Genomic DNA, 125,575 nt, shown 5'->3' on the forward strand with positions numbered 1-125,575 from the left:
GTAACTATAGTTTGAGCCTCCATTGTAGTGGTGTCTACAGGGATCTGCTGATAGGCCTGGGTAAGGTCCAATTTGGCAAATATCTTGTCTTCCCCCAGGCAGTGAAGCAAATGCTGCACTGCTGGCACAGGATATGCACAATTCTGGAGGGCTTTATTAATTGTGCATTTGTAGTCTGCGCAGATTCACACAGACCTGTCAGGTTTAACAGGTGTGACTATAGGTGTTTCCCATTTGGAGTGGCCTTGAGGATGCCCTGTGCCAGTAACTTGTCTATGGCTTCATCTACCTTGGTTTTGAGTGCAAAAGGCACTCGCCTGGGCTTTAACAGTATAGGTGCTACTTGTGGATCTAAGTTAAAGGAAAGGGGTTTTCCTGTGGCCAGGCCACAGGAAAGGGGTTTTCCTCTGGCCAGGGTTCCTGTGGCCAGGTACCCAGGCCAGTAGTGAAGACAGTGTCAAACTCTTTAATCAGGTCTGCCGTGACAGGTTTGTGGATGTAGTGAATGCCTGAGATGGAGAGGCCCAGTGAATGGAACCATTCAAGGCCTAAAAGACTAGGGAAAAGCTCCTCCACTATGATGAGTGGAAGACACCCTGTGAAAGTTCCATCTCTTAATTTAATAGGGCATGGTTTGATGGCCTTTCTTGTTATATAGGGAACCAATTGTTTGATGGAGCTCCATGACATCAGGGACATGGATGATCCTGTGTCTACCTCCTGTCAAGTTCCAAACAAATGCAAAAGAAAGGACACAAACCTGGTCTGTTGCTGCCTTCTTTTATTAACTTCCTGGCATGTACTGACAATCTATGTTGAATCTTTTTTTAGGGCTACATGCCTGTGCTCCCTGCCACCTTTTATATAATAAACACCACCCCTCCCATCACCCAATCATGTGCGTCTTTCCTCCCATGTGTTGCAGAGTAATTGCTCTCAGCATTAAGCCAGCATAATAGTTACACCTCCTGCTTGCCTGCTTGCCAAAACCTCCTATCTAATCAGTTGGGTTCTCCCTCCTCCAGCCCCCACACTGCCTTTCAGGCCTCTTTCGTCCCTCTCTGCCATCCTGGGTGATGTCATCGCCATGTCCCTCAGCTGTTTGGCAGCCACGTGGCATCCCGGCAGTTCGGCAAGATTTCTCGGGCCGGTTGGATTCCGGTTGCTTCTGACACAGGTGGGGTTCAGTGTGGCCACAGAGCTTACTGTATATCTCCTGATGTCATGGGAACGTTTTGGCTGGGCTTGGTGGGATGGTGACTGTGCTGGACATTGGACGCGCGGCTCCCTCCGAATGGCAGCTCCGGGCTGGCTGGCCCGTCGGAGCTGACACCTCCATTTTACATGGAGAACCCTCTAAATTAATAGTAATAAAAAAAATATTTCTTCCTATCACTGTTTGCTTGGCCAATTATTTCTTTAGGGGGTAGCTATCCCTGTTAATGGTATAGTGGTCTTCTCCCCTGCTTGAATTTTTGAAAGGGGTTTTTCTTAAAAATTGGGGTTTACCTGTGGGCCTTGAGGTGGGCTGGGTGGTTTTGCATACTCTTGCCAGGTGACCCTTCCTTCCACATCTGAGGCAATCTGAATTTCAGAATTTGAATGTAGCTCATAGGTGATTTCCACCACAGGTCAGGCATGAATGCTGGATCATTTGTTTCTCCTTGCTGTTTTTGTTGCTGGTGGGCAGCTTGAGGCGGTGAACCTCTTCTTCATCTTCTTTTACCGGGTCCCCCTCTATGTCTGCTGTTTCTGAATGGACAGCCTCTATTTTGGTGGTAAAAGCTGAGGTATTCGTGAGCTGTATTTCAGAAACTGACTTGTTGGACAGCTTTGTTGCTTGGGCTTCATCTAAAGCCAATTGTAGTGGGAGGATGGTTTTGGTCAGCAGATGGTGCTGTAACCTTAGGTCTCTGATGCCTCAGACAAGCCTGTCTCTTAAGGCATTGTTGAGGTGTTCAAATTCATAGTAAAGAAGTGCAGCTTGGAGTGCGAAATATATTGATTTATATTTTCCCCTTCTTTTTGGTTTCTGTGATAAAAGGCATGCCTCCTAGCTATCACAGAGGGAATGGGGGAGTAATGATTTTTTTAAACTTTCGCTAATTACATCCCAAGGTACGGTATGTAATTTCTGTGGGGCCAGTAAATTTTTTGCTGTTTCAAATACTTCATTCCCGCAATAAGTTAAGAAATAGGCTTTCTTTCTATCGTTCAAAATGCTGGTATATTCATTTGCCATTAAAAAGCATTCGAACTTTTCCAAGTAAGTGTCCCATGATTCTGTCACTGGATTGAAAGTGGCAAAAATGGGCGAGGCCGCCATTTTCCATAGATGGGGGGGACTTCTTATAGGATCGTTGGATGACTTCTTGTCGCTGACTGCGGCTTCAGGTCTCGTAGTCACAGTTCAGCTTAGTGACTCGCTCTCATCTCTGTGCCTCAGTTTGGGGTAATCCCATCCTCATTGCCAGCTGCCTTTAAATGATGTCCAAAGGAGAGAGAAAATCCTGACTGGATTACTGCAATCCACTCTACATGGGGTTGCCCTTAAAAACCATACATACATTGCAACAGTTGCAGAATACAGCTACACACACAGGGGTGAGTTCTACTTACCTTTACTACCGGTTCACATCAGGAGCGCATATGCTTCTGCACATGCGCAGATCACCTATGATGACATCCGGGTCAGTGGGCAGAGCCTTCTGCCATTTTTACTACCGGTTCTTGCAAACTGGTCCAAACCGGGGGCCACCCACCACTGCACACACATGTTTTTGCCCCCCTCTCCCTGTGACAGTTTATCCAAGTTATACTGCTATTGTCTGAGCTACACTGGCTCTCCGTTGCTTCTGGGTACAATTCAAGGTGCTGGTTATCATCTTTAAACTATACACAGCATAGGGATAGGTTATTTGTGGAACTGTCTCTCCCCAAGAGATCTGCTTGTCCCACTAGGTCAGTTTGTGTGGTGGCACTCCAGATTCCTTCCCTTTAATGCTCTCATCTGATGAGGCCCTAGAGGGACTCCGTCTCAGTAGCAACCCCAGCTTTTGGAACAGACTCCTACCTGAAGTTCAGGGGATTCCTATCATTTTAGTCTTCTGGAAGGTCATGAAGATCTGGCTCTTTCCTTAAGCATTGAGCTAGGAAGTGGGTTGAATCAGGCACTCAATAGTTTGGTTGGTTTGGTGCTTCATTCTATTCTATTGTTTTTATTGATTGTTGTGAATGACTTAGGATCACTATCCGAGATAGGCCACCATTTAAGTTATTTAAATAAATAACATAAAAACATTATCATGTCTCCCCGAAAATAAGACCCTGTCTTATATGTTTTTTGAACCCCAAAATAAGCACTTGGCCTTATTTTCAGGGAAGTCTTATTATTTTGGGGTGCGTGGAGCAAGATGGGGCTTCTCTTGCCATCTTACCTGATTTCCAGCTCTGCGTTTAAATATTTTCTGGGAGGGCTTATTTTCAGGGGGAGGCTTGTTTTAGCGCATGCACACAAAAGCCCAATTGGGCTTATTATCAGGGGATGTCTTATTTTTGGGGAAACAGGGTATTTCAACCCTAGGAATATCTTACAGCTGTCTCACTAAGAAGACAGCCATGAGATAGTCTGAATTGGAAGGATGAATAATCGCAATAGAATACTAAATAAATTCAGAAACACCAAATTTCATCATAGGCCAATTTGGGAATATTTGTTGTACGTTAATCAGGATAAGCTGGAGGATTGTTGCTATTGCTTTTGAAAAGAATATAACAGAGATATGTGATATTCTGTTTCATATTTGCATAATCGAACATTACCTTACCCATGTATATTTCATGTCTGTATTATACTTTGCATATAAAGTTATTCTCTTGCTTTGCTCACTAACTCCCTTTAGCACATATCTCATTTTTGTGTCTGATGTCACATTAACATCACATTAACAAATTAACAATTAACTACTGTCTTTAAAAAAAAAATGGGTATTTGTGTCTTTTATACTTTACTATTCCATAAACACAATGATGTGTTTCTTTATGACAATGATTATAAAATTTTATCAGCAGCATCCAGGGTTGCACAACTAGAACACTGGATGGTAATCAGAACTTTTAATTTCTCTCTTCTCGTTTCAAGCTCTGGGTAGCCTCAGAATCTGCCCTAAATGTTTGCGGCACTCTGTGGATTAGATTTGGGGTGTCTAAGGAGCTGCATTTTGGAAGGGAAATAATAATTTTTGTTGCACTAGCTAAAAAATATTTTTGCTCATGCAATTAGATAATCAGATTATTTTTCCTGAATTAAAATAGAAGGGAATAAATTTTCAGATGTTCCTGATGAACACTTACATACCTATTTCCTTCTTCACGCAAGTGTATGGACTGCCTCACTCATGACATGAAACATAGGATTCTAAACAATATTATTTAAATGAGACACATAATTGTAAGCATTTAAATTTGTACAAATCATTCAGTCATATCTTCAGATTGAATCAGGTGATTGGGAATTGCTTCGAAGAGACCCAAAGGCGATTTAGAGATTTAAGGGACTTTTACGCTTGTTAGTCTTAGAGGATTTCATTCTATATATCAACCAAGTTGGGTGTAGATAAGTGCTGTATGGCGGTCTCTAATATTGGCCAGAATAACCAGACAACGAGTTTTACCTTCACTAATTCTGCCTATCAGAGGATCAGCTGCATCAGTTTTCTGCTAGAATTTGTTTAGGCAGATACACTTGGAAGTTCACCTCCATGTGTGTTTGAGTGTGTGAGAGAGAGAGAAAGAGAGAGAGAGAGAGAAAGAAAGAAAAAGTTTCTGTTTTCCTAAATCTACATCCTTTTATCCTTAGATCCCCAGAGAGATCACTGGTAGAAACACAATTCTAATTCTTAGCAAAGCAATTTTTACAGAAGCAAAACAGCAAGTCAAACCAATTCTACTGACTCTACTATTTTGTCCCACTAATTCTACCTATTCTATTATTATTATGTCCCTTCATTAGGAGGGTTGGAACCAACCTCATGTGGCGGGGGGCAAGATGTTCCAGAGGGCAGGAGCAACAGCAAGGAAGGCCTTATTCCTGGACCCTGCCATCCAGAATAATCAGACTGACAAAACCCGTTGCATAGCTCCTCTGCCGGCACGAGTGGTACGGCTATCTCATCCCAGTGGGGGGAGATAGTCCCACAAGTAACCTGGACCCGTAGCATGAAGGGCTTTAAAGATGATCACCAACACCTTGAATTGCACCCAGAATTAGTATGGATATACTAATCCATAAAGTAACATAATATATATTCTGTTGATGACTAAAACATATATGTAGAATGTGGTGTGGGTATGTAGATGATGGGATTTCGTTTGTCTTTGTATTGTCTTTATATTTTTGTTTATAATTCAATAAAAAACATCTAAAAAAATGAATTGCACCCAGAAGCAAACTGGTAACCGGTGCAGCTCGCTGTGCTGTCTCGCTCACACACACACACATGTAACTGTTGTTTAGTGAGCTTATTAATATTCCCCCGCAACTCCCTTCACCAAAAACCCAGAACTGTCCCAATTAAATCCAGCCACAAGCAGACCAATGCTAGTCCACAGAGCAATGGCCAATGAGTCCACAAGGCATTTGGAAGTTTCCCAATCAAAATAAACCCAGCAGACAAAATTAAATCAACAATACAAGAGGGTTCACGAGGCAAGAAAAGTCCAGAGTTCACGATCCAAGTCAAGGCATGGTGTCAATCCAAAGCAAGGCAAGAATCACAATGATCAAAAAACACACAGCTAGGAAATGAATACGTTGTTCCCAGCATCGCTATATAGGCAACTTTTGGTGCAGCCCATCAAGAAAGGCGAGGCTTTCTCCTTGCAAGTAATCTGGCTGACTTTCTCTGCTCCTGCCTTTTCTCTGCCCTGCATGTTTTTGGATCAGGTGCAGTTCCTCTTCCTCATCACTGACTGGCTGCAGCTGCATGCTTTCCCCACCTGAAGCCTCAGGACTGTCCTGCTGCAGCTGTGCTCCAGCCAAATCCCTCTCAGACAGCTACTCTAAGTCATTAACCAATTCCCCTCCAGATGTGCCTGGAACTGGTTCATCTTACTCCAAACTGACATCTGTAGAGGTATCTGGGGAAGCATCCAAGGGAGTCATCACACTCGCAGAGCAATGGTGTTACAGGGGCCATTCTTCAGTCCCCCAAAACTACCCATGCTACCGCACTCTGTATCAGATATATATTGATGATTGTGCTCATTTGATTCTATGAGGAAGTTATTTGGTCAATACAGCTTCAGGTTCAAAAGGTTGTTTTTATTATTTACAAATATATACATGCATACGATAATGAACAGGGTGTCCTGTTCATTTTTTTACCCTAATTGTATGACTCAGATGTTGAGAGGAGAGAGAAGTTCACGTGTTGTCTCACTGAGAGATAGATGAGAGAGAGAGGGAAAAAAAGGGAAGATATCCAAGTGGTTTCTAGGTAAGAGTCCAATAAGAGAGTTCATTGGCTGATATAGTCACATGTGATGTCTGTCAAGACTTAACCCCTTCTAGTCTCTGGTGCATCATATGCAGGCAATATCTGACACTCTGCACCAGCTGTAGCTTCTGAATGCTCTTCGAAGGTAGCCCCCCATAGAGTGCATTACAATAGTTCAGTTGTGAGATGACTAGGGACTGAATGACTGAATTCAGGGAATCCTGTCTGCAACTGGCTCACAACATGAAGTTGTGCAAAGGCTCTCCCAGCCGTGACTGCCACCTGTTCCTCAAACAGCGTCACGAGTCCAGGAGAACTCCCAAGTTGTGGACTGGATCTTTCTGGGGCAATGCCACTCCATCCAGAGTCAAAGATGACAAAGTCCTGGAGCCCGGAGCCCGGCATACCCAAAGCCATTCAGTCTTACCAGGGTTCAATCTAAGCCTGTTGTCCACCCCATCCAGGCCCCTAGAGCTTCCAGGCACCGCAAAAGGGCAGCCACAGCATCACTTGGGTCACCAAGAGTGGAAATATAGAGTTGGCTATCATCAGCATACAATATATACCTCAACAGTTTCATATAGATGTTGAAAAGGAGTTGGAGAAAGTACCAAGCCCTGTGGTACACCACAGGATAGCGGCTGAGGGCCGAGACCTCTTACTCCCTATCAATACCGATTGGGACCTGCCACAGAGAAAGGAGCTGAACCAGCCCATAACTGTGTCACCCAGCCCCAGCCCCTGCAGCCGGCCCAAAAGGATACCATGGACAATGGTCTTGAAAGCCACTAAAAGGTCAAGCAGAGCAAGGATGATTGCACCATCCCCATCTCGCTCTCACAAGAGATCATAGACAAATGCGACCAATGTCGTCTCCATGCCATAACCAGCCTTGAATCTTGACTGAAATTTCATCCAGGACCCTCTGCAGCTGCCAGGCCACCACCTTTTCCACAAACTTCCCTAAGAATGAAAAGAATCAAAAGAAAAAACAAGCAAGTCCAGTTGCCTCCTGAAAAAGCACCTTTGAGACAACCATGACCTGGATGACTGAGAATCTCCACAGACTTTTAGCTATACAATTTGGGATGAACACCCGTGGAATGGAGTTGTTGGGAGTAGGAATGGATTTCCAGAGGAAAAAATGCAGACTTACAGGAACCGTTTGCACTACTCAGGTGACCCTGAGGACACAGATAAACCTCCAATGTTGTAACGACCCACTAAAAGGATGCTAAAAGGATGACCAGCTGTCTGCAAGGAATGTAAATCCTTCCATTCCCCACTATCCTGTCAGAGCTGAGGAAGCTTCTTGGTTGAGAAGCAAAATGTCTTCAAAAACAAGCAAGTCCAGCTGCCCCCTGAAAAAGCACCTTTGGGATTCCCTAAGAATGGGAGGTTGGAAACTGGATGAAAATTGTCCAGGCAGGTGGGATCCAGTGATGGTTTTTTAAGGAGGGGGCAAACCAGGGCTTGCTTAAATGCATCTGGAAATGTCCCCTTAACCACAAACCAAATTGGGTTCTCTATCTAACTTGCTTCTTTATAGTAGTTAAGTAGACAGATGCTAGGAATGATATGCTTGATTTGCAAATCATGCTAATTCATTGTTTAATTGTGCTTTTATGACTAAGACATAGTTGGCTAAGTTGTCATAACAAACATAGCTATCAACCAGCAGTGAAATCCAGCCGGATCTATCCGGCTCACACGAACCGGTAAGGCCGGCGGCGGGAGGTTCCACCCACCTGCCAGGACATCATTACATCCCGTTTTTGACCCTCTGAGCATGTGCAGAAGGCTCTGCGCATGCACAGAAGACGCACATGCGGTCACATTTCCGAACCAGTAGCACAGGTAGGTACATTTCACCGCTGCTATCAACCCATCATTTTTCAGGTCATTATGGCTGGATTCAGACAATATTTCAAATCTAAACCCAAACATAACTTAAAGGGATGATTCTTTGTTATAAGTCCAGGAAATATTGGCCACTCAGCCCATATTTTGAAAGACCGGGAAAAATTCGGCTTCTCTACCTTTTCCCCACACACATTATTCCATCCACTTGGTTACTGCCTCAATGCTCTCACTACTGATGACATCCAGAAGGAAGGTTTTCAAATGATCTGAGTTTTTCCAGCTGCTGTGTTCCTCCTGAGGTGAGACAAGCAGTCAACACCTGTAGATCCCAAGCATTCAGCTGCCTGGCCACCTCGTTCCCAAGGCCAGAATCACAGCCCCTTATGAAAATGTATTTCCCTGTCAGGTTGTCCATCAATTATCTTTCTCAATAGTATCATATCACAAAATACAGCAAAACCACCTACATGAGGTAGAGCTATTAGCTTGCTGTTATTAAAATAAAGCCAGACAAAATAGAAAAGGACGTCATTAGATATTAATACAACTATGATATAGGGAGTGCAGAACAGTGGTGGGATCCTACCGGTTTAACAACCGGTTCGCTGAGTGCGTGCACGTGTGCAGTTTGCAGAAAATTGAACTTCCATGTTGCTGAGAGCAAGGAAAACAGCTGAAAAGCGGCAATCCACTCTGCTGCCCCGATCAGCTGGGCTTCAGAAGCAGAAATAAAGGTGAGTATAACACAGGGGCGGACGGGTGGGCCCATTTCAAAGAAAGAGAGAACAGGTTCGCTCACGGCTGTAAGTCAGAGCAAATGGTTCTCCCGAACCGGTCTGAACTGGTAGAATCCCACCACTGGTGCAGAAGAATAGTGAGATGAATGCCACTAGGAACCATTGGGTTTGATGGGCTCACAGATAGCCCTTCACTTACTACCATAAGTGAGCCTGGAATTACAGTTATAAGTTGTAATGATCATTGAGCAAACTGGACCACCATGTGGTCTGTGCCTGATTTTACAACCTTTCTTACAACAGATGTTAAGCAAATGCCACTGTTGTTAAGCAAACATCATGGTCATTATACAAACTTGTTTTCTTCAATAGGTGGGTTTTTTTTTTTGTCAGAAACTAGAAGCAAATACCAGACCTGCAAAAAATGGTAAAAAATTCAGTCATGTGACCAATGGATGCTGCAAACAGCCGTCAATGCAAGCCAATTGCCAAGCACCCAAAATACCATCATAGGCGTGTGCAGCTCTCGTAATTCCAGAATCACGACATAAGTAGATCTGGGGAAGTTTGTTGTAACTTTGAAAGATCGCTAATTGGTCATTAAGCGAGGCTACCTGTATCTTGTTTCGGAGGAACAGGAAACTCGAGAAAGAAGGTAATTTAGCACTATCTATCAAGAATGAACTTACTTGTACACAGGCCCTCCAGGTTGCTGGTAACATCCAGGCCTATGTTGGGAACATCTCAGGGATGGGCTCTACTTACCTTTACTACCGGTTCACAACAGGAGCACGCGGATTCCATTCTACATGAAACATGACATGACTGCAGCCTATTATTTTCCTTCTGCCTTCTCTATTAACTCTGCTTCTCAGAATCAAAGTTGCAAAGCAAATTGCAAACATGACTGTGGTAATAAATGCACACTGGTTGCAAAGCACCGAATAGTGATCATGTAACCACAATACGCTGCATCATTTGTGAATGTGTTGAGTGGTCATAAAACTACTCACAACATAACACAACGGGGACTACCTATGAATGTTTCTCATGGTATTTGCAGTTTTCTTCTAAATATAGGGAGGTTGGATAAATCAAATTTACTTTGAATTGTGTGCAGCAGTGTTCATCCTCCAGAAGAATGCCTGCAACTGATATTACAGACCAACATCATGATGAAAGCAGCATTATTTCTGCTGTGCTTTATGGAATTAAAAAAGTAATATGGGGAATTAATATTGTATATCAGGGGTGTCAAAATCGTGGCCCATGGGCCAGATACGTCACATACTGGCCACCCCCACCCCCGGTTTAACGAAGGGGGGAAAAGTTACGATACATCATGTGCCGCTGCCAGTTTGACACCCCTGATGTATATGGTGATTGTAGCAAGATTATAGTATACAAAAACTTGGAAAAGCAATGAAATGTCCACAGTGCAAAATTGAACTATAGCAATAGCAATAGCACTTAGACTTATATACTGCTTCACAGTTCTTTTCCAGCCCTCTCTAAGTGGTTTACAGAGTCAGCATATTGCCCCCAACAATCTGGATCCTCATTTTACCGACCTCGGAAGGATGGAAGGCTGAGTCAACCTTGAGCCAGTGAGACTCGAACTGCCAAACTGCTGGCAGCCGGCAGTCAGCAGAAGTAGCCTGCAGTACTGCATTCTAACCACTGCACCACCGCAGCTCTAACTGAAGCTTGGCAAAGCTTCATGGTTCATATGATTCATATGGTTTTTATAATTCATGGTTGACTAAGTTTTTATCATTCTGAGAATCGGTTCTTACAGAATACTTTCTTGGTTTCCATTCCAGCTTGCCAGAAGAAACACCTACCAGGCACCAAGAGACAAGTTGTGATTTTAGGAATCATTGACCATCTCACTAAAAGGGTTCATTTCGTTCCTCTTCACTTCCGCAACAATGGAGATTCTCAGTCATCCAGGTCATGGTTGTCCCAAAGGTGCTTTTTTGAGGAGGCAACTGGACTTTATTTTTTCTTTCTTCATGGAAGATGTTTTGCTTCTCATCCAAGAAGAGAAAAGCAGAGCTAAAGAAACTTCTTGGATGAGAAGCGAAATGTCTTCCAAGAAGAAAGAAAAAATAAAGTCCAGTTGCCTCCTGAAAAAAGCACCTTTGGGTATTCTCCAATTACTTCATATCCCCAGTTACCTCATATCTCATAACTGTACAGGCCATGAATTTGTTTTTAGAAAGTTCTACTTCAAGGGTGTCAAACTCAAGGCCCAGAGGCTGGATCCGGCCTATGGGGTGCTTAGGTCTGGCCCACGAGGCCGCCCTGGAAACAATGAAGGACTGGCCGGGGGTGCCTCTGCCAGCGAAAACAGCGTGTAGTCCTCCTGAGCTCAGTTTTCACTGGCAGAGGGTTGCAGGAGGCTGTCACAGCCAAAAACGGAGCTCGGGAGCCCGTTTCTCTAACAGAGCAGCCAGGCCACCACAAGAGCCCTCCCACAAGTGATGTCGAGCTGGTCATGCCCCCTAGCCACACCCCTCCACTCCCTCCCCAAGGTCAAACACAACCTTGATGTGGCCCTCAATGAAATCGAGTTTGACACCCTTGTTCTACTTCATTTATTGGATGTAAAATCCCATCCATCTTCTGCCCATCCTCCACAATTGGATGGCAAAGTAGAGAAGATGAATGTCACCTTGGAGCAATCCCTCTCTTGCTGACAATTATCCTGATCTATGTTAATGCCGTTCAAGCCTATTCTCTTATGTCACTGCTTCAAGCCATGTATAGTTGCAAGCAATGTTAAATGCTTTGTGGTCCTCCTCATTCCAGAGCTCTCCCCTTTTCTACAGGAATTGTAGGCTACTCATGATCTCCTCAGGGATTATGTAGATCATGCCAAGGGCTTTTATTACACTGTGCTGATTGGCAACACCAGAACCAAGAGTTTTGAACAGCATGTCTAACTTTCTACCAGATGTCTCCCCTTTACATCTGTCTAAGAAATCAGACAAGTTTATTAGACCATTTTCCATACGTGTACTGATTAATCTCATCAGCTTTCACTTATAGCTTCTACCCACTCTGAAAATATGTCCTGTTTTCCACCATTCCTTCCTAGACTTGGAACTGTGTTTTTCCCCCTTGCACACTCCTGCCCTGCCACACTTCTCTCAATGCAGGGGATGAAGAATTCAAAGAGAAATATATTTAGGGCTCTTGGGACAAAAGGGGAAAGTACATACTCAATGTAATTCATTTGAAAGGTTACTCCGATACAGAAAGAAGTTGGGATGCTTCAAGTAGTGTGTGTACTTTCCCCTTTTGTCCCAAGAGTCACAATGTTTGGCAGCTCCATTTCTTAAAAGTCCAAACTACTTAATTGGCACATATTCTGGCTCTGGCATCTGATACCGATTCTGATTGGTTTAAGGAGGGAAGGGAAAACATTAGAGCACCTCCTCTATCCAGAGCAAGATTTTGGGATTCTGGAATAGCGGTTGCATCAGGCAAAAGGGAGAAACTCCAACTGAAGGAGGTGGGGGTGGGATTGACATAGTGACAGAGAAGGATGGATGTTGATGACAGGCCACAGAGGTGTATTTTACCAGTGTTGTTGAAGTATGTTGGTCAGAGGAAGGTTTAGTAGGTCTCTGGATGCTGCAGGAATTGTTAACCAATAGGGAAGGAGCACCTGGTGCCCTCTGAAAGCAATTATATCTGGGGTTCCCAAGGTATACGTAAGTATACCTACACTTTGCTTTTTGCCTGGTGATCAGTATCTCACGTTGGGCCATCTTCTGATTTCATCTGGCCTAAATTAGGCCACTTACTGGATTGCATTACCATCTTCTTTGGATAGCTTTGTTCTCTGTTTGTCTTCTTGCTCAGTTATTATTATTAGTTCAATTTATATGCCGCCTTTCTCCGGAGACTCAGGGCGGCTCAGTTTGCTTGTTTTTCTCTTTTCTTTTCTCCCTTCAAGCCTTGTTGAGTTACTGACTGCAGATGGAGTCCATAACACAACATTTTTGTGTTGGCCCCTATACACTGTCCCCAGATATCTGTGAAGCTCCAACCCTCATGGATTTTATAAGATCATTAAAGACACTTTTCTTTCACCAGGACTTCAGCCCCAGCTAAACGGTTATTGGCCCTCACCTGAGGAAGATTAATTTATTGCCATTATTATTTTTAATCATTTTGATTTATTCTACTGTTGCTTATAGAATTTTAACACTTGTACCCACCCAAGAGCATTTTGAACTTGCATTGTCTATAAAAACTGTAAATAACTAAATAACTCAGGTCATTCTCATTACGGGATCCGGCTATGTGTCATCTCCATGGAGGCCTTGATACGGCCACACAACCCTGCCCATTTCACCCTGGATTTTCCAGCACGGCTGACCCACCACAGCCCTTTGTCCACAGCTGGTCCTCCACCGCTGTTATACTGCCACCACAACTTCTCTGAAGCTGCCTAATCATGACCGGTGCACCACAAGCCAAATCTTCACGGCTAATTCCCCCCTGCAGACGATTAAACACGCCTCTCTGGGGCTTCTAGCTTCTGGCGCATGCCTGATGGGGAGAGGCACAGGAGGCAATAGCAGCAGCAATACTGGAAAGCAGTGGTGGTTAGGGAGGGCTGTGGTGTCACGTTTGCCAGCAGTGTTTGGTTGGTGAGGTTGCGGGGTGGGGGTTGACAGAGAGGCTTTGCCAGCAGCCTTTGGATAGCGCTGGGTAGGAGACGAAGAGAGTGGCTGGAATGTACTATTCTTATTCCCGGGATCTGTTACCTCCTTTTCCAGCAAGAGACATGCACCAACTCGCAAACCCCTTCCGTAGGTTTAAATCAGTGGTGGGTTGCTACCAGTTTGCCCCAGATCGGGCGAACTGGTAGTGGCAGTGGCAGGAGGCTCCGCCCACCCACCCGGACGTTTCTGCGCATGCACACAAGCCCATGCGCGCACCCACGAATGAACTGGTATTGACGGGCTTTGAAACCCACCCCTAGATTAAATGAAACGTTAATGTTTAATCACGTTTCATTGGTTGGTTGGCTGGGATGAACTTTGGAGTTGGCCATGGAAGGGTGCGCATGTGTCTGTTGGTGCGTGTCTCTGGATGGAAAGGTGGGTTTCAGCATGCTGCTGGCTTACTTTAAAATGATTCCCAACTTCCCCACCCCCTTTTTTTTTCTTCTTCTTTTCTTTCTGGCTTCCTTTTCATCAAAGTTCAGCCACTGTGACGACGTCAATCAATCAGATTCTGGTAGCCAAGCAACTGGGTCAAGTGGCCACACACACACACACACCATTTTGGAGCTGTGGCTGCTTTCCTGCCAACCTCCCTCACCCTGCTTTTAATCTGCTCTTGATTTATCATGACAAGGGTGCCCCCCCTTTTTTTTCCCGCCCCTGCCCACTTCTCAAAAGCATTTTTTCTTCCTTCCTTCCTTCCTTCCTTCCTTCCTTCCTTCCTTCCTTCCTTCCTTCTCCTTCCTTCTTTCCTTCCTTCCTTCCTCCCTCCTTCCCTTCCCTCCTCCTCCTCCTCCTCCTCCTCCTTCTTTTCTTCTTCTCCTTTTTCTTCTTTTTCTTCTTATTCTCTTCCTCCTCCTTTTGGGACAGTATCAAAGGATCGTGGAAATGCTCACCACAACCTGAGGCTAACACTGAGAAGATCTGAGCCAATATCTGACAGATGCTTTGCATAATCCTCAGAACAGCCTGCCCAGCTTCCCATGACCTTTTCTTATTTACAAAAGGTAAATCTCCTGAAATAGGATGGTCAGGCAGCTGTCATATGCAATACATATGTTTCATCACCTCTCAGAAAAACCTCGCTTTGTGGCGAAGGTTGTTGAGAGTGTGGTTGCACGACAGCTTCCCCAGTACCTGGATGAAACGACGTATCTAGATCCGTTCCAGTCGGGTTTCAGGCCTGGGTACAGCACGGAAACGGCATTGGTCGCGTTGGTGGATAATCTCTGGAGGGCTCGGGACAGAGGCTGTTCCTCTGTCCTGGTCCTATTAGATCTCTCAGCGGCTTTTGATACCATCGACCATGGTATCATGCTGCACCGGTTGGAAGAGTTGGGGGTGGGAGGCACCGTATTACGGTGGTTCTCCTCCTTTCTCTCCGACCGGTCGCAGTCTGTGTTGACAGGGGGGCAGAGGTCGACCCCGAGGCCCCTTATATGTGGGGTGCCACAAGGATCGGTCCTCTCGCCCCTTCTGTTCAACATTTATGTGAAGCCGCTGGGCGAGATCATCCGTGGTTTCGGGGTGGAGTACCATCAGTACGCTGACGACACCCAGCTGTACATCTCCACCCCAGACCACCCCAACGATGCCCTTGAAGTGATGTCCCGGTGCCTGGAGGCCGTACGGATCTGGATGGGGAGGAACAGGCTCAGACTCAACCCATCCAAGACCGAGTGGCTGTGGTTTCCGACGTCCCGATATAGTCAGCTGGTGCCATCGCTGACTATTGGGGGCAAAGCATTGGCCCCCACGGAGAGGGCTCGCAACTTGGGTGTCCTCCTGGATTCACGGCTGTCTTTAGAAGAGCACTTGACGGCCGTGACCGGGAGGATTTTTCATCAGGTTCGCCTGATTCGCCAGTTGCGTCCCTTTCTGGATCGGGACTCGTTACGCACGGTCACTCATGCCCTCGTCACCTCCCGTCTGGACTATTGTAATGCTCTCTACATGGGGCTCCCCTTGAGGAGCACTCGGAGGCTCCAACTGGCGCAGAGTGCGGCCGCGCGGGTGGTGATGGGAGCGATGTGGCGCTCCCATGTAACGCCTCTCCTGCGCGAGCTGCACTGGCTCCCTGTGGTCTTCCGAGTGCGCTTCAAGGTCTTGGTTATCACCTTCAGAGCGCTCCATGGCTTAGGACCTGGTTATTTACGGGACCGCCTGCTACCACCAATAGCCTCCCACCGACCAGTACGCTCCCATAGAGAGGGGCTCCTCCGGGTGCCGTCAGCCAAACAATGTCGACTGGCGGCCCCCAGGGGGAGAGCCTTCTCTGTGGGGGCACCTACGATCTGGAACGAGCTCCCCCCGGAGATACGGAGGATTCCGGATCTGCGTACCTTCCGTCGCGCGCTTAAGACGTTCTTATTCCATCAAGCCGGCCTGACCTAAACTTTTCTTCTTTTAAATGGAATTTTAAATTTGGTTTTAAATTATTGGGGTTTTAAAATGGTTCAGCCAAATTTATTTAATTAGTTTTATCTCTATTTTAAATTTTGTATCTATATGTTTTATTTTATGGCTGTTCACCGCCCTGAGTCCTTCGGGAGTAGGGCGGTATACAAATTTAATAAAATGAAAATGAAAAAATGAAATGAAAAAAGCACCTTTGAAACAACCATGACCTGGATGACTAAGAATCGCCATAGATACCTCTTATGCTACTTCATCTCCTGTAGTCTTTCCGAAAATGAGTGGACCCTCTGGGATCCACATACGTGGAGAGTCCGCATAGGTGTGTCCCAGTGGTAGGATTCAAGTAATTTAACAACCGGTTCTCTGCCCTAATGATTTCTTCCAACAACCAGTTTGCCAAACTGCTCAAAAAGTTAACAACCGGTTCTCCCGAAGTGGTGCGAACTGGCTGAATCCCATCACTGGTGTGTCCCAATCCAAGGCTGCTATTTACTCATTCCAAGCAGCAACCAAAGCCTCAGCCAAACTTCTCTTACTCACATGTTACTAATTTAACAACTGCAGTGATTCACTTAACAACTGTGGCAAGAAAGGTTGTAAAATGGGGCAGAATTCACTTAACGACTGTCTCACTTATCAACAGAAATATTGGGCTCAATTGTAGTCACAAGTAGAGGACTACCTGTATACGACGTATTTAGACTACTGTCACGGGGTTTGCAAAAAGTCTGCCTTTATGTGGTTTGTTCTACTTTCATAATTATAAACTGAAGCATTTTGAGGCTTTTCAGGGTATTTTTTTATTCGTTTTTTAACAACTCTCTTCTCTTGCGGCCATCCTCATATCAGCCTACCAGAATGTAAACATACGTAAATAACACATACAGAAATCCATGGGCAGCGTGTGTGTAAAGGGAAGATGCTAGTAAGTTATTTGATATTTTTGCGAAGAAAGGATATGCATTAATCCATGGACAATTGGAAGTTCAGAGGCCGAATATCAGTGACTGAATAGGTTTAGAAGAGAAACTTCAAATAATGATTAGCTAGCATTCTCTGTCCTTGGCTAGTTTGGATGAAGAAAGTGAGTAGTTGGCTGGTTGGCTGAAGATTTTCTTAGCAAGATCCAGACCATACACACACACACAGCTATGGATGCCACTATGCCTAAAGCATTGGAGATCTGCAAATGGTGAACAAAAGGGGCCTTGTGAATGATTGGTCAATAGGAACTCTGCTGATATGACAAGCCTCAGTGTGGCTGGATTGGAAGAGCTAAGTGCCCTTGGTCTGGAATCACTCTTACAGTGGGCAAAAACTGGCACTGGCATACTTTTAACTGCATGGATTGGCCAAAGTTGGCAGTTGGAACTTCTATTCATCGATTTCCTTCCTCCCAACTTTTCCACCCTATTCCGTTTACAGAGCTTGAGCGGGTTTAGGATAAGATCGAGTCACCACAAAATCGGTGATGGAAGTGGGCAAGTAAGAGAGAGGAATGAAGATCCACCGGGAATCCCATCCAGCAGAATAGCGTGTATGAGGGTACTTGGATATCAAAGCATGCTCCATACAGTCAGTCACCATGTAGAGGTCTGTGCAGCAACGAGTTGCAAGGTTGTATTTGAACATCTCGTAAACTGTTTTGAGAGAGAAAGAGGGAGGGAGGGAGGGAGGGAGGGAGGGAGGGAGAGTGAGCAGGTGGAAGGGAAAGAAAGGAAGTCAGTATGGAGATGTGGGGTCAAAATACCAGAGAGAATATAAATAAATAAAAAAGCCTTCTCATTACTACATGAATAAGACAGTGATAGCTTTTAAATTTAAGGGCAGCTTTCTCTGACTTCTAAGATGGGAAAAGTCAGTCTCTTCCCAGAGTTATTACAAAAAACCAAAGCACAGGTAAGCTCTATGAGCTCTGTTATTGCAGCTCAGCATGGAAAAGCAGAATTGTGTTTTAGAAGAGGACTTTCAGACCAGGAGAAAAGTCAAGCCCATGAATGGTCCAATTGATGCCTTGACATCCAGGGTTAGGACACCAAGAAACTCGAAGTCATTCTTGGCTGACTCTCCCAGGCTGCGTTACTTCCTCATCCAATAGCCCAGAAGAATTTTCCTCACCCCGTGACTTTATAAAGCATCTGGAAATTAAGACCATTTTAAAAAATCCCCTCCAGATTTCAACTCATTCATCCACTTTGGCCACCATGATGTCTGGGGCTTCTGTCCAGATCTGAGTGAACATGGTCCCAATTGGTGGATTCCCGTGCTTCTTCCCTCACATGCACACCTATATCAGGAACCTAAGTGCCAATTGCTTTGGGCAGGACAGTTCTTTTCATAACCGGAGGTAAAAAAAGGACAACCTTAGATCAGAGGTGTTAATAACAGCTGAGCACTGACACCCAACCAAGAGGCCCAAAAAATGGACTTCAATGCATGTGACAAAAGGGTGGCCTTCAATCACCCATATGATGGGTGCTACTGATGCTGAGCAACAGTCCCTCCCAACTTCTGACTCCTGGTAAGGTTCCCCCAATTAGCCTGCAAGCCACGTAAAGACTCACATGCATCGAAGTAAGGCCGGCCATAGCTTTCTTTGATTTCTTCTGGGACTTTGATCCATTGCTGCTCCAGGATCTCAAGATTTTTGGGGATGTCAGTCATGGATGTGCGGAAATAGCCTGGCTCGATTATGGCTACTGACACCCCAAATGGGTGGATCTCACGCCTAGAAAGAAATTATCAGTTCAGAGTCACTACCTGGGATTGCTGCTTCTTCCTCTAGCAGAGCATAAGACATTTCAAGCAATCTGACCATTTTCTTTTTTTTTTTTTAATTTTAAAAAGCAAAACTTTATTCATTCTTAAAAACATTTAAAACATACAAAAGCTTGATTAAGTTAAAAGTTAACTTAATCAAGAAACAAATTTACATATACATATACAATAAACAACTTCAACTACTAACTAATTTATATTATTATATATACATATATACAAACCTACAGTGACATATTTCATTTTCTATCTATCTGACAGTGCATTTTTTAATTATATTAATTTCCTCTAAATTTCATCTCTACCCATTTGGCCTCCTCTGATTTATCCACTGGTACCATCTATTCCATATTATAAAATATTTTGAGTCCTCCTTATCCTGTAACTCTAAGGTTAATTTGTCCATTTCTGCGCATGTGTATATCTTTTGTATTAGCTCCTAATAGATTGATCAGTTGGCAATCTATTTGTTTTCCAAAGTTGCGCTACCGCTAGTCTAGCTGTCGTTATTATGTGAAGTATTAAATATTTTATGTCATTCCTAATGTTCTTTTTAATCATACCTAATAAAAAAATTTCGGGTTCTAATTCAATTTCATAATCTGTTATTTCTGCTATCCATGTTTTTATCTTGTTCCAATATTTCTTAATTTCTGGGCAGAGCCACCAAGCGTGATAAAAAGTTCCCTGTGCTTTTTTACACTTCCAACAGATCGGGTTTACATTTGGGTACATTTTTGCTAACCTTGCGGGTTAGCAAAAATGCAATCTGACCATTTTCAATCTGGTGAGACAATACCATTTCTACATCAATCCTGCCATGGAAATGTTCTCTTTGCCATTTAAGCAATTCCCATCTTTTGTTTCACTTGATTATTAATGAATACTAATAAATTATTGCTCTCTGCATTGGATTTCATGGCAGAGATTCATCTATTTTGGCAAGCATGTACTGAATTAAAGTCACCTAGTATACCTTTTTCAGCCTTGTCTATGTTACAGGGTTATTATGGCAATGATATCTGGGTACTATGTATATAGTCTAGTTTAAGTTCCTGAAGGAAAGGCACGTTATATATTCAAAAGATGAGGAAATAAATACATTAACTGTATAGCTAAACTTTTCTTTTCAAACATGGTTGATTTTCAGAAAATAAACCATTTTCCTCAACAGTTTAACGAAATAAAAGCTTGGCCTATTTTCCTAGATCAGACCAGATATAATAGACTATAGACTATAGACTATAATAGACACCTAGCAAATCCCTTGATTGAGTTCCACTTTCCTCATCATCATCTATCTGGGACAGGAACGTGGAAACATTTATTCCTTCTCAGATATCTGCTCAAATCTGCTATTTGAAGCGGCATGAGATTACCTGAGACTATCAGAGAAGGCCTCCACTCCATACTTTGAGGGACAGTAGCCACCTCCCATGGTACTCAGTCGACCCATGATGCTGGACATGTTGACCACTCTTCCCCTGGCCTTCTTCACCAAAGGCAACATATGCAGTGTCACATCAATCAGCCCAATTAGATTGACGTTCAGCACTTTTATATAATCCTCTTTGGTCAGCCATTCATTGGGGGAGGCAGGGTACGCAATTCCAGCATTGTTTACCAAGCCCCAGAGTCCTGCAAAGAAAAGACAGCAAGTATGTAAAAGTTTACACAAGAAAAAGACTGAAAATCTGGCCCACACTGAGCAGAGGGGGGGGGGGGGATCAGTCAATATAAAAACAAATTTATTTTTCCTCTTCATGTCAATATCTTTAGTTTAACTGGGAGTCCTCAAAAATCTTCTATGTGTGTTTCTTAGCCTAAGGGGAAATTTCCTTGAATAAAATTAAATTAAGAGCCAAAACACCTTGAAATAATGTTTTAATCAGCACTACATAATCCCATGATCTAGGATTAAATATATCATTAAAATGTATCATTTCTCCCTAATCATAAGCCTTCTGAGATATTTAATCTCATAAAGAGACTTTCCTAATCAATTTATAATCTGTTCCAGATTATTGAGAAGCTGTTTACTGTACCTTTGTTCCCCACACATTCTTTTACCCAAATAGTCGCTGCCTCAATGCTCTCAGTACTGGTGACATCCAGCAGGGTGGTTTTCAAACGATCCGATGTGAGCCTCTCCAGTTCCTGTGCTCCCTTCTGGGTGAGACAAGCAGCCAACACCCGCAGACCCTGGGCATCCAGTTGCCTGGCCAGCTGGTTTCCAAAACCAGAATCACAGCCGGTAATGAAGACATATTTCTCTCTCAGGTTGTCTACCTGCTGTCTTTCCCGATAGGACCGTATCACAAAGTACAGCAAAACTGCCAATGCCAGGTAGAGCCACATGCTTGCTGTGTATTAAAACAAGTCAAAATTTAAAGTCTTTGGGTTTCCTGTTTCGTTTCGTTTTTAAACCAACTTTCCTGGTGTTTTTTCTTCTATCTGTCGTCCTTCTGATGTCAATCGGCAGCAATGTGTTCCCATGAGAACTGGTATGGAACATCCAATTCACAGATTAATGGTTAATAAAATGATGTTTGCTATAGCTGCTCTGTAGTTCATTGCACCTTCCCTTTAGCAAACAATCTCCTCAGCAGCGTGGCCAATTCTGACTATGCAACTTTACCTGGAATAAATCAGCACAGCTGAAATGTTACTAGAGGTGAAAGGTGCTTTTGAGACAACTATGACTTTGATGACTGAGAATTTCCACAGACACACTAGAGGTGGATTTTCACTGTTCTCCTGCTACAAATGAACTACTGTTCCATGTCAAGAAATTTGGTATTTTTGTAAAAGTAGTCCTCAATTTACAATTGGTTATCTAGCAAGTGTTTGAAGTCAGGGGTGAAATGCTCCCAGTTCAGACCGGATTGCCCGATCCGGTAGCGATGGAGGCGGGTGGTTCGGAGAACCGGTAGCAAAAATCCCTGCCCTACCCCCACATGCCCAGCTGAGCCGCACGATCATCAGAGGTTTTTTTAAAATTATTTTTTAAAGCATTTTTTCTACAACCTCTTCGGCAGAAAAGATGCTTTTAAAATTTTTTTAAAAAAGCCTCTGATGATCGTGCGGCTCAGCTGGGATCATCAGAGGCTTTTAAAAGCATTTTTTCTACAACCTCTTCGGCGTCTTCGGAGCTGGGATCGTCAGAGCCTCTTAAAAGAAAAAAAGCCTCTGCCGATCAGGCAACCCAGCTGGGATTGTCAGAGCCTTTTAAAAGCATTTTTTTTACAACCTCGCCGAAGAGGTTGTAGAAAAAAAGGTTTTAAAAGTAAAAAAAAAAATAGTTGGCCATGCCCACCCAGTCACATTACTCCCCACCACCAAGCCACGCCCACAGAACTGGTAGTAACAAATTTTAGATTTCACCATTGGTTTGAAGTTATGATGGACCTCCCTGGGATTAGTTCCATTCCAGTTTTAAAGTTCCAACAGCTGCCCCCCTCGTGGTCACATGACCACATCAGGCACTCGTCCACTCATCCACATTTACAACCATTTTACAACCACAATCATACGACTGTGTTTTATGCTATTTTTGCCAAAAACCAGCATTTACTTCTGGTTTTTGGTAAAACCGGCCCTTAGTGAACAATTGGTCCACTTGACGATTGCCACGGTGGCTTAATGACTATCGCCAAAAAAAAAGGTCATAAAATTGGATCAGTCAGTCCCATCACATGGGTGATCCACTTTACAACTGTCACAACTTATGTCTGTACTGGGCGAGCTCCATTACAGTTGTAAGTCAGGCTGAACTTTAGACGTGTAGATCTCACTATTATCCATCTGCATAATGTACAGGTCACAGCTAAACTGAAATGCGCCACTATGTGGACCGCACAGGGTTATTCTTGAAATGGGTCTAGAGGTTGCAGCTGATGCAAAATGAAGCTTCCAGGTTTCTAACCACTGAAAGCGTGAGATGCCTGACATGAACGCTCTGCACTGGTTGCCAGTTGCTTAGTGGGCACAATTAAATGTGTTGTATTCAGTTTTAAAGCCTTAAATGGTTTGGGGTCTGACTACCTAAAGCAGAGGTGGGCAACTATGGCCCTTTTATGACTTGCGGACTTCAATTCCCAGAATTCCTGAGCCAGCCATGTTAGCTCAGGAATTCTGGGAGTTGAAGTCCGCAAGTCATAAAAGGGCCATAGTTGCCCACCTCTGACCTAAAGGGCTGGCTGTCCTGATATCAACCTGGCTGTTTAGCTCAGCAGAAACAGGCCTCTGCATTGTCAGAGGCTTGCTACTCTGGCATGTGGGAAAGAGTTTCTCTGAAGTTGTTCCCAAGCCATGGAATGTCTTTCCTCAAGAAGTGTTTGGTCAGCACTTTCTCAAAAATTAGGAGTGCTGTAAACAGGCATGCCTGTCACTAGACTTTTCATCATTAAATGAGTTCATTATTTGTTTTATTGATATATTTAATCTATCTTTTCAACTTTTTATATTGTGTTTGTATTAAAAAGAAAATTTGGGGAATGAGTGCTTGCAGAGCAGAAAGCGACAATTTACAGTTTGGAATTTGTACCCTTAGCAAAGATACACAAGTCACCCTTTTTATAATTAGTTTGTACTCGATCATTAAAAAGGTGCACATACTGGTTGTTAAGCAGTTAAACTTACTTAAGTACATCAATAATCAATTTCACAATTCATTCTTTCCAGTTTCATAATCCCATATATCATTTCAAGGTGGATAGAAATTTGCCAATTTGGTTTTCCCTGAGGCTTCCTTGTAGCTCTGAAACTCCAGTTTTGGCAGAAAGCCTCAAACAATCTTTCACCAGACTTCAAACCTTTCCTAATTGCTAAGTTATCCTTGAGCTGACAAAATAACTGCATAAGATTTGCTGATCCCATTGCTGATTCCTATCCTGCTTTTGTTTGAAGTCACAGCAGTCCCTCCACTTCTCTCCAAGGCAAAAGGGGGCAATGCTCAGCAAATGTTACGCATCTTGAAGCTTCATTTCGATGGTGTTAGACTAGAAGAGAAAATATTATTTTAATAGGTGCCTGGCATTCAATTGTCATCGTCGTCATTTATTTAGGTCATTGACCAACACAATCAATACTAAAATTAAAATCATTCCAATGTCATAGTAGTCTACACTACATATTGTAAAAATAGCTAACATTTTTTAAAGTCGATTTTTATTGCAGGCTTTTTTACAAAGTAAAAACAATACAGATTTAAAAAAAAGAAAGTAAAGAAAAAATGATTAATAGAAAATAATGAAAAAAGACATGAAAGGAGCGGCTTCCAATTTTCTTTACAGCAGTTACAGTTATATTTCATTCTGTAAGGTTAAATCATGATTCCATTCTTTCCATATTCTACCTTTCTAATCATCAGACCCATAAATTACAAATTCACTTTTTCTGTTTAAGTCCATAAAGTGGACTTTAATCATTAACCAAATTTTCCCTAAATCACACAAATCAATTTTGCCCTCTCTACAAATTGTGTCATCTTCACCAACTATTCCTCCAGTGTGGGTATTTCAGTCTTCCCATCTTTGTGCATGTTTGCCAATTTGCTAGTCTGCAGTTTGGCATAGTGATTAAGGCACCAGGCTAGAAAGCTGAAGACCATGAGTTCTAGTCCCACCTTAGCTGCAAAAGCCAGCTAGGTGACTTTGGACGGATCACCTTCTCTCAGTCCAACTGAGAGGTTATTATCATGGGAAAAAAGAGGAGGAGGAAGCTGTTTTGGCACCAGAATGAATGAAATAGTCTCGATGCAGTTACCATGTACAAAAACAATTGTCCTTAAGTCAAAATATTCAGGTATATATGACTTCAGGCTGCATCACTCATGGGGCTGGGAATGAAATTAAAACCATGTCATGGGGACAAAACAGACAAAAAAGATGTTATCAGAGCATCTTTGTGCTGAGATTAAGTGCAAATGCCACAGGATACAGCAAAAAATCCTTTTTAAAAATTCTGGTGCTTTTTCTCTATATTAGAATAGCTTAAGAAGTACGATGGATAGATGCTCTTCCCGCCAGCATCTCCAGACTTTAAGTGCTGTCATCTTAAATTTGCTAAGATTGAGAAACACTGGTCTGAAGGACGCAGCAAAATTACGCTTCCATGGTAAAGGCTCCTTCACAGACGGAAGGAAAGTTCGGCTGTGCTGCCAGTGTTCTTCCTTCTGGTTACAGGTTTTTAAATCCTCAAATAATCCCCTGGTCCTATGTATTCACTGAGTATTCACTGAAGTAGAAAGTCGGAACGTAAATGAATAGACAAACTCTCAGGCAAAACCCACACTTCACAATGTGAGGAAACCACTGGAGGTCGACAGAGGCCACTTTAGAACCAGCAAACTCCTTCTGTCCGACTTTTCTTTTTTTTCTTTCCCTCTGGAACTACAATTCCCAGAAGCACCAAGACGTCCCCGTCAGACAAGGCGGTCCGCTGTTCGGATTGGCTCTAAAGCGGCAAGGGGGTGGTGCCTAACTTCTCCCGCGCTCTCCTGTTTTGCTGTGATCATGGCAAGCTTCGATCCCGGCTCGTTGCCTGACTTGCTGCGCCTTTATTACCGCCGCCTCTTCCCCTTCGGCCTTTACGGCCGGTGGCTCCGCTACGGCGATGGTGAGGAAGGGGCGAGGCGTTTCGGGACCCCGGTGGGAGGGCGAGGGAAAGTCCGCAGGAAACTGTTCAATCAGTTTGAAACATGCGTGACTCCGAGCATGTGCAAAATTCGGCTGCTGAACGCTCCACTTCTGTAAAATCGGAAGGGATTATGCTTTAAGTGGGTTAAAGGAGGTCAACACGCGTTTTGTGGGGTTTTAAGGTAAGGATAGGGACATGGGCATTGATGTTGGCGCAAGCAGGCTAGTGGGTCCCTAAATGACATTTTGCAACAAGTGCTGACCAGATTTCAGTAACAGTAACAGAATTGGAAGGGACCTTAGAGGTCATCTAGTCCAACCTCCTGCTCACGCAGGAGACCTGTACTAGGGATTCGAACCTCTGAACTGTTGATCAGGCTAGGTGACTTTACATTGTTCTTTACACTGTGTTCTTTACACACCCTCTAACTGTGTGGATGTGTTCACTGATGCAAGATGTGTTGGTGGTTTTTTTTTTTTTTTCCCCAAACCACTTAAATTGACTTGAAGCCAGGAACAAAGCAAATTTGGAGGCACTGTATCTTTTTGAGTACCAGGTACGTTACACAACAAGTAGAAAGGGACCTCGTTACAATTGGATTTTAGAGACGGTATTTAAGAAAAAAACATTTTAGAATATATGCTACAAAAGAATCAAATGTGGTGGGTGGGAAGCAATGTTGGTTAGCAGCTGTAAAGCATTTTACAAGGATTTTGGTCATTTTGAAAAGTTATTTATTTATTTTATTAGATTTTTATGCTGCCCTTCTCCAGAGACTCAGGGCGGTTTACAATGCGTTAAGCAATAGCCTTCATACTTTTGTATATACCTGCTTAGTAGGGCTTTCGGCCACCCCTAAGCGGTGTTCTTTTTTATACAAAGTCAGCTTATTGCCCCCACAATCCAGGTCCTCATTTTATCTACCTCGAAAGGATGGAAGGCTGAGTCAACCTTGAGCCTGGTGAGATTTGAACTTGCAATAATTGCAGGCAGCTGGCAACTTAAGTGCTACTTTAACAGCACTTAGTCCACTGTGCCACCAGGCTCTTTTTAAAAATATGGAACGCTTCACAAATTTGCGTGTCATCCTTGCGCAGGGGCCATGCTAATCTTCTCTGTATCGTTCCAATTTTAGTATATGTGCTGCCGAAGTTTATAAAGTTTGTTTGGGAGCAACTCTGAAAGAGGAACCCAAACAATCTGGTCTCTCAGCTTACTGCAAATAATAGGTTTGATCAATTGTCCTCTGCACCTCTTCCAGTTTGCATTCTTTATCATTACCCACCAGGATATAGAGAATGGAAGTATACAGAGACTATTAGCAAAATGGGGGCTTGGTCTGAACAGTAAAAAAGCATGAGACATAAACTTAGCCTGCTTGACTTTAGTATAAGCCAGATTCTGTTTTTATAGCCTACAGGTGTATCAATAACAAGGAGTTCTAGAATTCCCATAGAGTCTGTTTCTTGACTTGGCCTATATCAAAGGACTGACCTGGGATAATATAGTAGTGACAAAAAATTGAGGAAACCTTTTGGGAAAAGTGTATTTTCTGAAACTAGCTAATAACACTATTTTTTGGAGTAGTACCATTAAATTATATATCAATGGAAAGATAATTTAATCAAGAATAATGCAATAACTTTTATGAAGGATTTGCTATTAGGAGTTACAGTATAAAGAAGAAAAGTGAAACACGTAGAAAAAATGAGATATACAAAAATCACATCAATTAATAGTTGGGTAACCTTTAGCATGAATTACGGCCTTACAATGTCTTCCCATGGAGTGAACCAAGTCTTTTAGTTCTGCAGCTGTTATAATGTAATACCAAGATTGAATGATTGCGTCTATTAACTGGGTTTTATTGGTGGGTCACTTCTGATTAACAAGTTTCTTTAGTCGGCTCCATAGATTTTCAGTTGTATTAAGGTCTGGGCTATTCCCGGGCCATTCCAGCAGTGGAATATGATCATCTTGAAACTCCAAAAAAAAAGTGGTGTTATTAGCCATCAAACCTCAAAAATACACTTTTCCCAAAAAGTTTCCACAATTTTGGCCACTACTGTAGATAAGTAGCATTTTTCAGAACTTTCCATTTGCATCATATGCATTGCTTATATACTTGAAACGACCCTCTAAGGAAAGCTTGATGTAGAGAATCTAATACTTAGTGACTGACCATCTCATGGATTTGTGGAAGAATTGAGAAGTGAGGAAATTACTTTTATGTTCTGCCATGAAACCAAAATGGGATTGTGTGTTTTCCTTTTGTAGTGTCAAAGAACTATTTTCAGCGACGGGAGTTCTCATTCACACTCCGTGATGATATCTATGTGCGGTATCAGTCTTTCAACACCCCACAGGAATTGGAAAAAGAAATCCAAAAATTGTGTCCATATAAAATTGACATTGGAGCCGTGTATTCGCACAAGGTATGGAATGGAATATTCTGATATGAAGCAGTCTTCCTCAGCCGGGTGCCTACAAAATCTATTCAAATTACAGCCCCCCCAAAGTGCCTAGAGCCGTGATGGCGAACCTATGTGGCACGCAGAGCCATATCTGTGGGCATGCGAACGTTGCCCTAGCTCAGCTCCACGTGCATGCGCGTGCCAGCCATCTGATTTTCCGGCCTTCCGGGCCCACCGGACGTTGGGAAACGGGCTGTTTCTGGCCTTCTGGAGGGCCTCTGGGGCGGTGGGGAAGGCTGTTTTTGCCCTCCCCAGGCTCCTAGAAAGCCTCTGGAGCCTGGGGAGGGCAAAAAAATGGGCCTACCGGGCCCACTGTGCCATCATGTGCCAAAAGTGGGGGGAGCATATGCATGCACAGGGGGGGTGGGGCACATTGAATTATGGGCATGGGCACATGTACACTTGCATGTACACTTGAGAGCTTCTGCATTGGAGACAAATTCTTTGTGTGTCTAATCACACTTGGCCAAATAAAGTATCCTATTTTCTTTGTTGATGTTATTAATATGTCAAACGTATGGGGATTAACAGATGAAAGCTGTCCTGATATGCTACCTGAACATCCATGTGTTTACTATTCACTAATATACAGTACAGGTAGTCCTCGATTTACAACAGTTCATTTAGTGACCTTTCAAATTTACAATGGTGACTTATGACCATTTTTGATACTTACGACCGTTGCAGCATCCCCATGGTCACATGACTTACATTCGGATGCTTGACAACTTGTTCATATTTATGACGGTTGCTGTGTCCCGGGGTCATGTGATCACTTTTGTGACCTCCTGACAAGCAAACTCAGCGGGAAAGCCAGATTCACTTAGCAGCTGTCTTACTAACTTAACAACTGCAGTGATTCACTTAACAAATGTGTCAAGAAAAGGCGTAAAATGGGGCAAAACTCACTTAACATATTTCTCGCTTAGCAATATAAATTCTGGGCTCTATTATGGTCATAAGTCGAGGACTACCTATATTGGGATACATACAGAAAATAGGTATTTGGTAGTGCTCTTATTCAGCTTTTATACTCTAAATAAGAATTTAGAAAAGGCTTTGCAGCGATTATATATATTGCTCAAAAAAATAAAGGGAACACAAGCAGAAGACATCCGAGATCTGAATGAATGAAATAGCCTTATTAAATACTTTGTTCGTTACATACAGTAGTTTTGTGTTCCCTTTAGTTGTTTGAGCAGTGTATAAACTACTGTATGTAAAGAACAAGGTATTTAATAAGGCTATTTCATTCATTCAGATCTCGGATGTCTTCTGTTTGTGTTCCCTTTATTGTTTGAGCAGTATATAATCTTGGAATGTTTATCATTCTTTATTGTTTATTCTCATATGTCACTTGGAACATCAAACAACTGTTTTCCAACCTCCTATAACAGCGAATGATCCTGAAAAGCCTCTGCAGCCATTCCTGAATGCTTCCTATCCAGACTTCCTATTCCTCTGTGATGTATTGTTTGAATGGCTGAAAATGACTTGACAGCATATCGGTGGCCAAAACAAAAAATAAAAAATGCAGAAGTCTGAAATGTAATGAAGGAATGAGATTTAGATTATAAATTATAGTATGATGCTAATACTTGAGCTCATTCTGGGTTGTGTTTTGTTTGTTTCTTTGCAGCCTGTCCAGCATAACACCGTCCACATGGGTGCTTTTCAAGCTCAGGAAAAGGAATTGGTGTTTGATATAGACCTGACGGATTATGATGATGTTAGGCAATGCTGCAGGTAGCTTTATCTTTCTGCGATCGTTATTTGATATTCATTAGCCAATTCGTAATGGGAAAAATATTATGCAGAAAGAACATGATGTACTGTACTTGGATCTACAGACCGTTCAGATGGTCCTTCCTGACAAAGTCTCTATTCCTCTAGCTACAAAAAGATCGGTTTTCTGAATAATGAAATCCCTTGGGCAGCAGTATTATAAATACCGTATTTTTCGGAGTATAAGACGCACCGGAGTATAAGACGCACCTACCTTTTTTGGTGAGGAAAAGAAGAAAAAGAAATCTCCCTCTGCCCAATTTTGCCTCGTTACAGCAAACAGCCTGCTTTAATTTCATTTTTGTTTTCAGCATAGCTTGATTAGCACAAGGGGAAAAAAAAATCTGCTCTAGCAATTTACCTTTTTGCAGCAAGCAGCAGAGCCCTGCACAAAACAGCTGAGAGCAAATCAGCTGAGAGTCAGGAAGCCAATCCAATCAACTTGTGCTAATGAGGCTGTGTTGAAGCTGAAAGGAGCTGTTTTTTCTTGCTGTTTGCTTGCAAGGAGGTATCTGCTGCGAGGCAGAGGCCAAAGGGTGGGGGACAGTGGGTGGGCGAGGCTACATTCAGTGTATAAGATGCACCTAAATTTTCACCACCTTTGGGGGGGGAGGTGCGTTTTATACTCCGAAAAATACGGTATTTCTCAAAAGTAAACCACACTGCACACAATGGACCTTATTTTCACGCAAACATACAAGGGGTGGTTGTACTCAATTCCAAACTTTATGATATATTATCATTGTATGTCAACAGGCAAGGAAGATTGCCAGGGGACAAGATAATAAAAACAACTGACTGTATTGCCAGTTGCCTCTGAGAAACTAGATCTTCCCATTCTGAACAAAGAGTTCTCATTCCCAGCTTCGTTTAGCTGTATTTATTTTTTAAATCTCAAGGCAACAATTCTACCACACACTGTCCAAGTTATTGGTGGGAAAGCATTCTGCTTTTCTGCCTTCTTTTTTAAGCAATGTGATTAAGTCAACATATGCATTTCAAACCAGTGCTTGGAAATAAAGCTTGTTCTAATAAGTGCACTTATTGGTAAGTGTATTAGCACAAATTACCTAAATCATAGTGTGGCACTAAAAATCCCATCCTTACCACTGGCCATGTTGACAAGCTGGAAGAGAATTCAAGACTGTACAGTACAGGTCAATTTACAACCACAATTGAGGCCAAAATTTCTGTTGCTAAACGAGACCGTTGAGTGAGTTTTGCCCAATTTTATGACTTTTGCCACAGCGGTTAAGTCCATCATTACTGTTGTGGTCCGTCAGTGGCCTGTGCAGATTATAGCTGATTCCGACAACAAGGAGGCTGGTGTGCTGCACCAGCAGCTTGTGCAGCTGGCGCTCAAGTCGGACAGTGAGGAGGCTGGAGAAGATGTGGTGCCAGAGGCGGGGATTCAGCCAGGGCCTTCAGAACCTCCAGAAGCTCCTTTAAGTGAAGAGGACGAAGAGGAGGAGCCTCTTCTCGATGCACAGGCGCGCAGAGCTGCCAAAAGGCAGGAATGGCTCCTCAAGAGGAGGTCTCCTTGAGAGTAAGGCTTGGGGCTAATTGGCCATTGTCTTAGCCTATTTAAGGAGGAACGCCGCTTGCAGCAAGCTGCAGGGAACAACTTCAGTTCACTCTCCTTCGCGTCTGGATTCTCTGCAAAATTATTAACAGCCTTTGGTTGATAAAGACTAAGTTTTTTGAGTAAAATAAGCTTTGTATAGAGTTTGTGTGTGCTGCGTTCTTTGGGGTCCGTAGCTGGGGCAGAACAATTACAGTTGTTAAATTAGTAATACAGTTGTTAAGTGAATCTGGCTTCTCTATGGACTTTGCTTATCAAAAGATGATCATGTGATCCCAGCATCCGTCACCAATGTGAACCAGTTGCCAAGCATCTGAATTTTAATCACTGACCATGAGGATGCTGCAATGGCCCTAAGAGTGAAAAACAATAATAAGTCACTTTTTTCAGTGCCATTGTAACTTTGAATGGTCACTATAAATGAATAGTTGTAAGTGAAAGATTACCTACTGACTACGATGTTTACATGATCTTTAGGTCCTTTTTATGAGTAGGAATCGTTTTGTCTCTTTCAGCTCTGCAGAGATCTGTTCCAAATGCTGGACTCTCATGACCATTGCCATCCGCGTTATAGACCGAGCCCTTGTAGGTAAGTGGCTGATAGCTTTCTAATCCCTATGGCTGTCCACTCTTCCTCTAGCAAAGCTAGAACATATCCGCCTTTGAGCAGCCTAGAAGTATCTCAGAATTATGTGATTGCGTCAACCCTCTTGACTGCACAAGGTGCCTGGCCTAAAGAAAAGAGAAGGCATGTCTTTGTTTCATGATGTTCCCCATCCTTTAGTAATAGGGCCGGGGGGGGGGGATTATATCTAATTGATAACAAATTTTAAATCGTGTTCCATGTTGTGCAAGTTGACATTAATGGTGAGTCATAGAAAGGTAGATTATTGCGGGATGTACAGATGTTAGGTTCTATAGTTCCCTTTACAGCAATGAATTACCTCAGTTGCCTCCAGGCATCCCTCCAAAACATGTTAGTGTCCAAGTGCAAGTTTTAATATGGTAGGAAATGTATTAACTGTACGGGGATAATCATGTGAACTATATTTCTTTGATTTATTGTAAAATTAAAAAGGTAAAGGTTCCCCTTATACATATGTGCTAGTTGTTCCCGACTCTAGGGGGCGGTGCTCATCTCCATTTCAAAGCCAAAGAGCCAGTGCTGTCTGAAAATGTCTCCTTGGTCATGTGGCTGGCATGACTAAACGCCAAAGGCGCACGAAACGCTGTTATCTTCCCACCAAAGGTGGTTCCTATTTTTCTACTTGCATTTTTTACGTGCTTTTGAACTGCTAGGTTGGCAGAAGCTGGGACCAGTAACGGGAGCTCATCCCGTTACACAGCACTAGGGATTCGAACTGCTGAGCCACTGCGTCCCTTATTATAAAATTATATCAAAGTTAATTTATTCCTAGCCTCCTGCTACTTAATCTTGGTCCTGCACAGTTGGAGGAGAAACCTATATATTTGCATGCCCATTACACGTAAGAAAGGAAGAACAGATATTGGCTCATGGCTGTCTGAGTGAATTGGCAAATATTCTTGACAGTGGCTAGTTGGGGTTTCCCTAATTTGACACTTTGGGGAACTATAGTCATGCTGGCTGGAGATTATTGGAGCAGCAATTCTAAAATATCTGGAGTGCACTGGATTGAGAAGAATTGACCTCATCTATCATTTGACAATAGGAAAGATGGATAGACCCATTTCTATTTTTTAGTAGATATGTGCCAAATAGTCTTTGGTTTGGCGCATTCCTTGAGTTTTCTTTGCAGTGCTCAGCTCTTCTATCCTTCAGTTCATACATGTCTTAGCTCCCATCTGAAGGAGGATGCTTCTGCCTGTTCTTGAGTAGAGCACCATTCTTGGTGATATGTTAACATGTCAGGATAGGATACATACCATATTTTTCAGACTATAAGACACACACCAAAAGGGGGTGGAAATGTCTGTGCATCTTATAGACCGAATATTGCCGAAGCCCCACCCACCTGCCAACCGCTTTTTTTTTTCCTTCTGCATGCCTTTCTTGACTGTACACCGCCTTGAGTCCTACGGGAGAAAGGCGATATAGAAATATAATAAATAAATAAATAAATAAATGCCCTTTTTTCTGCCTTTTTCAGGCCTTTTTTCGACCCTTTTGGGGGGCTTTTTTCAGGCCATTTTTGAGGCTTTTCGGCCCATTTTCGAGGGTTTTTTGGCCCATTTTCGAGGGTTTTTTTGGCCAAATTTTTGGGGAAAAAACGGCCTAAAAAATCCTTGAAAACAGGCTGAAAAAAGCCTTGAAAATTGGCAGGAAAAAAGCCTAGAAAATGAGCAGAAAAAAGAGCTGAAAATGGGGCGCGCGGAGGCCAAAAACTTTTTTTGTTGATTTTCTCTTCTAAATTTAGATGCATCTTATAGTCCAAAAAATACAGTAGTTTGCTCAGAAACAGTATCTCACTGCCACCTTCTGGGACTATATTATCTTTCCAAACTAGTCCCAGGATTTCCTGGTGGTCTCCCATCTAAGGATGAATGAAGTCCAACTCTGCTTAGGTTTTTCAGGACCAGCCATAATCAGTCAGGGGCCGCTACCTTTATAAAGAGCTGTGTGGTCTACTCCCACTGGTTCTCATCAAATGTTTTATAGCGGAGAACAATACATGTATTCTTTTAAATAGTCATATTTAGTGGTCTTTCAGTATTTATGAGTCTTTATTCAAACATCTTTTTACTGCTTCATCTCAGAAAAATCTTGAAGCTGTTTATAATCAAACTCAAAATTGAAATAGAAGACTAAACTATACAGTAAAACGCAGAAATGTACAGTATCAAGTAAGCTATAAATAAATGGCAAACTGGCTCCTAGCATTCCTGTTTATTGTTCTTATTTGCATTGTTTTGACTCAGCGGTGCAGCTTTTTTTTTTGCTGTAGCTGTTAAGCAAGCTGCTATTTTCTTTGATCGGCTGTCTTCAGCCATGGCTTTAACTATAAATAAGCCGTAATTGGGTTCATTCAACACATTCTATAAGAAGTCATTGTTTACAGATTGCCATAGTTTGTGTCACAGATTTGTATTGAACAGAATAAATGTAAATTTTTATAGCTCTTAAGTTTTGTTTGGTAATGTAAATAGTGTATTTTTTATTTATTTATTTATTTATTTTGGCTTTCCTTCTGTCCCTGCAGAGGACTTCGGCATTCAGCATAGACTGTGGGTGTATTCAGGACGCAGAGGGGTCCATTGCTGGGTGTGTGACGATGCTGTCAGGAAGTGGTCTTCAACTCTCCGCTCTGCCGCAGTGGAATATCTCTCCCTAGTCAAGGTGTGTTCCTGTAACGAGAGAGGAACTTTGTAATGAGATTTGCAGTGGGCAGGGCCAGGAGAGAATTCTCCAAAATAACCACGCAGCTGATGCAACTCAAAAAAAATCAGTTTCCCAGGTCTGAAGTGGCAGATTTTAATAGCTGCAGTTTTGATTTCCAATTGGCACCAATTTTTGTCAGGGCAACTAGTGTGGATGCTGGGAGTTACAGAACAGCAGCTTGGGTATTATCCTGTGGACTCAAGTTACCTATCTGTCATTTACCGGAAGAAATAAGTAGACCTTCACATCAAAAGGGTGAGGGAATAGCAATAGCACTTAGACTTATATACCGTTTCACAGAGCTTTACAGCCCTCTCTAAGTGGTTTACGGAGTCAGCTTATTGCCCCCAACAATCTGGGTCCTCATTTTACCCACCTCGGAAGGATGGAAGGCGGAGTCAGCCTTGATTAATCACGCATGAGTACAGTCTTGACAATAGGCTGTTATATCAGAGCCTGCATCTGGAAAGAGTAAAGACAGTAAATGGAGGTGCTATTGATTTGCGTACATTATATTTAATCCATTCTTCAACCACAAAGATTCCTAGAATGGTTTATGGATCCATAAAAATTTGCCCTTCCCATCCTTTTTTCAAACTGAAAAGAGAGCACACAAAATGAGGAAATGGGAGCGGGGGAACCAAGAAAACAAGAGAAATAAATTCTTAGTATAATAAAATCCACAGTATAATTATCTGCTGTAATACAGGCCTGCATTGTTTCTATTTTTACCACAGCTGCTCGGAATGGAAATCATTTAAGGAAAGGTTTTCTGCCTCTTTAATTGTTTAATGGGAAAAGCAGAGAATCGGTAAAGGGGGACTTAAGTGTTCTTTGGAAATCCTGGCCAAAACAATAAAAAGTCAATAAATGTGAGAACCTGAAGGAGGAGCAATGCAATTATGAAATAGCTGCCAATATGAGCACAGTTCTGCAGGTCAAATGCTTGCCTACACAACTATTACATGAGCCTGTCCTTTGTCCTTTTATGAGACATAAACTATGTAATAAGCTAGGTCAATATGATTTAGTTAGCTTCGTCTTAGCACAATGTGAATTTACCCAACTAGTTCGAAAACCACTAGTATAGTTTTATACAGTAGTGTGTGACACATACACGGAGACCCACACACCCAGTTTATTCAACAAATCAGGGCTTAGCACAATGTATGAATAAGTTCAGTGTGTTCTCCATGTTTGGAAATCAACATAGTTCTCTTCTGTTCTCTCCCACTCCCTGCATATGTTGTTTAGACTTCACAGCGCAAAATGCTGTTAGCTTAGCTCTTAGCGGGAACTCTTTAAATTAAAACCAATTGTATGCTTTATCAGATTGCCTAGATGCCCAGAAAGATGAGGCTCCAGTATTTTTAGAAATAGAAATAGAATAACAAGATTTGGAAGGGACCTTGGAGATCTTCTAGTCCAACCCCCTGCTTAGGCAGGAAACCCTACACCACTTCAGACAATGGTTATCCAATCTCTTCTAAAAAAATTCCTGTGTTGGAGCATTTACAACTTCTGGAGGCAAGTTGTTCCACGGATTAATTGTTCTCACTGTCAGGAAATTTCTCCTCAGTTCTAAGTTGCTTCTCTCCTTGATTAGTTTCCACCCATTGCTTCTTGTCCTACCCTCAGGTGCTTTGGAGAATAGCTTGACTCCCTCTTCTTTGTGGCAGCCCCTGAGATATTGGAACATTTCTATCATGTTACCCCAGTCCTTCTTTTCATCAGACTAGACATACCCAGTTCTAGCAACAATTCTTTATATGTTTTAGACTCCAGTCCCCTAATTATCTTTGTTGCTCTTCTCTGTACTCTTTCTAGAGACTTAACATCTGTTTTACATCGTGGCGACCAAAACTGAATGCACTATTCCAAGTGTGGCCTTACCAAGGCATTATAAAGTGGTATTAACCCTTCACGTGATCTTGATTCTATCCCTCTGTTTATGCAGCCTAGAACTGTGTTGCTCACTAGCTGAAATTTACCTTTAACTTTTCCTTCAGGTTGTTTTTTTTTTTTTTAATATTGATGAACTAAATGGTGCCATGAGGGGCAACTGAAATGTTGGGAAAAGAGACAAGTGAGGCAGAAAATTCAGCACTATGTCCCAATTCTGTGACATGTGTAGCCAGAAGTACCACTGAGATTTTCATGTCCAAAGGGGAGGAAAGCAGACATAAACAGATTCTAACCTTGCTTTTCCTTGAACATTTCTAGGGAGGTGAAGGAACCATCAAGAAAGTAACTCTCTCAGATAAACACATTCATCCTTTTATCAGGTCAGTTAATGTGTGCAGGTGCCATGAAGTGGAACTTGGTGCCTTCTGGTTTCCAGTTAAAATCTATCTTAGCAATTTGAGTAGGGAGCCTTCCAAAAATTGTTGAATTGCAATTTCCCTTGTTTTGGGCAATGGTTACTGTTCAACGATAGTGAGAGGCCGTGGATGCCACACTCCAAGCTGAAACAGTTTTTGAATTGAACTGAGAATCGTAGGGTTTAAGGAAGTGTGGTCTAAGCAAGAGCTTAGCATTATTTGGACTCGAGTTGCATCAGATCAAATAAATACATCTAGATAAATAGAGCACTCTGCCTTGTGGCGGTATGAATCAGGATAGATGCAATTCTTGATGTGGCTAAAGAGGAGACCACCTACTGCTGCGGTCTGTTTCCAACTCAGCTACCGCTTTCTAGAAGAAGCATTGACAAAACTTAGTATAGAATCTGAAGCTTTTAACCACAGGTAAGCTTGTTGGCAATTGCCAAGGGTGACTTACTTATACTTAATACTATCCTGATGACAGCTCTGGTTTGAATGAGCAGGTGGATAAAGGTCTCCAGGCAGTGATACTAAAGTGCTGGTTAAAATCTTTTCGCTAATTCGCCCCATGCTGACATGAAGAAACTAGCTTAGACTTAAAAACCTTTAAATGTGTATTTTGGATTCTCAGATGATATATAATACTGTTTGGCACTTTTTACATTACTTTACTGCTTATGCGCGCAGATCCTGAAAGAAGTGCTTAGCATATTGGCAAAAATCTGCAGAATAAAGTGTTGCTCTTCCCATGCCTTTTTGTCCTTATACTTAAAAGTGGTGTCGATGTAGAATTAGGACTTGCTATTTTGCACACTGCTATAAATGCTATAAACTAAATCCTCCAGTTTCAAGCAGGAGCAAATTAAATGCTGATGAAATGACTTCAGCAGAACTTGTTTTATTTTTCTCTGCATGAGAAAGTTGCATCTGCCTGACATTCTCTCTCTTACAAAATCCTAAAACATTCAGGAACCATTTATCTCTCTGAGGCTTTCCTCTCTTCTTTTTCAGAGCATCATTGGATATAGTGAAACGTTACTTCAAAGAATATGCTCTCGTTGGTCAGGACATACTTGGAAATAAAGAAAAATGGGAAAAGCTGTTAGCTTTGGTTCCAGAGAATATCCTTTTTGGATTGTCAAAGATGGAGTCGAGGTTATACAAAAATAGGCAAAGAACGTATTTTTGTACGACTATCTGGCCAGACTACCCATAAATGGTCAAGAAAATGTGTAAAACATAATCCAGATATCTACAGACTAGCATCTGGATTGTTGCAGTAGCCAGGAAGTAAAATTATTTCTAACGGGAATGTAATAAACTCCCACTCTCAAAAAAAACCCCTCATCAATACAGAATCCATTAATTGGCCAAGGCATCTTTCAGGCAGAAGCAAGTAAGCTTCTTGGACAACATCTTCCTTAGACAACTTCTTCGCCTCTGCCTTCTTTTTCCTTCTAATAGACAGTGTGTGGTTATACTTGGTCTTTGGTTGTGGGACATTATTTCTGAGAGAAAGCAGAGAAGATTAAGATGGAGGGAGGAAGTATAGTAAGAAACCATCAGTGTTTGAAAATGGGATAAATGGCTTATTTGCAATTAGGGGGGGGCGGAATCTATTAAATTCCTGATGCTCAACTACAACTCCCATAGCAATTGTATTCCGGCAACAACAGAAGGAATAATGGTTCCCAATGGATATCCTAAAAGGAATCAACTCCTGTGATAACCTTTCCCCAAATTATTTGTGGCAGTAGAACAGGATGTTTAGCTAGAAAAGGTCAAGAATAATCAGGCCTGTGCTTTCCGTGCTGGTCTAATTTTCTTCCTGAAGAGAGCTTTTCCAGAGGACTGCTCCAAAATGGGAGATATTTTCACATGCACAGGGGAAAAAAGTCTGTTTTTCCCATCTTCTTCAGTAGCACACATAACAAGGTTTGTATATAAGTTAAAGTGTCAGTTCTAAGCAGACTTAATTGCAAGTAAGTCCCATTAGAGCAGAGTTTCTCAACCCTGACAATTCTGGGAGTTGAAATCATCCCTGCATCTTAAAATTGCCAAGGTTGAGAAACACCGAATTTAGAGAGAACTGATTTTGTTTGGAAGTGGGCCCATCTGACCTACTGTATACCAGGAACAGAAGACTGACATGCAAGTCTTTTTGAAAGAAGGCAAAGCTATCCCTCTCAGAGAAAGTACAAAAAGTTGGCTATTTTGCTTCAGAGCCTAACCTGGAAAGTCCTTAGCCATTCTGCCACCAGAGCAAGAGTATCTTCGTTCCGAATTCCGTAAAAAGCATAATTCAGAGCAGCGCTGGGAAGTTCTGGAAAAAAAGGTAAAATAAATAGTACGTATATGCAAAATTAACACTGGGGTAGAACTTTGCTAATAGGTGAGTGAGATTCTTATTTTAAGTTGTAGTGCTGAAAAGGTCAATAACTCAAGACTGGAGTATGCTTTGTGATTAAACCTTGGTGCTTCTGCCTTCTGAAGTTGCGCTGGATTTTGAGAGCACAAGGGTCACTTGTGGGCCTGCAAAAATCAATAAGCAGAGATAAAATGAGAGTCATCAAGACAGAAAGCTGACATATCCAGAATGCAACAGCACTTTCTATTTTTAGTAGGCTGATTCTCCCTGCTGCACTTTCTTCCACCGTAAAAGGTTTATTTATAGCTTATTGAAAATTGAGCGTCTGAAGAGGGAGCTACAACTATTCTTAAAGCTTTTTGGCTGCTGAATTACAAAAAAAAAGCCCAAACAGTGATTGGAGAAGAGTTATAAGAAGTCAGGCGGCATATAAATTCAGTTGATGATAATGTGGAAATATACAAAATTATGATGATGATGTATCATAGTACAAGAAGTGCTTTGGGTGTACTAAAACACCCAAAGTTCAGCCTCCAAGCTCTCCAAACAAGAAAGAGAAAGACTCGGATTTGAAATCTTAGAAAGGCAGGAAGCTGATTTGCCCGGGCAATACAGGTAGTCCTCAATTTATGACCACAATTGAGCCCAGTATTTATGTTGCTAAGTGAGAAATTTAATTATTTGCCCCATTTTAATATATATATCTATATATATATAGATAGATAGATATATATATATATATATATATATATATATATATATATATATATATATATATATATATATATATTTGCCATATTTGTTACATAAATTAGTAACACGGTTGTTAAGTGAATCTGGTTTCCCCATTGACTTTGCTTGTCAGAAGGTCGCAAAAGATGATCACATGACCTTGGGACACTGCAACCGTCATAAGTACGAGCCAGTTGCCAAGCATCTGAATTTGGTCACCTGATCATGGGGATGCTGCAATGGTCGTAAGTGTGAAAAATCATCATAAAGTCACTTTTTCAGTGCCATTGTAACTTCGAACGGTCACTGAATGAACTGTTGTAAGTCGAGGACTACCTATACTGAGTGAGCTAGACCTGGGCATTGTCTTGAGTTAGGCCAGTTTGTATTAATCCTTTTCTCTTTCTCATTCTGAAGAAAATGGTACGCTCTGAAATGGAGATTATGCTACAGTACTGTTTTCCCCGCCTGGATATGAACGTTAGCAAAGGCATCAATCATTTGCTGAAGAGCCCTTTCAGCGTTCACCCCAAAACAGGTCAGTTGCTGAACAATGCTCCCGCATATTTCTTTTTGATGGAAATCCGACGAGGGCCTAAAATGGCAGGGAATGCTGAAGCTGGAGGTGGAAACACAGGAAATTCATTTCAACCGTCGAGATCACTATTTGATATTCAGCCACTTGCTATCTCTCAACCTGGTTTACTTTCAGGCTTTTTGGAAGATAAAATAAGGTAATGCTATGTATGCAAAATTGAGCATAGAGAACAGGGAGGATTTACTGGTAAGCATCATTAGTAGCATCATACTGTTTTGTCTATCGTATCTGTGGTTCCTTCTGCTGCTTCTGAAATGTACATTTCCCTGTTAGTGTTTTCAGTTATGAGCAGTGGGAAGAAATAATGCTAAAATGCAAAATGTGGTTTGATGCCTAAAGGTGTCGTTTTGTGAAAAACAAATGGGTACTGCATTTAATGCTAAGATAAAATTGTAACTATAGAAATGGGCATGTTGTCTCTGGAGTTTGAGAGTTTTAATCAATCTAAAGCAATATGTTAGGATTGAGAATACTGTTAGGAATTAAATAAGTCCTATATTACTATGTCATTTTAGGAAGAACAAGCAGGACCCAAGAGCCAAAAAACAGATAAACGTTTTGGTTTTTTTTTTACTCTTCTGTATTAAGAGACTAAATAGTGAAATTGTTGTTTTGAGTTTCCCAGCGTGTGCTTTGAATATAGGACAATACAGGTAGTCCTCGACTTATGACCACAATTGAGCCCCAAATTTATGTTGCTACATGACACATTTGTTAAGTGAGTTTGCCCCACCTTACGACCTTTTTTGCCAATGTTGTTAAGCGAATCACTGCAGTTGTTAAGTTAGTAAGATGGTTGTTAAGTGAATCTGGATTCCCCGTTGACAATGCTTGTCAGGCGGTCGCAAAAGAAGATCACATGACCCAGGGACACTGCAACTGTCATAAATATGAGTCAATTGCCAAGGGTCTGAATTTTGATCACCATGGGGCTGCTACAATGGTTGTTAAGTGTGAAAAATAGTCATAAGTCGCTTTTTCAGTGATGTTGTAACTTTAAACAGTCACTAATGAATGTTGTAAGTTGAGACAGACCTTTCCAAGGTCTGGAAAAGTTCCTATGTGGACATTTAGCCAGTTCATGGAGCTGTTCGGAAATGTAGTCCCTTGCTGCATGCTTTTTCTCTTCCCACTAGTAGTCTTTAAACTAGGGGTCCCCAAAATCCAGGCCGCAGCCCACTACTGGGCCTTGAACCCTTCAGAACCGGGCTGCGGAAGTGGCGGGCAAGCACTCACACATGGGTACATATCTCCACTTGTGTGAGAAGCAAGGAAGCACATGTGCACACTCCATTTGCACGAGCGGCATGCATGCGTGCCCACCCCTCACACAAATGGAGCTGTGCGTGTGCAGACTTATCACCGCTCGCATGGAACTGTCCCCTCTCTTCTTCTCTCCCCCCTCTCCCCCCCCCCCCCCGGGCCGGTCTGCAAAGCCAGAAAGGTTGGGGAACTCTGCTTTAAAGGAAGCTGTTGTAATGCTGCTTTTGATCTCTTTCAGGACGCATTTCAGTTCCAATTGACCTGAAGAAATTGGATGACTTCGATCCATTTTCTGTCCCCACTATAGGGTATGGATCATCTTTTTGGGATTTATGACAAACATGCATCTAGAAAGGGTAGGAATGAGATGGTGCCTAGGTTCACCCAACACATTAAGCTATTTATCCACTATTTTGTTGCATAATCAACAATTGGTAGGATTAAACCAGTGGTGGAATTCAAAAAATTTTTACTACCATTCTGTGGGCGTGGCTTGGTGGGCGTGGCAGGGGAAGGATACTGTAAAATCTCCATTCCCATCCCACTCCAGGGGAAGGATACTGCAAAATCCCCATTCCCACCCCACTCCTGGGGGGAGGATATTGCAAATTCCCACCCCACTCGGGAGCCAGCCAGAGTGGTATTTGCCGGTACTCCAAACTACTCAAAATTTCCACTACTGGTTCTCCAGAACCTGCTGAGTAGCACCCCTGGATTAAACATTATAGTGCCTACATTCACTCAGTGGCTCAAGCAAAAGAAAATGCATAATATCACTTAATGTGATAGATGTACCCAATCGGTCTCTTCAAACAAAATTGAGTGGATCGATCAGTTCCACTGCATAAACTGTCAATTTACTGGAGCCAAGCTCAGTGAAATGATCATGATCAATATAGGTTGGCCAAATTCTGTGGGATTTCCAATGTTTTTGTTCTATTCCTTAGCCACCTCTGTCATGAGCTGGACATGATTGGGAAAGATGAAGGAAATGGAAAGGAAACTGAAGGTCTACCGGAAAGCTCTCGTAAAAGCCGAGGTGAGTGCTGTCGTAGAAGAGATCAGGACAAATCTTTAGCCAATTCTGTTGTCATTGGGAATGTGTGTCATTTCCTTGATGCATAGATAGAAAGGAGGAGGAACAGGTTAAAATGCCGTGTTGGTAGCACTAAATTCTTCAGTTGTGTGTAATTGCTCTTATTTTATACCCTTGTATAAAGGGCCTGCAAAATTATAGGTTGGAAATGTTTTTAGTGTAAAGCTTTTTGAAAACAAGATTACAACCATTTATTAAAATTATTTTCACTACCAAAGGATCCAATCAGCTAATTTTAGATACCACTGTATCTCATTGGAACTATGATTTTTAGACAATTTCCCCCCTTGGTATAATCAGCAAATCAAACCAAACTTTATAAGTGCACCAAGCCTACTTCGGTTTTAATGCCTTTCCTTCCTTCTGCCCCAATGCTATCATTTGGTGACTTGCTGTTGAATATCAGTAGTGCAAAAAAGAGGAACATTGTAGTTGTTTTCTCTCCTATGTATTTGAATTGAAAGGGAAGTGAGCGTATCTTCTGTGAGAATCTATGGAGATTCTCAATCATCCAGGTTATGGCTGTCCCAAAGGTGCTTTTTCCAAAAGACAACCAGACTTTCTTGGGGTTTTTTTCCTTTGAAAACGACACGGAACACTTCGTGAATTTGCATGTAATCCTTGCGCAGGGGCCATGCTAATCTTTTCTGTGTTCCAATTTTAGTATGTGTTGCCAGAGTCAGCATTTTTTTTTCAAAAAAAACAACAACAACAAGAAAGTCCAGTTGCCTTTTAGAAAAGCATCTTTGGGACATCTTTTGTGAGAGATTTGCCTTTCTGGGAAGTGTGTGAAGGATAGACATTTGATGAAGGCTACCCTATTTGTTGTAAAAATAAATAATAATAATAGTAATAAGCAGCACAGCAAGACAGGTGGTTAATTGAGATGTAACAGGTCGGTTTTCTGAAATGTTTACAAATAGAAAAATATGACATAATTAGAATTAAATCTGGTATGTCTTTGGAGTCAAATCAGGAATGCATAAAGCATTGACCTGGAAGTGAGGTTAATCTTTTTCATATTGATTGGAGCAAATGGACAGCTGGGAGCCAAACTTAATTCCTTAATTCTGCTTAAGTACCGTGTTTCCCGAAAATAAGATCCTGTCTTATATTTTTTTGAACTCCGAAATAAGCGCTTGGCCTTATTTTCAGGGAGGTCTTATTATTTTGGGGTGCATGGAGCAAGATGGGGCTCCTATTGCCATCTTACCTGATTTGCAGCTCTGAATTTAAATATTTTTGGGGAGGGCTTTTCAGCGGGGAGGCTTATTTTAGTGCATGTGCTCAAAAGCCCGATTGGGCTTATTATCAGAGGATGTCTTATTTTCAGGGAAACAGGGTAGTTGTGATTTTAACATTTGGAAATAAAATGAGTCTTTTCTCTTCCCTCCCAATCTTTTTTTTTTTAAACAGATTATAAGAAAACCAGTCTAGCTCCATACGTGAAAGTCTTCGAACAGTTCTTAGAAGAAATGGAGAAATCTTACAAAGGACAACGTTTGAAAGAAAGCGGTAAGGGTGCCAACTCAACTCCCCCTCCCCAAATTGTTTCAGTGACATCAGGGTCATGATGGCGACATGGGCAGCAACATAACTTGATACAAAAAATATACTGTTTTTTTTTTCCTCTTTGTTATTGGCTATTGCTAACAGAGAGAAGCTAAATTCACACATTACATTAAATATGAAGTAGCTTTTTTGAACTTGACATTCTACTTTGTAAATGGTAGGATATGGGAATCAGGCAACTATGGCTTCTTTAATTAAACAGTTAAGCAATCTAAGACAATTCCTTGTGTGTCCAATCACAGTCGGCCAATAAAGAACTCTACTCTACTCTACTCTACTCTACTCTACTCTATTATTCTTTTCTATTCTTGCTTCAAATTGTGAACTGGGTGGCTTGGGAGCAATATCAGGAAATGTATTATGTATTGCAGAGCAAAGATGTCAACTTGAGGTTACTTGGGACAGAAACTCTTAGCCTATTGATGCAAGACATTGAATCACAAAAGTCAATTTTGTAGCTGTGTCGGTTGTATAAATCATATGATCCGTTTATGATTCAGTGCTATCATGTTTAGCTCAGAACATTTGGATAATTGAATGAATCATCAAGAGAGGGCAGTTGTACAAGCACAGGAAAGGGTGGGTCTGCTTTAAAAAGTTGTAAGCAGGTGCTGTATTTGCAATCCCGTACCACACTAAAGCACTTTTAGAAATTTAATCCAAAGTATTGCACAGTAATTTTGGCTTCACGTGATAAATACTTATACCTAATACACTCTGGTTGCCACTTATTGTGAGGAAATTGTAGACGTTTCCAAATCATTTGTTTTCAAGTTCAAAGAAGAAAACTTTTGCAAAATATACTTCCCCTCCCTACTACCTTCAACATTAACAATTACAGATGGTCCTCGAGTTACAACAGTTCATTTAGTGACCATTCAAAGTTACACCACTGAAAAATTTGATTTATGACCATTTTTCAGTTACAACCTTTGCAGCATCCCCATGATCATGTGATCAAAATTCAGGTGCTTGGCCAGTGGTTCATATTTATGACCATTGCTGTGTCCCAAGGTCATGTGATCACCTTTTGCGACCTTCTGACAAGCAAAGTCAATGGGGAAGCCAAATTCACTTAACAACCAAGTTATTAATTTATCAACTGCAGTGATTCATTTAACAACTGAGGCAAGAAAGGCCATAAAATGGGGCAAAACTCATTTAATAAATGTCTCAATTAACAACAGACATTTTGGACTCAATTGTGGTCATAAGTGGAGGACTACCTGTAACTGAAACAGCCTTTCCAGGTATGCTAGACTATGACCCCTATCAATTGCCACGCAGAAAAGGAATTGTAGTTAATTCCTCTGCATTTTGGAGGAGGGTAACATAATTTGTTGTATAACATACTAAGTTTCTTCACAGTATGCCTTAATTGTGTTTAAAATTATTTTTCCTTTTTTTTTCTTAAAGACATGCAGATGGATTTCTGAAGTTTTGAAGACACAGTGCATTGTCACAAGGCAGCTTCATGTGGCCAGATAATTGCATTCAAATACAGTAGAACTCTTGACTGTTTTGCTAGATTTGTGCACAAATCAGCCATTTACAGACAAGGTCAAAACAGGCTTTTCTTGCTGAAGAAGAGGCGATAAAAGTGTTAATAACCATTCAGGTTTCAACAGCCCTGCGCCATATAAAATAAATACTTGGTTTTGCTAACATGGGAGTGTATAATCAGTGGGATATATATTTGTCAAACAGCAAACAATAGGGGTTTATATTGCAGCATACAGTATGTAACATACACGTTTATGCTTTATTTGACATGACATTACAAGCGAATATCAGGCAGTTTTGACTGGTGACTGTGGTTTTTAAGAATTTCGGGTAATCCTCGACTTACAGTGGCAATTGGGACCAGAATTTTCATTGCTAAGCAATGCAATTAGGAAGTGCGTTAGCATTGCTTAGCAACAGCAATCCCTGCAGTCCCAGTTACCATTGTTAACTAAATCCCAAGGTCATTAGGTGAGGCAACTTCCTGCCCACTTCCCACAACAAAAGTCAGTGGAAAGGCCAGAAGGAAGCTGCAAGTCCCAGGCAGGCAGGTACCGTATTTTTCAGAGTATAGGACGCACCTTAGTTTTTGGAGAGGAAAATAAGAAAAAAGCTGATTGGCAGGTGGATCGGCCTCCCGGAATACCCCCAATCAGCTGTTCCCAGAGGTGAATTTTAGCAACAGGTTCCTTGGTTGTTATCTCTGTGCCTTGCTTTTTTTTTTTTTTTTTCCTGCCTCTGAAACTTCTGAATCTCTGTTTTAGAAAAAAAAAAAATCCTGCCTCTGAAAGCCTCTGAAACAGCTTCAGAAAAAAAAAGCCTCTGAACCTCTGTTTGGGGGCTTCTTTTCTGAAGCTCTTGTTTGGTGCTTTTTTTCTGAAGCTTCGTTTCTGATGCTTTTTTCAGCCTCTGAAACCTCCGTTTGAGAAGCTGGGCGGGGCTACATTCAGAGTATAAGACGCACCCAGATTTTCATCCTCTTTTTTCTTATACTCTGAAAAATACGGTAAGTGACTGCTGCTGGGGAGGGTGGGGTGGGAAGTCTGAGTGTATATCAGGTGAGGAGGTGCGAAAGAGGCATGGTGTGTGTTGTGTCGGATGTGAGGGAGGCATGGGGAAAACGGGGGAGGATATGCAGGTGTGCACAAGCACAGAGTTGAAGCGGGGTGCACAGGTAGGAGAGGCTTACCCAAGTGACTTGTGACCTTCCCTGCTGGCTTCCCCATTGACTTTCTGGGGAAGCCGGCGGGGAAGATTGTAAATAGCGTGCAACTAGTTGTAAGTGGAAACCTGTTGCCAAGTGCCCAGATTGTGATCATATGACAGCAGGAATCCTGGGATGTCTGGAATTCTGAGGACTTGTCATAACGCCATTATAATCTCAAATAGTCATGAACGAATGGTCCTTTGCCAAAGATAGCCTGTGGATCTGATTTTTATCATCTAGTCCTTCACCAAAAAGCTAAAGCAGCCCACTTTTAGATGGATTTCAACCCAATGCTATGTGTCTTTGACTTTTTCAAAGTAAAACTGTATATCGGGGATTTCTAAAATCAAAACATACAAGTATTGCAAACCGATATCATCCATGTTGAAATTGGTTGAAGGAGTCATAAAATTTTATATATACTACGGGTGGGGGGGGGAATGGAGGTCCACATGCCGATAAACGCTATCAGTGGCAATTTTTGCTGGGCCAGTGCACGACCGTGTTACAGAAAAAAAAAAAAAATCTGTCCATAATTTAAAATCAGGCAAAATATAAGAGTAAAATGCAGCCATCTAATGTAATACCTAAAATTCAGACTTTTCAGCTCTATTTTACTTCCAATAAAGCAGTCTTTCTTACGATAGCAGAGATAGTTATCCTTTAGTTTCTATAATCTCTTAGCCAGATGAAAATTGGCCTGATTGGACCTCCAGAATGGTCCCTTCTCTGTTAAAAAAAAGGGGGGGGGGGCTACTGTAAAAGGTGGTTCTATAAATGTGTAAAACCTATGTGCCTGTTACAGTCTTAATTTCTTTTTCTTTCATTTTAACTTTTTTCTTTTTTAAAAAAAAAATTATAACACAACACAATATAACAAACACAAAACACATAATATAAATTCCTTTTTTACAACTGTTTCGTAACGGTCAATTTCTAGTGTTTACATCTTCCCCCATTTCCCCTTATACTGTACTTTTCCTTCTTATCCCTTTTTCTCTTATTTACATTATAATTCCTAACAATTATGATATTAATTTTGTACATTTTATACATTGTCCTATAAACCTTTTACATTTATGATTTCTCCCCTTTCATTATTGTTTACTATTTCTAATCTCCAGCCAGTTGTGCAATTTGTTCCATATTACATAGTATTCCGTATCTTCCTTTTCTTTAAGTTCTTTTGTTAATTTGTCCATCTCGGCACACTCTTAAGATATTTTTATCAATTCTTCCTCTGTTGGTGTATTTTGATTTTTCTAATTTTGTGCAAATGATATCATTTTAACTCATTTTTAGTCTGTTTTCTTTTACACTTAAGCACCAAATCTTCATAATTTATTTTTTTTTAAATGTTTCATTTAAAAAAAAAAAGTTTGAAAAGTGACATGTTTGCTTAACCCTTACACACCCATCGGAATTGCTTGTAGAATATACAACAACCTGAAGCATGTGCCTGGAAGGGATTTATTTAACTCCGTCAGTTGACCAAATAATTGTTTTCTTGGTTTCCTTGGCTGTGTGTAGTTGGGGCTTTGGGGCAATAGGCATTCCATACAAGGCCTCTGCATATTTTTCTAACACCATCCTGCAAAGCAGTCTTGGCCAATGAAAGGTTCAGCATGTCTATGCTGGTTCACGGTTCAGTATGTCTGCACACAGAACAACACCATTTAGGATATTGGCCAAAACACCTGTTTCACTAGTTATCTCAGTGGATAGTTAGTATGCACAGAAGACCTAAGGACCACCATGAAGGAGTACTACTAGGCTTTTGAAGAACTGCATTGTTTTGTGTAATGATTTATGGGGTACTTTTCTCACAAGCAGAAGATCTTGTCAAAAGATCTTGGATACACACATTTAAGGTTTAAAAGAATCTCCATGCTTTGTTAACTTATTCCTACATCCAAACATGCAACTTTGATCCTGGAGCAATGGGGAACTGCCAGAGGACTGGAAAATCCAGTCTGGCATAGAAATGCGACAAATCAATCAATCAATGGGATTCCCATTGTATTTTCACTGGTTTAGAGCACGGAAAATTAAAACACCCTATTATGGAAGAATGGAAGAACAGTACATTGTCCATAGATGTATAGGACACTCAAGATTATAGAAGCTGCTGTTGACATGCAACATCATTAGCATATGGATTTAGGTTTATATGACATGGCAACATGGAAAAGTCTCCTGCGGAGATTATAATGCTCTAGAAAAGGAAGAAATCATACCATGCAGCCTATTGAAAAGAACCTTACTTGCAACTTAATCCTATGTATGTTTACTTGGAATTAATTCCCATTGAGTTCAAGACTACTACACTTAATGCAAGCACATTTATGTAGTATCTGTTTAACAGAACCTGACAGTGCTACTTCTGTCCAGTTCTCCCAGGGTCAAGAAAAAACAGGACCCACTTGGGGGGTCTCCCATTTGGATCCCTGAGGCTAGGGGACTGAATCTGGTTCTGTTGTAACCAAGATAAGCTTTCCCGACATGAAATTGATAGTAACTCCTGCCTGAAATCTATTTAAAACGCGCAGGAAAACAGTATATTCTCCCGCTTTTTCTCCCCTTATCTTCACAACCGCACTGTAAGATACATTAGGATTTTCTCCGCCAATCCAACATCTCCCTGCTGACTTTCTCGAGACAAGCGCACCTTTCTGATACTCTAGCCCAGCTTCCGCCAGTTACGATACCACCAGAGATGATTAACTATAACTCTTCTATTCATAATTCGCAGCCAAAACAAAGGCTGGCTTCAATCTTGGAAATTGACTAATGCCATCTAGTTGTTTCTGGCTCCTAGGAACTACATCGATTTTCTCCAGGATTTATCCTTAACGTGGTCAAGTCTCCCAACAATGCATTCATCACCACTGTAACTAATGTTCGGAAATGAACTATCTCGTCCTGAGCCACAGTGGCGCAGTGGTTAGAGTGCAGTACTGCAGGAAACTTCTGTTGACTGCCGGCTGCCTGCAGTTTGGCAATTCAAATCTCACCAGGTTCAAGGTGACTCAGCCTTCCCTCCTGAGGTGGGTAAAATTGTTGGGGGCAATAGGCTGACTCTGTAAACTGTTTAGAGAGGGCCGTAAAGCACTTTAAAGAGGTATATAAATCTTATTGCTATTGCTGTTACATCGATCCATCCCAGCAGAGGTCAGGCAGAGAAGATAAGTTGTGGATCCCGTTGGTTAAAGAATTCTGAATGATGGGATCCAGGAAGAGAGATTTCCTCTGCTGATGCTCCCACCCTTTGGAACATCTTACCCCAAAGATGAGACGGTCCCCACTCTTTTGGCCTTCCGGAAGATTGTCAGGACCCTGGCTCTGCCAATTAGCATGGAGGTCTAAAGTGTGATAGACAACCCTGGTGGCTTGAGAGTATTCCTTACATTTCTTTTAACTTTTTAAGCAGCTTTTTAACCTGGCTTTCATTGTTTTTAATCTCTGCATTTATACTTTTGTACTTAAACTCCCATGTCACTTAAGTGAAATGGGCGGTGCAGCAATTGGATAAGTAAATGGATACTACACAATAAAGCAAATATTAAGACCCATCTATTCATAAACAAACTAATTCATCTTTATTTTTCCTACTGTCGATGTCTGATGGGCGTCTATGAAGATTCTCAGTCATCCAGGTCATGGTTGTCCCAAAGGTGCTTTTTTTCAAGAGGCAACTGGACTTTCTGGTTTTTTTCTTTGAAGACGTTTCGCTTCTCATCCAAGAAGCTTCTTCAGCTCTGACTGGATGGTGGGTTGAAGCTTCTTGGATGAGAAGCGAAACGTCTTCAAAGAAAAAAAAAACAAAGTCCAGTTGTCTCTTGAAAAAAAAGCACCTTTGGGATGACTGATGGGTGGGTTTTGTTTTGTTTTTTGTTTGTTTGTTTTGTTTGTTTGGAGTCAGGAACTTCTACCAAATTTTGCTTGGAAGTTTCAACGTGCAACCTTCTGAAGAGTCCGGAAGCGTTGCCGAAAGAGCACGTGGTAAACACAGACTCTTTTAGGACCCGGAAGTTGTTCCGACGCATACCGGAAGTCGGCTGCCCCTCCCCTCTCTTGCCTTTTTCTTCCGCCATCTTGCACCCGGATCGTCTCGTACGGTAAGGTCCGCCGTTTGTATCCGCCGGCATCTGCCTCTGACGGCTCCGTAACCCGGCCGGTGGGGAGCCCCTTAAAATGGGTAAAGCTGAAGTGGTTCCAGAGGATGGGCCGAGGGTGGCGGGGCGGCCTGGGACGGTTAGATTCGGCGGGGGCTCCAAATAGGCCGCTTGGGCCATTCCGCTCTGGGTTCTGCGGCGTCAGGGCGGCCTTGCCGTTCAAGGGGAGAGGCTCCCTTGGAGTTTGGGGACGGAAGAAGGATGTTCGGTAATGAAAGCGCAGGGAGAAGGAAGCCGTCCCTTAGGAAGACTCCAATAAGGTGCTTCCAATAAGGTCTTCCCCTTGGAAACGGGAGAACTTAACATTCTTGGGCCGGTCCTAGTTTATGCTCAATTGTGGTCGGTGGCTGGACTGGGGTCTCTGCTAAACGGTCCCTCCTTTTCCCTGAATATTGTTTTATATAAAGAATTGAAAGGGGGAAGTTGTGGTCAGAGTTGGGCTGGACTCTTTCGCGACCTCCTAGAGTTTCTGCATGTGGTCCAAGCAGGGCGACGGGGTTTTTTTTGCCAGGAGAGTGAACCTCCTTGCTGTTCACACATGCAACAAACTTTGTTCTTGGAAGGCGGCCCCGTCAGATCAAGGTACTGAGCGAAGACGGGGCAAAAATTTAGTGATAAAACTTGCAGGACGATAAGTGGAATGTTGTAATGATGGCGAAACACGCAGGCATCGTATATTTAGTGGAAGGGAGAAAATACTGAACCTGTCCCCTTGTTCAGAGCCCGTCTTTCTGAAGTGGCCTGAGAAGGGATGTTGACTTGGTAAAAAGTACACCTTGATGGTGGTGTGATAAAATTAAAAACAAGGAGCTTTGCTAAATCAGAAGCAGGCTTCATTAGGGAAGGGGTAGAAGTTGTGGGTATAAAGCAGTGTTTTCCCAAACCAGGCATACTGGTTGAGGAATTCTGGGAGTTGACGTCCATACATCTTCAAAGGGTCAAGTTTGGGAAACACTGGTATAAAGCAATCAACGTGGGGCAATTTGATTTTTAATGGCAATTTGAACCTTGTTTGAACCAAGTTTTTAGGCTTCCTCCATGTGAGTAGAGTGCACTTTTTGAGTAAAGTAAGAATTATATGTGGTGTGGGGGGGGGGAGGGGCAATTAGGATTTTAGAGATGCTTAGGTGGGGCATGGCCAAAAAAAACGTTGGGAACCACTGGTATAAAAGCTTTTCAAACTATGAGCAATATCTAGTAATGAAACTTGGCTGTGGAGGCTTGTGTTAGGTGCATACAACTTCCACAGTTGAACTGGCAGAATATACACTAGTAACTTCAGACCAATAATTGGACCTGATTTTTTTGTTGTTGTTGCTGGATCAAAAGCATTGACCATTTAACTGAGATAATAAGGCAGTTATAAGACTACAAAAATGAAAAATAGATCAGTGTTTTTGAATACTTTAAAACTTTTAGTTGAATATAGAAATACAGGTACTCCTCAGTTTACAACCACAATTGAGCCCAAATTTATCTTGCTAAGTGAGAAATTTGTTAAGTGAGTTTTGCCCCATTTTACAACTTTTCTGGTCACATTTGTTAAGTGAACCACTGCAGTTGTTAAATTAGTACACTGTTGTTAAGTGAATCTGGTTTCCCCATAGACTTAACTTGTCAGAAGGTTGCAAAAAGATGCTCACATGACCCCAAGACACTGCAACCGTCATAAATGTGAGTCAGTTGTCAAGCATCCAAATGTAAATCATGTGACCATGGGGATGCTGCAACGGTCATGTGTGAAAAATGGTTATGTCACTTTTTTCAGTGCCGTTGTAACTTTGAATGGTCACTAAGCGAACTGTTGTACGTCAAGGACTACTTGTAACTTGCTTTTTTTAGGATTAATATCTTAATACAGTGCCTAAAATTCCCATATAAGTGGTTTGCCTGGGTATTGTGACTGCAACAGATTAAGACTTTATTGTAGTTAAAGTATTCTACAATGTTATAATAGATAAAATAATAGGGCAAAAATAACTTACCTTTTATTTTGTTCCTGTTCTATCAGAAATGCCTGGAGAAGCCACAGAAACTGTCCCAGCAACAGAACAGGAGCTGCCCCAGCCTCAGGCTGAGACAGGTTAGTATTTTGGATGATTTATATACCTTTAGAATACATTCTCCATCAGCATGGAGACCCATAGCAGTCCTTTGTGGAGAGAGTTCCATGCTTTCTACCATGCCTTTGCCCAAGGAAATCATCTGTTAATTTCATCCTCGTTATCTGTAGTAGTGGTATTAAAAATAGAGATTTTCCATATAGAGCTGTTGTATGGTTAATTTAGGGTAAACATTAGAAATGACTATATACATGTTTGGGGGATCGGATACAATGTTTTTGGAGTGAGCAAGCTGGAACTAGATGCTCTGTTTCATTGAAATTTTGGAACAGCTTTCCTTCCACTCCCCACAAATGCTAACTTTAATCCAGAACAATGGGAAGACATTAGGCCCTTTAAAGTATATTGTAAGGAAAACACTAATCTAAGCTACTGGATTTTTTTCTTCATATATATATTTGTTGGGGTTATCAGATGAGATGTTAGAGCTGTTGTCTTAATATTATAACGCACGTTAGATGTTAGACACTCGCTTAACATTTTAGCTTTTATATCAGAGTGACCTTACAGAATAATTGGGATGCTTTAAAATGATATTGCTAGTAAATGTCTGACATTTTTTTTCAGGAAAGAAAAGTGATAATTATGAAAAATATAACCATCATATTTTTAAATTCTAAAGAAATCAGGAATTCTATTTCAAAAAATCTCAGATTGGCATTTATTAAGCATGCTGTGCCTAGCTATACATGAGATTGGCAAAAAGTGTGCCTCATTTTTGATGAATTAGAATTGTGAGCTATGAGCTTTTTAAAAATCCTGGTTATATTTTAGTGTGTTTGGCTGTGTTGTGTGCATACTTTTACTATATTTGATTTACTAACTTTGAACTATACTATCTATTATGTTTCAAGTGATATGTCTTGAGGGAATTTTGGATGCTGGATAGCAAATAATTTGATTTCATTATTTGCCACATTTCTGGCTGGAAGCTTAAGGGATACTGCATGATGTATGACTTGGCTTCTCCTATACCAGGGGTCTGCAACCTTAAACAATCAAAGAGCCATTTGGACCCCTTTCCCACAGGGAAAAAAACACACAGGGAGCCTCAAAACCTGGGTGGGCGTGGCCAACTCAGTGTCACTCACTCCCACCCAGTCACATGACCCCCCGCCACAAAACCATTCTCTCTCTGTCTCTCTCTCTTCCCCCCCTCCCCTTCTATATCTCTGTCCCTCTACCTCTCTCCCCTCTCTATCTCTCCCCCGTGTCTCTCTCTCTCCAACTGTATCCCTCTCCCTATCTTCCCCTGTCTCTCCCCCTTCTGTATCTCTCTGTCCCTCTCCTTATCTTCCCATTTCTCCCCCTCTCCCTATCTTCCCCTCTCTCCCCCCCTCTCTGTGTATCACTGTGTGCGTGTCTCTCTGTCTTTCTCCCCCCCCTCTCTCTCTCTCTCAAAGCCGCCGCTGGGCCAAGCAACCAAGCTCTTCTTGGGGCGCTTCGTTACTCCTTTTATTTCTTCTTTTTGGAAATCCAGGCTGGCTGAGGAAAGATCACCAGCAGCAGTGGAGGCTTCCCTTCGGGCAACCGTCCCCCTCCTTCCCCCCCTCCTCCTCCTCTCGTGATCCCCTGGCCAGCTGTGCCTGAACCAGGAGCATGTGCACGTGCGGGGAGACCCTCCTTAAGTGAGCGGCCGCCCGACCCGCACACGCCTTTCCTGAGCTTTGGTGCTCACTTGAGGAGGGTCTCTCCACGCATGTGCACACTCCTGGCTCAGCCACAGCCCGCCAGAGGATAACAAGGGGAGGAGGGTTGCCCAAAGGGAAGCTGCTGCAGCTGGCAATCGTTCCTCAGCCAGACCGGATTTCCAAAGATAACCAAAATAAAAGGCGAGGGGCGGGGCCAACCAGTGATGGGACAGGGAGCCACAGCAGAGGGCCCAAAGAGCCACATGTGGCTCCGGAGCCGCAGGTTGCCAACACCCGTCCTATGCGTAGTGGAGCTGTTGTCCATTACTGGATTGTTATTTCTTTTTTGTAAATAAGTTAATGTATTTATTGAAACATTTAAGAAACAGAGAGCTACAAAGAGAGAGATGGAGACCTAGCTGATACAGTAATATGGCAGGAATTAAACTTAGGGTTTATAATTATAAATTATAGGTATAATAAAACCTAAATTTAATTATTTTACTGTCCAGTTCTGAATTGTTAATATAGTCGTTTCTATCCCGACAATGGCAGGTGTGATTTGAAAGCTTAGGGGAACTTTGGAGTTCCATTGAGTGTTCTGTGAAGAATGGTCTGGGCAGCAGAGATGTTCTTCTGGGCAGTCTACTCCTACATCAGAGCAAGGGCATTCAGAAATAGATACACCTCTCCTGATTCCAGAGATCTAGAAAGGGTTCTGAAGTCACTTCCTGTGGAAGGCAGTAGTTTCCCTAATCCTGGTTTTCTCTGGAGAGTAGACAAGCCGGCAAGCTACCATGGCTAGAACCACCCTGATGACACTTTTTCCTTTTCCTTTCTTTAGTTTTCATGGCTTTCACTTTGCTTTTTTGGAGATGTTAACCTAGTAGTCAGCAATGTAATGAACATCAACATAGTGTCTGGAGATTCCTTGGAGCTTTCTATGAGGTTTATGAGGCCAAATAAGAAGTTTAATTTCTAATTTTCTAAGTCCACGCTTAATCTTTTCAAGAGAATTAAGCCAACATAGTGTTGCCAAGAACCAGCAGATTTATCACTGCTCCTTTAGGTAACAACAATGACCACCACACTGCCCTACTTTTGAATTCATATAACATACCACATTCCTAAAAATAATCTCACACATTTAACAGGCCCCCTCCTCCCAAGAATGTCATTTCTTCCTGGTCACATAAACCAACAAAACCTCTACTATAAGTATCATCAAATCACAGGCTCTCACCCACGTGGCCTCTTCAGTAGCCTTAGAGATCTCGTGGGTAAAAGAGTTTGTGGTTTCTTCTCCATATTAATAATATCTAAAAAGAATAGCCAGTGAGTCTTTAGAAAAAAAAATATATGCCATAGGCTTACTAGACTCAACAGGTGGCCCATTTACACATTTCAATCTAGAACATTCCATGGGCTTCAGCATCAGGGAATTTCTCATTTAGCCAGTCAGCTCGCAGAATATACACGAAGGAGATAGTAACTATTGTGGCCCGCCAGCAGAGCTGGCAGCAGATTTGGACAGTGAGGAGGTTGGGGAGGAACGTGGGCCAGTCCTGGAGTCTGGGGAAGGCTCGGACGAGGACTTTACATCGGAGGCAGAGAGGGGGCCAGGGCCATCTGGTAGTTATGTGCTGCCTCCAGAATCTGACATCACCGAGGCAGAAGAACATTGTAAGCCTGTTCCCAGTGTGCGCATGCGCAGAGCTGCCAAAAGGCAAGAACAATTAATAAAAAAAAGGGGGGCGACTCAGGAGTAAGGCTTGGAGATGATTGGCCCCTCCCATAAGACATAAAAGAGGAGCAAACAGATGTGAGCCTTTGCAGGAAGCAATTAGTTCATATAGTCAATTCAAGCTCTGCTCAGTTTGGCCTTGCAAAACTAATTGACATTTAGGTCTCTGGCAGCTTTTCAAGGAAGATAAAGCTGGGTGCTTATCAACATTACCCTGAAAGACAGTCAACTTGAGCAGACGTCTGTCGGAATCTTCACAGACTGTGAACCGTCTCAATAAAAGAGTTTTTTTGGGACTAAGATTGTGATTTATGCTTTCTCAGGAAGCCTAGGTCAGAACACTAACTATCATAGTCCACTTCAAATCATAGGGAGTACGTATGGGTAAATAACCTGCTACTCAAGTTCCCTTTGAACAGGCAAAGGGTATGAATCATGATTAGACCATCAAAGAGTCAAGAGCATATGTTAACCAGCACATGCCCTACAGCACCTGGACACCATCTTGGGCACCAAAGAGATCTGATCTCCCTTGTAAAGAAGAGAAGAGACCAACAAGCAGTCACATAATTCCTCCAAACCAGATGCCTGGAACTTATGATTTTCATAGTCTCCAGGATTCGATAATTGCTTGTATCAATGTATTATTGAAATTTCCTTTCCTTTCCTACCTATCAATTCCACTGAAAGTGAAGACATCTCTCAGGTTGTGACTCTTGGGAAGGGAAAATTGGCTCTCTGACCAGGTTTTATTGATCAGAAACATCACCCTCAAGAGAGGAGGCTGGATTGCTTAGGAGAAATAGTTTCTGAAAATATAGCACCACCAAAACTGAGCAAATCAAAGCTTATGAATAAGACCAACTTCTGGGCTGGGCATCAGATAAGTTCAACTGCTGAGGTTTAGAACTCAGGTAAGGAGCTCAGCCTCAGGATGTTCAAGCAAATTATATTGAGTTAACAAGGATGTTCTGATAGCTCCTATCAGCTCAAGGCAAAATAACTTCATCTCAAACTCCCTATCTCAGGAATTGTGGACAGTAAACATCTTTAAATCCACATGGCCCAAAGACCTGCTACATACCTTCACCATCCCCATTAACTCAGGCTCCTGAGGCTAGTTCACAACTGGAGAATAGAATTACATTGAGTATGCTAATAGCATCCAACTGATACTTCAATCTAGGCAACCTATCAGTTTCTTAAAAAGAGCTTCTGGACATCAATAGACTAAATCAAGGGGGATCACTTGGTTACAATTATGTGCCAGGAGATTGGATTTATCTCGCCAACCTAGAAATAGTTACAAAATCATACATACTATTATAGAATCCAAGTGACTCAACCATCTACTCACATGAATTCACCTGGGAAGCTTTCGACTACTGAGCCCAAAATGAAGGGAGGCTCTACAACAGGGCTATCAAACTCACGGGCCGGATGCGTCACGCACAGGCCGTGTCCATGCCCGGTTTAGTGAAGGGGGGGAAATATGCAATACGTCACGTGACAATGCTGTGACAATGCAAGTTTGACACCCCTGCTCTACAACATCAGATTTTATTCCCAGGTCTTGCCTTTCCTACATGCGGACTTCAACAAGGTAATGTAATCAAACTCTCTGTATGTAGGAGTTGTCCCTCTCAATCCTAGCACCGGAGAGCAATGAAGAGCTCTTTGCCAATCTCGCACCAAGATATTTTTAAGGAAGTTTTCTCTGCTATCTATGAATGGCCATGATCAAACCTTCCGCTAACTCTAGAAGTACTTGCCCAGTACTTACAGTTCATCAAACAATAATTTGGCCAATTAACACAAATAAATGCAGAAAATAGTTCCCAGTAAGGATGATTTCCCCATCCTCACAGCCCAAGAGGGACTTCTATCCCAGAAAATTCCCTGACCCCATTATAGGAAAAAGGTGCAGTAGACTTCTCTCTATAGTGGAAACAGGGTGTCTAGAACACTCAAATATTGAGAGCAAGGGCAGTGGTCCCCAGGCTGCAGACCGGTACCAATCTGTGGCACAGCTGGAGATGAGTGGCAGGCGAGAAAAACTGCCCATGCGTGGGATCTAGGTTATCTGCTCCTTCTCTCCCCCCCCCTCCCCAAATCTGTGGAAAAATTGTCTTCCTTGAAACCGGTCCCTGGTGCCAAAAGGTTGGGGACCACTGGATTAGTGGACCTACCAGTATAAGTAGTCTTTTTCTTTAGAAACTAGAGTTGGGACTGGCAACTTTGTTATTAAGCGAAGCAGTTGCTAAGTAACTATGATTCTGCTTATAATCTTCAGCTTTGCTTCGCTTCACAGGCCTGCAAAGATAAAAAATGCAAGGATTGGTTCTAAAGTTTTTAATCATTTTAGCTGAGAATGGTCACTAAATGAGGCAGTCACTAAACAAGGACCATCTGCATTCACAATCATGGACTCTTAATTTGTCTCTACCATATTCCAATTGCTTCAGATTTACTTATCTAAACTTGTCAACTGGCCTGTAATGAGATTGATAAAGACCCGTTTTAAACTGGCCTGTCTCTGGTACAGGGAAAAAAAAAACTCATTCCAAATCCAAAATGGATTTCAGTATATATTATAGGAAGCGGTTTCTGACGACTTTTTTTTTTAAAGTTATCCTTTCCTGGCTTTTATCCTATGTTGAAGTGTTGTATTCATGCCTGCTAACGCACCATGAGTTCATCTAGATTGGCTTTTGATGCATCATTATTAACATTCAGCAGCTGCTGTTAACTTGAGTTCAGATGAGTGCATGTAAACATCTTGTCACAATCTGAGGAAACCATGAAGACGGTTTCCATTTCAAAACTGCCAGTACAATGGCACTAATTTGGTTAGAAAGATGATTTGATTTGTCAAATTCATTTCTAATATAAATGGAATTGACATTTTCTATAGTGTTTTTTTTTATTCCTGTGCTTTTTGTCTTTTGCAACTGAGTTTAACTCACATCTTTCTGCATGATTGAATATATTTACACTTGAGCAGCTGACCTCAAAAGGCATATATAGCGGCCTTGTAGGATTTCTGAATGGTTGAAACTATTGTTGTAGCTCCAGCTCCTGGGGCCCCCATGGAAACGATGAGCAAGCCAGTTGCTGCCAAGAATCCTGAGGTAGGAGGCAAGGATTCTCAGGCTGGGACTGCTTTAGAGTGTTCAGGTAGGTCTGAAGTTAAAGCAGCAGACTAGAATTGCCATGCATAACATCTGACTTAAAATGAAAGAAAAACACTGTAACACACCAGTGTTTCTGAAATGCCAGCTCTGTTTAATCTGATGCCTTAGATTTGATTCTTCCTGTTTCTTGATAAACTGCAGAAATTTGAAAAAACAATAGACGCTCTTCAGCTGTTCAGTACTGTATTTGATCCTTTCCTAAAGTGTTACAAATAGTCCTTGACTCATAACTGAAAGCCCGGAATGACATTTGTAAGTTGTGCCAGTCGTTAAATGGGTCATCACATGACTGACCCAATTTTAAAACACATTTTGCAGCAGTCATGGGAATCTCCAGAATCATTAAGTGAATTCATGGTCATTAAGCAAACCCATTGTCCCCAATGGGTATTTTTGCCAGAAGCTAGAAGTCAATGCCAGTTTCTGGCAAAAAAAAAAAAAGAGAGAGAGAGAGAGAGAGAGTAATAAATCATGGTCACGTGATTGCAGGACACTGCCAATAGCCATAAATGCGGGCTAGTTGCCAAGCACCCAAAATGAGATCACATGATGGGGGGGCAGCCATCGGAACTTTGAATCCAGGTCACAAGCGAGGGGGGGGGGTCCGTTATACTTTCAGATGGTTGCTAAGTGACTTTTAAGTCCAGGACTATTTGTACTAGGTTTGCCTCCTTTCATTTCCAATAGGCATTTTATTGGGAAGTCAGATGAAATGTTGTATCTTTTCTAAAATGTTTCTAATGGTGGAAGCATCAATAAATAATCCTTTCAAATTAATGCTAGACTCATGTCTATGTACAGTCCTTCATGGAGAAATAGTTCTACTTACTAAGATGAACCGTATCACTTTCTTGTACATAGAAAGTGTATGTATCCTGGGCTGCTTTGCTACCTTGTTCCAGAACTTTTTTTACTCTTTATTTTGGAATATATGTTCAATTCTCCTACGATCATGTGTTATAACTGCTGCACCAGTTTTGCTAAGATTTGATGCACAGGCACATGAAGCACTAATCTTTTAATGTGACTGTTTTCCTTATTAAATGAGCTATTAAGAGTAGTTAAGTGTGCCTTTTTGCCTTCTCTCTTATATTTGCCTAATGGAAAAATATAGGATTAAGACCAGGTGAGTTCATAGTTTATAAAACAGCCAGTTATGACGAGATTGAGGCTAATCCCTTCCATCTTGTGGATTCCAGCATTTTTTCTGGAATATTTTGAATTAAGATATGAGCTTTAAGTGCAAGCAGCAGAAAGGCATACGCTTCAAGATGGAATAGGATTGAGTTTCATAGATTTGGTTTCCATACTGATATAGTCTGAGCGCATGCTTGATCTAGCTTTTACATCACTCTTGCTATATTTGCCTTGAATTCTGGATGTCATCCCAGTCCTGTTGTCATCCCAACTCACACTGTTAGAGTTATTACACTAGCAAAAGGTTTTGCTCAGCTGATTCATTAGTCTAGATAAAGGAATAAAGGACTCTTGATTGTATTATTTTTTAAAATGAAATTGCAAATCCTCATTATAAAACTACTTTCTCCTCTCTCTTTTTTTTTGCTTTAGTTTGGAAAAGCCAGTCCAACGTAATGTAGTGTATATTGGGTTTTGTATTTGGGATTTTACTTGTGTAAGCCACCTGGAGTCACTATGAGTTAGGTAGCCATATAAATTCTATTAATAAGTTAAATAAAATAAACTAGAGGAAGATTTGAAGTTACCAGAGCCCTTAAGTCACATCAGATTCCTTGTCCCACACTTCTGGCTTTTTCTATATAATTTCACCAAAGAGACTTGCAGGTCACTAATGCGCAAATGATTTGCTTTTCTGTTGTTTGTGAAGTATATAAGAACACAGGCAAGTGGCCTATTGGATCACAACCCTGGCTCATCTAGTCCAGCAATCTGTTTTCAAAATCAACCAACTGTAGAAGGAAGCCCATAGTCTCTTGGTAGATTGGCTTCAGAGGCATTTACAGTGCCATCAAAACTAATAGCCTTGAATCCTCACAACTTCCATGAATTGATCCAAAGTCCTTTAATTGTGGAGGTCTTATTGGTTGTATTGATCGAGCTGAAAGAATAGAATCTTCTCAATTGTTCTAGCTCCTGTTTTATCGATGTGTTGTTTAATAACTGTTGATTTTGCTCATTCAGCATCTGCCATTCCTGCTTCTTTTCCTGGTGCTGCTGAAGCACCTCCAGTCTGTTCTCAGCCTCCCATTCTAGCATCAGGTATTTGTTCTTAGCATATGCCATTTTAAACAGTATATTTATGGTATTGAACTAATATAGTTACTTTAATATGGCATACAGTCTGATGGGAGTGGATGGTAGTTGGTATCACTGCACTTGAACCCAGGCTCCAAAACTATGTTCAAGTTCTGTCCTTAGCTTATCTTATCAGATGCCTGGGTTCATAGATTATAATGCTTTGCCTGAAATGGGGATGCTTCATATTGATACAGTATGATTTGATTTACTTGAGGCTTCTGCAATAAACTTAATTTGAAATCACAGAGGCTTCCCTCATTTAAAAAGATGACAAAAGTTTCTGAATTCCAGTGCACCACAGAGGACTGAATGCTTCAAGCTTAAATGCTGCAACTTGTTTCCTGAACTAGCAGGTTTACTATCTTAAAACGAAAGTGATAAAAATAAAAGATTACTAGCACATATTAAAGGGTTGGATTTATGGTAAGATTCATTTGTGCCAGGAGTGATAACTACAATTAACGCTCACATAATGTCCGAAATTGGGACTGACAATTCTAGCATTCAGCAATGTGGTTAAGTGAAACTTCACATGACTGTATCCAATTTACACAGTTCCACTGCAGTTATTAAGCAAATTAAACCTGATGTCATATGACCACAACTTGTGGCTTATTGCCAGCTTCCCCCATTGACTTTGTCAATAAGTAAGTAAGTATGCCAGTAAGAGTCACAAGTAGCAATACTATGACCATGGGATGCTGTGACCATTGTAGATGCCCACCAGTTTCAAAATGCCCAAGTCATGATCAAATGACTGAGAATACTGCAACAGCCATAATTTTGAGGACCGGTCATAATCTACTTTTTCAAGACTGTACGCAAGTTTGAAGAGATGCAGAATTAGGCTGTTGTTAACCAACGACTACCTGAATAGCTTAGCTATGGTATAGTAGTTTGCCCGGCTATTTAGCAGCATCAAGCTGACTTTAGCTGATGTCAAAAAAACTAAGTTGGGTGGGAAACTATGAGAAATGGCTAGAATAAGAAAGTAATATCTCAAAAGAAAGAATTACATGGATATTTCTCTAAAGTGACTAGGAAATGAGTTCAACTCAAAGAACATTTATACTTTTGCTTTTTGAGTGCTTAATTCTACATGTGTCTTCATGGGAAATATTGAGTCTTTCTGAAATGTTATGGCTGCAAAGACAGTTTTGTTTTATTCATCAAATGTGCATGCTGCCAAATTGGAATACACTAAAATAATATTTTACATAATAAAGAGTAATATAATACAATACGGTACACAAGAGCAAGCCATTGATATATTGGCTAAAGATAAATATGTATCCAAGAAAAGTTGCTTGGGATGGGAGAAAAAAAATATTTTCTGGCAACAGCTGTAATAATTTCTCCCCTACAAGTAATAGCGCTTCTATGTGGGAGGCTTTATAGATAACTTCATTTTTCTTCCTACGTGTTCTTTTTCCAATGCTGATTTACTTTTTCTCCTTTAGCAGCTGTTTCCACCTCTTCTACTTATAGCCCCCTCCACCCTTCCTCTTCATGCCGTGATGCTAACTCTCCCCTTGCTAGCCTCTGTCCCTTTACTATTCCACCAGAACTGGTTACCTCTGTCTCTACGGTACAAGCCACTCCTGATGCTGCCTTGTCTTCTGCTGACTCAGTTATGTTATCTCAGACCCTTTCTCCCGTGAAACCACCAGTTATGGCTGGTATTGCACCTGTTGGTATACCCCTACCTTTAGGGCCTGTAACTTCTCCCCCAGCCTCAGGAATTTCCTCTGAATCCCTTACTTCTGCTCCATCAACATCTCCTATAAGCCCAGCAGGGACAACTTCTGCAGCCTCAGTTTCTCCAGTTCCATCATCTCCTGGCCCAGTTCCTTTCATTCTCCCAATTGCTCCTGTGTCTCCTCCTTTGACTACAGCTCCCATTCCCGCTGAAGTTCCAGCTCCTACTGTGGCTTCACCCTCTAGTCCAACTCCTTGCCCTCCAAATTCTGCAGGTGCTCCTGCCTTATCACCAACACTTCCTATCCTTAACACTGCAACCCCTACTCTTGATCCAGTGGCTCACATTTCATCCTTTCTTCCCCCTCGCCAGCCTTCCATACCCATCAGCTCTGTTCCATCTCTTCCTGATTCTATGACTGTTCCCAGTCCCATCATTTCTCCAATGCCTGTATCAATTCCGGGATGTCCTGCAGGGTCACCTACAGAATCTGCATCTCATCCTGTGACTCCTTTGGCTCCTATTTCCAGTTCTGAGATCCCGGCTTCCTTTCCTAAAGTTTCTGGGGCTGATCCTTCATCTCCAGCAAAGCTTGCTCCCGCAATACCACCTGCAAAGTCTACTTCTGATCCTGAATCCAGTATCATGTCCCCAGCAAAGCCTGCTCCTACACCATTGTTACCTGAAGGTCCTCATGGCAAACTTGTTTCTGGTTCTCTACCACCTGTGAAATTGGCATCTGGTCCTGCAGCCCCAGAAGTATGCCCTGTGTCTGGTCCACTATCTGTTTCTTCCCAGCTACAAACTCCTATTTTGGCACCTGTTCCCGACTCTGTAACTACTTCTCTAGACAAAGCAATGTTGGCTTCTAAACAGATGGCTCCTGCCAAGTCCCCTGTGAAACCTCCTTCGCCCTCAGAACATCCTGCTGATGCTATAATCACAGCAGGTCCAATAATGAAGCCTGCTTCTGGGTCCGTAGCCCCTTCTGGAACACCAATAGGCCCTTCCAGTCCTGTGCCACTTTCTTCACAGCCAGAGAGTCCCACTTCAGTTCCTATTTCTGGCTCTACTTCACTGGGCACGGCAGTGTCTAAGCCTAAAGAACTGAGTACGGTACTTCCTTCTGTAAAACCGGCTTCCTCTTCAGAAATTTCTTCAGATCCTGTGTCCTCATCAGGCTCTGTACTTACACCTCCGCTTCCTCCATCACCCCCAATGAAATCTCCTCCTTCGGTGCCTATTCCTGAGCCCATTTTCCCTTCTGCTACAGCATCAGGACTAATCTCTGCTCCAGGACTACCCAAAGGGCAACCTGTGAAAACTGTATCTAGTCCTGTGACTCCTACAGGACCCCCTGTGGAAGCTGCTCCCCTTTCAGCCCCTGTTTCTAGTCCGATAATGCCTCCCATAGGCCCTTCGCCACCTGCTTCCAAGATGGTTCCATCTGTTTTGGAACCAGCTCCTGCCCCTTCAGTATCTGCTTCTGTAACTCCAGGGATACCTGTTTCTCAGCCTGCAGCTGTTTCTGGCCCTGTGGCTGCAGTAGAGCCTGCTTTTGTCTCACCAGCATCTGCTATGAAGCCATTTTCAACTTCTGAACTTGCTTCTAGCTCTTTGTCTATGGCAGAGTATGTTTCTAGTCCTGCAACACCTACTGCCCATATTCCCGCACCTATTTCTGGATCCACAGCCCTTCCTGTGGCCTCTGAAGGGGTTACTCCTAGCTCATTGGCACCTGCCTCCCATCCAGCAGCAGCTTCTGAGGTACCTCCTCCTGAACTTCAGGCATCACCTATAGTTGTAGCAGAGACTGCTTCAGCTTCAGTGACACCAGCTGCACCTGCCCCGATAATTTCTCCTGTGGGCCCAACAATGGCAGTTTCTCACACAGCACCCTCTGTGGTGCCTGCACCAGTGACCGTTCCTGGAACCCCTGCTACTTTTCCTAAACCTCTTTCCTCTCCTGACCTTGTAGCCTCTGTCATCCCTCCTCCTGGCATTGCGCCTCTGTCTTCTGCAGTGACTCCTCCCATTTCCCCTGCAGCAGCATTTTCTATTCCAGTAACCCTTAGTCCTGTCTCTAGCCCCAAATTGCCCCCTGTCTCGGCCTTAGACGTGAGTCAGGTTTCCATTTCAACTGGGGAGGCAATGCCTTCCCAGAAAATGGCACCTTTGCCTCTTGCACCTGCTGATCTTTCTGTTTCTACTCCTCCTCTTGCAAGCAGTCTCACTCAGTTGGCTTCTCCTGCACCCTCTCCTTCTACCCCTGTGAAAAAGCTAGAGCCTTCCTCTGTGCTTCCCAAGCCATCCCCTGTTGCACCTGTACCTGGTTTAGCACCTGAAGTTACCCCCAGCCCTATCTCTACTACCTTTGAAGACGACGAGCTGCCACCCTTGATCCCTCCAGAGGTACATGTTGAGGAGTCACCTCTGCAGCCAGTCCTGGTGGACTTCTCTCCTAAGACAGCTGTGCCCCTTGCTGAGGTTCCAGCAACTGCTCCTTTACCACCTCCTCCTCTTCCTGTCAAACAGCCTTTCCTGAAGAATGACAAGGGTATTTGCCTCTTCGGTTTGCTGTGTGCATGGATATCAAACACCACTCACTGAATACTAACTTAGTTGTACAGGCATGGAGTGTGAATTCCCTCTGCTTTGACTGTTAGACTAGAAACATGCCATTTAGGATTTAAAATTTACTAAGTCAAAATAAACCTAGATTAAGTTACCATAGTTGAAGTTTGTTGTGCACACTGTGATTCGTGATTTATGTTTAAGACCATACACTACTAATGTGAAAGTTGAATCACTGGGCATGATGTGTGTGTTTAATAGATGTGTCATAAGCCTTGTCTGAGCTGATATCTCTGAGAGAGAACTAACCTAGAAACTGTAATCACCTCTTTGTTTTCAATGGCACACTCTCATTTCAGCCTGCTTTTTTTGTTTCTAGTGTTTTGCCTGTGGTTGCATATCTAGTAGATTTTGTTAATTGCAGATGCATTTCATGATATTTTCTGTGCTACGAGGTGGTATTTTACCCTTATTCTAGAAGAATTTGTGGTCTAATTTTGATGTCCTCCTTCAGTTTATTGTTCAGTGTCTATATTTGCAACTGTATTTTGGGTGGGTATGTATAAATAGGAAGCTTTCTGTTAAATACTTGCATATACTGTGTGTTAAATTCATGTGTTGTCTGTTAGAGAGTAGAAATGAGTAGTCTGGTATTTCTGTCCAGTTTTCAGTCACTTAAATGTAGTCACATGCATATGCAATTTGGGGTAAAGGTGTCAGGATTTAGCATCACTTGGAATTAACATAGTATTAGTGAGACAGACGGGGATATCAGTTGTGATTGTTCCAGAAAAACTCTGCCCTGAACATGCTTTCTTGTCAGTAATCACATTTATTCCATTCTTGCATTGCAGTCACACAGATGTTAAGGCATGTGAGCTAGCAGTTCACTGAAACTTGCATCCAGAGATGGCAGTCATATAATGGTGGTGGGGAGGATTGTCTTGAAGTTATCTCTCTGAAAGATACAAATACAAAATAATTACAAAATTTTAAAATATTTTTACTTTTTAAGTGAGTAATCAATTAGTGTTCACTTTAGTCCTTGCAAACATCTTTCATAAATTTGGTTGTTTTAAAACCTTGGGAACGTGCCATGAACTTGAGCAGTCTTTCTTCATCTTCCTCTCTCTTGCTCGTGTTCCTTTGTTCTTTAATATAGGATAACCAGTTTGCCAGAACAAATTTAAACCATACTTCTGAATGACATACTGTGTACTAAACCGGTATTTCTTTGGCTTACCATGTGTGTACCCAGCTGCTTCAGTAACTCATAATTAAAACATGGATGTCTGAATCCACTTTGAAGCAGTCTTAATTGGTGCTAGTTGTTGTTTGTCCTGTGTACACATCATGCTAGATCCTAGGTCTCACAAATTGTGAAACGGAAGGGAAACTATGTATAATGAGGAAAGGTATTCAGGTCCATAGCATATTTCTAGTCTACAATCATGGGCCAAATTATGCCAGAATGAAACTGTCATGTTCTTTTTTTTTAAAGTACTAGTTAAATCAAACAATATCTTTACCCTGAGAATGTGATTAACATCTTGCTCTAAGAAACTTGTTCTTCCTGGGAACCTTGATTGAACAAAGATAAACTCCCTGCCCTATTGCCACATAAGTTAAACCACTATTATATTAAATCACTGCCATTTCAGAATTTTGTTGTCTACAAATTACTTCTTTTCTATGTGTGTGGAGAAGGTTGGGGATATGTTCTTTTACTATCAGACATTTCTGAAGTATGTTGGCTTCAAAGTGTTTTTTAACAATGTTGGCACAATAAAAGAATAGTTTCTTCATGAACCAAGCTGCAAAGCTCTGCATGTTTTGCCTGGGCCTGCCTGCCACTCCCAAGAGCGACCAAGTTGGAAAGAAATTATGTGTGTTGATTTCTGTAGGTTCTGGAACAGAATCCGACAGCGATGAATCAGTGCCAGAACTTGAAGAACAGGACTCCACGCAGGCCACCACACAGCAGGCGCAGGTGAGAAAGGGAACGAAGAACACTATAAACTGTATTTCATATGCTTGGGCCGGGCTGTAAAAGTAAGTATATTTTAACCTCAAAAAACTCACATAGCAATTGTGAATACATAATTTAGTTAGGTAAGATCTAACACCACAATATTCAAAACATCCATTATAACAGGTGATCACAACTTGAGATCTAAACTGCATGTAAACACCACTCTCTAAATCCTGGGGTGTAGCCCTGGCATTCTCCAAAATTAGCCACCGCATTGTAATTTTTATTAAGACCAAGAAAATTAGTAAATGCATAAGGAGATGATACTATTACATTGGCACAACTGCAGTTGTGCTTTTCTGACCAAGGTAAACACTTACCTGCTAATTAATAATAGATGTTCTGCAATATCCTGATCAGATGGTAGCTATCTTTGATGGACTCCCAGCTGCTGAGAGGCTGACACTTTCAACTACTCTTTAAAAATAACATGCAACGTAAAAAAAAATTGCACAGCTACTCAGTCAGGGTCAGCAATATCAGGTTTGGATAATGCTTACTCATTCTACATCTCAATTCTTCTCATGTATCGCCTCCTACCTAGCGTGGAAGTGAGAATTATGAAAAGTTAGCCATGATCAGCTTAGTGGAACTTTAGTTTTTGCCCTGTTCCTAGCTTTAATTGTATCCATCGGTTCAAAGGCAATGTGCAGACCTCAGCTCAAAAAAAAGGTTGTGTACCCTGATTTGCAATAATTAGTTTTGCACATTAGTGCACATTCTAATTTGTGCCATAGTTATAACACAATTTTTATCCATGTTGTCTATACCAGTTAGAGAAATGGTAAATACAATGGATATGTATCTAAAATTGATATGCTACGATTTTCAAACATGAAACTAGGGGAAGAATATCCAATATATGTAATACATCGTGAAAAGTAGGTGTTTAATAAATCATGCGAAGAACAGAACATTTCAGGAGTTAGAGAGATAAACTAAAATGGATGCTAACTGGGCAGTTTCTTGAATTTGTTTCTGCTATATATTTTTTCCAAAATATGGAGATACAGCTATTGCTATTCTTGAGTTTTTCATTATGCCCTGCTTCCTTTCCCTTTCATTATCTTTTTTGTTGTTGTTGGCTTTGTTTTAGCATTTTGAGTGCTGTAGTTATAGATAATATTGCAAATGAGGAATTTCCCTGCTGTGGATTGTAATGTTTGTCATCCTATCTCTGACCTCGCTCAGTTTTACCCAGAACTTGTTTCTCTTCTGAAGAATGTACAGGGAACACTATCTAATAAACCTGCTTCTCCACAGACAATTGTGATCTGAGTTGGTATAGAAATAACAGTTCAGTATTGAAGTTGTGCAAGAAGCTGGGAGTAATTAAACAAACTGGGAGTACTCTGGCCCTGTATTTTAATCTGGAGGCTTTTTGGTGATGTTACGCATATATACATTCTCATGATGATCAGCATTTTTTAAAAAAAGCATGTGGTGTTCTTGGCAGCTTGCAGCAGCAGCTGAAATAGATGAAGAACCAGTTAGCAAAGCGAAACAGAGCCGGAGTGAAAAGAAAGCACGGAAGGTAAGATTAAATTAATAGTTACTGGTGGCTTGCTTGATTCAGCCAACAAAAACTGTTGGTACCCCTGAATCTTTAATCATGTAAACATATACCAGCTAGGGTTGTCTTGCAGTGCCTGTTCTACTGCAACTCTCAAAACTTTGATTTTTGTTGTTGCTGTTTCTACAAGTCATTTCTTACAGCACATCCTTATTTTGCAAAAGCTATTGATCGAAAGAGGGCTTAAGGTGAGTTAGAAGATACCAATGAACCCATTACTTCCGTCTCCTTTTGGCAAAGCCCCTGCTTGTCCTACTAGGAAATGTTTAGGGCATGAGATAAACTTTTACACTCAACTTGTCAAAAATTTCAAATTTTTGTATAATATCAGAGAAAGGAATATATTTGAATACATCTCTGTTGGCTTCTCTTCAGGGAATTTTTGTGCCCAAAGAAGTCTTTTTCTAAAAACAATCAAGCTCTGAAGTGCAGTCTTTATTTTATAGAAGGTGAAACAGAGAGAACCCATGGTTGACAACATTACTGGCACAAAATTCTGGGTTTTGAGAAGGAGGTGCCATTTCCCTTTCAGGAAAGGATTATTTAGGTGTTCTACATTCATCAAACAGTAAAGAGTGTGTCTTCCATTACACTGGCCATCTTGTAGTCCTTATAACCTCCAGATCATAACCATTGCAATATGCTGTACATGAAGCCATTGAGGAATAATTGGAAGCCTCAACTGATGCAAAATGCAGTGGCACAGATAGTTAATGGCATTGTTTTTTCAGTGCATGTGCTTCTCAAGTTGCATTGGCTTCTGGGCACAATTCAAGATGCTGGTAGTTGCCTTTAAAGCCTTTCACAACTGTGTTAACTTATGGGACTATCTTTCCCCAATTGTTTGTACCCATCCAGTCCAGCAGGAGGGACATTCTCTGAGTGCCTTGAGTTGAGCAGGTATAAGCTGGTAGGATGCAGGAGGAAGGCATTTAATGCCAGGGCACCTAAACTGTGGAACTTCATTCCCCCTTAGCCCTGACCTTTTTGCTGGCCTTTTTTAAAATTGAAAACTTAGGTTTGTGCCCAGCCTGGAACCCGAAACTGTGATGGAGGCTGCCTCTTGGCTTTGTTGACGATTACTTTATGAAGTTCAGCTGCCATGCACTTTTATATATTTTAATAGCTTTTGTCTATTTTACTGTAAGCCACCCAGAGTCACAGGTATGAAGTGGGTGGCTATATAAATTAAATAATGAAATAAAATACTAGGAGTAATTTTGCAATGAATTAGACTTTTCCCCACATGACGAAAGGAATCGTGAAAACCAGGCCACCTGCTGTAGAAAAGGGACCTTTTTGATAAGTCCAGTGTTCTGATCTCACTGTGGCTTATTATCTGCAATTAATTTACTAATCTAACTCAGGTGCTCTGTGTCTAAATCTTTTCCTCGAACAATTATGTTTTGTTTTTAAGGCGATGTCCAAGCTTGGCCTTCGTCAGGTCACAGGTGTAACCAGAGTTACCATCAGGAAATCCAAGAACATCCTTTTTGTCATCACCAAGCCAGATGTATATAAAAGTCCTGCGTCAGATACCTATATAGTTTTTGGAGAAGCAAAGGTAAGTTGAATTTAGGGAATCCCCAGCAAGGAAGTCTTTACCATTTGTTTCTGCAACTATCAGTAGATTTGCTACCAGTTAGAATTTTGGGCTTACCATTCAAATAAACAAAGAACATTTGCTCTGCAGGACTTTTCTGACAACAGATTCATATGGATCAGTGTGGTTTGTTTCATGAGAAGGGTTAAAATTTTTGTGAAAGGGAAGAATTCATTCCAAACTGCAGCACCTATCAGTATCACTATTTATAAAGTTGTCTATTTTGCTTTCTTTGCGTGCATTCCACTAGCATTGTCAGTTATAAACTACCTGATTTTAGATAATCAAAAAATCTACAAGTCATTGGCTTTTTTTCCCCCCTCATCCATTTCTACCAGATTGAAGATCTCTCTCAGCAAGCACAGCTGGCTGCTGCTGAGAAATTCAAAGTGCAAGGAGAAGCTATTTCAAACATTCAGGAAAACACACAGACTCCTACTGTACAAGAAGAAAGTGAGGAGGAGGAGGTAAGCATCACTCTTGAATGTGTGAGGTGGACTTTCCAGGAAGTTTGAGACATGCATCTAGCAGTTTATGCTAAATCACTGCTGCTAATTTTGTCTGCTGAAACATGTATGGTTAGAAGACCCTACCTGTGGATATAAAACTACTTACTGAGGGTAGTATCCGGCTAAAAAAAGGTATCAAACTGAAATGGCAGTGAGAAAAAGAGCCTGATACTGCTTTGTATCTTATTTATGTATACTGGCCTGCCCATGCTGACCTTCTCCATCTCTTGTAAACATCTAGCTTCCTTTATATCTCCAGATCCACAATAGGCAGGTGATATAATTCATTCCAGATTTCTTTCATGGTTATGTCACGGTAGTACTTACAGTATACATGTACCTCTATTCTTGCAACCAGGAAAGTGCTATACCACTTAACTTATCAGCTTTTCAACATCCTTTTTGAATCTTCAAATATCATTTTAAAATATTTTCTTCTGTTTAAGTGGCAGGCAAAAAGAAACTGACCCTATTTATCAATGAATATTCTCCTTCAGTATCTCCCTTCCAGCATCTGAATGGAGTACTGTGAATTTTTTTTTAAAAAAACAGTGCTGGTTGTTATCTCTAGTGAATTTTTGCTAGAGGCATCCATTTGTTAACTAAGTTATCTGCCATGCATGATCCTAATAACTATAATTGTGCTTGAGCACAATTACATACAGCAATGAATCTCTATTTTGCTCTTTTTCTTGATTTGTTTTCCCTGGATTTTATAACAAACTCTCTATTTTGGTATATTTTTCACCAGTCCAGGAAAGCTCGTTATTCCATTCTACTCATGAGATTAAAAAATGAAAATAGATGAGTTTTTTAAAGTTACCAAAATGTCTGTAACAATCTGTAAGGTTTCATTAGGCTATATTTTGTGGCATCTTAAGAAGTTCTTATAGTTACTGTGAAATCTTGAGGATTAAAAAGTAATACTTTCCTGATTGACAGAAAAACGTGGCAGATGCCTTGAGAGATTATCTATCTTCTTCCTTCCAGGTTGATGAGACTGGTGTTGAGGTGAAAGACATTGAATTAGTTATGTCCCAAGCAAATGTTTCCCGGGCAAAAGCAGTTCGTGCCCTAAAGAATAACAGTAATGATATCGTAAATGCAATTATGGTAAGTGCATGATTGAGTGCTATATGTGACTAGGCTGCTGTACCCCAAAATGTAGAAGATAGTTGGGAGAATTGACCATCGGCATATTAAGTGGTTATTTCACTTGATTATCCAGCTCATTACAAGAATAATGTTCTGTTTTTATTCAGTATGTTTGCTAGTAATTGTTAGAATACAAGGGAAATGGATATCAAGATGCCATATGTTCTAAAAATTAGGTTAACTGCTATAGATTATGCAGTGAAACAGAGAAGTGACTTATAGGAGAAACATCTGTTTCCAGATAGTCCAGTTAAACCTCTTTAAGCTTCTAATACAAATGCAGCAATATTGTTTCCTCGGGGGTTACATAAATGCCTTGGTGCTCAATGTTATATCCTAGGCAACTATTCAGGAACTAGGCACTGTATCTTTGCCTGTGCTTTGTCACAGCAACAATTGTACCCTTGCTGTTCCTTGACCTCACAGGCAGTTACAATAATAGCCCTCAGGGTCATTTGGCTGGGCTGGGTGGCTAAACAATTTGCTGTGAACATTCCCATCCCACCACCTAAGGGAATAAACAAAAAGATTGTTTCTCACTTGCTCTTTTCTGTTTCTTTCCAGGAATTGACGATGTAGCCATCCAGAAAGGACTTTTTGGTGTTATATTACAGCTGAATTGAAAATTTGTACTATTTCTATCAGTTAAATAAAAGTAGTGGTTTAAAAAGATTTTACACCTATTTGCTTTCCACAACAAGTTAGAATCCTCAAATTGGAAAAAAAAAATAGTGGCTAATGATCCTGGTTTGAATTTCTTATTTGCTGGAAAGTTTCTACTGATTCTTTGAAATTTTGCTAGAGTGCCAAAGAAATGGCTTGATGTGAATCATTTTTTAATACTGGTAGATGAAGCTGCAATCATAGAAACAGTGGTTGTGAATCACAATTTTCCTGTTAATGATCTCACTAAAAATATACTTGATAGAGAAATGTTGTCTCTGTTTCAGCAATCCCTGAAAAGATTTTGCTACAGTTTCTGTGGTTACAATAGGTCTTAACTATAATGCTGATTTATAATTTGAACTCCTTCCGTTCTTTATCCTTATTGATTAATACATATATGAAGTATTGTACCTAGAAGGCAAACCAAACAATACTGTAGCTGTCATTATAGCTTCTTATTAGAAATTCAGCAGTAGCATTACTGTGTGTGAATACTACTTAACTTTGTTTATGCAGAACCAATTTGTGAAAGAGAACCAAAGAAAAAAAATCCTGCAGAAAAGTAGGTGAAAGACATGCTCTTGAACAGTCAGATTGCATCCTTGCAACATTGATACTGATTTACAAATAACTGAAATTTAAGCAGTGAATATATTCAGTGAATATGACAGAATGATAGCTTGTCTTTTCCCATGCTAAGGAAGCAGTAAGTTACAGCTTTGCTTGTTTTCCTATCTTGAATATTTCTTTATCATACATTGGTTTGAGTGGTCATGCGGAGTATTGGGAAAACAGATTTTGTCCCTTCTATAAATAAATTTGCATAATTTTATGATTTTTACATTTGTTTTGTTAGGAGTAAAGTATGTGCCATTTTTCTACCCCCTGGAAAATTACTTAATTAACTGCACATTTTTCAGATACATTAAAAATGTGGCTTTAAAAAATAAGGAAAAAAATAGAAAAAAGTCTTCAATATAAGCAGACATATTAAAGTATGACATTTTGGTGCTCTTAATAATCATGCATATGGTGGTTTTCTGATATTTGGGGTTTTATTCAGCTACCTTATAAACATTTGTCGATCCATTTTATATAGAAATACTATAAATCATGGGTGTCAAACTCGATCACATCATGTGCTGTTTTTTGCCTTTGTGGAGCTGAGGTAGGTGTGACACGTCCAGCCCATGGGCCACCAGTTTGACAGGACTGCTGTAAATGGAGCTTTCAAACAGCTAGTGCATCAGTACATATGTTTTATAATCTCATTTTCTAGAGTTCTCAGTGATCCACATTTTTCATAAAGCATCATTACCTTAAACATGAAAGGAACCACTCAAAGTAGAGAAAGATACTGGCTTATGTACATTGTCCTATGCTGGCTGTGAATAATGATGGATGTGATTAATGGATGTGAATAATGATTTTATTTGGCATTAGATAAAAAAAAATGTTTGGCTTTAGAATGCAACTCTGTGTTCCCCAACAAGCTAATTAATGTGGTTTTCCTCTGGTTTAACATGTGTCTAGTAAGCCATTATGCTTTATGATGATACAAATTTTGGTCAGTATGGATTGTTCAAACAATTTTTTTAAAAATATTCTGGGATAGAATGAACTGCAAACACAGTATTTGTTCCCAGGTCTCTTGAAGAGGATAGATTCTTACAATCATATTCATGGGGGAGTAGAGTGGCAAATGACACATGCATTAAAATGTCAATATGCATATTACATGATTTTGGTACTTAAATATAATTGCATACATTGTGGCTTGATACAGATGCCCTTGATCAGAGTGGTTAAGTGGCTCATGTAATCAATTCAAAGTTTATAGTAAAGGAAAATACAGAGTATCTTGAACTACTTATTTCATTATACACATTTATATGGCTATCCAACTGACAAACAGGTGGCTTTGGGTAGCTTACAACATTCATTTGTTATTTATTACTGAACTAAATCTGCAGGTCCATAAAGAGGAGTCTGCTATTACCTCTATTTACTTGTAAAATACATTACACAAAGTAGAGAACATTGTGTAGGAAATCTTAACGCTGTTAAAATGATTCTTACTAGTGTGATGTAAAATTATCCTTAACTAATACTGTAGAAGTTGAGGGTGGTGTTAGCAAAGATCTCATTAAAACCTGATTTTACATTTATAAGATTTATAAATTATACATTTATAATCCAAATCAGCAAACGTCTATAATTATTAGCAATGGACTCAGAGTATCTAAAGATACTCTAAAAATGTTGAGATAACAATACATATGGCATATAATATGTAACCCTAGAAATTGGGTTGTTTTTAGATAACATATCTGTATTTGCCTTTCAAAAATCTGATGCTTTGGGTATTTTGCCGCATGCAATTAATTCATTTATAGTATAAAAAATGTAAACATTTCATGATGATAAATTCACTTGCAATAAATCCAGTCACGTAAAAGGAGAGAGATTCTGCTTGAAAAAAACACCTGGCAAAGTGGACAAGTATATGCAACTCAGAGATTTTGCATTGTTGGGAACAGCTCTTCATTTGTGGATTCCATTTGTTTCCCTGTTGATAAATTGGTAGGACAGCAACTATTCAGGATTATTGTTTTGTGGACCTTAGCAAAGTATTATGACACCACCTATATCCTTACCTGTTGATAAATCTGGATCGCTTATGTATATTCCACCACAGAATAGGTAGAAAAATGATTTGGATCTCCTTTGCATCAATGCCCTTCCAGATAAGATTGTTCTGCAACTTTTAAGAAATTAACAGAAATATTATAGCATAACATTTTATTTTATTTTTATTGTTTCAGCTTGTATGACCATCCATCTTGCTGTAGCAACCCCAGACAGATAACAGTTAAAATAATATAAAAACAACATAAAAACTCAAAACCACAATTACACAGGCTGACTCCAACCATCCAACCCTGAAGCCTGTAAAAATACAGTTGAAATAATTATTTTTAAATCCTTCATAATTCTTACATTCTAAGTACCATTTACAAAAATTCTGCTTGTTCCAAAATGTCTAATTTTATTCAAATGGATTGACTTAATCTACTGTTGAAATTACGTATTATTCCTACTGATAGAGTATGAGGATTGACTAATTTCTAACATAAGGGATGGGTTTAGAGAGTTTTATTCTGGGTTTTTTAAATCTACTTTGGGGGTTTTCAAAACATTGAGTGTCATCGGCTGAAGCCATTTGCAAAAAGCTTTTTAAGTTTAGATAAACATGAATGTAGGAACTTGTTTACACTTTGCGTATTTATTTTTATTTATATCCCACCTTTATTTTTATAAATAACTCGAGGTGGCAAATGCACACTATTACTCTCTTATTTTCCCCAGAACTCTGGGTTGGGCTGAGAGAATGACTGGCCCAAAGTTCCTCAGCTGGCTTTACATCTAAGGCAGGGCTGGAATTGTGTGTGTGTATATATATATAAACACAAATTTTAAATTTGTACTTGATTTGATTAATGAGTTACATTAAAATATAATGTAACTAAAATATAGGTGTTTTTTTTTAAAGTACAGTCCTGTAGTGTCAGAATTCATGTTTTTACTTTCCCAATGTACTGTATTTGTAAAATGTTTGCTAATATCTCTTATTATATGAACCAAATGAACAGTCATTTTATGATAAAGTAACCTGATCCAGGCAAGGTGTTTATTTGGAGAAGTGTTTTTTTGTATGCTTACATGTTTGTATAATATAGAACTTTAGAAAGATTAAGTAACATAATTTTTTTCCCAAAGACCATTTATAAGGCAATTTTCAAAATTAGTAAATGTTTAAATAAATAGCTAAATAAAATTTATTTTTTTAAAAAAATGAAAAATTACTATCGTACATATGGGTAACATTTTTGCCTTCATTTTTTTAGTTTTCTTAATACATCCCCATATGTATGGTCCTTGGAGGTCATCTTCAAATGAGTTAGCAACAAAAGAGAATACACACTTGTGTTAATGAAGGCATATTTAGATGCACTCTGTATTTAACAAGGAAAAATATTCTAAATCCTATTGCTTAAATGTACCAAAAATAATGGCAGATGCCTAGAAAAAGCAAAATTAAGTTGCCAGTTTCATAGCCTGAAAAGTATCAAGGATATTAATTTATACTACCTATCATAATTCAGGACTTTAAGATGGGAGTGGGGGACCTCTACCATGAATCCCTGGTTCCTATCAGTCCCAATCCAGAATGAAAAAGATGAGAGTAGAACATCTGGGTAGTCTCAGGCTTCTCATTATAGTTTTAAATTCTATGAGGGTATAAACATGCTAGCTTGTCTGTAAACTCAGTTTCTAATTTAGACTCTAAGATGAAGAAATGAATTAGATATACATTTTAAGTGGTTTCATCTGCTGCATAAAGTATCAGTTGCATGTTACACTACTATCTAGCAAAGGTGGAGGGTAAGACTAAACAGGTTGAGGAAATAACAGTGCAGTTAATAATTAGGTTAAACGCTTAAATTAATGTCATTGATTTCTAATGGATGTCAAAGAAATACGGTACAGTATTGATGATAACTACGAATGTCCTGGCAATGGAAAGCTGGTGATGAAGTCAGTTGAAAGAACAGACCAAAAGAAAACCATCATTCCCAATCCACTGGATACTGCCATGATCAACTGATTTCTAGCACTCCTCCCACTTTCTTGAATTAAAAGGTAATTTTCCTGTAGTTTGCAAATTCATTTGCAGTTGTCTGCATCAATAATCCAGGTTTCTTGTGAGACTGGTAAGTGACCTGATAATAATGTCATACAGACCTTGAAATCCTGGCCTGATATTCTGCCCAGCCATTATGTCAGGCTCCATGAGAGAAAATGCACCTGTTTCAATGTTTTCTGTTCCCATTGCAAATCAGCATTCATGGTTACCTAGTTACCAGGAGGAGAGGCTGGGTTTATTTAACCCCATTCTGGCAACAACTCACTTTAGAAACATCTCCCAGCTACCAAAAGAAACAATGAGTTATAGGAACAATTTTAAAATTAATCTCTTTAACATGTATGACTTAAAATGGGAGTGACCAACTTAGGGGCTGTATATGCATGCCCTCCAATTTTCCTCTTTTTGACCCTTGTCAACTTGAAATTTTCCTGTCCTTAACAAAACTGGAAATGTGTGGAGTAGTTTAGTGTCAGCACTGAACTACTCTAATCAAGTTGTGTTATGTGACCCACCCCAAATCCCTTCCAATGACAAAATCTCAGACCTTGAGGGAGCACATGTACTTCGTGGCCCTCGCCTCTCAAAAGTATTAGATGCAACTTCCAAACCCTCCAAGGTTGCCCATCCCCTACTTAAATATCAAGTGAGATTTGTGGTTTAAGAAATCAATTTTCTTTAAAATTGACTTCTTAAAATTATAAATAAAAATTTGTTACAATGTATTATGAAGCTATCATTCAAAAAAGTTAAGATTAAAATCTTACTGAGGAACAGTTATAGGATGATGGTCTGGCTTGGATAAAGTGGGCTTTTTTTTTTTGTTTTGTTTTTGCTTCAAAAACAACTTTTGGTGCAGCAGTTACAACCTCAGATAGGGACAATAATCTGGCTATGATTCCCAAATTCTGATGATGCCCTATCTACAAGTTCACATTAGTACAAAATACTGTAGAGTATAATTTACTGAAACAAAGTGAGATGCCGTACTGTTTTTTTCCTACTCCTGAAGAAAGGAAGTGGCAGGAAAAATTCTCTTACACATCTACAGTAATGTGTTTTGTTTTGCTTTGTTTTAACAACTTATTATTTTCAGACTACAGTGAAGAAATATATATAAGCTTTACACTGAGAATTAATACATTTAATAAGAGTAAACATAGCAACACAGTATTTCTATGACAATGAAAGAATATAGCTTGATGTTCCCGACACATAATAGGAACTCCTATCAATAACTATTAACAATAGGTTAGAGTGGTAGGATAAAATGAGGAATACAATGAAACCTCAATTTAACCAAGCCCCTTTTAATGGATTTTAGATGCTATGGGAGTTTGGTGCAGTGGTTAAGGCAACAGCTAGAAACTGGGAAACTTGAGTTCTAGTTGTGCCTGAGGCATGAAAGCCAGCTCAGTTATTTTCAGCCAATCACTCTCTCAGTCCAACTCGTCTTACAAGGTGGTTATTGTGGGAAATATAGAAGGAGTAAGGTATATTTGCCATCTTGAATTATTTATAAAAAATATAATAAGGTGGATTTAAAAATTCTTTTTAAAAAACCATTTCCATTCAGACAGCCCTCCCTGTTCCCAAAATGGCAAATCTATTGTATCTGAATTAATCTGTACAAGACAATTAAATTTATGTTAAAGTCTTCTGAATTTAATAACATCTGCAACATTGTACAGATGTAAATTGCTGTCATAACATATTTTCATATTTATTGAACATTTGGAAATGACAGATACCCCTGTTCCCCAAATGGCCTGTTAAAATGAATTTTTGTTATGCAGAGCTAAAGACTTTGCAGTACACTATGTTTCTCCATCTTTCACAATACAGTGCTACTAACACTTCCCTATACCTAGAGCTTATTTCCAATATTAAATTCAGATAAAACCATACTAAAATCACCATAATAAGGAGCCATAAAATTGCAGTGGGGTAGATGTTATAAGTTAAATATAAAGATTAAATCCTTAAACTTGCCTATTTATGTACCCCCAAGCAGACCACCTAAAGGGAAAATATGACTTTTTGCTCAAGAAAAGTTGCATTTGACTATTAGATTTTACTCCATTCTTTTATAAATTTGTTTAAACAAATACGTTCTTAAACGTCTCCATTGTTTCTTCTTTTAACCTTGGCTGATCTGTTTTCACAAACTACAGGGAAGTTAATTAAAGTGTTTCCCCAGTTTCATTCCTCTCCACTGAATTAGGGCATCATAAATGTGTTTCAAGTGTTATGTTGAAATACAAACACTGCTCCCTGCAGAATGTCAAGAATGCAAGACATTTCAGAAATCATGACAACACACTAAATGTTTTCTTTGTAAACTAGCTTTTAAGTGGGGGAGTTCCTTTGACAGAAGTTCACACAGCACTGTGGCAATTTTATCTATCTACATACCTTCACCGCATTAGTGAACTCCAGCTATGGCTATAAACTGCAACCTACAACCACTATTCCAATAGTTGATCCAGTTTCAAAGGAATTAAACTACTCTCTATGCAGGTTCTTCATATGACATGGAACCATGGAATGTGAGTGACCCATGGCATGGGCTAAGAAGACAATCATAAATTATTTACTTGTGTAAGGCATATCATACATGGACTAGCAATCTATATTAACATTTCATCTAGATTAAAACAATAGTAAAACAATAAAATATAAATGTTAAAAAAGATCTGCGTTCAAATACCAATGTCTTGACTATCTCATTGAAACGCAGCATTGTTTATATTAAAAATATCAGATACTGGTATATGTGTCTGGTCACGATGTGATCTACATTTTGACAGGGGAACCCTCAGTCATACTGAAGGGGTAATATTATGCCCCATTTATACAGAGAGTCCTAGCAAACAACCATGTGAGCTGCAAATCCTATTCAGGATTGTCCATTGCTGATGTGTAGTTCAAAGCCTGGCACTTTTCTAGTGGGGTCATTTATATGTCTTCCTAACATCACAAAAAGAAAATAAGATAAGCTTTTACAGGTTGAGATTCAAATCAATGGCTGTTCTTTTGCCCCTATGTATATGCTCTGTGCATATCTGCACATCGTGTGCCCCATTGTATTGTCAGTTTCAAAGGAAATGTAAAACGGGGAGAAGGGATAACCATTTCAGATCACTCAATTCACTTCTCCTTTGGGGATGAAGGCTTTATCGTACAATTATTTTAAGGAAAGCAATAGCTTTAGGAAGCTGTTGTAGATGCTTTCCAATTTCAGATTAGTTTGAATATGACTAGGAAAATAAGGTATTAAAAATTAGCTTTTTATAAAAAATGAAAAAGGCTGGATAAAAAGATCTTTTAAAAAAACATTTCAATTTAACCACTATAGCGGTGGTTGATAAATAGGATCCATTTGCTCTAAAACTATCTGCATTTATGTTGCCAGAAAAACGTGTGACTTGCGCCACTGGATTTGATGAAATCATATACTCCTCAACCTAGAATGAAGGACCATGGCATAGTTTCTGGGACCAATGTCTTGCTGCTAGCCTTCACCTTGAATGTCCAAATACTACATTATTTTGAACTGTCTGCAATGTAAAGCCTACAAGGCGGCTATCAAATGCAAGCTACAAAATAAAAAAAAAACAAAAAATCAGGCCACAATTTTCTGCATCTCTGCTTCCATCTGGCCATGAGGATTTTTGCAGTCTGGGTTGGTCTGTCCTACTATGTAGAAGTGTTTCTGATTGTGTAACTTTCCCTACAATCACACAAACTCAGGAGTCTAATTTGAATGGAAAACTATGACTGGACTGCCACGTGACTGGTTTTGCAGTCAGTGTCTTGAGTCCCCATCTCATGCTAAGCCGAATTTAACATGCAGTTTAACATGAGGTGAAATGAAGCTGTGTGCGAGCACCTATCATCAACTTTTTCACTGGAATTAAAAGTATAGATGCTTCTGACCAACAGTTGTCTTCATGGTCCAAACTAAACTCTATTCTATTCAATTGGTCTTACTGCTTTGGAAGTATACTTAATTTGCAGTTTTTATTTATTTATTTATTTATTTATTTATTTATTTATTTATTTATTTATTTATTATTTTATTTATTTCAATTTGTATACCGCCCTTCTCCTAGTGGACTCAGGGCGGTGAACAGCCAGAGCTAAAACACATGCAGATACAAAATTTAAAATTGTTAAAAGAATTATATAACTGGCCCAATTTAAAACAGTTCAATTTAAAACCCCATGACAATTTAAAACTAAAAAACTAAAAAGACTAAAAAAGGGGTTTAATAAACCCCTGAATGTATTATTTCAGTTTAATAAAACCGAAATAATACATTTGCTTGTGCGCACTTTTAGTTCTAGGGTTTTTTAGCTACAGTACTTTTGGGCTCTGCATCTGCTAAACCACCCTATGGCCCTGTCTTAAATTGTGCTGAAAGGTTTATAAAACAGGAAGGGCTCGGATCCTAACTATAAAAATCAGAACCTGAGTGTGGCAGCAGCTATAATTTGCTCTTTCCCTTTGCTGCTGTCTAGAAATTGCCTAGAAATTGCAGCTTAAATATGGTTATATCACCTTTATTCTCACTTTCTGACATGTACAATAGGATTCTTTTTCTGTGCACTTATACAATATCACGAACTCAGGATTTTTCAAGTGGCACAAGTTTAATCATCTGCTTTGGGAATCAGAGTTTCTCTCACGTACAGCTCAATGATTGTGAAATTAAATCGCACCATTTTATAATAGAGCGGCCTAAATCAAACCAAGCAAGTATATCACCTTTGCCAACCCTAAGCCGACCAGAGGTGGCCAGGCAACTATAACTGTAAACCTTTATCTTCTGCGCATGCGCTAAAAATAGGGGTCAAACCCACCCTAGCCTAGAAGGTCCAGAAAAAACGAGAACATGCGCGAAAGTTAAAAACGCGCATGCGTCGCTATCTGAATTGTGACGGCGGGCCGTGCAAGAGAATGTGCGCGAAAGACAGCGTTGCGCATGCGTACTGGGAACGTGTGTATGTGGTGGTGGGGGGAGAACGTGCATGCGCGGAAGAAAACATCCGGCGGCTTTTGGTAAGCCCGCCGTTGAGGACGACGAAGCGGCAAGGTGGTGGCGAGTAGTGCGCATGCGTACTTTCACATGCCTGAAAGGGATGGTGGTTGTGGGGCGGGGGGGGTGAGTATTTTGCTGCGTCACCAGCTGCCTGGAAGCCGCCGTTGCTGGAGAAGCGAGAGAGCGAGAGAGAGCGCGCGCACGCGCGGCATTGTGGGTAGCAGGCCTTTCAGCCCCGAGGACGAGACGCCGCCGCTCCTACCGTCGCCGCCGCTCCCATCGCCACCCTGCCACCACCTCGTCCTAGCCGGGAGACCTTCAGTCCCGCCTTCGTTTTTTCAGGCCCGAGCCCTTTGGAGAGACGGAGAAAGAGGAAAGAGCACGAGTAGGAGCCGCCGTCGCTGCTAACATCGCTCGCCATGTGAGTGAGTGAGGCGGGCCGGGAACGGTCGAAGTGGCTTCGGATGGTCCCTTGGCGTGTGGCAGCCGGATGGATGAATGTGTATTATCTGGAAATGGCGAAAATCTTTCCCTCAGAGACCCGCCCGTGCCTTTTATTGAGCCTAGATCTGGTAGAGGAGCGGGTGTGTGGCCGGTAGTATTTAATGATGGAGCGGTGAGAGAAAGGCGGCCTAACGCGGGATTTGCTCTGGCGTGTGGGGCGGCTTTCCCCCCACTCCCCCCCCCATTCTTCCTTCTGTTACGCGGGCGTTGCTTCTTTAAATCGATAGGAGAAGAGTGCCTCTGTGCACGTGCGGAGCTCACTTTCTCCGCCACTGCCTCGAAGACCTCGCCACCGTCATAGGCTCCAACTTAAACCGACCTTCTCTTCTCTTTTCCCTTTCCTTTAATCGGTATCGAAATTACCGACTAAGGTGGTTCTTGCTGGAGCGGTCAAAATCCTTGGGGAGGTGGCGAACTAAAACCTGGTTGTGTTATGTAATATCTGGTATAGAGAACTAAACGGCATGTGCCAGGCGAAATTGTGAGGAAAATGGTTACTTGTCTAAACGGGAGGTAGGGTGGGGTGGGGAGTTACACGTAGGGAAGAGAGCTTTAAAGCAGTTTTTATTTTAGAAGCTAAGAGAAGCAAGGTCATACAGGAGACAAGATTTCTGTGAAGGGAGGGAATAATGCAGCCAAGGAGATCAAAATGTGAATGAAATAGCGTGGAGTTCTTGCGGTTTACTGGGATGGGTTAGAACATAACTGGTTTTTTTTTTTCCCCCACAGTATTCCTTACTGTACTGTACTGAAATATGTTTTAAAATGGGAATAAGACTTGTGGGCTTGTAAAAGGAACAATAATGGAGATCAGGCTGAAGAATGTGCTTGTACATACTGTACTGTGGTGGTGGTGGTGGTGGGGAACTCCCATGAGCAATAGTGAAAGAGAAAACCAAAGGCAAATCCTACTTACTGTTGCCTGGAGTGCTCATGGGTAGATTTATAACAAATGAGAATACTTGGGGATGAGTTGCAGTGCTGGTAACAGTAATCTCAAAGTAAATTGTGAATCCATTTTTGAATGAGTTTTGTTGCTCTGGAAACAGTTTGTTCTGACATAAGATGATGGAAATATACCTAGCCTTTTAAGATTCTTTAGAAAGGTTCAGAGGGCTTGCCAATATAAGAATTTATGTTTTGCTCAGGTTACTGGTGATATCTAGTTAACCTTATTTTATTTCAAAGTTAAATAGAATAGAACCTAAATTCTATTAATAAAGATTCTATTAAATCTTTAATATTAAATATTAAATAATCTTAAATATTAAAGATTCTAATTAGTACTAAATATGTGTGTCTGAGTCTGTTGATTCCAGGTGACTGGACCACTGAGATATACCATAATTGTATGTTAGATGGGAAAATCAGAAATCCTGGAAAAATACAATTTTTATCATACTCCCAAGAAAATTACATAGATATGTTCATGGAGTCAGCAAGAATTATGCTATAACTGAAGATTTAATCTTAGTATCTTGAAGTTATATTACAGTTTTGATTTTGCCTAAGGGTTTGCTATAACTATCTTATTATTTGCACATCATCATTTTCATTTTTCCTGTAGGTGTAAGAGGGGAGGCCTCACCTTCCAAATGCTCTCCAATGAATTTCTTTAGTTTCTAATAGAATAGCAGCTTTAGTCCAAGCTGAAAGTGGATTTCAGTTTGGCATAAAACAGTTGAGGGAAGCAAAATTCTAGGAGAGAATGTGTGGTGTAGATGAAAACTTCTACCAAGAACAGAAATAATTATGCTAGACTCCAGATTAAAACTCCATATTGGACTGCTCCCTTGTTTGCTTGTTACCCAAACTAGTGTGGAAAGAGTGGTTGCTCTGCATTAATGGTTTAGGAACATTTAGAAATGTCTTCTTTAAATATCATTATTGGCACATGTTTTGGGGCTGAATACTTTTTTAGGGGAGGGAGTGAAGATTTTTATATTTAGAATATATTGCTATTGCTTGATTGTGGAATGAAGTTCAGCTCAATCAAGTCAGAAAGTTTTTTGAGAATGACATTTGACAAAATAAATTTACACTGACAAGAATGCAAAATGCTGCTTGCTGTGCAGGTGTAATATGCAATTAAACATACTGTTTTAAGATGGTTCTGAAATTGTACCTGGAATATTTAAAAGATTGAAGCATTTTGGCTTAGTACAATTGATAGTAAGCCTTGTCTTCAAATAGAACTGGAAGCCATTTTCAAATTGGGGTCTTCATGTTTTATGGGTAAGATGTTACGTAAACTATGGTTTGTGTGATTTAGATGCAGAGACAAATTACATATTCACCATATCAAGAGATGAACTATTCATTTGGGGCTAACTCTGCAGCCCATACATAAGTTTTATATTAGTTATGCTTACACACTTAAAACCTCTCTTAAAGACAAACTACTGCCATAATTGATAATTGAAAGTACCAACAACTAAGTCCTACGTAGGACTTTTTATAGGGATCTGAAGTCTTTAATGGAAAACACATTAAATCATTAGCTGCTGTCATATAATGCTGTTAGGAACATAGTTTAGAAATAGGATGCTCCTAAAGGGTTGTACCAACTTGTGGCTTTAAGAACGGAGTTTCTGTGACAAAATAACATCCCAATGTTAAATGTGTGAAAAGTTGGGAATGCATAGGTAGTAAGGAAAATGGAACATGCTGTGGTTTCCACATTCCCTTCCCTAATTCACATGCATCACAACTTTAAGATTTACTGTTGTATTGAGTTACAGCTAACAGTATTTGCTGCTAGGTATTCCAGAATGAAATAGTAACCCTGTATATAGCAATTCAAATGAGAATTTAGGATGATGAGAATTTAGTACCTTATAAAACAATAGTTTTGTCATTATATAAGAAGTTGAAAATATGACATTAGGACGAAATTAGTATATTTCAGTAATCCTTAACAGTTCTTAAATTTAAAGTATTGTTCTTAAAACAGGGTGAAAAGTAACTATTCACTTTGAGGTTTAAGTATGGATGACACCTATTTCTTGCCATTTGTTTTTATATAAGATTGTTGCTTGGTAGTTTGTTGAAATCTTCCTGTAACTGAATTTCTACTGACCAGATTTTATTTTCTATTTTATTCCAAGCAAAAATTGTGTCCTTGTTGTAAGGATAATTGCAATGATCATCTAGTATTCTTAACCCTACTGAATGCAAGTCCAAGCATCTTAGCTATATACAGTCTGGTGCTTTAAAGTCCAGGAAATGAATTCAGTAATTTTTATTTATTTATTTATTTTGTGGTTAGATTTGTTAAATTAAATCTTGAGGAGACAATAGGTAAACTGTTTCCTAAACTATGTAAAGCATAAACCAAAATAGTTCCTTTCTGGCACAATGTTGTTGAATTTGAATTGAATAGCAGCACATTTCTGGTACTTGGTTAATATATCAAATTCTATTTTTGCAGTGTACATCAATATCTACAGTGGGTTTGATTGTTTTGCATTTTTAAATCTCATTTGAGTGCTTAAAAATACTTCATATAAGAAAGTTATTTTGAACCATTTTGGAAAGTCCCTTCACTGAAGAATATCAGTAATGTTAGATAAGCTTTCAGAAAAAAAACCCTTGCTATTAATGATCTTCCTTGCAGTACAGGTAGTCCTTGATTTAACAACAGTTAAACAGTTTAGTGAGTGTTCAAAGTTACAATGACACAAAAAAGTGACATAATCATTTTTCACACTTAACAAACATTGCAGCATCCCCATGGTCACGTGATCATAATTCAGACGCTTGGCAACTGACTCATTTATGATGACTACAATGGGTCATGTGATCACCTTTTGCAACCTGACAAGCCAAGTGGGGAACCACTTGGCTTGTCAGTGGGAAGCCAATGGGAAGCCAGATTGATTTTACAACTGTTTTACTAACTTGACAACTGCAGTGATTCACTTAACAAATGTGGCAAGAAATGTCATAAATGGGGCAAAATTCTCTTAACAAAAGTCTCACTTAGCAACATAAATTTTTGGCTCAATTATGATCGTAAGTCGAGGACTACATGTATACATCTATAAGAAAATATGGGTGCTATATGGGTCCTATACAATGGCAACAGGGCCTAACAACTCAGAAAAAAATCCATATGCTTTGACTGTTCAGCCATAACAGATTTCAGAAACTAATACATTGCACAAATAATTTAAGTGAAAAAAGGGGTAAAGGAAATTAAATAATAATTGCATGATGCTGATGTCAAAAAACTGAAATTGTTTAACTTTATGAGCATCATATTTAAGCTAACTCTGATTGTCCATTGTAATCTGAAAGGCTCCAGCTTTTAGAGTATAAATCTTTGTCAAAATATGAAGGAGTACTTTGTACTATTGAAAATTACATGTTATGCCAAATGTTTTTAGTAATTTTTTGAAATACATTTGAGATAGAATTGACTTTTAGTATTGGGGAAATAATATTGTGCATCTAGTTGACTACAATTCATGAACAAGGCAATAGGATTTCTTAAAGATAAAAGTTTACTTGATAATCAAGGGAAGTAAATTGCTTAACTCTGATGGTAGCAGTTGATTGAAAGATTAGGTTTATATAACCTGAAACATTAAAACTCCTACCGATACTCTAAGCCCAATTTGAATTGACTTAAATTCTTAATAATTTAAAATAAAAATATGCCTGTTTGCAATCCAGTTGTTTTTTGAGGTCTTAAGTATTTTTCCCATTTATAATTATGTTAACATGGTCTTAAGGCTTAAATATATTCCATGTCATTTTTTTCAAAACGAGTCCTAATTAAAATGAGAATCATTGATAAAATTTTAGAATTATGGTTACATTTTAAATTTATTTTATTTATTTATTTTGTCGCATTTCTATGCCGCCCAACTCCCAAGGGACTCTGTGCGGCTTTACTAGAACAGTAAGGTTAAATGGACAAATAGATTGTATAATTTTTTAAAATATAAATTCTTACAGAATTAAATATTTGAAAAACTGTAGCATTGTTCTTCCAAATTTGTCCCAATTCTGAGTATGCTTAAAAGTAGCAAAAATCTCTGTGAATTTAACATTAAGCCACAATTGCTGAAAATTCTACCATTCCCTATTTTCCCTACTTGGTTCTTCCTGCTAACTAAACCAATGAAAAATTCATGAGGAGGCAAACTAGTTTTACCCTTCCCAAACCAGGAATTAGAAATCAAATTCAAATTTAATTTCAGTCTAGTTTGTAGGGCACAACAGTTGCAAGAATTCAGGCATAATGGAAAGTTTTTGCCTCCTACTGAGAAGAAATAAGTGACTGGGCAACCTGAGCAATACAGTTCTTACAAACACTAAGCAAAAAGTTTACAGTAATTCTGGATTACTGCACCTCTGTGGATTACAGAGAATTCTGTAAAAAAAAAAATCTACAATCGAAATTGCTTTTTAAAAAAAAAATCCCTCATCTTTTTGAAGACAATGTGAAGACCATTCTGGAATTGAACAGATTTTGTTTTACATATGGAAATTCCAGATTCAGGAAATTCCAAAAAAGAAAATGCACCATTGGTCTCAAGGTAATGGTTGTCCTTGTAGTAATTGTACATCAGAGTCAATATGAAGTATTCAACTTGGTGTAAAATAATCAGTAAAAGAGGATGCAATTGTGCATAGCTGTATGCTGCCTTTTGATGCTTATTGCTTTGATTGCAGCAATTCTCTTGATGTGGTGGCTTTGTCTTTGTTTATGTCAAGATCATGGCAACAAAACTTAGCTATATGCTGTGACATGAGTAACTGTTTAATAGAAGTTGTATGTTACAAATTTGTGACATTCTATAGATTTGCCTCCTATTCACTATATTTAGTACCTTATTTTTCGGAGTATAAGATGCTCCGGACTATAACACGCACCTACCTTTTTTGGAGAGGAAAACGGGGGGAGGGGGGAATCTGCTTCTTCCTCCCAGCAATTTGCCTCCTTGCAGCAAACAGCCTGTTTCATTTTCAGTTTCAGCACATTCTGATTAGCACAAGAAGAAAATAAAATCTTGCCTCTGCTTCCCAGCAATTTGCCTCCTTTCAGTAAACAGCCCATTTCAATTTCAGTTTCAGCACAGCCTGATTAGCACAAGTAGCTGATTGTCAGTTGGATCGGCCTCCCGAAGGTCAGCTGTTTCAGGCTGCAGGGATTGCCATAGGCCAGTGATGGCTAACCTTTTTGCCATCATGTGCCAAAAGCAGGGGGCACGTATGCCCACACCCATAATTCCATGCGCGCACACGCGTACCCACGCTTTTGGTATGCAATGGCATGGTGGGCCCATTTTTTGCTTTCTCCAGGCTCCAGAGCCCCTCTAGGAGCCTGGGGAGGGCAAAAACAGCCTCCCACCCCCACCCCCGAGGCCCTCCGGAGGCCAGAAACAGCTCATTTGCCAACTTCTGGTGGGACCGGAAGTCAGCAAACAGGTCGTTTCTGGCCTCCGGGGGAGTGGGGAAGGCCATTTTCGCCCTTCCCAGGCTCCTAGAGGGGCTCTGGAGCCTGGGGAGAGTAAAAAACGGGCCTTCCTCAGAACCACCAGGCCCTCTGGAGGCAGGAAACAAGCCTGTTTCCCTACTTCCAGTGGGCCCAGAAGGCCTGAAAATCACCTGTGGCGCACGTGCCATAGGTTCACTATCACGGCCATAGCCTATTGCTGCCTCTGCGGCCCCATTTTCCAGGAGGCCAGTGTGTGGGCAGGGCTATATTCGGTGTATAAGATGCACCCAAATTTTCACCCTCTCTTATGGGGAGAAAAGTATGTTATACTCCAAAAAATACGGTATGTGACTGTATAATTGGTCTCCTGGGTAAAACTTAGGATCCCATTGTAAGTCCTTTATGAACATAACAGTAATCCAGTCCTAAAAGAATTTACATAGCTGTTCTTAGAGCTAGCACATTAATGCAAGGATTGTCCAGATCATTGCCATGTATTTGCTTTATTGTTGGAACCAAGAGGTTTTATTACCTTAATGTGAATCACAATAGCATAAATGTGAAGGAATGCTTCATCTCTCACTAGCAGTAACTAACTCAGTAAGAATTGTGCTGTAGTTCTATAGCACTTATTTGGAGTTTCCCTGAATAAAGAATCTGAAGATATGTGGAGTTTTTGGTGCTCTTTGATCTTGGCTGTTTTCTTATATTTCATTACCCCACTAGGTAACATCATCAGTGCTGGTGAGTGTGGGGTTTGCTCCTTGCTTCTATAAAGTTGCTTGCCCAGTTGGTAAGAGTGTGGTTTTCTCTGTGGTACAGTACTCTATATCTGCTTGATTGTCTGGTGTTGTCTGCTGTAAATACTGTGTTCTGGTCTTTTTATTCCACCTTAGCTTTTTAAATATTACCTTTTGAATAGTGTTTATGTGTAGTTATCAAGCCATTGAGGTATGTTCAGCTATCAATAGACACATAAGAATAAATCCCATCCACAGACTCTAAAAGAGACAACAAAAAGCTAAGAATGATTAACTAATTGGGTAATGAAACATCTGCAAGGAAATAACCAAGTGCCAAGAGCACCAAGTGACTTCAGAATTCAACCCTGAACTACATGTACTCTCTTTTATTGGATATGATGTTTATAATAAGAAAAAATTCTGCTGTATCTATAGTTTAGAAATTAGCGTTTGGAGAAAGACAAAGTGCTGTGTGCCACTTAGTATAAATTGGCTATAGATTCTTGTATCTTCTAAATAACTTTCAATTTGTCAGGATTTAGAAGATACCGTATTTTTCGGTGTATAAGACGCACCTTTTTACCCCCCAAAAAGGGAGTGAAAATCTGGGTGCATCTTATACGCCGAATGTAGCCCCGCCCACCCACCGGCCCCCACTCTTTGGCCATTTTCGGCCAGTTCCAGGCGGCAGGGATCTGGGTCAGGGCACAACCTGAGGAACAATCCTCCCTCTTTGGGACAGTGGGGGGGGGGAATCTGCCCAGCAGCTTTGGGGAACAAGGTGGGTGCCACGATTTGCGGCTGGTCACCCCTCTGGCCGCGCTGACTTCACTCCCCAGCAATGTGAGGAGTCGCTGCTGCTGCTGCCTAACCCTCAGGTCAAGCATAAAGGTAGGCCAAAATCTATGGATGTATTTGAACAATTTGCAGTTGATCCCTCTAAGTCAAACTATTAAAATATAGAAACTGGAATTCTGTAGATGAAAATATTAATACTGAATCCAGAAAAAAGACAGTTTGTTCATTAACAAGCTTGTCTACTGCATCCTCCATTCTTCTTTTGTCTCTAGACTGTTGAATATTGGGACTTGCATTAAAACAGCAACCCCCAACCTTTTTGAAGCCAAGGAATGGTTCTGTGGAGGGCATTTTTTCTGTAGACCAGGGGAGCGTGGTTTCACACATTGCCTAGATCCCGAGGGTGTACGGATGAGGCCCAGTTTCTGGCAGGCTGTGGACTACTGCATTAAAAAATGGAAATTGAAATGAAGACTTCAACTTATCCTTAATTTATAACCATCTACTTTTGCCATATTTATTATAGGTAAAATTTAAATTTCCAAAGTTTGGTAGTTAAATAATCAGTTATCAGGTAGACTTTTTTTGGAGTGGGTGGGGAAGCACCATAATTTTTTATCTAGTTCTGAAGTTACCAGCATATATTTAGGAATCCTATCATTTTTATAGCTAACTAAAGTATAAGTTAATGATTTCTCAAGTATAAGAAACTTATAACTTTTCTAAATAGAAGAGGAATGAAATTGAGAGGGAGGGAGGGAGGGAGGGAGAGACACACAGAGACAGATTACTAGAGATATTCTTATAATTCTAGGAATATAAATATATATGTACCGTATTTTTCGGTGTATAAGACGCACCGGAGTATAAGATGCACCTTAATTTTGGGGGAGGAAAACAAAGAAAAAAGTATCTTACCTCTGCCTACCAGCATTTAAGGTGGCGCCGCCTTTCTCCTCCTCCTGCAAGCGAGAGGTGCAGGGACTACTCGCTTTCCCCCAAAGAGACCCCTCGCATGCTCTGGGGGGAGGGACAGAACACAGCCTGAGGAACAACCCTCCCTCTTCGGGACAGTGTGTGTGTGTGGGGGGGCGGGGGGGGAATCTGCCCAGCAGCTTTGGGGAACAAGGCAGGTGCCACGATTTGCGGCTGGTCACCCCTCTGGCCGCGCTGACTTCACTCCCCAGCAATGTGAGGAGCCGCCGCTGCCGCACCCTCTCTGAGCCCAGGAGCCAAGCTGAGCTGAATGGGAGCCCCTAAAGGGAAACACTCCTCTTTTCCAGCCATCGCTGCCCGGATTTCAAAATGCAAACCTCAAGAGTCGCGCTTCAGGTGGCAGCCAGTTCCCCTGCAATGTGCAGCGGAGAACTGGGAAGTGCTTTGGATTCGGGGAGGAGATTGTAGCGCTGACGCCTAAAAGTGTTTTTCTGCACATTGCAGAGCCGCGCGCCCCCGTCCTCCTCCTCAGCAGACTCTTCTCTTTCCTCCTGGCCAGATCCGCCACCTGAAACACGCGGGTTCGGGCGGCAGACCCGCGATTCCCTTCCCAACTCCAAACATGGGGTCTGTGCAGAGACAAAAAAAGGTGTACCGTTCAAATACATCCATAGATTTTGGCCTACCTTTATGCTTGACCTTAAAGCAGTTTTTAAAAAGGAAAAACTTTATTGCTCTTATTGCATTTAGCCAAAGCTGCAGGGGAGGCCTAACTGACAGTCAATTTAGTCCAGTCCCAAACTGCAAGTTGCCATAATTGTATACTCTAGAAAACTAAAACAGAGAATTTGTAAGCAGTCTTAATTTCATGTAAAAAATAGGAGAGCAACAACAACAAACAATAGGGCTGTATTTAAAAAACTAATCGGGGAAAATGAAAAATTAGTAGTTATATTAGCAACCAATATTGTATTGTATTATTGTATGTCAGATGGTTGTTGGATAATGGTATTAATCTAATTCTCAAATTATTTTTAGGCAGCCTGCTTCAGCAAAGTGGTATGACCGAAGGGATTACGTCTTTATTGAATTTTGTGTTGAAGACAGTAAAGATGTTAATGTAAAATTTGACAAAGTCAAACTTACATTCACGTAAGTAAATAATTTTATTTCATTAAATTTATTATAGCTGCCCACTCCAACAGATTGAAAACTGAGCATGAACTGCATTGATATGAATACATTGGCTCTTTTGTTGATATTGAGAGTACTTGGTTTTTATTTTCTTGCAGTTGTCTTGGAGGAAATGATAACTACAAACATTTAAATGAAATTGATCTTTATAATTCCATTGATCCAAACGTAAGTTCCTTTCTTAATCATACGTTTAGTTTTAACAGAAACATTGCTTTAACACTTTAGACAGCCAAGCCTATGATTATGTAGAAAAGTTAAGATACCAAATTCTCATCCTTATTGTTTATTCTCATTTATTTGTATAATGCCAAATTTTTAACAAAGCTCATTATACATACCTGCTTGTTTGTAAAATTCCTAGAACTGTGTTACCACAAGGAATTCTGCATACATATTTGATTTTTTTTTTTTACTGCTATTCATTTCCAGGGCACTTTAGTTTGATACCCCTTCACTGATGCACTTGATTTAGTATTTCTTTTACACCTCAACTACTGCCATTCCTCTTAGAGAGATGGTGACTAATTACAGATTGCATGGTTATTTTATTGGGAAAGAATTATTAGTGGCTGTCTCTGTTAACACTGAGTAATATACATTGAAGAGTTTGTGCTGTTCAGGAATTCATTAGGTTGGATTTAAGCAGAGCAGGCTCTTCTATACAATTGGAAATAGAGTATTGATCTTATGTATTTCCTATAGTATATTATTATGTTTATGTATTTGCATCATTTTTATTGTACCATACTATAGGCTGGGAACCATGTGATTGAATACACTTTCGTATTAAAATGGTATTTTTTTACATTCAGAAAAACCATCTAATGGCAAATTATATAAAAAAACAATATGTGGTGGGAGGGCATGTAATTGGGTAAATCTGATTTCTTTAGCATGTAATTGGGTAAATCTGATTTCTTTATAGTATAACCTAGGAATAGTTTTACTCTATCTCATGTTATAAGAACTAGACATACATTGATTATAAAGGAACTTTTTAAAAATTTTTAGGAATCCAAGCATAAAAGAACAGACAGATCTGTTTTATGTTGTTTACGAAAAGGAGAATCCGGCCAGTCATGGCCACGGTTAACAAAAGAGAAAGCTAAGGTAAAAACTGTTTTACTGTACCATTTTGCACCACTCTTAAACTATTAAAACAAGCCCTCCTTCTAAACACACTTTGCATTTTTTGAATACTCAGCCATACATGTTGGGATATGTATAAAATAGAAATATATTTTAATTGAGCTTGAAAAGAATAGCTAAGCTTCAAAATTTAAAATACTTCAACATCCTGGATTTATTATTTTTAAAAACCCAAGCCTGTTATCCCGTTTTCAGCAGTTTCTTCCTTAAACTAAATACCTAGAATCTTGGCAAATGCATTAACATAGGACAAAGAGAACTAATCTCAGCATTATTTCATTTAGCATTTAATTAAAATAATAATATATCTCCATTGCCCCAGGAAGGAAAAACTAAAGAAACCACCCAGCTAATAAAATGATAGCCTTTGTTATGACTTTTTATTGTTTTAAAAAATTTAAAAATTTAAAAATTTTAATTTACAGTGCAGGCGTGCTTATTGAAATCCTCTATATATACCATTAATATACAGGTAGTCCTCAATTTACAACAGTTCACTTGGTGGCTGTTCAAAGTTACAATACTGGAAAAAGCGACTTATGACTGCTACAGCATCCCCATGGTCATGTGATCAAAATTTAGAGCTTGGCAACTGACTCATACTTATGATAGTTGCAGTGTCCCAGGTTCATGTGTTCATCTTTTGACACCACCTGACCAGCAAAATCAATGGGGAAGTCAGGTTCATTTAACCGTGTGAATCAACAACTACATTGATACACTTAACATCTGTGGCAAGAAAGGTCATAAAATGGGGCAAAACTCACTTAACAAATGTCTCATTTAGCAACAGAAATTTTGGGCTCAGTTGTGATCATTCGTTGAGGACTACCTATATTGTACAATGCAATAATAAATAAGTACCTGCCCCAAGCTCTAAATCAGCCAGCCTAACACATTTTGAAAAAAGTAGTAATATAGAACTGAGTCAGTGGAAAGTAAACTACATAAGCTCAATACAGGCTAAAAAGAGAGCTTGCCTAATGACAATTCCACAGTCTTGGATATATTTAAAAGCATTTTAGAAATTATAAAAAGGGCATGGAAATATACATAGAGTAAAGCCCGCCTAGTAGAACAAACCAGTTTAAACCAACAATGCAACCTGAAGCACAGCATCAATAAGATAAAAAGAATTTACAAAAAGTACATGTTAACAAAGCTCAACAAATCAACCAGCCCAAAGCTTTGCATTTACACAACCTTAACGTGTATGTCTTTGTGTTTGAATATAAAATATTACCTGCCTGGGAAGTAAATCACAGCACAATATATGAAACACCTGTGCTTTGTTTCAAACTCAGAACATTTGAAACAGTTGTTTCGAGATTAGAACATTTATCAGTTACTGTACAACTGTCCTGTATGTGTTTATTCCATGTCTTTTATAAGCTGTCACATGTGCAAACTCATTTCTTTCATATTCCATGGTGCATATTCAACATTCATTCTCTAACAAAGAGATTGGGTGGTCTTTGGTCTAATTCTTCCTTTCCTTGTTGAACATATTTGTAAGTATAAATGTTGAGGCAGGCCTATTAAAACTGCTTTTCTCATAATCAGATTGAAATTATAAATACTAAGGAATTACAATACAATGGGGAAGGCATTAATGAAGAGAATTCTATGTCATTGGTGATAAATAGGCTTGCTGTAATAAGCAAAGTGGAGAGGAGGTGATTTTGTTTCCTTTTCCTCTTAGTTTTCCTAAGGATGGAAAACTTACCAGTAGAAGAGAAGCAAATAAGCATTTTTCCATTTGGAGGTTCCTAAACTTTTCACATTATTTAACATGCTCACTTGATTACAAGGAACCTGAATTTAAATGTTTACTTTCTATATCCATAGCTCAATTGGCTTAGTGTGGATTTTAACAACTGGAAAGATTGGGAAGATGATTCTGATGAAGATATGTCCAATTTTGATCGCTTTTCTGAAGTAAGTTGAATATTTTATATAAGAATAATGCTGACAACATGGCCTCAATGAGTCCTTGATTATAATGCTGTTGCAGAACATTTATATATTTGTAACACAGAATGTTGTTTTTTTAAAAAGGGCTGAAGTGATCTCATGAAATTTCACATAAGAATGTCAGTTTCACATGATTTCATTTTTATTTAAGAGTTATTTTAATCATTTATGTATATGATCATGAGAGATTCTGTGATATTGATTGGAACCTGAAAAGGGTTCAATGCTTTAGGATGGCTTAATAGGTACTAAGCACTATTATTGATGGTAAAGTTTAATTCTTGGTATAAAAAGGAGTAAAACTTCCTTTAGGTCAGGTGTGTCAAACTGGCAGCCCATGGGCTGGATGGGTCACATGCAGGCCACACCTTCCCCAGCTCCGCAAAGGGGAAAAACATCATGAAATGTCACATGACAGCAATGTGACGCGGCGGGTTTGACATCCATGCTTTAGGTTGCTCAGTTCCAAAATAACAATCTGAAACCTTACTGAATATTATATTGCTTTTGTAATTAGATGATGAACAACATGGGTGGTGATGAAGATGTAGATTTGCCAGAAGTAGATGGAGCAGATGATGTGAGTAGCTTTCTATAAGACATATTTCACCTGAAGTATTAACCATGATTGTTGATAACACCATGTAAACGTGCATAGAAACTTCTTTTGGAAATGCCTACATGAACTTAATTTGGAACAAAAGTGATACTTGCACATTTTGCAATATTAAATTTGATGTTAAAAATGCTTTTTTATGGAGGCCACAGAATAATTTTTTATATCTACTGCTATATGGCTTTTTAAAGCAGTACTTTGAATTTATTTGTTAACTTTGTCTCTTTTTGTTACAGGATTCACCAGATAGTGATGATGAAAGTAAGTTGATTGCTTTAAGACATTCAGTTACTGTATTCAACTTCTTGTAAAATTAAGAAAATACTGGGAACTTGTTAATATTTATTGGTTTGCTTCTCCTATACCTCATCCTTTCTATTTCAATCAAGGATAGTTAATTAATGTTGCTGTTGATAATTTTATTTTTTAAAAAGTTCTTTGTACAGTGAATATAAAAAGTTTACACACACGTTAAATGTCAGGTTTTTGAGTTGTAAAAAAACAATCAGACCAAGATAAATCATTTCAGAATTTTTCTACCTTTAGAAGTGGTACAATTCAATTGCAAAACAAATTTCCTTTTAGGGGGAAAAATGACAATAAAAGCATACAATAACATGATTGTATAAGTATGCGTAGGGATATGTCTGTGTTCATAATTAACCAATCACAAACTGATATTAAATAGTAATCAGTAGACACCTGCCATCAATTGAAGTGACTCTGAGCAAGCCCATATAAAGTTCAGCTGTTTTAGTAGTATTATTCTGACATTTACTCAGTTGCCTCAGGGATCTCCTTGTTGGAAGGTATCAGTCAGGAAAAGAGTACAAAAAAATTTCCAAGGCCAGGAAACACAGTGAAGACAGTCATCAAGGAGAGAAAATCTAGCACAACAGTGACATTACCAAGAATTGGATATTCCTCCAAAATTTATGAAAAAGCAAGAAGAAAACTAGTTCAAGAGGCCGACAGCAATTAAAGGAGCTGTAGCAAGTAGTGATTGTGCACTACATGTGACAGAAATCTCTTGTATTCTTCATATATCTGGGCTTTTAGGTTGGGTGGCCTTTTTCAAACAAAGAAAAACATCCAAGCCTGGCTACATTTTGCAAACCCTAGCCCTAACCCTACATCAAATAACTAAAGCATGTGGGAAAATATGCTATGATCCAATAAGGCCAAGATTGAATTTTTGGGCCAGAACTCCAAAAAGGATGTTTTGTGTAAAAACAACACTGCACATCATCTAATTACCCACAGTGAACCATGGTGGTGGCAGCATTATGCTTTGGGGCTACTTTTCTTCAGCTGGAATTGGGGTTGTAGTCAGAGTGGAGGAAATTATGAACAGTTATAAATATCGGTCAATTTCAGCACAAAACATCAGGCCTCTACTAAAATGAAGAGGGATTTCACCTTTCAGCACAACAGTGTTCCAAAGCACCTCCAAATCAACAAAAGAATGGTTTCACCAGAAGACGTTTTGGAATGGCACACCTGAATCCAATTGAAAATCTGTGGGGTGACCTGAAGAGGGCTGTGCCCAAGAGATGCCCTTGCAATCTGATAGATTTAGAGCACTTTTACAAGGAAGAGTGGGCAAAGATTCCTAGGGCAAGATGTACTGTGGTGATAAGTTATTACTCCAGAAGACTGAGTGCTATCATAAAATCAAAAGCGCTTCCACAGAGTATTAGTTTAAGAGTATGCACACTTACGCAAGCACATTATTGTTCATTTTTAATGTTATTTTTCCCCTTAAAAGATTTAAGTACAGTTTATGTGCTTGTATTGCTTATATCAGTGATGGCTACACCCGACCCCCCAAAATGCAATGTGCGCGCAGCCCCCCCACATGGGTCCCGGCCCTCGCGCATGTGTGGCAGAGACCCAAAGACTAGCTGGGTGGTGCTGTGCACGCGCGGCAGAACGGAACTGGGGCAATGGCTCGTGTGCCATCAGAGAGGGCGCTGCGTGCCACCTGGCACGTGTGCCATCACGAGCTTATATGTTCTATTAATTGTTCAGTTTATATGCCAGATTAAAGATAGGAAAATGCTGAAATGTCTGATTTTTAGTCTGATTTTTTTACATCTCAAAAATCTGGCATTTTAATGGATATATAAACTTTTAATATCCACTGTATATAAGGCAACTTAAGTATCAAGTACTTTTTCTAACCTATTTTAAATCATCAGTCAACCATTGGGATAGATTTTGCACATGGGTTAGTGATTCCACACTCCTATAAATTTCAGCAGGTGATAGGATTTAGAGTACATTAGATTGGAGAAGGCCACTTTGGGAAATGAAATCCCAAGTTGTTCAGGGCTTTATAGATTAATGACCAATATTTTGGAAACCAAATAGTGGCAAATGAGCTCAAAAGTAATATGTTTTTGGTTGGTTTATCACTGTAGTTTTGAATTCCTCATTCACCACTGATCCAGGAGCCAGTAATTTTAAGCATGAAAGTTGAGGCCTAGCAGGAAATCTGTTTTAGTAAGAAAACATTAATTGGTTTTTCACATATTTCTTTTTATTCCTGTTTATTAAATTCCTATGCTGCTGATCTCACTGATAAAATGACTCTAGGTGGCATGGAAATAATTTTTATTGCTGAGGTTTGCTTGGTTACAAATCCTTTAGTGCTGCAAACAGTTATTTTCAGTTTTCCTCTGTCTGTTGACACTTCATGGGCAGAGGTAATACTTGAGGCTTACATTCTACATCACCCTTGCTCACTAGGGTACCTTATGTAGGGTATGTAGGGTATGTATTAGTACATCAGTACACCTACCAGGTTAGACTATTATGTTTAGAATTGAATCTCTTTTACCACCTATATTTTTTCCTTCTTTATTTATATGTTTAGTGAGTTCCTTTCCTTATAATCTGACAATACTCACTAGTATCCAAATGGTAGAATTCTCTTTTCACAGCTAACTGCTCCTCCCCCAATATTTAACGTGGGGTTGGCTTTCTTTTTTCAAGTTGTGGTTTAGCAGAGGTGATATCATAAACTATTATGCATTACCCATCAGTGTAATAAACATTTTGAGTTTGTTGGAATTATAAATATATTGCCCATGTAAAATCTACAAGGGCCTATAAAGACTGCCTTTGATGTTTAGGTAGCCTCTCTTGTATTTGCATACCAATCTATTCTTCCCTGGCCCCCAGTCCTGTGGAATAATAATTCTGGAGGAATAGGAAAGGATTAGTGTGTCTTCCACTGTGATTGGAAAATGTAAAACATAGTGGGAAATTGCCATTATATATCCAGATCTTAGCACATTTGGGAAAGGATATGATTAGTCATTGACTTATGACTATAATTGAATTCACAATTTCAGTCAGAAATGGTGATGATCATGAAGTGGGTCATGTGACTGGCTGATTTTACAACCTTTTTGCAGCAGTCATTAAGAGAATGCAACAGTTGTTAAGCAAATAGCACAATTGTTACATGAACTCATTCTTCACTGTAGGTGGCTTTTGCTGGAAAATGAAGTAAATGGCCACAAAAGTGGGCTGGGCATCCATAATGCAGTCATGTGATCATGGGGTGGGATGGACATCGAAATGTTGATTCTGGTTCATAAATCCCTTTTTTGGGGTCCATCGAAACTTCAAACAGTTGCTAAATGACCAGACACCAGTTGAGGATTACCTGTATGCAACGGGACATATTCTCATAAAGAGTAGTAATCCAGATATCTGTGAAAGCTATCAAACCTTGTGTATTCTAGCTTAACTACGAAATAGTATATTGTCATATTTTTGGAGGTTGAAAGTTATAGATGTTTTTCTTGACAATAATTAAGCTATTGCTATAAGCCACAACCCATATCTTTTTCTCTTTTTTCTTTAGAAATGCCAGACCTGGAATAAAAAAACTGACAAATGTTGGGGTTTGGGGAAAGACTTCATCACAACATTTCATAATTGAGATAAGAATTCCTGAGTTGATAGCTCTAAAGACAGAAAATGCATCCTTTAATTCATCTTCAACCCGTTTTAAGCAGCTTCATTGATTGGTGCATACCATTGTTCAGGGCAGTCTTAAGCTACATGAGGCAATAATGTTAGCATGAAAGTTTTCCAGACTTCCAAACAAGGAACAACAAAAACCCAATCACACAAATATCTGAGGTATAGGCAGTCAAATCAGTTGCAATAAAAGGGTTTATAAGGCCTCTTTGCCTCATTGTAAGATGTCACAATGGGTAAACTCAATTTACATGAAGTGGTAAATGTATACTTTTCCCTCTTACATTGTGGACTGCAGACAACTCAAGTTTCTGATTTTGTAGCTGGAACAAAATTGGCTGAAGCAATGTTCTAATTGGCTTTTGAAATTTAAGTTGGTAAAATACTGTACCTCCAGGGGTGTCTTCAGGGTATGTTCCACTAATGTTTAATGCTTTTCACTTTGTTGTATTTAATCACTAGTTAGTGTTCAAGATATCCTAGCTAAAACTAGCGACCCCTTTAAAATTTAAAATGGGTGAAGCGTGTACACTTGGTTGTTTGATCCTCGGAGCTCATGAATCTCTTGCGATGGAGATGGGAGCCTGTACATTGTTGCTTATCAATCTGTACATTTAGACCAAATTGTATTTGCACTGTTGGTATGAAAGCGAGTGACAAAATGTTAATACACTATTGGATCTTTTGTTTTTTTGACCAGCTTATAAGCCTGAAAACCTCAATTTGTGTTCAAAGCAGTGGGGATTTTTTAATGTCTACATTATTTCTAATAAACTGTTGAAGACTCTTATGACTGTCAACTGTCTGGCTGGCTGTAACTTCATGTATTCTTACTATTTGTTGGAATGAAGTACTTTTATTTCAAGTTTGGGATAATAATATAGGATTGTTCAAGCTGTTGGAAGGTGGGGAAAAATTAATATTCCCAAATGATTCCCCTTAAACAAAATTGGACTTGTAAGTTTTGAATACTGACAGCAATTTAAAAAAAGTGTTGTAATTTGATTAAAATAAAAACGGTCATCCCTTAAAATGTTGAGCTTCTGCATTTCACACATGATTTATGCAATTCTTATTTTTTAAAATGAGCATATGTGACTGCAGTTTGACGCACAAGAATTTACAGAAGAATATTGAATATAGACTTTAATTCTGAACAGAGAAGCATTTCTAAATGTGTGTTTCAATGCACTCTGCCCCAAGATCTTGTTATATGCTGTTCCCAGTTCCATATTTTGGTTAATGTTTTTGGTGTTTTCAGTTAAGCTGTAATCTTATGTGCATTTTATGGAGGTCAGACGAAGGTATTTGGAATAAAATTACTTGGAAATCAAGGGGGGAATCCTGTCTTTTCAGCTGGATTTGTTTTCATTTCATAGTCAATCTTGAATGTAGAGTTGGCAGAAGTCATCTCTCTGCTTGACAAGCTGGCAAATAAGTTCCTAGCCTGGACAAACGTCCTTCCATTTCAACACCAGCAGGTTAGGCAACAAACCTTTAACTGTAATTTAAACTAAGAATTGAAGAAACTATAAAATTAAATTATGGATTGGGATAGTTTATATTATTTTAGTTTGAAGGTTAGTTAAGTCGATGTTTCGCTGGATTTAATTTGTGGGATAAACAGCCTGTGTGTACTGACAAAAAAAATATTTCACATCTCATTTGGGTAGCTACCATATAAGCAGAGCTTATAAATGGTATAAATTATAAATTGTTAACTGCCATGACTTCCATGAGAGCATATTCAGTAACAGCTTGGCTTTTATTCTCTGGATCAACAAGACCACGTAGTGTGCAATTGTTCAGTGTTGGTACAACAAAGGTACTGTATACTTTAGTTCAGATTTGAATTCCTCAGAAATAGACCCTCTTTGTCTTGATCATCTAGCAAAATCCTGAAATCTCTTGTTGCAGATCTGGCTGTTCAAGGGGAGTATAAAAATATGTCTTCTGTTGAATTACAAATCCCTTTAACTGCTGGATTCTCATCCAGCTCTTCTTCCCTTCTAAGCACTAACCTAAAACCCCAACAGTCGTAGTTGGAACTCTACCCGCTGTGAGCTACCTCTGAACATAGTTGCTATGAGGAATGTTCATTCAAAATGGATGCCGTTATCATAGCCAATTTCAAAGCAATTGTTTCACTTAAAATCTAATTATTTTAACCAAAAGCTAAGCAGAAGTTGCGGCTTGAGCAGCAAAATTCAAAGCACTCCTTTAAACTCAAACTTCACATTCTGACTCAGAATTTTCCCAGCTCTGTGGGTTCCTAGCACACATAAATTCAGCCCACTCACTTGTGGGGTTATTGACTAGAATTTACCTATTGTGTACATGCTGTAACCCAAGTATTAAAAAATCCTGTCTGTACCTTTCTCCTACCTCCCTAATAATACTGCCAAACATCTGACTTTCTGAGATTCCTCCTACTCCAAATCCGTCCCTCACTTCCTGTAGTCTACAGATACCTAAAAGAGGGAGTCAAAACAGTCACAATGATAGTAATGATCCCACTCCTATTCTACATGCATCAAAGGGATGACAAACTAGTGCTTTGATCTCTTGGGACACAGCCTCCCTATAGATCAGTGGGTCTCAACCTGTGGGTCGGGACCCCTTTGGGTGCCAAACAACCCTTTCACGGGTCGCCTAAGACCATCGGAAAACACATATTTTCAATGGTTTTAGGAATAATTTTATGGTTGGGGGTCACACAACATGAGGAACTGTATTAAAGGGTCGCGGCATTAGGAAGGTTGAGACCCACTGCTATAGATGCTACCAGAAGAGGCATTTGGAGAGGAAAGATGACATTGTTATGATATGCAAATGTTATCACCTCATATATTTGGATCAGTCATACTGAAAATAAAGCCAGATTTTGCAGTATTTTGACATCATTTGTTGTAGGATTAGAACTATAACAGCTCTTGTGGGAAAGCTAGTCTTTCCTGGTCAAAATTAAGCAGCCTGATACATGATTGGACCAGGACCAGATTGAAAGTTTACCTCCCACCTAACAGAACTTGGCTTCAGTTTGGAATGAAAAATCTGAACAGGTATTAGCTTGCATATCGTACATGACAGTTGCTGGAATTCTTTCATCATGATTTCAGAGTTCTACAATATTTTTTTTTCATTTGATTCCTTGTATCCTGACAAATATATCTTAACAAAGTTTTCCCTTTTTAAGGAAGGCCTGACACCTTCCAGTGTGGGAAGATGAGGACTTTGCTCCAATCTTTCTGATGGAGGGCAACGGATATGGAAGGTCTGATAAATATGACCACTCTGTCATTTGTTAACTGCATGCTACACTACCAGAAACTCTCATGTAAAAATACATCTATTGAATCACTTAACAAAATTCTACTTCCAAATAAATACATAATTTTGGATTTGTCAGTCGCACCTAGATATCAACTCTACAGGGAAGCTAGAAGCCTACTTTTGAGATTGGCTATAATAGCAGAATCTTGCAAGTCCTCTCCCGTCTTATACTTGAGTGAATCAGGAAAGTGTCCACCTGAGCTAATTCTAAACATTACCTTCTTGGGACTTAAAAAATGTTTCGGCCTCCTTTGCTTTGGTAATGGCTTTTGCATATTTCCATCTATGTCATCTTCCTTATTCTCTACAGCAAGGCTGTCAAACTCACAGCCCGCACACTGGCGATGGCCATGCCCGGTTTAGTGAAGGAAAAAAAGTCACAATACATCACATGACAATGCAAGTTTGACACCCCTGCTCTACAGGACTGCACATATTAACATAAGTTTTAAAAAAGGAATAGGAAAGAACATATTCCCCAGTGGTGCTCAGTCACAATATTATGACTTTTTGTGGAATTAATACCAAACGATTACCTATAAAACGCTTTCAGATCCAAAAAAGAAAAAAACACAGATGAATGGGAGCTGGGAATGAGAATTCACCATTCAGAAAGATGCAGCAGACAAGACAGGAATAGGTTTTTTTTTGTTGTTGTTTTTGTTTTAATTTGATTTATATGCCGCCCTTCTCCGGAGACTCAGGGCGGCTTACAATGTGTTAAGCAATAGCCTTCATACTTTTGTATATTTTATACAAAGCTTATTGCCTCCACAAACTGGGTCCTCATTTAACCTACCTTAGAAAGGATGGAAGGCTGAGTCAACCTTGAGCCTGGTAAGATTCGAACCTGCAATAATTGCAGGCAGCTGTGTTAATAACAGGGTGCTTTAAACCACTGTACTACCAAGGCTCTATTAGGTTTTATTAATATGCCCTTCTTGCTGTCTTTCACTTCCCTCTATCGGAGAGATGATGATTCAGTTTACAGATATTTAGGCTCAATAGGAAAAATCCCCTATTCATCTAAATTGCAAAAAAACCTGAACAGCCAAGAACTTTCACAGATGTTTGTGGTAATCTTGGTTTCCAAGAGTAATCCCACTAAACTTCCTTGAATAGTTCTAAATGGGGCTACCCATTTACAGCTAGTGCAGAGTGTGGCAGCGCAGGTAGTTTTGGGCCCCCCAAGAATGACCCTTGTAACATCACTGCTCCACGAGCTGCCCTGGTTACCAGTCTGCTGGGTGCAATACAAGGTGTTGGTGATCACCTTTAAATGCCTTCATAGAATGGGTCCAGGTTACTTGACGGATTTTCTCACCCCATTGGGATTGGTTCGTTCTGAGAGAAGAAGCATGCTGCGGGTCCCTTCCACCTGCTGGGGGTGGGTGTCCAGAAGAGGGCCTTTTTTGCTGCTGCTCCTGCCTTCTGGAACATCTCCCCCCCGCCCCAGCCAATGTGAGGTTGGCTCCAACCCTCCTAACTTTTCCTAAGGGCTTAAAGGCTTGAGTGGGGGAACAGTGCAATGGAGGTGGTTGATTGAGTAATAACATCTCACCTCCCCCCCCACTCCACCCCTGCCCCCCCCCAATGTGATTTAGAGGTTTGGTTTTAACATTTTATGTTTTAACTAAGTTGTAACTGTAAGTTACCCTATGATAAGATGGGCAGCCAATAAATTTTATAAATAAAAAAAATAAAATGTACTTCTAAGTAAACAGAAAGGATTGGTCTAATTCCTATTTATTGTACTAGGCTTTAGAAATTGTCCAGAGTAAGATACCATCCATCACTCAATTGGGCTTAAATTTAAAACTGCCATAAACACCAAAATGACATTGAAATCAGCAGAATCTTGCTTAAAGAGGCTGTCAAATGTTTTGTTTTGAGTCTCCGCTCTTTCATCCATAGATTTGCATGCCATAAGCAAAATTCTGAATTTCTGCAGCTTGTGAAATAATACCAATTATGAAAAACAAAGATATTATTGCGTGAAAATGCTAGGGTTGCTGTCCGCGCTTGGGAAAAACAACTGCAGCCAAGCAGAAACACTTCCCATTCTGTTTCCCACATGGATGCATTCATTCATTCACTCAGAACTTTACTCACTAGCATCCACGCTGGCGGCATTCCGGCTGCCTTGGAATAATTGAGCCACACCCTGGAGTTTTCAAAGAGTGATGACATCTAAAGGCAGCCACCACCACCCTGCTCTCCACTTACAATAGCAAACAATAAGGGTGGTGTGTGTACAGTATGTGTGTGTGGGTAGGAAAACAATATAAGAAAATGGCGTAACATAAGATTGGTGTTTTCAAGATACGAAATAGGTAGAAATCAGAAGGGGGGAAATACTACTATGAATATTGTTATGTAACATGTCAAAATCAGTAGGTAGGTGAAAGAAGTTGAAAGATGATTATATTATGTACAATGTTACTAGAATGATGTGAATATGATTAATGTAAGGTTATCAAAACTGTCAATTTTATTATTATTTGGTATCAAAATTAATATCCAGAAGCCACACTGTTCATGTATTCAATACATATATATATATATATATATTTAAAAATAAAAAACTTAATAATAAAAAAGAAAGTGGCAAGCAGAGGGAGCAGCGGAGGTGATGTTTGGAGACAGCAGTTATTACAGGCAGGCAAGAGGACTAGCACTGAATTGCAGGGATCACGAGCCAAGACGAGCAGCACATCCTTATGGGACCCCAGTCTGGATATTGGCTTTGAGCTCAGCTGCAATAGAAAGAGAGTACAGGTGGTCCTCAAGTTACAGCAGTTCATTTAGTGATCATTCAAAGTTACAACGGCATCGAAAAATGTGATTTATGACAGTTTTTCACAGGTACAATCTTTGCGGCATCCCCATGATCATGTGATCAAAATGCAGGTGCTTGGCAACTGGTTCATATTGATAACTGTTGCTGTATCCCAAGAGCAGAGACTTCCAGAGTTTAAAACAGGAGCCCATGTTCCCCTCAGATTATGTGCTTCTGTAGAGTGATAATCTATATCCGTAGCATCACACTATTACACCTATCGTCAATTTATGATTATATACAAAAAGCTTTCATCATCAAAGGGCAATGCTGCTTTTGTCAGACTGATCTCTTTGAGACATACCTGCAGATACTATAAATTCAATATGAAATATGCAGAAAATCTAAAAAATTAGAAAGATAATCTCAGGAGATCCCATGATACTAATTACAGAAAGCATTCTTTTGATAATGGGCAATTATTGCCACTACAGGTTTATAAAATAAACATTAATTGGTTGGGCTCATAAAATGTGCCAAGTCATGAACTATGGATTACAAGCAACACAGCTGGGCTTACACAACCTGCTAAATCAAAGCCAACAAATCACATGATGGCTTCACATATTGGGTGAAGCACCATTGCAAATATTTTAATCAAATGTAATGTGTCAACATAAAGAGGTTAGAATCGCAGCAATAGTCTAAGTACTGGGTTCACACCACATGTATTATTTCAGTTTTGCTTACCATGAAGTTCATCATCATTAAGAGCTGAGGTGGCGCAGTGGTTAGAGCGCAGTACTGCAAGCTACTTCAGTTGACAGCTAGCTGCAGTTCAAATCTCACCAGGCTCAAGGTTGATTCATCCTTCCAAGGAGGGTAAAATGACCCAGATTGTTGGGGGCAATATGCTGATTCTGTAAACCGCTTAGAGAGGGCTGTAAAAGCACTATGAAGCGGTATATAAGTCCAAGTGCTATTGCTATTGCTATCTTACTTCATCTTGTTCATCAGTTGTGCCTTTTTGACTCGGAAGTCTTTCAGATGGTCACTTGTGCCCTGGTCATCACACAACTAGACAATTGCAATGTGCTGCCTATGGGTCTATTCTTGAAAACCACCTGGAAAATACAGCTGGTACAAAATGCAGTGGCGTGAGCAGTAAGGGACACTTCATATTAAGTCCACATGTCACAGCTGCTATGTAAGCCACAAAGGTTGCCAGTAGGTTTTCTAGTGCACTTCAAGGTGCTGATTGTCACCTATAAAGCCTTTCCTAATTTAGGATCTAGTTATCTGAGGGACAACTGTCTCCAATTGTTTCTGCCCACCCTTAGAGTGGGTGCACTCCACATCCTTTCTGCCATCTGGTGGACTGAAGTGGGCCATCATTGTGGCTGCCCCTGCCCTCTGGAAAAAGCATTCCCCATCCCCCACCCCCTGAGATAAGGATGGCCTAGCAATAGCACTTAGACTTATGTACTGCTTCATAGCGCTTTAGAGCCCTCTCTAAGCGGTTTAGAGAGTCAACATATTGCCCCCCAACAATTTGGGTCCACGTTTTACTGACCTTAAAAGGATGGAAGGCTGAGTCAACCCTGAGCCGATGAGAATCGAACTCCTGGCAGTGAACAGTGAGTTAGCCTGCAGTACTGCATTCTAACCACGGCGCCACCACAGCGTTGTATCCTCACATTCCAGAAAGCGTTTAAGACTTGCCTGTGTTTCAGATTTGGGATTAATGTATTTGCGGGGTCTCCAAGGTATGTGTAGTGTATGGTTTATTGTTCTGGTTGTTTTAGTCCTCTTGATGTGTGTTTAATTGCTTTTACTGATTCCTGGGTTTTGTAAACTGCCCAGTGTCTAATGGTTGGCAATTACAACAAATCGATTAAATTAAATTAAAATTAAATAATGTCTAAGTTCAGCCATTCTAGTTTGTGAATTCTAGGGTATTTTGTGTATGAATCAGGCCTCTGTAATGTATTCCAAAAATGAGTTTGACCGAAACAAGGCCTGGCTTTTTACAATATTTGAATTCAACAGTGATTCTCACCAGGTTTGTGGTGGAAAAAATAACTATATTCTCTTCATCAGAATAATGTGGCTCTTTTAATCATGTGCTCTGCACTGCAGTTGTTCCTAACATGCTAAACACTGAGCTGCAATGACCTCATACACACACCATTTTTATTTTTCCCAGATACTTGGGAGAAGCCCCCAATATTCTTGCAAATAATGGTGAAGGTTTATGCTTTGACAATGCCAGATTCCTGTTCAATTTCTATTAGCTAAAAGTATCTTAAAAACTAACGTCAGGAAGGCTGGTGAATGCCAAGGAAGTTGTCTATTGGCACAGTGCCTAAAAGGTAAAGGTAAAGGTGCTAGTCGTTCCTGACTCTAGGGGGCAGTGCTCAGTGGTGGGATTCAGCCAGTTCGCACCACTTCGGGAGAACCGGTTGTTAATTTTCTGAGCCGTTTGGCAAACTGGTTGTTGGAAGAAATCATTAGGGCAGAGAACTGGTTGTTAAATTACTTGAATCCCACCACTGGCAGTGCTCATCTCCTTTTCAAAGCCGAAGAGCCAGCACTGTTGGAAGATGTCTCTGTGGTCATGTGGCCGACATGACTAAATGCCAAAGGCGCATGGAATGCTGTTACCTTCCCACCAAAGGTGGTCCCTATTTTTCTACTTGCATTTTTTACGTACTTTCGAACTGCTAGGTTGGCAAAAGCTGGGACAAGTAACGGGAGCTCACCCCGTTACGCGGCACTAGGGATTCGAACTGCTGAAGTGCCGACCTATCGATCGACAAGCTCAGCATCTTAGCCACTGAAGCCTACCTTTATCTATAAAGGGCAGATTACAGTTTCAAGCCAAACATTAGAAGAAATGTAAAAGAACCTTCATTTCTGCAGGATTGGTTTTTGTTTGACAAAATAATGTTGCTAACGGTTAAAACCCACTCTTTGACAGAATCTAGCCAGCCTTCTTGCATTGGCCAGGCAGATTGTCCCCCACAACTCCCAGATGAAGATATAGGAGCTGATCTTTAAGAAGGATCTTGAACAGCAGAGATCAGCCAAGAGATTTCCAAGGCAGGGAGATATGCTAATATCTGTGCAATAGATAAATTACTGTTAAAATAACAAATAGGGATTGAAATGTTGGCAGTCAATCAATGGAATTACTATTGTACAAAACAAGTATTTTATCAGGGACAGTTTTTGGACTGCTGCCTAATGGAATAACATTTTACAAACTGATGTTGGCAAAGCATCCAGCAGAATCCAATTCCAAACAAATATCTATGCATATATTAAGGATTTAGGAATCAAAAACATTGAGTTAAACATAAACATGTGAGGTTAAATATGGAGAACTCTGTTTCTATATCCCCTTGAGTTCTTAAATTAATTTTAAAAAATAGTTACATTTGGATTGGCTAGTCCAGTGAGAATTCTTAACAAATGTGGCATTTTTGCATCCAGCTGTCTGGAACATCTGCTTCATATTGTACAGTGCTCATGTGTTGTCCTGCTAATCAGGTAAAATATTTTAAAACTGGTAATGGAATTGATTTCAGAAGAGCCTAAAAGCAACAAAAAATGTAACTTGCCAAGAATATTACACAAACAACATTATTAGTGGCAATTTGTCTGAGTTGTACAAACGTCTATTAGCTTATCTTCTTTTTTTAAATCTTTAAAAGTTTTTCCACATTTGTTGAAATATATATTTCTTTGTGGGTTGCCAATAATTTGAAGAGGGTGGACCTTGTGTGCTTTTAACGAAGGCATGGCTAGATAATTATATTTGACAGTTCATCTACCATTGATATTGTGTCAACTTTTTGAAATTAAAGAAGAGGCATCAAACGAAGGTTTTGCCAAATATTCAAATGACTCCTGTACCTTGCCTTTGACTGTGGCTTGATCTAGACTGTGGCTTGATCTCATTCTAGACTAATTTATTCCTCCAACAATCTGCACCAGCTAATTTCTGAAGATCCGGCTTCTATCAAAGGACCAAAGTCACAGAGTTAGTAAAAAAATAAATAAATCCACAAACACAGTCATTCCAGGTGCGATTCAAGGTGTTGGTTACCACCTTTAAAGCGCTCCATGGCATAGGACCCGGGTACCTTCGAGACCGACTTCTGCCACCAACCGACCAGTCCGCTCCCACAGAGAGGGTCTCCTCAGGGTGCCATCGGCCAAGTTATGTCGGCTGGCGACACCCAGGGGGAGGACCTTCTCTGTGGGAGCCCCAGCCCTGTGGAATGAACTGCCCCCGGAAATATGTAAAATCTCCGACCTCCGGATGTTTTGCTGCGCACTGAAGACCCTGTTGTTCTGCCAGGCCGGGCTATCAACATAATAATTTTAATTTAATTTAAATTTAATTTAAATTTCTGGGATTTTAATTGGAGCCTAATTATTTAATGATTTTAAATTTTAATTGTTTTGTTTTGTGTTTTTAAATAGGCTGTACACCGCCCTGAGTCCTTCGGGAGAAGGGCGGTATAGAAATAAAATTATTATTATTATTATTATTATTATTATTATTATTATTATTATTATTATTATTATTATTATTATTATTATCCATCCAATCAAATTGCCTTTTCAGTGGTTTTAACAGCACACAAGTCATGCTAGCGGATTTAAAAGTTCTCCTGAAAATGTCTACTATGTACAAGACCTTCTGGTAGTACTGGTAAGGTTTCATAACATCAGCAACCCTTTTTCACTGACCAGCAGGGAACAGTGAGAAACATAATCTGTCCTGGTGCATGCTCAGTATCTTTCAGAGCTAAATCTAACTCCATTGAAGTTAGTTATTGAATCAATTAATCTCTTCTGGGCATTTCGATAAACACATTAACCTCCCATTGACCTGTTGGGAAAAATATCCATCTGGTCAGGGGCAGGTTTAAAAACCTGTTGCTACTGGCTTGCTCATGGGTGCGTGCACGTGTGCTTGTGCGCAATGCTTCTGCGCATGTGCAGAAGTGTCCGGGCAAGTGGGCGGAGCCTCCCATCACCGCCACCACCAGTTCGCCCAATCCGGGGCGAACCAGTAGCAACCCACTACTGCATCTGGTTCAGTTCCAAGCTGGGAGAAAGACACTGGAAACATGGAGGCTGCTTAGAAAGTTGGTTTATGATAAAGCAGAACCACATGGGTTTGAGGTCCTGGGCAGTTGACTACATGGAGTTGAGAGTAAGGGGTTTTTATACCTTTTCTTGGGCTTTGCACTTGAACTTCCTGTTCCTGTGCAAGAACATGTATTCTATTGGCTGTTGTCAGACTCTCATGGGGCCATGTACAAATCCTAGGAGTTTGTCTGAGCTAAGTTTGGTTGAAGTTTGGCTAATGCAATGAAGGGGCTTGTTGGGCAATTCCTATTATGGTCGAAGGCTAATCCTTTTTATTTATTTTTATTTTATTTATTTATTTATCCTACCTTTGTTCAGACCTTGCTGCAGGGAATTTTTGCCTATGAATAGAGCTACCTAGATCTCAATAAGCAATTTATCTCGTAAGTGCTGACATCTGCTGAGGGTTATTAAGAAAGGTGGGGGCTGCTTTCTCCCTCTAAAAAAACCCATGTTTCTCAATTTCTCATTTAGGGAAATATAATATTCTGCCTTTTTAATATTTATCAAAATATTTCATTCTTCTAGTCTAGGAGAAGGATGGGTGCTAGCTTTTTTACAGACCCATTGTGTTGCACACCCTTATGACTCAGACTCCATTATGTTTTTTTGAGGGAGAAAATGATGTTCATATTTCATGAGAGCAGCTTTTTCCAAGCTTACCACAAAGAAGGTTGTTTTTCATTTTGTTAGAATTGGGATATTTTGAGACAATTCTGCTTATCTCAAAATGCTTCGCTCTCAAGCAATTACAGCCTAAGCAGAGACTCAATCAATCAAAACGGGAATTATCTTTTCTTCTGGGCAATGTAAATACCAACACTCAATTGCAGCTCTTCTTTGTGATGCTGTTACAATCGGTCATTGTGTGAGTCCAGGAGTTAAAAGTTTGAAGGCAAGGGCCTGTAGAATCCTAAATTAATGATACAGGATGGATTAGCCCTTCCCAACCTGGTTCTGGATTAATTTGGAAGAAACATTCCAAGTTCCACCATCACTCCATTCCTGAAATGAACCAGGATTAGAGTTGATAACATTAATGTGCCCCTCCCAGTGAGGCTACTTTATTCACCAAAATCTTTCTGAAACCACATAATTCAGTAGAACTTTTGAGAAACCATTACCTGAGTTACAGTCCCCATCACCCACAAATAGAGAAGTATTGTGATGAAAAAAAAAAACTCTTTTCCTTGTTGGGGAGGAAAATAAAAATATAACTTGATTATTACAACAGCACACTTGTGCATAACGATGCACTGAGCTGCCATAGGATGAGTCCTTATCTGTAATAATGGAAATATTGATCTCCTAATACAGCGGTCCCCCAATCTTTGTGGCTTGGCAGCACAGCTGTGGGGGGGGGATAGCGGAACCTGTGCGCTGGCCCACAGCCCAATTGTGAATAGGCCGCGGCCCAATAGTGGGCCGCAGCCCAGGGGCGGAGACCCCAGTCCTAGTAGACTTGCATTCAGTCTTACCCAAGGATGATATTCCCATGTCCAAATTAAGAAAAATAAAGAAAGACTGGCAAAGAATCTGGTTTTTCTTGTAGCCACAACTGAAATAGATGAGAAGATGCAAAGTCAACATCTAGAAAGGAGAGGTATCCCATAGTAGGTCTACCAGACCAATTAAAGCCAGTTAGTCACTGGTTTCTAAAGGTTCCTTCTCCTCCCCCCCATAGACCTAGTCCTCAATTTATAATCATTTGTTTAATGACTGTTGAAAGTTAAGGTGGTCCTGAAATAAGTGACTTACTATCAATCCTTGTACTTACAACTGTCACATGATCAAAATTTAGGCACTTGACAACCAGCATGTATTTACAATGGTTGCAGCATCCTGAGGTCACATAATCAACTATTTGTGACCTTCCCAGCCGGCGTCCAACAAGCAAAATGAATGAGGGAAGACAGATTCACTTAACAACTGTGTGATTCATTTAACAACCATGATGATTTGCCCAACAACCACAGTACAAAAGGTCATAAAATTGGGAATTAATTTTAAACATTGTGAGATGGTGTCAGATTAAGGGGTGTGACATTGCTTTAATATTGTTACAGCGAAGAATGACTCAAAATTCTCTCACTTCTGGGTTGCAGATGGGATGGAGGCAATATCATACAGAATTCATAGAAAAAAGCATGCAGTAATAAATAAAAGGAGCACATGGAGGAGTGATGTTGGCAACTTAAATTGAACCTTAAAACAACCTTATCAGAGAATAATTCGAGAGATTTGAAATATTCACTGTTGTTTTGAAATAGATATATGGTATCTGTCAATTTCAAGAAGTTCAAGAAGAAAATTGGATGTGTTTTGTGCAAATGTTTATGGTAAAAAAAATTGTTTGCAATTTTGTTTAATAATGCATGCAATAGGTTTTCCCTAACAGTGTCTGCAAGATATTTTCCTGACTACAAGGTACTCGTACATTGTTTTCAATCTCTACTACACGACAGTTTTGAAGGATGATCAGATTCAGATTCCATAACTTGGCTTGAAAATGTGAAATTATCCCCTATCATATCCTTCTTTTGGGGGAGGTTTGTTACGAGCCCTCGGTCTTCTACCCCTGAACAGGATTGTATAGTTCTCCAAAAAAGAGGCAGTGCAGCCCTCTGCCCAAAGCTGGAAGATAATGTGTTCACTTAGTATTGCATAAACCCTCCCTGTATGACTCTCAGCCACGATCCTACTCAGCGAGTGCTTAATATACACTATACAACCCAGGCAAAAGGCTGCTGAAAGGAACCTTGAGAGGAAGAGGATTCTGTTGCAGATCATCCCCTTGCAAGCCCCAAGATGATGAATAACACTTTCTCCACCAAGGACTCTTCTTCTTTTGGGACAGTTTCCCCCACCATGGACTCTCTCTTGACATCTTCTTGCTTTCTTGTAAGGGAGCTCTCGGAAGCTGAAGGAGGACAGAAGAACCAGCCAGTAGCCAAAATGGTACCAATTGCTGTCTTGTGTGTGCTTTGCGTAACAGTTATCTTTGGAGTATATTTTTTAGGCTGCAATTTGCTGATCAAGTCTGAGAGCATCATCAACATGCTGAGGAAGGACAGGAGATTCTCCAAGGAAGTAGAAATGGTGGTCATTGAGACTTAAATCTCGGAGGAGACATTCCACCACTTCTTGAGCATTCAGAGATGCTTTAAAGAGTTACCTGCTTCAATATTAACCACAGTGCTTTACTGTTGCTAACAAAAGAGTTCACAGCATAGAGGCAGATATGAGAGGGGAACGAATTCCCACTGTTTAGTGTTTGTATGCCTTTGGCATTATCTGGAAATTTGTATTCCTTGTAATGATTGTTCTTGTGGTTGCCTGCACGCTCCTAAGATGTCAAAGTTTCTTTGCTTAGTTTGCTACATTCAGAAATGCTAAAGAGGTAATTGGGTGTTCTAGGTATGCATAATGAATGATGGGTTGGGGCTTTTAAATGGTCTATCAACAGTGGGTCATGTCAACATCTATATATGACAGAGAGCTTGAATTTCTTTGCTGCAATTGAGACCTTGAGATGAAGTTCAGCCACATCGTAGGAGAAGAAAAGAAAAAAATCTACATAAAGACATGTGGGACACATGCAAATTGGTTAATCTCTGCCATGCTCACTGCATATCAGGATTACTTCCATTTTCATCCTCTAACAGAGAGTACATTTTGTAATTTTTCTGGCAACAGATCCACAGATGCTGTAAGTTTTGTCACTATGGAATTTTGTGTAAACCTAGTAAGGATTTACAGATGATAGCTTGTGTCACATGCCTTTTTCTGAGCCTCTTAAATGGATGAAACCGTGCTATACCTTTTTGTTCTGTTTTCCGGCTGCTCAAATGAAAATGAGCTAATGGTAGTTGATATTTCATGTCTACCAAATCCACTGTAAGTATATGAGAAAGACTGTTGATTGGAAGTGGGGGGGGTAGTTGTTTTACTTACCCTCTCTATTCCTTATTTCTGGAAAGAGTTTAGACATTAATTTGTACCTTTTATAAGAATCTTCTTAAAGGAGCACAATTCTTTTCAAATGTGTTAAAGGGGATGAGTCTCATTCCACTATCGGAAGTTTGGGGGCTTTTAGGGGCTAGGCAAGTTATCTTATCAAATCAGGCTGCTTTCTGGGAGTCTAGGATAGTTGGCTGATTTTCATCAGTGGGAGTTCATGATGAAAGAGTGACCCCTGCCAAGTGGAACTTACCCTTTGCTTTTTAATATGTGACTAGATAACCCATATAGACCATTGGGTCATCCTTTACAAGATATCTAAACAAACAGAATGATCAGTGGCGGGCACAAAAGCAGAAATCTTAAAGAGGTAGCAAATTCCTGCTGGTTTCCCCATTGACCTTGATTCATCTGAAATGAATCTGAAGCATCTGAAATCATAATCATGTGACTACGGCTAACCACCGTCCGTGACACTGCAGCAGGTCATAACTTTGTAAACACCACTGGTGTGACAATCCTTAAAATTTCAATTACATAGGGGAAAGGGATCGCAGAATTTGTATGCATTCGTTAAGTTGGTAGATTTGAGGTACCTTGATTCAAAAATGTCTGTGCTATGATGCACTGTTTGGGCTAACTGAAGATGACAAACACACAAAAGAGTTTTTGGAGGCAAAGCCTTGGAAAGAAAGGCATTGCTCTGCACCCCAATGCAGGCCTGCTACCTTGTTTGCTCACTTCAAATAAAAGCAGATATTAGAAAAATTCAAAGCACCTAATTTCAGTATTGTTCACATAGTGGAACAGAGCAGAGCATTTGTCTGCAGAAGGCCACCTTTTTGGCTTGGTGGCACATTTGCAATTTTGAAAGCATGACAGGGTTTTTTAAAAATTAGATGCTTGATTGAAATTCAAAGTCAAAGACAGAGACACTGCTAATGCCAAAGCAGACGCGGGACTGTCCTGTATCCTAAATCAGCTTTTTTCCAAAATGGTCCTGATTCCTAACAGACTCACGGGGGAGACATGGTTCATTCACAGAAATTTCTATTACAAATGGTAGGGATTTGTATTTCAAATGGCATCTGACTTTTTGAGAGACAAGAACAAAAATAATCACAATGAAGTAAAAAAAAAAGTGAAACTAAATACTGCAGCTGTGGGGGAGTGTCAGAATAGATTTTTGCTCTAAAATAAAAGGGCCACTGGGAAAGCTCAGAGGGAGATTTTGATTTTGACCTATTTCTTCAAGTCAAGGCCGATCTTACAGATTCCTATCCAGAGTGCAAAGATGTCCTGGCAACCTTTCTAATGCCATATCCTCATGATTCACTATCTTTGTCTTAACCTCACTTGAAAATTGCAGTGCAAATGCCCCTTAGAGGCAAAACATGTATAATTTCTGCACTCTTTTAATCCAGCATTAGTGCTTGTCAGCTCAGGCATTAAAAAAAGGCGCAATAGGATGTTTGTACTGCAAAGAGTGAAAATAGTGGTGCTTAGCCTTAGGGAGAATCACAAAAAACAAGCCTTTATTTTACTCAAGAGTGCCTGCTGTGTTAATTGTGAAGTCTTAAGGCACCACCTGCTGGCAACTGTGCAGGTAACTAAACAGCTGGCTTTTTTGCCAGGATACTCCTGTGTACTGAAACACTTTCCTTTTTCTAGTGGACTATCAGCAGTTGAAAAAAACGACAACTTTGTTTCACTGGCCATTTTGATAGGACAGTTTTCCAGGCCAGCCATTTCCCATAAGGATTAAAGCAAAAGCCACTTTTAAGAAATGACAGAATAGGCTGGGACACACAGAGGGCTGCTCTGCATTTCCCTACTTGCCCCTCTGCATTGAAGAGGGCAGGAATAAATGCTGTCATCCTCAATCCACATTTATACTGTTGGGAAGATGTCCTCCACCTGAGTTTTCTTGCTCCACATCAAAAGTAATGTCTTCCCTCCTCAGCTAGCACAAACAGAAAGGTCTGATCCACGCGCTGCACTTCATTCTGTTGTTTTAGACAAATACTACCAGTGGTGGGTTTCAAAAATTTTTGCTACCGGTTCGGTGGGTGTGGCTAGCTGGGGGGCATGTGGCTGAGTGGGCGTGGCCAACTTGACATCACTCATGCCCACTCAGTCACATAACCCCCCCACATAGCCACGCCCACAGGAAAAGGTAGGAAAAATTTTGGAATTTCCACCTATCTACCCCTGCCCTCCGTTCGCCAGTCGCCCCCATTTCCCCTCCTTTAGCAGCCCCAACTCTAGCCCCGCTTCCTTCCCCCCCCCCGCCTCTTTGTTTGGGCTGCTTACCTTCTGCGGTGGCTGGTCCAGAGTCCAGAAGGCAAGCTGTCTGGAGTTTTCGGTGGCCCCCAGCCAGCCGCCACTGCTGGAAAGCAGCTGGCAAAGAAGCCTCCCAGCCGCCGCCTCTTTTGAGAGCCCCTTTGTGGTTGTGGCGGCTGGCTGCAGGCCACCAAAAAGTACTGAAGGTCATGGAAAAAGCTGCTGCTGTCACCATGTTCTTCGTGCATGCACTTCCCACTGGACTTGCAGGGCAATGCAATGCGCGTGTGCGAAAAACGTGGTGACGAACATGGCGGGCGGGATGAGTGAGCAGCGACCGGGGGACTGGTTTGGGGGCATGGCCAGCTGGCAATTGCTACCAGTTCGGTGACCATGGCCAAATTTCCGCCAACAGTTCACGTGAACCGTTGTGAACCGGCTGAATACCACCTCTGAATACCACCATTCCAATTGGCTAGTGTATGCACTGGAGGCATTTGATCCCTACACACAGAAGCAGACACACACAATCTGCCCTGGATGACCATTTCCTAGTCAACTGTCTGTTATATAAAGCTTATCCCCCCCCCCCTTTCAACATCTGAAATGCATTTCTTAGGGAGAGTGTCCTTTTAATTGGGTGAAGCCCACAAGAGTTATATTGTGCATAGGTGCACTAGCATGCCTACCGTCCCTGTCCTACTGTTCCCATTTATATGTACTCATTTTATGTGTTTATGGCTATGTTTTGCTTATTTATATCCTTTTATTTGTGCCAAAAAAATTTCATGTGTCCATGTCTATGTCTATACTGTTACTTGTTTCCTTGTTGACAAATAAATACTAAATAAATAAAATATTAAATTTATCTAGTTACCTGGTAGTGGTTTTTTTTGTGTGTGTATTCTTCCTTTCTCCACTTTAAAAAACAACAGCAAATATTGATATTTCTGTTTGACCTCTCAATATTTGAAGAGGTAAAATACTGGTATTACACTGTGATTGAACATTTTTACTACTCAAGTTTTATTAGTGTTATTTGGCCTCTGTCACTTTTTATAAATCTTGGGTGCAGCCTCTTCTATGAAGAGCAGGCGTTTTGAAACTTTTTAAATAAAGATCATTACTAAAAAAAAAAAGTTATATCAAATTTACCCTTGTAGTCAAAGTAATTAGAAGAACTGTAAAAAACTGGTGTCCCTTTTTTAATCACTTGGCATCAATGGGTGGGGGGGAAAGAAACATGGACATCAAGCAATTGGGAGCCACGTTAATCACCAACCAAACAAACAAATTCTGGTCACATTGTGGCCAAATTGGAGGAAGAGGTGGAAGTCCAGACAGGAATTTATTACTCTGCCTTTTTTTTCAAGCCAGTTTATGCAAGGGACAAAAGCAGCTGAGGGCCGCACAATAGAAAACTCAAGAGAATGGATTTACTTGTTTACCTCTTTTCAGTTTGTTTTTTAAAAAAACCCAATGTGAGTCTTTTTGTACACTTTGTCCAATTCTGTGGCTATTCCCAAAAGAAGCAAGGAAGAGAAACAGAAGAGAAAACTCTCTGAAAAGAGGTTTCTAAAGATTAAAGATCCTGGGTTGTCATACATACTTCTCAAGACTACAACCTCTCTGAACATGTTTGAGGGAAGGATAAACATTGGCCAAATATTACTTGTGACTACTGTTCATCTCACCTTAAATTCCTCTAAGAATTTGTAGCATAATTATTTATCTCCTTTTATCCCCATATTTGTTATGAATAAACTGAGTTATACCGTAATTCCACATATCTGGAAGACTCAGGAGCTTGGGGAATAATCTACATATTTAAAAGTGAAATACCGCTCACGCATCATCACAAAATCTCCAGAACTGTAAAGCCTACAAACTTGAAATTTGCCACGTATGTTCCTCTTGGCTTCTAGGTGCTCACTAAGAAACGATTTTTCTAAATGACCATCAGAGCATTAGTATTTCCCATATTATGATTAACAGGCTCTGATGCTAAGGAGTTCTACTCCCCCTCCCCACCTGAAAAGAAATCTGTTCCAAATGCAAAACACAAGCAGAGGAGTTTCAGTTTGTTTTACTTTCACAGCAGCAAGCAAGGGATAGGATAGGGGAGGCTTCTGTGGGGCAAGCTGGGGGAGAGAAGGGGATAGGATAGGGGAGGCTTCTGTGGGGCAAGCCTGAGGGAGAGAAGGGGATAGGATAGGGGAGGCTTCTGTGGGGCAAGCCTGGGGGAGAGAAGGGGGTAGGATAGGGGAGGCTTCTGTGGGGCAAGCCAGGAGAGAGAAGGGGATAGGATTGGGGAGGCTTCTGTGGGGCAAGCCTGGGGGAGAGAAGGGGGTAGGATAGGGGAGGCTTCTGTGGGGCAAGCCTGAGGGAGAGAAGGGGGTAGGATAGGGGAGGCTTCTGTGGGGCAAGCCTGAGGGAGAGAAGGGGATAGGAGAGGCCAATTGTAACTGCTCATTAATTTTCAAGCTGTAAGTTTTGATTTATCAAGTCCGATCACATAGTTTCGTAGTGGAGCATGGGTATTCAGCTAGTTCTTTGTTATAAAGATCCTCACAAACTACTAGGTCATTTTTTAGAAATATATAAAAGGACTTGCAAAAATTACCTATGAAAATATGCTTGTATTTTGTGAGATTCCGTATCAGAGAAGTCTAAATCTGCCTAAGTAAGAGCTGTAAAACAAGATAATTTTATAAGATTGACAAAATGAATGGCTGTTTTTTTTTAAAAAAACATTACTTTTAATATCTCTTAGCATTTTCAGAATTTCAAAATAGCTAATCGAAGAAAATGTGATTTAAGAAAGTTCAGAAACCTGAGAACTAAATCAAGGCATTTAGGAAGAGTATGGTATGCTTTAAATTTACGTATTACATTAAACCATAATGCACTACATTTGTTTTCAAGTTTAGACTAGTAGCCTTATGAAACTTTTCAGAGATGCTGCCATGACATCACGTGGATTATAACAAGGTGGAATCAAATTTAATAAAATCCTAATTCCCATCCTCAGTTCAGAAAATGGCAACAAAGAAATACAGAAAAATCAAACTACTTTTTTTGCAACCCAGGTATGGAAGTCTTTTTTTCTTTTTTAAACATAGCTACTTTATACCTCATAATTCACTGGTAGCTGAAACCAGTTCAGTTTAAATAATTGATAACTAATGATAAAACTTCTGTTCATCCTGGAAAAGTGTGACTCACTTCAGGCTTTGGGATTAAAATTGGACCCAGTCTAGCACTAGAAAAGCCAAGCCCTTGCTCATCCCTCCTTCCACCCCTCGCAGGTTGATTTGGGATGCTGCTCCAACGCAGTCGGACCAACAGCGGAATGGAATATATTATACATAATAAAGACATCCTATCTGCCCCAAAGGGGGGGGGGGAGATCTCGATTTAATTCAGCTGCCTCTGCTTTGGTGAGAAGGGTACGTGAAGAACCATTGTGAACGAGTCAAGAGGCTCCGGTATTTTAACGATATGGGAGAGAGAGGGAGGAGCAGAGTTGGGAGGAGAGGCGGTTCCTCTGCACATGCTCAGAGGCATGCCTTCTTCCCAGCTTTTTTTTCAAAGGAGAAAAAGAGAAAAGGAGAAAAAGGCTCAGGTTGGCTGAGCTGCCAGCACAAATGCGCTCGCGCACTCCCGGGTTTGGCGGGAAAGGCTTCTCCCGGCTAGCCCGCTTCGCCTTCCTGCCTCCTCCTCTCCTCCTCCTCCAATCATGAGCGCCCTTACTGCTGGCTAGGTTGTTACATGGTAACCTTCTTCCCCCAAGGATCTAGGCCAGAGGTCTTCAAACTTGGGCAGCTTTAAGACTTGTGGACTTCAACTCCCAGAATTCTCCAGCCAGCATAGTTACATATACTACAGAGTGAAACCTCTGCTACAAATAATTGAACAATGGGTGTTGGGATGAATTTTGGATTAATGTAAAATTGATATCAGTACATTGACACACGCTTCTAAAATTACCATTATGCTTATTATAGCATTTCACTATGAACTGTGTTTTACAAAAGGATAGGCATTTAGGACTCTCTTAATGTTGCAGAATTACCACTAAAATAATCACTTACTATTAGCCATGCTGACAAGAGTTATTATAGCCAGGCAAGGACTCGAGGGCTATAAGCTCCTTATTTTTGGTATAAGGGATTGGATGACTCTGTGCCTGGGTAGTTTGTGATCTAAATTCAGCAGATGGGAGGGAAATGAAGTTGTATTTATTGGAGCATTAATTACTGTGGTGCAGGCTATCTCAATCTAGTTCATTCTGTGAATTTAAGCGGCTATAATTTATGGATTACCTCATAAATGTAAAGTGTAGCCTTGAGTCGAGACTGTTAGATATAAATGCCTCTTTCCCTACTCTGTAAATAATGTATATAAGGAATATCAAGGGTTAACTGACTCTCTGACTTATAATGTATTCATGACTCATCACTTGTACATATAGCTCCACCCATTGTGTATATAAGAAGCTGATCACCACTTTTACCTTGCTTCTATCTGTAAATATTCAGTGAATATAGAATGCCATCTGTGATTAAACAGAGCTTTATTTGAATATATAATTCTTATCTTAATTATTGAGTCTGATCCTGAAAATATTGCAACAATCTGGTAGCAGAGGATGGTTTGATAGACTCAATAAGGACTCGATAATGCCAAAAAGAGATAGACCCAACACCAGAGCATACAGTAAAGAGATGGAAGAAGATTCAGAAATAATAGATGAATCCACAAACGCTATTTCAAATGAACCTGAAGAATATACTACAGAAGATGAAGAAATAATAAATGAAGATGATGAACAAAGCGAAGTAGAAAACAACGAACTCAGGTCAGAAATATTAAAGATATTGAAAAGTCAAAAGAGTGATGAAAATCTCATCGCGAAACTCCAAGATGTAATAAAGAACAACGGAGCAGCGAAAGAGAAACACATCACCAATAAAAAGACTAAAGACCCAAAAACAGTAAGTGCTGAATTTGTAGACAAAAATACAACGAAGAGGGAGAACAGCGGTCCCGCGCGAAATTTTGAATGGCGGCCATCTTCATTGCAACTGACTCCCATAATGGATGAAGCTGAGCCAATCAGAAAGCCAGATTCAAAATGTCTGGCGCGAAAAACTCTGCACGACATGAAAAATGAGAAAGAAAAATCGCACACCTCTGAAGAATCAGAGACGGAAAATGAAGAAGACTCAATAAATTTACAAATAGAGTCTGCCATGAAAACGCTGTTTGCTGCATTTGGACCGAAATTAAAAATATCCAGAAAGTCACCGGAGAAGCAAGCAAGCAAACCAGCAAATCGAAGACTGCCTGACACTACCCAGAACTCGAGGACAGCGACGCCCGAGCCCAGAGAACCTTGCCGATTCTACCCCACTCCGAAATCTGAAGCAAGCGACATTATCCG

General features: G+C 40.3%; 4 protein-coding genes, 1 long non-coding RNA gene, 1 other non-coding gene and 1 pseudogene across 9 annotated transcripts; 3 read left to right on the top strand and 4 right to left on the bottom strand.

The window, feature by feature from the left end:
* Window positions 1-17,587: 17,587 nt before the first annotated feature.
* Window positions 17,588-21,484, bottom strand: LOC117662721 (17-beta-hydroxysteroid dehydrogenase type 6-like). The gene is made up of 4 exons (XM_034412269.3): window positions 21,084-21,484; window positions 20,418-20,676; window positions 18,825-18,988; window positions 17,588-17,900 (listed from the first exon to the last, which is right to left on the bottom strand). The coding sequence occupies exons 1-4, from the start codon at window positions 21,394-21,396 to the stop codon at window positions 17,680-17,682; spliced, it is 957 nt and encodes a 318-aa protein (XP_034268160.2). The 5' UTR covers window positions 21,397-21,484; the 3' UTR covers window positions 17,588-17,679.
* Window positions 21,485-25,507: 4,023 nt separating this feature from the next.
* PRIM1 (DNA primase subunit 1) lies at window positions 25,508-48,188 on the top strand. The gene is made up of 13 exons (XM_034412278.2): window positions 25,508-25,656; window positions 27,955-28,112; window positions 29,791-29,897; window positions 32,034-32,107; window positions 34,698-34,834; window positions 37,100-37,161; window positions 38,212-38,321; window positions 39,459-39,535; window positions 40,718-40,838; window positions 42,400-42,469; window positions 43,109-43,200; window positions 44,674-44,772; window positions 46,246-48,188. The coding sequence occupies exons 1-13, from the start codon at window positions 25,554-25,556 to the stop codon at window positions 46,263-46,265; spliced, it is 1,230 nt and encodes a 409-aa protein (XP_034268169.2). The 5' UTR covers window positions 25,508-25,553; the 3' UTR covers window positions 46,266-48,188.
* On the bottom strand, window positions 26,730-26,837 carry LOC117663157 (U6 spliceosomal RNA). Its single transcript, XR_004590640.2, has one exon. It is a non-coding gene; the product is annotated as a U6 spliceosomal RNA (small nuclear RNA).
* LOC117663158 (U6 spliceosomal RNA) lies at window positions 43,842-43,941 on the bottom strand (annotated as a pseudogene).
* A 3,273-nt stretch (window positions 48,189-51,461) lies between the features above and the next one.
* Window positions 51,462-74,500, top strand: NACA (nascent polypeptide associated complex subunit alpha). 4 transcript variants are annotated; one of them, XM_034412275.3, is made up of 11 exons: window positions 51,462-51,657; window positions 53,726-53,797; window positions 60,282-60,389; window positions 62,567-62,644; window positions 64,144-66,939; window positions 68,861-68,946; window positions 70,445-70,522; window positions 71,979-72,125; window positions 72,503-72,631; window positions 73,664-73,786; window positions 74,393-74,500. In XM_034412275.3, the coding sequence occupies exons 2-11, from the start codon at window positions 53,728-53,730 to the stop codon at window positions 74,405-74,407; spliced, it is 3,630 nt and encodes a 1,209-aa protein (XP_034268166.2). In that variant the 5' UTR covers window positions 51,462-51,657; window positions 53,726-53,727; the 3' UTR covers window positions 74,408-74,500. The 4 variants fall into 4 exon arrangements, with proteins under 4 accessions (XP_034268166.2, XP_087742964.1, XP_034268165.2 ...); XM_087886838.1 differs by having other exon boundaries at window positions 64,147-66,939; XM_034412274.3 differs by having other exon boundaries at window positions 51,630-51,737.
* On the bottom strand, window positions 67,769-77,245 carry LOC117662725 (uncharacterized). Its single transcript, XR_004590495.3, has 2 exons — window positions 77,152-77,245; window positions 67,769-67,914 (listed from the first exon to the last, which is right to left on the bottom strand). It is a non-coding gene; the product is annotated as an uncharacterized LOC117662725 (long non-coding RNA).
* A 7,217-nt stretch (window positions 77,246-84,462) lies between these two features.
* On the top strand, window positions 84,463-103,942 carry PTGES3 (prostaglandin E synthase 3). The gene is made up of 8 exons (XM_034412279.2): window positions 84,463-84,668; window positions 94,715-94,828; window positions 94,969-95,038; window positions 95,885-95,983; window positions 97,871-97,960; window positions 98,514-98,576; window positions 98,849-98,873; window positions 102,490-103,942. Coding segments are annotated over exons 1-8 (483 nt in total). The 5' UTR covers window positions 84,463-84,666; the 3' UTR covers window positions 102,510-103,942.
* Window positions 103,943-125,575: the final 21,633 nt, after the last annotated feature.

Source organism: Pantherophis guttatus, chromosome 2 (assembly GCF_059756535.1).
Source record: "Pantherophis guttatus breed Tessera chromosome 2, ASM5975653v1, whole genome shotgun sequence".
NCBI lineage: Eukaryota > Metazoa > Chordata > Lepidosauria > Squamata > Colubridae > Pantherophis > Pantherophis guttatus.

Bases quoted from the DNA above. Each gene is read 5' to 3' on its own strand.
- NACA (XM_034412274.3), top strand. The intron at 53,798-60,281 runs GTTAGTATTTTG...CTATTGTTGTAG, and splicing joins CCAGCCTCAGGCTGAGACAG to CTCCAGCTCCTGGGGCCCCC. The intron at 66,940-68,860 runs GTATTTGCCTCT...TGATTTCTGTAG, and splicing joins TTTCCTGAAGAATGACAAGG to GTTCTGGAACAGAATCCGAC.
- LOC117662721 (XM_034412269.3), bottom strand. From the start codon at position 21,396: ATGTGGCTCTACCTGGCATTGGCAGTTTTGCTGTACTTTGTGATACGG. The intron at 20,677-21,083 runs GTACAGTAAACA...TTTTCTTTGCAG, and splicing joins AGAATGTGTGGGGAACAAAG to GACTCTGGGGCTTGGTAAAC. The intron at 17,901-18,824 runs GTGAGTCTTTAC...CTCTCAAAACAG, and splicing joins CCGGCCTTACTTCGATGCAT to TTTACGAGATGTTCAAATAC.
- PTGES3 (XM_034412279.2), top strand. The intron at 94,829-94,968 runs GTAAGTAAATAA...ATTTTCTTGCAG, and splicing joins AAAGTCAAACTTACATTCAC to TTGTCTTGGAGGAAATGATA. The intron at 95,039-95,884 runs GTAAGTTCCTTT...AAAAATTTTTAG, and splicing joins ATAATTCCATTGATCCAAAC to GAATCCAAGCATAAAAGAAC.
- PRIM1 (XM_034412278.2), top strand. From the start codon at position 25,554: ATGGCAAGCTTCGATCCCGGCTCGTTGCCTGACTTGCTGCGCCTTTAT. The intron at 32,108-34,697 runs GTAAGTGGCTGA...CTGTCCCTGCAG, and splicing joins TATAGACCGAGCCCTTGTAG to AGGACTTCGGCATTCAGCAT. The intron at 40,839-42,399 runs GTCAGTTGCTGA...GATCTCTTTCAG, and splicing joins CAGCGTTCACCCCAAAACAG to GACGCATTTCAGTTCCAATT.